At 51.3% G+C, this 121,896-nt stretch overlaps 5 protein-coding genes and 1 non-coding gene across 16 annotated transcripts; 2 read left to right on the forward strand and 4 right to left on the reverse strand.

Annotated features, from left to right (window-relative positions):
• Positions 1–8,275: 8,275 nt before the first annotated feature.
• On the reverse strand, positions 8,276–15,514 carry SH2D6 (SH2 domain containing 6). The gene is made up of 16 exons (XM_036333963.1): positions 15,196–15,514; positions 15,062–15,087; positions 14,637–14,671; positions 14,169–14,227; positions 13,949–14,081; positions 13,278–13,345; positions 12,551–12,611; positions 11,735–11,757; positions 11,256–11,316; positions 10,826–10,907; positions 10,427–10,457; positions 10,291–10,315; positions 9,832–9,917; positions 9,475–9,558; positions 9,145–9,303; positions 8,276–8,529 (listed from the first exon to the last, which is right to left on the reverse strand). Exons 1-16 carry the CDS (start codon positions 15,196–15,198, stop codon positions 8,413–8,415), a joined length of 1,053 nt encoding a protein of 350 aa, XP_036189856.1. The 5' UTR covers positions 15,199–15,514; the 3' UTR covers positions 8,276–8,412.
• Positions 15,515–44,896: 29,382 nt separating this feature from the next.
• CAPG (capping actin protein, gelsolin like) lies at positions 44,897–58,606 on the forward strand. Of its 3 annotated transcripts, none has more exons than XM_036333965.1 (10): positions 44,897–44,915; positions 51,152–51,187; positions 51,655–51,827; positions 51,913–52,067; positions 52,234–52,401; positions 53,438–53,587; positions 53,938–54,030; positions 54,903–55,035; positions 57,776–57,864; positions 58,435–58,606. In XM_036333965.1, the coding sequence occupies exons 2-10, from the start codon at positions 51,165–51,167 to the stop codon at positions 58,498–58,500; spliced, it is 1,050 nt and encodes a 349-aa protein (XP_036189858.1). In that variant the 5' UTR covers positions 44,897–44,915; positions 51,152–51,164; the 3' UTR covers positions 58,501–58,606. The 3 variants fall into 3 exon arrangements, with proteins under 3 accessions (XP_036189858.1, XP_036189857.1, XP_036189860.1); XM_036333964.1 differs by lacking the exon at positions 44,897–44,915 and adding an exon at positions 45,106–45,244; XM_036333967.1 differs by lacking the exon at positions 44,897–44,915 and adding an exon at positions 45,106–45,244 and having other exon boundaries at positions 51,658–51,827.
• A 2,444-nt stretch (positions 58,607–61,050) lies between these two features.
• ELMOD3 (ELMO domain containing 3) lies at positions 61,051–92,769 on the reverse strand. Of its 8 annotated transcripts, none has more exons than XM_036333970.1 (12): positions 89,512–89,794; positions 87,019–87,096; positions 86,473–86,542; positions 81,815–81,883; positions 80,854–80,939; positions 79,225–79,348; positions 78,854–78,976; positions 75,788–75,918; positions 65,466–65,549; positions 62,756–62,832; positions 62,339–62,466; positions 61,051–62,016 (listed from the first exon to the last, which is right to left on the reverse strand). In XM_036333970.1, exons 1-12 carry the CDS (start codon positions 89,563–89,565, stop codon positions 61,577–61,579), a joined length of 1,464 nt encoding a protein of 487 aa, XP_036189863.1. In that variant the 5' UTR covers positions 89,566–89,794; the 3' UTR covers positions 61,051–61,576. The 8 variants fall into 8 exon arrangements, with proteins under 8 accessions (XP_036189863.1, XP_036189862.1, XP_036189865.1 ...); XM_036333973.1 differs by lacking the exon at positions 89,512–89,794 and adding an exon at positions 92,548–92,769 and having other exon boundaries at positions 61,573–61,921; XM_036333969.1 differs by lacking the exons at positions 65,466–65,549; positions 89,512–89,794 and adding an exon at positions 92,548–92,769.
• Positions 92,770–92,852: 83 nt separating this feature from the next.
• Positions 92,853–104,808, forward strand: RETSAT (retinol saturase). The gene is made up of 11 exons (XM_036333968.1): positions 92,853–93,183; positions 94,519–94,701; positions 95,021–95,262; positions 95,975–96,176; positions 96,613–96,810; positions 98,455–98,574; positions 102,646–102,784; positions 103,312–103,421; positions 103,505–103,671; positions 103,863–104,022; positions 104,259–104,808. Exons 1-11 carry the CDS (start codon positions 93,021–93,023, stop codon positions 104,396–104,398), a joined length of 1,824 nt encoding a protein of 607 aa, XP_036189861.1. The 5' UTR covers positions 92,853–93,020; the 3' UTR covers positions 104,399–104,808.
• On the reverse strand, positions 99,652–99,732 carry TRNAP-UGG. The gene is given in 2 exon segments: positions 99,652–99,685; positions 99,690–99,732. It is a non-coding gene; the product is annotated as a tRNA-Pro (tRNA).
• A 5,008-nt stretch (positions 104,809–109,816) lies between the features above and the next one.
• TGOLN2 (trans-golgi network protein 2) lies at positions 109,817–115,771 on the reverse strand. 2 transcript variants are annotated; one of them, XM_036333978.1, is made up of 4 exons: positions 115,648–115,771; positions 114,053–115,206; positions 112,093–112,176; positions 109,817–110,568 (listed from the first exon to the last, which is right to left on the reverse strand). In XM_036333978.1, the coding sequence occupies exons 1-4, from the start codon at positions 115,754–115,756 to the stop codon at positions 110,563–110,565; spliced, it is 1,353 nt and encodes a 450-aa protein (XP_036189871.1). In that variant the 5' UTR covers positions 115,757–115,771; the 3' UTR covers positions 109,817–110,562. The 2 variants fall into 2 exon arrangements, with proteins under 2 accessions (XP_036189871.1, XP_036189872.1); XM_036333979.1 differs by having other exon boundaries at positions 114,053–115,203; positions 115,648–115,715.
• Between the last annotated feature and the right edge of the window lie 6,125 nt (positions 115,772–121,896).

Raw genomic sequence — 121,896 nt, forward strand, 5'->3', positions numbered from 1 at the left:
CCCCCCTCTGCTCCCCAGAGCGTTTCCAGGCCTTCCCAGGCAGACTCGGCCCGAGCCTCTCCCCCACATCCACAATCCTATTCTCCCAGCCTTTCCACCTTCTCCCCCTTCCCCTAAGGAAAGCTGCTCTGTCTAAATTGGGTCTCCGACGGCAAGCAAGCCTGCCCCTGGGAGAGCATGCCCGTGGGATGGGACTGAGGCGGCATGAGGATGGGGGAAGGCTGTCTGCCGGGTAAGCTCCCTGGCCGCAGCTCTTCATCCAGGGCCCCCTGATGTCACAGCGTTGTCACTAGGATCCCTTGAAGTACTCGTTAGCCCTGAAAGCACTTTGTAAAAGGAAGCACACAGGTTGCCCGTGTTATGCTGTTGTTATTATTACCGACTCTAGTAAGTGGAAGCTGAATGGAGCCTCATCCTGAGCCAACGATGCCTCGAGATCCTTGACGTTCCCACCCTGGGCCTGGGCACCCAGAGTGAGAGGTGAGGGCGGGTGGGGAAGGCCCACCTTGCTAATGGGCTAAGACAGCCTGACCTCTTCCCAAAGAGGAAACGAGGCCCGACCGGCATGGCTCAGCGGTTGAGCATCGACCTATGAGCCAGGAGGTCACGGTTCGATTCCTGCACATGCCCAGGTTGCAGGCTTGTGAGACGTACAGGAGGCAGCCGATCAATAAGTCTCTCTCATCATTGATGTTTCTATCTCTCTCTCCCTCTCCCTTCCTCTCTGAAATCAATTAAAAGATATATATTTTTTAAAAAGAAAGAAACGAGCTTGCATGGACAGAGCCCGAGAGCTGAGGGGTGCCCAGACCCTCCATTCCCACTGGACAGGTCCCCGGAAGCAGGGCTCCAGGTCCCAGCACTGCTTACAGGTTGCGTGCAGGGGAGAGGGGGTGACTGGGAAATGCTTGGTGCCACCCCAGCCCCGAGCAGCCTCTGCGCTCAGAATCCTAGGCGGCCCTGCTGTGCCCCCAGAAGGAACAGAGCGAGAGACCCAGGAAGGCCCAGGCAGAGGGGACGGAACAGGTGTGTCTTCTAGGGTGCAGTGAGATGCAAGAAGCTCCGAATGCTGGAGACAGGCTGAGCTCACCCAGCCCTGGCCTTGCATCAGCTGCAGAGCTGGCTCCCAGGCCCTGGGAATTAAGCAGGAGGCTCCCAGGAGCTTCTTGACCTTGCCTCTTGCTCTCAGGGAGAGGGAGTCAAGGCGAAACAGTCAAGCCGGGGCACCCCATTTCCAGGTCACCCAGCTGCCTCAGCTTCCAGCTTCCCAGGCAGCAAACAGCCTGTGTGATCAAGGGCAGACCCAGCTGAGGGCTCTGGGCCATTGTCCAGCTGCCCAAGGTCTCCTTGCTGGAAGCTTCCTCATTTGGTGGTATCTCCAGGCCGATTTGGGGACTTTGGGGCTGGTTCATCTCCGGCCCCTGACCTCACCTCTTTAAAAATGACCCTCTACCAACAGCCGCAGAGGCCGCAGACATGGGCAGGAAGTGTATGGGCGACTTCCACCGAGGCCTTTTATCTCACGCTTGATTTATTACTGATCCATCTCCGGGTTGCATGTGACAGGTCCCCGGAGGCAGGGCTCCAGGTCCCAGCGCTGCTTACAGGCTGCGTGAGGGGAGCAGCGTTGGCTGAGAAATGCTCAGCGCCACCCCAGCCCCAAGGGTGCAGTGGGAAGCAGACGGACTCCTGGTTCCGTTTTCTCCCCTGAGGTTGCTAGCATTCATGAGAGTTGCCTGGCACCTCGTCTGTCCCTGGATCCCCTTAGGCTGCAAACGTGTGTGCGTGGGGGAGAGACATCTGTTCTAAGTGTAAGCGCAACGACAGTCCCTCCATCTCCCCTCTTCCCACAGCTGCTTCACAGGGCGTGTGAACTTTCCCATTCTCTGGAGAGCATCCGTCGGCCCTCCTCTCTCTCTGGCCAGCGCTCTCCTGCCAGGCTCCTGCTCAAGCCCACCGGGGCTCCTGTCTGTAATATACTGAGAGCTGAGCTGAGGGCTGCGGGAAAAGGAAAGGAGACCAGAAAAGAGGCCAGAGCAGAGTTCGCAGCTGGGGAGCAGGGGCACAGGGCTCATGGGGGGCCTGGGGCCTGGGCCCTGGGTCAGCCCCAACTTCGTGCTCTGGTCTCTCCTGGGCTCGGTTTCCAAGTCTCCCTCAGTTCCTTTCCATCTCCGGGCCTTAGCCCAGCCGTGGGCAAACTACAGCCCGCGGGCCGGATCCGGCCCGTTGGGCTGTTCTAGCCGGCCCGCGGAGCCGAAAGAGCGGAGGGTTCTCTTGCTCTCCCCTCCGCTCCTTCACCAGCAGCAGTGTTAACATGTATTAGTTCACACAAACACTCCATCCATGCTTTTGTTCCGGCCCTCCGGTCCAGTTTAAGAACCCTTTGTGGCCCTCGAGTCAAAAAGTGTGCCCACCCCTGCCTTAGCCCCAGCTGAGATGGTGCTAGAGAAAAAAATGTACATCACCCCCACCTCATCACAGATGCCTCTGCCCTCCTCAGCCTTAATTTCCTCATTTATAACCGAGGAGACAGGACAGGCTCCCAGCTCAGATGTCAGAAGATTCTATATCATTCTGTGGCCAGAACTTCCATTCCTTTTGATGATCTCCGTCTACCCAGCCCCCACGCTGGTGTTTATTCTGTGTTTTTGTTCCTGGTCTCTGACGTCTGTCCTTCTAACTTCCAGGCCTGCTTGGAGGCTGGGCTTGGTCCACCCATTATCTCATGACAAACATCAGGCAATTCAAAACCCACATTTGCCTTTTATAAACGCTCCTCCTGGGTTATCATTTGGTCCAGCGTACACTGCGGATGGATGGGGCGCTGTCCCACAGGAATACGCAGGGGAGCTCAGCTGAGGGCCGCCTTGTGGGACTGAGCAGAGCGGAGAGTCTGGGGGGGGGGGGGGGGAGGAGGCGGAGGTTGGAGATAGAGATTGAGGGGGAGGCAGGCCGGGCTGAGACACAACCCCAGGCAGCAGTGTACTTGGCCCAGGGCCCTGAGGATCTTGGAATATTGGAACTGGAAAGGCCCTCGAGGTTTTATAGGCTACCACCCTGCCCTCCACGCCATTCTATTTGTTTGTTTCTTAATCCTCATGCAAGGATATTTTTTCCATTGAGTTTTAGAGAGTGGAAGGGAGGAGAAAAGGGAAAGAAAGAGAGAGAAACATCGATGTGGGAGAGACACTTGATTGGTTGCCTCCCGCATGTGCCCCAACCAGGGGTAGGGATCAAACTTGCAACCCAGGTACATCCTTTTATCGGGAATTGAACCAGCAACCATTGGGTGGGGTGTGCATGCGTGTGTGCGTGCGTGCGTGTGTGCGTGCGTGTGTGTGTGTCAACCAATGCTCTAACCATTAAGAAACACTGGCTGGGGCCCACCCCATTTTAAAGATGAGGCCCAGCAAAATCAAGTGACCTGAAAGACAGTATATATTGATACCAAAAAAGGAGGAAGAATTTTATTTCCCTTTAAAGAATGGTCCTTTGCTTCAGGAAAAACTCACTCCTCAGGTTGTATGTTTCTGTTTTTGTCATGGACTGGCAACATCGTCATCATGGTCCATGCTTGTTCTGAGAACCAGATTTGGAAACCATGATCCCAAAGTCCTGCTCCCAACACCTCTTTTTCTGCTCAACCAGATTTGCAAAGGAAAGAAAGGAATATCTGGGAGAATTTAGATCAAGAGCTATTTTATTTTATTTTTTACTGATTGGTTGATTTTAGAGAGAAAGAGGAAGAGAGAGAGAGATTTGTTGTTCCACTTATCTATGCATTCATTAATTGATTCTGTATGTGCCCTGACTGGAGAAGGCACCCATTTCTTGGGGTAGGGGGACAATGCTCTAACCAGCTGAGCTACCGGCCAGGGCTGTCAAAAGGAATTTTAAAATGACCTCAGTGTCTCCATAAATATAATGGCCATCAGGCCAGCAGGATCATCATTGCTCCCAATGGGGTGCAGGCAGAATCTCTGCCCAGGGGCTCTGGGCCAGAGCTAGGACGTACTTCCTGTTGAGCAGACCGTGGTAGGTAGGTAGGTAGGCAGGCAGGTGGCTGGCTCCTCTCAGATCCTTGGCACGGGAGAAGCCTCTGGGAGTATTGATTCTGGGAAGACAGTGAGTATGCCAGGCCCTATCCCAGTGGAGAATATCCCCTGAGTCCTTAGAGAGTGGGAATGGAGGGAGGAACGGGAGCCCTTCATTAGGGGTGGAGGAGGAGTGAGATGCGCAGAGTATGCACTCAGTAAATACTCGTGAATGATGCGTGGTGCAGTTTATGGTGGGTTTAGAGCCAGCCAGACAAGTCTGAATTCTGGTTCCACCACTAACTGTGCTTCAGGTAACTCCTTTAATGGCCCCAAACTTCAAGGCCTCAAGTGCCTGTACCAAGCAGGTGTCTTCTTTAAAAATAGCAGAGGCCACACTCCCACCAGTTTAGACCAAAAAAGAAATTTCTAGCTCGCACTGCTGGGAGGAGTCCGACGGCAAAAGCTGGGACCTTGGAGCAGCACTCAATGTCCCCAAGACTATCTTCCTCCTGGTCTCTGCCTGACCTCTGCAGACAGGCTCTGTCCATGTGGTGAGGAAGGAAGGTGGCCATTTGCAGCCCAAACTCAGGCTTCAACTTGCAAATGGGGCTTCTCTCTCTCTCTCTCTCTCTCTCTCTTTAATCAGTCCACCTCAAAGGAGGCTTTGATTGGCCCTGCTTTGGTCCTAGCCAGAACCAGGTCACATGCCTGGTCCAATGGTGGGAGAAGTGGGTGGTGTTCCCAGGAAGAGGGGAATGGGAAAACCAGGTGGGCAAACAAAACAACAATCACAGTACCTGTGATACCGAATGGTCAGGTGTATGTGTGCTGTGTCGGGGAAGCCCAAGTCAGGAGGAGCCCTGGCCAAGCCAGGCTTGGCCCATTGGCAGTCAGCATTATTATCAGGTACGAATCATTTGGCTCCACTATCTATATGTCAGGCTCCTAGTTAGACTAAGTACATCTCATATGTATCTTGTCTCATTCTCACAACAACCCTAAGAAATAGATATTATTAGCCCCATTTAAAAGTGAAGAACAGAGGTTAAGCTCAGGCGAGCAGTGAGAGACTGAGCCAGATTCAACCTTGGGTCCTCTAGACTCCAGAGCCCAGGTTTTTCCCAAGGTCAGGCTGCCTCTTTAGAAACCAAAGTTGGAAGCTTGCAAGAGGGTTGCGTTGAGCACACTGTGGCCCCAGCGGGTGTGGTCTTCCCAGGGTAGGTAACCATGGCTTCATGGCTATCCCGCTACACGCTTCCTGGCTCTTCGCAGTCCTACCAACCCTTCCCAGCCAATGGAGACAGGTAACCGCTCTGAGTAATTACGGGTTTCTTCACCAAGTCCAACACTTGATCCCCTAGTTGGTGACCCTGCTTAGAATTTTCTAGAGTTTGGCCTGCAGAGTGAGAGGAAATGGGAATGATGTGTCTGGAGGGACACTGGCTGTGGCAAACAAATCAAGGGGTGTCGTCTCTCACCTGCATCACAGAACTATCTGCAGTTGCTAACGGTCCTCCCTGCCTCTGTGCTGCCCTCAACCCCTTCAGCACTTCACAGCTAGAGCAATCCTCGCAAAACACCATTCCTCCCGCACCCAGCCCTGCTCAGAGCCTCAATGGCTCCCCTGTGCCCACACTCATTAGGGAGGCCTCCCAGGCTCCTCCAGGCCTACCCCCACCCCCCAACTTCTGCAGCTTTCTCACCCACCACTGCCCCCTCACACCTGGGAAGGCAACACACTTGGAAAAATAGGATAGCACAAACCATATGTGGTTATTTAGATTAATGACATTATTATTAAAAATTCGTTTCCTCGGTCACACTAGTCACATTTCAAGTGCTTGATAATGTCTGTGGCTATTGTATGGATGTGGACGTAGAATGCTCCCGTCATCACAGAAACTTCTACTGGACCGCACTGGTGTTGACATTTCTCTTACGAAGAAAACCCTAATCAAGCAATGCTATCAGCTTTAAAGGAACCTGGAGTACACTTGACCTGCTCTGTGGCTCCACAGATATTTGGCACCTCCTATATCCCCCAGGCCCCGGGTACACAGTAGTGGGAGCAGGAGGCGTAGCTGGTCCTTTCCTGGAAGTGAAAAGGCCAAGGCCAGGGAGTGTCGGAAGTGCCTGCGCCCAGACTGGGGGGGGGGGGGGGGGGGGGGGGGGGGGGGCGGGGGGGGGGGGCTGAAGGATTCCTGGAAAGTGGGACATCGGAGCGCAGGCCTGTAGACCGAGGAGGCAGGAGCCAGGCTGTCAGTCTCCAGACTACGCTCTTTTTGGCATTCAGGGTGCCCGCTGTCCCCACTGCCTGGACGGCTCCGTCTCTCTTGTTCCCCAAGGAGGGAAGGCATGGAGGCTAGTTCCTTCAAGTTAGTCCCCAAGCTGGGACCAAACGGGTCCTGGAGGGCCACCCCGCCTGGGTCAGGCTGGGGAAAGTGTAGAGAGAGGCCACTCCCACCAGGACCTATAGAGCCGGGGGGCAGCGGTGTTGAGAAAGCTGCAGAAGGAGGGAGGCTGTCTGGGGGGTCTCTTACCAACCCTGCTTCTGGCACAGCCCCCAGCTGCGAATCCCCTCCCGCCCTGTGCCCGCCGCCCCATCCCGCCCCTCTTCCCGGTGCCCTGGCAGGAAACTACAGCCCTGCTGCGACTTGAAAGTGGCAGTTCGTGGGCCGAATTCACCACCTTATTTGGAAGAGAGGAGCTAGAGTTCTGCGCAGCGGGCCCTGGACAGTCCTGTCGCTTTAGGCGGAAAGCCTCGCTTAACCTCCTAACCCTGGGGTAACTGGGAGGGCCTGTCTTCACCCCATCACAGAAATCCTCAGGGTATTTGCAGGAGCCGTAGGTAACACAGCGGCAGCTTCACCGCCCTGCGGCCAGGCCTGGCCCGAGATCGCCCCACCCGCCCCTTCCCTTCGCTCCCCGCCTCGCACTAGCACTGCGCGCGTCCCCGCCCGCGCTCCCCAGGGCTCTCGCGCTCCCGGCCCCTGGCTTTCGTGGGGTCCCGCGCCTCCCGCGCCCAGTGTCGGTCGGGAGGCAAGGCCGGGCCGCAGTGCAGTGGGCGGAGGGCGCGGGCCCGATGAGCCAGCCCGAGCGCGGGGCGGCTCTGAGCGCCCTTTGTTTCTGCGGAGTCACAGTCACATGGCGCTTCCGGCACCGGGTGTTCCCGGGCTCCGCGCCAGGCGCGCGCGCGCCCCCGCCCCGCCGCCTGCCTTTCCCGGAGCCCCGAGTCCTGCAGCCTGCTGGGCCTGGCTGCCGAGCGGTGGAGTGCCACCGCGGAGCCAAGCTTTTTCCTCCTAGGCCTGGCGAGCCCAGGTTCCAGGGTTTCCTGGGTCCGCCTGTCTCCCTGGGGTAAGCAGGTGGTGTACAAGTACTTACCCCATCCTGATCGTTTATGGAGGGGCAGAGACAACACTGAGCCTCGCCCCCTTCCTCTCCAACCACCAAACAAAGCTAAACAAAACCAGCCACCCAGGGGCTGGCCTCCCTCCTCCTCCACACAGACCATCGAAGGGCAAAGGCCCAGTCAGTGTGCAGAAGTGGGGGCTGGTCACCCCTATGGCTCCCAGGCCTCGTCTGTGCCCTGGGACACTTGAGAACCTCGGAACCTCACAGAGGCCACCTCTGCTTCGCTCAGCAAATTCAAGAATTTATTCAACAAGTGTTTATTATAATTATTTTTTAATATAATTTTGTTGATTTCAGAGAGGAAGGGAGAGAGATGGAAATATCAATGATGAGAGAGAATCATTGATTAGCTGCCTCCTGCACGCCCCCTACTGGGAATGGAGCCTGCAACCTGGGCCTGTGCCCTTGACCAGAATCAAACCCTTTAGTCCGCAGGCAGGCCAATGCTCTATCCACTGAGCCAAACCAGCTAGGGCTCAACAAATATTTATTGAGAGCAAAATAGTGCAGGGCAACCAAGTCCCTCCCAGATGCCAGCCCTGTGTTAAGCCCCCAAAAGCATGCGAGAGGATTCTTTGTGTCCCAGCAGTGCCCGGCTGTCCCCGAGAGGCTCAGGTTCCCTGAGCAGGCCTTCGTCCAGGGCAGCTTGGAGGCCCTAGTAACAGGCTGGACACGGTCATTCCTGGGGGCTGGGACTGGGGGCCCGCCTGACCCTGCCTCCCAGCCTCGGAGAGGCAGCAGAGAGCACAGGGCCAGGCTCTGGGTGAGCATGGCATGGGGTCTCGGGACCCTTTCTGATTCTGGGAAACCTTTCCCAGTGCCTCTCATCTGGGCCTGCAGAGACTGGGACAAGGGATGAGGAGGGCCTGGAGGGGTGGAGAGAGGGAGACAACCCAAGTAGACAGATGGATGGGGCAAGGAGCAACTGATGGGGCCAGAGGTGGGTGTGGGCGTCCGCTGGGTGTCAGGGCTTGGTGGGGAAGAGCAGACAGGTGAGTTGGCAGCTGCCACTGTGTCTGTCCACGAGGGGCAGGGGGTGCTGCATGTAGTGCTGGACCATGGCAGCCACGGAGGAGAAGCGCTGCACGGAGAAGCAGGGCACCAGTGAGGCCCTGGGGGCTCATGCTGGGAGAAACATCCTGAGGGAACTGCCGCCTCTGGGGAGGGGGCTTGTTGACATTTTTAAAAACATGTTCCTTCCCGTTTGTCTCATGAGGCTCCACTGCCATTTTGCTACCCAGTGCCAGGCCTTGCGCAACATTCCTGTGACTACACCCATGGGCATGTGTTGGCCAAATCCTATTTCCAAGGCCAGATGGCAATAACTCCGGGGACCTGCCCCTGTCCTCCCGCATGCGAGCCAAGTGGCGGGTGACTGTCTGTAGTTTGCAAGTGCTGGGCACCAAGTGAGAGTCTGGACTACCTGAGCCCTGCCTCCTCCCAGCTGGTTCCCTACCCCATCTGGACCCTGTGCAGACTGAGACAAGCAGGAGGAACTGCCTCCCTCAGAGGGAGGTGGGCCTCTGGGAAGGGGTTCGGGTCACTGCCTTTGTCAGGTCAGGCCATTGTCATTTCCACTCACTACAGAAAAATATAGAATGTGGGTTTTCCCCAGGCAGATACTCCTGGCTGGGCCAGGGTACTTCTCTGCTGTGACCTTGTTGCCCTTTGGTCCCCTGCCGCCTCCAGCACCCACCTCCTCGCGGTTCCTGCCCTCCCGGCCCAGGGCATAGTGGCGCCCACCATCCAGCCGCCGGATGGGAATGTTGAAGACCCGGCCGTGCAGCAGCACTACCAGGGTGAGGGGCTGGGAGCCACGAGATCCCGAGCTGGGGCGCACGGTGTAGGCCCCGTCCTGTGGAGGAGACCCGCCCATCAGCCTCGCCTTCCAGCTGTCCACCGGCAGCCCCGACCCTCGATGGCCATCCCCCAGCCCTCGCCCTGCAGTCCATGCCTGCTCAGCCAGCCACAGCCCATGAGCAGGAGGGGTTTCTGAGAAGGCCCGGGGGGCTTAGCGGTTGCCCACCTTTTGGCATCGGAGCAGGGCACTCTCGACAGCGTAACGGTCACAGTTCTCTGAGAACCACGGCTGACCCAGCAGGCTGCCGTCCTGTGCGCGCACACACAAACACACACACACACACACAAGCTCAGAGATGTGTGTGTTGGGGCACTGGATGGGGGTGGGGAGCAGAGAACCCCGCGGGTAGTGATTTGTGTTCACAGCTGCCTTCCCAGTCTGAGTCTGTGCAAGCTGAACAAAGATATGCCGGTGCTGGTACCCAGCCGGGTGCCACACACACGTGTTCCTTGCAATGGTGGACGCGGGCCCAGGAGGGCTCCTTGCAGGCCTCCGCCCCGCCCTCTCCCAGCCCCTCCTCACCTCCGCAGCAGCTGAGGTTCTTCCGGTGGGGGCTGCAGAGGAAAGAGAGGCACGCCTTCCTGCTGGGAGCAGATTACAGGGCTGGGCTGGGAGGGGTTAGACAAAGGAGGCTTGGAGCAGCTGCAGGGGTGGGGGAGGTTGCAGGGGAGTGTGCATAGGGCTGAAGCCCAAAGCAGGGCACCCAGTGTGTCACCCCTCCTCTCCTCTCTTGGGCTCTGGTAGGACCCATCAGGCAGGCCATGCGTGACCTCCCATCGAGGGGTGATCTTGAGGTACACGCTGGGAGCCTCCTGCTTTGATGCAGACCCTGGAAAAATGGCCAAGGGGGTCCCCTCGGGCCTGCTCTCAACTGGGCGCAGAGCTGCCGGGACCCCCTCAGCAAAGTGGGGTGTGCGGGGCTGCGGCTGGAATGGGCCGGGGCAGGACTCCTGGGTTCTCACTGAAGATGCCTGTGCTCACCTTTGGAGGTGGCGTTCGCTGCTCCCTGGGACATAGGAGGTCTGGTCAGAAGAGACTTGGCTTCTCTGGGCCTGAGGTCCCACCCTGAGACTCCCTCCCTCCCAACTCACTTCCCCCCAGAGCACCAGCCTCTTACACCCTGAGCTTCCTCGGGGGCCATGGAGGGCCTGCGGGGGGGGAAGTAGGGAAACAGAGCTCAGGGTCTTCACTTCCTTCAAAAAGAAAGGCCCAGGCCACCCAGAGATCCCAGGGCCAGGGCTGGGGAAGCCTGGGTGCATCTCTCTCTCTCTCTCGCTCTCTCTCTCTCTCTCTCTCTCTCTCTCCATACACACACAGGCACACACACACACGCAGAGGCACACACAGGCATGCACACACACATACAAGCACACACACAAGCACATACACAAGCACACACAAGGCACACATGTACACAGAGAGACACGTGTCTCCACACATGCATGTGTGCACACATGTACACACACGTACACACAGGCGCACACAGGCACATGTACACACACCCTGGGGCACTCACCTGCACACTGCCGATGATGTCCTTGGCAGAGGGGCTGGGGGCATCAGGACTTGGGAGCTGGGAGTCTGAGGCCAGGCAGGGACTGAAAGAGAAGGCAGGCCCTGCTGGACTGGGAACAGGCCAGGAAACCCATGCAGGCCCGGGAGGGGCTGGCAACGGCAGGGCCTGCTGCTTCCCTGCAGCGGGCCTTTCTGGGAAGCCTTCCAACCAAGCTGCAACAGCTGGGAGCCCACACACAGTGCTGCTCTTCGGGGTCCCCTCCCTTGTGGCCACAGTGGGGGTCAACCTGCACCGAAGGTGGAAGCGTGTGTGTCCATGTGCGTGTCTAAGGCTAATGTGTGTCGGTGGGGTGGTGAGATGACAAGGGCAGAAAATGGAGTCAGGAGCTGGGGCCTCAGCGGAGGGATCTGGGGAGCAGGGAGGTGTTCACCTGAACTGGGCTCACACTCCAGATAGATGTCCTCATCACACTGCTTCGCAGAGCCTGGCCCCTAAGACAGAGAGGGCTGTGTGGGACCAAGGGTGTGACGGACACGTGAGTGCGAGGGCAGGCAGAGCATCACTGGGGGGTGCTGAGGGGGCTATTGGCTCCTCAGTTCCCCTCACAAGGTGAACCTCTTTCTGGGAGCCGGCTGGAATGATTACAATTGCTCAGTTGCCTGGAAGGGGACACCCCACAGGCCGAGCTCTCAGAGAATGGGGTGACCGGAGGAGCGGTGGCAAGGCCCTCCCCAGTAGCTCTGAGCAGCTCCCTCAGGACCACTGTGGCCCACAGGGGGGGAGTCAGCTCTGGGCCCTTTCCCTCGGTTTTAGGGACATTTCCTGGCCCTCCCAGGCACTCCACCCCAACCTGCCAACTTCCTAGCGAGAACCCTAGGGTGTAGGGGGGCGGATGGAGGGGCTGCTCACCACGTGGGCTGGTGCGCTCAGCTCTGGGGGGAAAGGAGAGAGGACCGTCAGTCACAGCGGAAGGAGAGGGGAATGGAGAGCCTCGGGGCTCCTCTGAGGGTGTCCTCAGAGCCAGCACTGCAGTCCGGTGCAAAGCCCCCCTCACCACGTGCCTCGTGCCTCGCTTCACAACCCAGGTGTTACCTGGCTTGACCTCCCAACCCATTTCCCAGGCGTGGCTCCAAAGAACATTGGGCTGTTCCAAAAATAAGAACCGCTCAAGGTCATGAAGGTTTACCAACCACTGAGCACGTGCCTCGGGGCAGCTGTCTGACCTTGGGCAGGAGGAGGCTGCCCTTCCCGGGCCGCTTTCAGACAGAAAGTGCTGGCGGAGGTCCCTCCCTGACGTCCAGGCTGTGGGGTCACAGGCCTGCGGGCAGTGACCTTAGGGGAAAGTCTCTGGACAGCGGGGCAATACTGCCGTGAATAGAATCAGAGACTGCCGGCCCAGGGGCCCTTTGATGGGGGCTGGCACTCCTGTGTCTCCTCAGGGAGGGGCCTCCAGGCGGAGTAGGCCACCGTGGTGCCCCTCACCCGACCGGAGACCACAGCGGGCTCTGCTTCTGTGTGATCTCAGTTCAGGCAAAGCATTTCACGTCTGGGACCTCAGTCTCCGCAGCTGCCTGCCTTAGCGGGTCGGCAGGTGAAAATGAGGGACAGCGCGGCGAGTGCAGTGGCCAGGGCCAGCATGAGACCACTGGAAGGCAGCTAGCTCTTCCCTGTGGGGCCGGATCACCCTTCTCAGGCCCCCAGAGAGAGAGAGGACATCCCCATTACCTCGCCTCCCAGAGGACTGGCCCTGCTTCATGGCCTCCCGCAGGCTCAGTGCTGCCATCCGCTGTGGACACAGGAGCGCGGAGGGAGAACTGGTGGGTGGGGGTGGGGGTGGGAGGGGAAATCGAGGCATGGGGAGGGCAAGGGTGCTGGGGCAATGTAGATCTGTGCCGCTGAAAGAACCCTGCAGCACCGAGTGAATAATGCACAGGGGGGCGGGGGGAAGGGGGGGCTCTTCCCTTTGCCTCCATGCTGAGGCTCTTTCTTTGTTGTCAATCTCTCCGTTTTCCTTTTGATTCCAATAAAGTATGTGCTGAAAGCGGCAGCTTTCACAGCCCATAGCAGGATCTCGAGAGCTGGCAGCTGGTTGGCAGCTGAGCGGGGGTTTCTTCACTCTCCAGGCAGGGAGGGGTCCTCAGGCCCCGGGTCCAGGGAGGGGCGACAGAGCCTCTGTTGTCTCCCCCCCCTCCTGCCCCCCACCTTCCCGGCTGAGTCCTGGGTGGTGCTGCCTGGGAGGATGGAAGGGCCAGGCAGGTGGGAGAAGCGACTGCTCACAGGGCCTGGGCTTCTGATGCACCTTATTTTTCAGGGGCCTCTGGGGTGCAGATGTGGGGGAATCTTGCACAGGAGATGCCTCTTAGATTTGCCCACTGGGAAATGGTAGCCTGGGCTGGGGCGGGTGGGGCGGGTGGGGCGGGTGGGGCGGGAGGGACTTGGGGAGGCTCTTCACCATCGCGGGCTGGGGCTGGGGCTGCTGTGGCGGCGGAGACTTGGACGGGCCCAGGAGGCCAGAGTGATCTGGAAAAGGCACCCGGCATTGAATCTCTAGGCTTCTCCCATGTAGGTTCCCATTTCCCTCCCTCCCCACCTGGACTCTATTTCCTCCTCCCTCCCAGCTCCATGCTTTCCCGACAGCCCCGTCTCCATGGCAACTGAAGGTGGCCAGCTTCCCTGCCCCCATCCGGCCCAGCCTGGAGAGGCGTGTGGGTGGGATGGCAGGGGGGTCTCCTGGCGCCCCTGCCCTTGCTCTGAGATTGCTGGTATCTCAGAATGGGGAACGCCAGGCCTCGGGGACCAAGTCAGGCCTCAGGCCTCCTTATTTCCCATTGTTGCCTTGGTTACACTGTCCTCTCCTCCTCCCCCACCCTCTCCCCCTCTCCTCTCCCTCACCCTCTCCCCCTCCCCTCCCCTTCCTTCCCCCCCTGTCCCTCTTCCTCTCCCTCTCCCCCTCCCTTTCCTTTTCCTCCTCTCCCTCTCCCTCTCCCCAGCCAGCTGAGGCCTCCTCTCACTGCCCAACACAGATGGGGAAGAGGCCAGGCCTGCGCCTTCTCCCCTTGTGGGCACCCTCCTCCTGTCCTGCCCGGCCCCCCGTACTTTCTGCCTCCACTTCCCAGGCCTCACCCAGGTACAAAGATTCCTCCACAGTGCCAGGATGGCGGGCAGGTGCTAGATTCACAGGCAGAGCCTCACAGGGAGGCAGCTCATAGCTATCCTCCTCCTCCTCCTCCTCCTCCTGGGCCTTTGGGACGGGGTGCTGAGCACAGGGCAGATGGAAGAAGAGCACAGGAGTGGTGGCCCCTGCCGCCCCCACCCCAACCCCAGGCTCAGCAGCTGGACTTACCCTGGGACTCCAGGGCCCTGGGGCAGGCAGAGGGACATCTGTTCTCCAAGTCGGAGAGTCTGGACGGGAGACTGATGAGAGGGCCGCATCCCCCCCAGCCCACCCCCATTCCAGCACAATGACCCCCTCTCTCTCCCTGATATAATAAGCCACCTGCAGCTCCACAGTGGGCCTCAGTGCTCCACTCAGCTCAAAGGCCCATTCAGGGGGACCTTTTCACAGTGCAGCAGGGCGACAACAGAGGCATTTTGGAAACAAGGGCGCCTCCCAGCGAGCTGCCTGTTGCCCCTGGGCCAGTCCCCCACCCCAAGGCCTCCTGATCCTGACCAGGTGGCGGGGAGGCCGGGCCCTGGTGCCTTAGCGGTGCTGGACTGTGACGGCCACAGGTGGGGGAGAGGCCTCTCAGGGAGACTCAAATCCCAAGGGACCCTGTTCTGCTGAGCCCCTTTTGCCCACTGTGTCACTTACCTGCACATTGGAGGGGTGAAAGGGGTGGCTTCAACCTGCAATCAGACTATAGTCAACTCTGCCCAAGGGGCCCTTGAGTTTTCATCAGCCAGACACTGCACAACTCCAAGACATTCACACCCATGACAGTGGATGGAGCCCCTGGAGTTGTGTGACGGCAGCTTGGGGCAGGGCAGCAGGGGTTAGAATCTGGGGGCAGAGCTAGTGCCCTGGGTACGTAGCTGGATGAGTTGGTGCCCAAGGGGAGCCAGTAGTGGGTGAGCCCTCGTGCTCACAGGGTGGTGGAGGTACAGGAGTGGTCTGACCAGGTGGGTGGGGAGGGCTCAGGCATAGCCAGCACAGCTCCAAGATGGCTGTGCCTGGGAAAGGGGTGGCGAGGTAGAGACAAAAGAGGAGCGAAGGAAAGCAAGGAGCTGAGTACTCACCGGCGCTTGTTCTCCCTGAGCTTGTCCTGAAAAGAGGGGGGCAAGGGGGTGGTCAGTGCACCTCTCCCCAGAGTCCTGGGCCCCCAGGGGTGGGCAGGTCTGTGCACCTGGGGCTGCCCCCAACCAAGTCTCACCATGGCCAAGGTGAAGGAGCTATGCTTCCCGGAAGTCCAGTCTCTGGCCCAGATGTCCTGGGGACAGGGGCCCTATTGTTTCATCATTTGCATCTCATAAGCTCCTGGAAGGTGGGCCTGCTGCGGCTTCCAACCCCAGACCAGCTTCACCCCTGCCACTCCCAGGGCCCAGCCCCAGCTCCCCGACATGGCCTCCCCCAGCTGTGGTCTCCAGCCCCTCTGCCCCACAGGAGGACGAGCTCTCTCTTCCAAAAGTGTTTTAAAAAGAGAGAGAAAAAGCTCTCCCCTCCATGCCCAGGCCTGGAAAGTTAGGCCAGGGTTCTAAGGCATCCTACAGCTCTCTGATGCATTCCCCTCCTCCTGGAAGAGGCTCAAACTGCCCTGAGGTCAGCCAGACCAAGCCCTTTCCCAATTCACAGAAGACATGACATTGTGGGCAGATCCAATTAAAAACAGGAAACTGTCCTTGCAGACACTTTCCCCAGCCATCAACATTTTAATGTTCTTGTTTTTTTGTAATTAATTTCAGAGAGAGGAAGGGAGAGGGAGAAAGGGATAGAAACAGCAACGGTGAGGAAGAATCATCCATCGGCTGCCTCCTGGATGGTCCCGACTGGGGAACGTGCAACCCTGGGCATGTGTCCTGACCAGGAGTGGAACTGTGACCTCCTGGTTCATGGGTTGACCCGCCACTACTGAGCCATACCTGTCAGGCACAGACACTTTCCTTAAACCCTTTATTCCTGCTGTCATTTGCTGGAGATCAGTGATCCAGAAAACAGAGGTTAGTGAAAAGCTCAGGGATATGCACTCCTAATTTAATTTGACAGCTTCCTTTCCTGATGGACGTGTTTGCTCATTCAGTGGGTATTTATTGAACAGACACTGTTCCAGGTGCTGAAGAAAACTAAACAGGCAGGCATTACATGTGTATTTCCTCAGCTTCCTGATGCAATGACTCGTTTTATCCCTGCTTTTCAGATGAGGAAACTCAGTGTCTGAGTCAGCTCGAGCTGCCATCACAAAACACCACAGACTTGTAGGTTTAAAATATTTTCTGTTCTGGAGGCTAGAAGTCCAAGATCAAGGTCATCAGGGTTGGTTTCTGGCGAGAGCTCTTCCTGGCTGGCAGACAATTTCTTGCTGTGTCCTCACACGGCCTTTCCTCTGAGCATGCAAGAGGCATCTCTGGTGTCATTTCCTCTTATAAGGACAGCAGTCCTATTGAATCACGCCTCGTCCCCATCACCTCGCTTAACCTCAAGGATGTTCCTAAAGGCCCTATCTCCGAACGCAGTCACATGGGGGGTTAGGGCGCCAACGTATGAATTTTGTGGGGATACGTTTCAGTCCACAGCCCTGAGAGGCTGAGAAGTTGAGTGTTGAACATGGGATTCAACCCCAAGTTTTCCCAGCCCAGAGCCTGTGTGCAAACAACTGAGCCACCCTGTACCTCATCAAGGATTGGGTACTGACCCAACTTTCCTGTGATGGACTTGTACGCATCGGAACTTGCGAGCCCCCCAAAGGAGCCCATGACTTCCAGGTGCGCTGTTACCTGCGTGAATCTTAGAACTTTGACTTCTGAGAAGTGTTGGGGTAAAAAGTAGGGCTGGAGCCTGGTGTCTGGTTCTGTTTAAACCAAGGAAGGAGGAAACACAGACCATGATCATGAATGTAAGACATTTCTGGGGCACTGTAACTTTCCTGTCTTTATTATTTGGAGACGGTCCTGGCTGTTGGTACAAAGGAGAAAGGAAGGCCATCTGCTTGCATCTCTGGAGGCCATGATGCTGAGGGCACTGGAGAGAGAGCACCAGGGTTGGCTCTGGCCACAGCCTTCAGAGAGGAAGACCAGGTGACCCTGGGACCTGCAGGCAAAAGGGCATTGAGATGGCTAATAAGGAGCCCATTTGGTGCAGTGGGAAAAACTAAGAGAACAACAACAAAGACACAGCCCAGGCCTGGCGTCATGGGGTCTCCCCCCTGACCTTCGCTCCCAGGTGGCCCTTGTTCTACATTTGGGCCATAAGGCAGGGGGCAACTGACCTCACCCAAAGGAGACCTCCTAGGGCAGTGGTCAGCAAACTGCGGCTCGCGAGCCACATGTGGCTCTTTGGCCCCTTGAGTGTGGCTCTTCCACAAAATACTGACTTCTGTGCATGGGCCACGAAGTTTCGATCGCACTGTACATGCACGCCCGCATGTGGTATTTTGTGGAAGAGCCACACTCAAGGGGCCAAAGAGCCGCATGTGGCTCGCGAGCCGCAGTTTGCCGACCACTGTCCTAGGGGACCAGAGTCAGCAAGTCCAAGTCAGCAGGAGGCCTTCCCAGTCCATACTGCCACACCCTCCCTTTCTTCAGGGCTTTGCATAGGCAAATGCAGGGCCTGTGTGAGCAAAAGGGCCCAGGCAGAGGATGGAATCCATGTCATCTCCATGGGGTCACTGGCCTGGACAGGTGAGGGGGAAGGGAAAGGATGGAGTCCTGCCTCACAGCTTTGTGCCCGCAGGACCGCTTCTCGCTGATTGCACAGGCAGACCTGGGCATCCTTTCTCCATCTTTGGCACAGGATTGCTTTGCACACAACCATAACTATTCCCTTGGGATGAATTTCTAGAAGGAGAATTTCTGGAAACACATTTTAAAGGTTTCCGTGCTGCACTGTCTGACAGCAGGTGACCGCCTGATTTATGGTCCTTCAAAGCACATTTTTCAGCTCTCGGGTTCTGATTTCTACAGAGCGCAGCCCACCACTTACAGGCCCCGCGTGGTCTAAGTGCCCCTCAGGAACAGCTGTCTGGAGCAGTATTTCCTGATTGGCAGGATCACAGAGTCACTGGAGGAGCCGTCAAAAGTCTTAGATGCCTGAGATCTTAAGAATTGATGCTCCATGAGAGGATCGGAAATCTAGATTACTTCTAACAAGCATCCCAGATCCATCTTGTGATTGGTCAGGCTTGAGAAGTGCTGTTCTGCCGGAGTCTGAGAGGACGTGACTCCTGGGCCCCTGAGAATCACATGCAGCCTTTAGCTCGCTGGGAACACGGGGAAGGAACGTGACACCCACCCTGCTCTCAAGAGACCACTGTGAGTGATGGAGAGGGCAAACCCAAGGAGACGCTCATCTCTGTGGTCTCCCGTGTCCTCTTCTGTAAATGGAGATATTAATTAGGCGTTCCTCCTGGCAGGAGGTGGGGTGGGTCTGAGGGTCGAATGAGATGATAACTCGTGAAACACACAGTGTGTGCACAGTAAACATCAGCTCTTCCCGAGGTGGTGGTGCCCTGGCCGAGGTCATTGTCAGCAGACAGAGGAGGTGGTGCCCTCTAGCTGGGATCCCTGGTGTGAGCGCAGCAGGAAGCCCTGTGAGGAGGGGGTGGTTTCTGAGGACCTGAAGGAGGACAGGTAAGCCGGCTGTAGCCCGAGGACTCAGAGGTGGGAGAGTGCACAGGTCGAGCAGGAGCAGCTGAAATGCAGGTGGCTGGACTGACTCCTAGAGAACTGAAGGGGCACCTGCCATTCTTCCTGGTTGCTGAGCTTTGCCTACATCTGGGGCATCTCCATCTTATGAATCTTGCTCCCTGTCACAGAAGCCAAATGAGGCCTTCCCAGCCTCCCTTGCAGCTGGGCTACGGGCATTCTGCCAGTCAGATGCCCTCATGCAAGACTGAATCTGAAACAGGCCCCCAGAGGAATCCACCCTGGGAGAGGTGACAGCTCTATCCCACTTCCAGAAGCTGAGGAGGCTGAGACCTGGTGGCACCACCCAGGGCCTGGGTCCATGGTGTGGGCACACGGGGGTGTTTGTGCTCAGAGGTGCCTCCACTAGGCCAGCTCGGCTGTAACCCTTGGGACATTGTTCCTGGCTGCTTCGCTGGCCCTCCTAGAGATGTTCTCAGCTACAGAATTATTTTTGTTTAAATCCTCACCTGAGGATATGTTTTTACTGATTTTTTTTTTTTTTTTTGAGAGAGAGAGACAGAGAAAGAAACATTGATCGGCTGCCTTCCGTATGCACCCCCGCTGGGAATTGAACCTGTAACCTTTCGGTGTACAATGCTCCAACTACCTGACCCACCCAGCCAGGGCCAGAATCCTTTTAGTAAATTATTTTTCAGCCTAAACTAGCCAGGGCCGGTTTGTCTGTTTTCAGTTAAGAGCTCTGATTTAGAAAGTGCAGCATCAGTGAGATGGCCACGTGGATGCCAAGAGCCTAAACAATGCAGCCAGCGTCTCCTGGGAAGGTGAGACCAGGTAGAAAGGTGTCACCGCTTTAGCTTGCTATTCTCTTGAGACATTTTTATAAATTAAAATGTCAGTCAATACAGAATTAAAAAAAAAAAAAAAGGACGAGAAGGAGAGAGGGTGACCTGGATTTCAAACGTGAGGAAGCTCTGGAAGCAGGATGTCCTTGGGGCAGGAGGGGCCCTGGCTGTGGGAGGTGAGGCCAAGGGCAGGGTCTGGGAGTATCTGTGAGGCCACCACCAGAAAGCCAGGTTTCCCTTGGCCAGGGGAGCAGGAGGAAAGGAGGCTGAGAATACAAGAACGGGTATAGATTCCCATTGTCCCTAGAGGAATGGGAATCTGCAGAGGCCAGGGGAAGGGGTGGGGTAGAAAGAGGGAAGGGAGACCTTTCTGAATAAGAGGTTAGGGCCAAGTGGGTGGCATGGGACAGGCCTGAGCAAAAGGGAGACCTGGGAGTAAGAACAACCCGGGGGCTGGCAGCTGGGCGGGGGGGGGGGGGGGGGTGCGAAGGAGGGTGATGAAGGAGAAGGAGTCCCTCAGGATATTTTTACCTGAGCAGGTGGTCAAGGTCTGGTTGAACTTTGTCCCTGGTTGAGTTAGTTAATGTCAGGGACAATCCTTTCTTTAAAATTTGTTATTTATTTATCGATTTTAGAAAGAGAGAGGAAGGAAGGCAGAGAGCAAGAGTATGAGAGAGGGGGGCAGAGAAAGAGAAACATCAGTTTTTAAAAAATATATTGTTATTGATTTCAGAGAGCAAGGGAGAGGGAGACAGATATATAAACATCAATGAAGAGAGAGAATCACTGATCGGCTGCCTCCTGCACACCCCGTACCGAACCCCAAATCGAACACTAAATCCGGGCATGTGCCCTGACTGGGAATCAAACTGTGATCTCCTGGTTCAGAGGTTGTTTGTTTGTTTGTTTGTTTTATTTAAAAAATGTTTTTATTGATTTTAGAGAGAGGGGAAGAGGGAGAGAGAGAGAGAGAGAGAGAGAGAGAGAGAGAGAGAGAGAGAGAGAGAGAAACACTGATGGGCTGCTGCCTCTCCAACAGGGGATGGAACTTGAAACCCGGCACGTGCCCTGACAGATCAGGAATCAAACTGGCCATCTCTCGGTGCACAGGACCACACGAGACCAACTGAGCCACACCAGACAGAGTGAAATACCGATTTGCTGTTCCACTCATGTAGGCACCCATTGGTTGATTCTTTTTTTTTTTAAATAATTTTTATTTCTTGAAGTATTACAAAGAGTATTACCTATGTCTCCTTTTTTCCCTCCCTTGACGCTCCCCCAGCCCCAACCCCCAGGTTCTTGTGTCCACCGGTTATTCCTATATGCATGCATATAAGTCCTTCGGTTGATCTCTTAACCTCCCCCCAAACCCTCCCCAGGCTTCCCACTGTAGTTTGACAGACTGTTCAATGCTGCTCTGCCTCTGCATCTACCCCTGTTAATCAGTCTATACTGTTCCCCATTATCTGTCCCAACCTCACTGGAGCTGTCCCAACCTCACCAGGGCCGTCTCAACCTCCCCTGGGCCATTCCGACTTCACCGAGGCCGTCCCAGCCTCACCGGGGCCGTCTCAACCTCACCGGGGCCGTCCTGGCCTCACCGGGGCCATCGCAACCTCACTGGGGCCGTCCCGGCCTCACCGGGGCCATCTCAACCTCACCAGGGCCGTCCTGGCCTCACCGGGGCCGTCTCAACCTCACCGGGGCCGTCCTGGCCTCACCAGGGCCATCTCAACATCACCGGGGCCGTCTCAACCTCCCCGGGGCCATTCTGACTTCACCGGGGCCATTTCGGCCTCACTGGGGCCGTCCCAGCCTCACCGGGGCCATTTTAACCTCACCGGTGCCGTCCCGACCTCACCGGGGCCTTTTCAACCTCACTGGGGCCGTCCCTACCTCACCAGGGCCGTTTCAACCTCACCGGTGCCGTCTTGACCTCACTGGGGCCATTTCGGCCCCGGATGCCGTCTCAACCTTACCGGAGCCATTCCTATCTCACCCAGGCCGTTTCAGCCTCCCCAGGGCCATCCCACATTGGTTGATTCTTGTATGTGCCCTTACTGGGGATCAAACCCACAACCTTGGCTTATTGGGAGGATGCTCTAACCAACTGAGCTACCTGGCCAGGGCTGTCAGGGACAATCTTGAAGCAAGGTGGTTGGCAATAGGGAGAGAAATGGCCCTCCTGGGCTGACGAATGAAGGGGAATGCGGAGCTGGTGTAGCCAGAGCTGGCAGAGAGCCTCTTCCTCTGCAGCCCACGCCCTCTCAGGCCCGCGGAGTCAGCTTACTCTGGTGGCAGCTGCAATGGGCGATGGAGGACTAGGGGCCCAGACGAGCTTCCTAAGAGGGGTCTCCAGCATGTTCCTCCCTGGCGCATGATCATTTTTTGCTGCAGCTTCAGAGCTTAGTAACAGATCCTCCCGCCATCTCCCCTGAAAGTGGACACGCTAACCTGTTTTTCTGGAAGGCAGCACACTAGCTTTCAACACAGTTGAAAGGGTTAGGGTTGGGGTTGAACATTGAGGTTGGCTTTCTCTGGCCTCAAGGGTAAAGTGCAGAAGCTGACACCGCCCTGCTTCCCTCTGCCGCTGCCAGGGTGGTGTGCCTTTGTTCCACTCCCCTGCCCTTCCCTGTGCCGGAACCTTTACTCACAGCAACTGTGTCCCATGACAGCTCTGCCTAAAACCCGTAGTCACTGCCCCTGCTTCCTTGGAGACCAAATGTTTCTTGTTGCCTCTTAAGATCAGGCCCCTACCTTCTTCTCCCTCCCCAGCTCCTCCATTTACCCCGTGGACTCACTCCTGGGCACCTTCTCTCTGTGGTTCCAACATGATTGGGGCTCCAGGTGGCCCATGCTGCGCCCTACTGACCTAAGGAAATTTCAGTTGGAAGAAATGTAGATCTTTAATCTTAATATATAGCAAAACACAGTAAAAATAAAAAAGAATCCTATCTAATAAAAGAGAAACATAGTAATTAGCATATGTTTGCTATCCTTCCCATTGGCTAATCAGGGCGATATGCAAATTAACTTCCAGCCAAGATGGCGGCCGGCAGCCAGGCTACTGACACGAACAGGAGGCTTGCTTGCTTCAGTGACGGAGGACTCCAACGTTCCCCACCTGCCGCTACTGGGCTCTGAGCTGCTAAGAAACATTGTTACAAATATAGAAGCTAAACAAAACCCCAGAAACCTGTTTTCAGTCAGCCAGGATCTCAGAGCTGGAGTCGCAACAAAGTTTCAAATACAGAAAGTAAACAAAGCCAGAAACCTGCTTTCAGCAGTGAGGTCTCACAGCTAAAGCTGGCTCTCAGCTCCAGTGACAGCCATAAATCCAAGAATAAAAAACAAAAAAGGAAAAAAGGAGCAGTTGGGAGCTTCAGTCACCCGCCAGCCTGAAAACAGCCCTCAGCCCCTCACCCAGACTGGCCAGGCACCCCAGTGGGGACCCCCATCCTGAAGGGTGTGTGACCAGCTGCAAACAGCCATCATCGCCTCATCCAGGCTGGCCAGGCACCCAAGCGGGACTCCCACCCTGATCCAGGACACCCTTCAGGGCAAACCATCTGGCCCCCACCTGTGCACCAGGCCTCTATCCTATATAGTAAAAGGGTAATATGGCTCCCAGCACTGGGATCAGCAGAGCCATGAGGCCTCCTGGCCCCTGGAGCAGTGTGACAGGGGGCAGCGCCCAAACCCCCTGATCGCCCTGCGGCTCTGTGTGTGACAGGGGGCGGGGCCACAACCTCCCTATCTGCCCTGCTCTGTTCGTGACAGGGGAAGGCGCCCCAACCCCCTGATCAGCCCTGCTCTGTGTGTGACAGGGTGTGCTCCCCCAACCCCCCCATGGGCCCTGCTCTGTGTATGACGGGGTGGAGCCACAATCTCCCCATTGGCCCTGCCCTGAGTGTGACAGGGAGGAGTGCCCCAACCCCCTGATCGGCCCTGCTCTGTGGGTGACGGGGCGGCGACCCAACCTCCCCATCGGCCCTGCCTTGAGTGTGACAGGGGCAGCGCCCCAACCCCCCCAATCGGCCCTACCCTGAGCGTGACTGAGGGTGGCATCACAACCTCCCGATCCGCCCTGCTCTGTGCATGACAGGGGGCGGCACCCCAACTCCCCAATCAGCCCTGCTCTGAGCCCGACCAGGGGCTGCACCTAGGGATTGGGCCTGCCCTCTGCCACCCGGGAGCAGGCCTAAGCCAGCAGGTCATTATCTCCCAAGGTGTCCCAGACTGTGAGAGGGCACAAGTGGGGCTGAGGGACACCCCCACCCCCCCCCCGCCAGTGCACAAATTTTTGTGCACCGGGCCTCTAGTATATATATAAAAGAATATATATTTGCTTCAAAAGGTTTGCCACCCACCCCAAATCCACTCTCGTTATCCCCACACCTGGCAATGCCCCTTTCACAGGTGGTGCAAGCATACTCTCCTCCCCCAGAGCCCAGACCTCTCCATCTCAGCTCCTTACTATGCAGATCACCATTGCTTCTTCAGCTGTTGTTTAAAAAATTTATTTTGGGGGGGGGGGGGGAGAGACAGAGAGAGAGAGAGAGAAAGAGAGAGAAAGAGGGGAACATTGATTTGTTGTTCCACCTATTTGTGCATTTTTATATGTGCCCTGACCAGAGATCGAACCCACAACCTTGGCATATTGGGACAATGCTCTAACCAACTGCAAGGCACTTCTTTTAGTTGTTTTAAAACTTGATCCCTTAGCCCACTGCCCAGATCTACCCAGGAGAGAGCCCAGGAGGTGTCCCAGTTCAGGAAGCCTGAGTAAGATGCAAACACAGCTGTGGGCAAACTACGGCCCGTGGGCCGAAATGAATAAAACTAAAAAAAAAAAAAAGACCGTGCCCTTTTATGTAATGATGTTTACTTTGAATTTATATTAGTTCACACAAACACTCCATCCATGCTTTTGTTCAGGCCCTCCGGTCCAGTTTAAGAACCCATTGTGGCCCTCGAGTCAAAAAGTTTGCCCACCCCTGTGCAAACACATGTCACGTGGCTTCTTTCATCCCTTTCTAGTCTCAAGCAGGCTCCTTCTTCTCAGGGGGCTGTGTGTCTGCCATTCTTCACTGGAACACTCTAGTCCCCTTTCTCCCTCTTTAGTCCACAGCTAAAGTGACCCTCAGCAGGGTCCCAGACCAGGGCAATCTGTCCCCCCAAACTCTCAGGGCTCCCATCACAATGAAATCTATAGACTCGCACTGAACTGTAAGCTCTAGATGGGTAGCAACTGTGTCTATTTGGTTTATGACCAGTTTTCAAAGGCCCAGCCCACCGTTTGGCACAGCAGGCTCTCGAAAAATACTTGTTGTAGCTGCATATTCCAGTCTGACTCAGAGCTCTCCTCTCTGCAAACATCCTTGGTTTCTCTCTTCTGAAAGACCCAGGATTTGCTCCTTTCTTGCCCATGGGACACCAGCCACCAGCCCTAGACTGAGCAGAGTCCTGAGCCCCCGTCGCTGTTACCTGCAAACAACCCCCTTCTCTGAATGCAGGTGGATTACCAAGGACTCTTCTCTGGGGACCTGTGACGGAGCTTATCGGCACTCTACTGGACTCTCTCCTGTATTTACCTTCCTGAGTGGACGAGGGAGGCATGCATTCCTCCCGGCCCTCCTTGGCACTCCCCCCCCTACTCATTCCCCCACCCCCCACCCCCAACTTCCTGGCCAGATGTAATATGGCCCTGCTTAGGCTTCCTTCTTCAGCTCAGAGCCCAGGAGCCAGGCGTCTCCTAGTCCTTGTTCCTTTGTCTTAAGCTGGTGACCAGAGAGAGACCAGAGAGAGAGCAGAAAACCAGCCTGGCCCTCTACCTCCCCCTTAGGAAAGACCAGGCACGGACGTTCCGGATGTGTCTCCATCCCCACATCCTTCCTCGGTGGGTGTGGAGGGCCCTCCCCACCTTCACCACCGGAAAAACTGAGACTGAAGCGGAGACGGCTGGGCTGCTGGGCCGGAGCCATCTAATTGTGTACACAAGACAAGGCCCTCAGTCCCCTCGACCCAGTCCCAGACCGCTGTGGGCCCTGAGCAGCGGTTCCACGGGAAAGGGCGGTCCCTGGTGGTGAGGAGAAGCATGGCAGCCTGTCCCTTTCCAGGACAGGCAGACAGGAAGGGGCATGGAAGGGAGGACCTACCCACAGGCTTTCATTACCACCTGTTACGGATACAAAGGCCTTGCTTCCAATGGCTGAAATCCATGGCGTCCCATACAAACGCAAGATTTAAAAAATATGTACAAACAATACTAAGGCAAAAATTCAACCACAACGCCTCTATACCTGGAAGGTGTTATGAAAACGATCAGTGTCTGTTTGTGGTTTTAAAACGGCAGTTTTAACAAACGTATTGAAAACATTCATGTGCTAAAGGCATTGCTGCTAAAATGGGGACCCTGCCGTTGCATCAGGATGTGTAACCAGGGTAGGTGCAGGCGTTCCCATGTACAGAATGTGGGTGCTCCCAAAGTCCTGGAGGGGAAAGAACCCAACTTTTGGTAAACCATCCCCTTAGCCACATTCCCGGTGACGACCTAATAATCCTGCCCTGTGGCTTTAACTGCACCCTGATGGCTGTATATCTATCTATGCAGGAAGCAGCGAGAGGCATTCAATGGCGTCTGGCCCATCACGTGCAAGTAACACGGGCTCCTCCTGATTCGAGAGTGAGGTGCTAAGTCCTGGGACACAGAAGCTCACTGTCAGCTCTCGGCCGAGGCAGAGATTAGGCTCTTCCTAAAGAGCCCAGGAACTGGGGCAAGGGTGTCTCCAAGTGTCGGTGGTATCTATCTTTTGTCTAAGCAGAGAGGCTGTGGAACAAAAGGCCGGTTGTCTTAACACAAACACTTGGAAAACCAAGCCTTTGAGAACCTCCCTGGCAAAAACGGGCATGCTTAGAGACCACCTGCCTGTTTAGTACGACCTCCGCTCCTGCAACCAAGGGAATCTGAGCAACCCACTGGGCATGGCCTCTCTGGAGTTGTTTCTGTTTCAGGATTAAATGGAGTATTTCTAGAACGTAGCTGGTCACGACCTAACTACAGAGGAATACATCTCACCGACGTTACCGGGTCTTGGCTATACCTTCATAAACCAGGCCTCTTCCTATCAGCCTTGGCGGGCAGGGACACAGCAGCCTATGACCACATGAGAAAGTGCAAAAACGAAAAATGGGGTTGGAGACACAAAGTCCAATGTGTTGCTGGCCGCTGTGGTGTCACTGCTCCCGATAGATACCGGTGTAACCTGAATCCTCACCTGGGAGCCAGAAATCAGCTGAGAAGAGGCCTCTGGAGAGAGCCGGCCCTGGCCCCGAGGAGGAATGAAGTGGGGCGTCAGCACAGCCCATCCCACCCAGCAGGCTGGACCCCCGAGTTCCTGACTGGCACTGAAGGGTTTGGGTAAGTCCCTTCTGTCTCACTGGGTAGCCTGGGGAGTTAGGACGAGAGTCTGGCGCTGGCCCTGAGGAGTGAGCAGAGCCCTGGGAGCGCACACTGGAGGAGAGGGCCTGGTTAGAACTTCCAGGCACCCCCTCCCCCAGCCTTAGGCGCATTGCCAGGTAAAGCTGATGCCTGGGCGCCAGGCGCTGGGTCAGATACAGCGGCCCAACATGCAGACCTACATCCCAGGACACGGAGGTCCAAGCCTCCCCGGGCTTCTCCAGGAGACCTGGGGCCACCCAGGGGTGCTAACAGGCTTGGTCCTTCCTCGGGTCGGGGCTGCTCTTCCTTCCAGGGAAGGGAGTTTGCTGGGGACGATGGAGACAGGTCAGGGAGGTGCCCTCTCCGTCTCCCGGGCGACGGGCCCACGCCCCCACTCCACCCCAGTCCCCTGATGGGAGGGTGGGCGAGGCTCAGGTTCGCGGAGGAGAGGAGGGCTGGGCGCGGGATGCTACCCGGCGCGGAGCAGGGTGTGCGGGGCCTGCGCGGAGGGCAGACCCCCTTCTCCATCGCAGGGGAGCCCCACTCGGCGGCGGCGATCCCACCGCGCAGCACGCTGCCTTCAGGTTGCGAATGTGCCGCTCGCTCCTAAGGCCCCGCCCGCAGCCCACGCCTGATGGGAAGTGTAGTTCGTGGGGCGGGGGCGGCGCGGTCCGTGCGTGTGTCCGTGCGTCTCCTGACCGCGCCCGCCATGGTCCCCGGCGCCTGGGCCCACCCAAGCCGAACCCAGAGCGGTGCCATCCTTCGCCCTCGTGCTCCTGCGCGCCCTGGGCCTGGACAGAAGGTCTGGCGCGGGTTCCCACCTCCAGCCGGGCTCCCCCCGCCTCCCCCCCCCCCCCCCCCCCCGGCCCTTCCCCGCGGCCCGCGCCCTGCGCCCTCGCCAGGCGAATGCGGGACCAGCCTCCAGGTGGGCAACTGAGGCACCACTGGAGGCGGAGCCGGGCCCCGCGGAAAGGCTGGAGAGAAAGCCCCAGTGAGGCCGTGGCCGGGAGGCCCAGCGCCAGCCTGGTGGGCGAGGCTGCGCTAGGAGCGGGTCGGAGCCCTTCCAGTTCTTAAGAGGCTGTGAGCAATGCCGCCTTAAAATGAAGAGCAGACCTGCCCACGACTGGCTGGCACGTTGGAGCTGATTACCTTACGGGGTTGACAGATGAAAGTATTTGCTACATTTGGCAACTCTTCAGACTCAGAGGGAGTTCGGGGTGGGAGGAAGTATCGTGTGAAAACCAAGAAATGGGGCGATCTTAGCTCGCAGGTGCACTTTGAGCTCAAATGGGGTTTGTGTGTAGGGCGGGGTGTTTTGTAAACTGGCCGCCAGCATCTGAGCCTGAAGCTCTGGAGAAAGGGCTGGAGCCTTCAGGAGCCACTTCAAAGGGGAAGGCACACTTGCTGCAATTAGGAGAAGCTGGGCAATAGAGACATGGGACCTCCCTATACTATAATAGATTTACTCCCTATACTATTAATAGATTTTCTTTTAAAAATATATATATTTTTTTTTATTTCAGAGACGAAAGGAGAGGGAGAGAGATAGAAACATTAATGATGAGCTCTAGCCCGTTTGGCTCAATGGATAGAGTGTCAGTCTGTGGACTAAAAGGTCTGGATTTTGATTCCAGCCGAGAGCACTTGCCTGGTTTCCGGCTTGATTCCCAGTAGGGGGCGTGCAGGAGGCAGCTGATCAATGATTAAGCCTGAAACACAGGCAGGTACTAGTATAGTACATAGACCCGGAATTGAACCGTGACCTCCCGGTTCATAGGTGGACACTCAACCACTGGGCCACACCAGCCAGGCCCTATACTATTTTTAACTGGGTGAAAATGGGTCAAGGATGGCCTGGGCACTCAAATATTACAAAGCCCCTTTGTTTTTTTGTTTGTTGACAGCTTTATTGAGCATACCATTCAATGTTTTTTAGTATATTTACAGTGCAACCTTGACCACAATCTAGTCTTAGAACATCTTCATCACCCCCAAAAGAAACCTGTATCCATTAGCAGTCACCCCCTAATATCCCTCCAGCCCTAGGCAATCTTTCTATTTCTATTCCTAATCTTTCTGTTTCTATAGACTTATCTATTCTGGACATTTCATAATTTATAAGTCAAATCATATAATATATGGTCTTTTGTGACTAGATTTTTATTTAGCATGATGTTTAAAAATGTGTCCAGGTTGTAGCATGTATCAGTATTCCGTATTATTTTTGCAATTTCTTGTGAGTATATTTTGAAATAAAAAAATGCCCATACATGTGAAATGGCTCAGCTGGCACTAACATTCAATGCTGAGAGCAGGGTGGGCCTTGGGAGAGGAGGAGGGAGAGTAGGGCCTGGCAGGGGGGAGGGGGCCATCTCAGCCCAGCTCCACCTCAGGAGGCTGTGGGCAGTGAGGGTTGGGCGGGGGGGAGGCATGGGGTCCCACCACCTGGCTCTCAACCCGTTCTCTGCCACTTACTAAGTGGGTCCTGGAGCAAGTTAGTTTGACCTCACTTTGCCTCCATTTCTTTGTCTGTAACATGAAGAAAACAAGACAATCTACTTTAGAGGGTAAATGGGAGGGTAAAGTGAGAAAATTACATAAAGGACAGTGCCTGGCATATAGTGCCATCATTCAATAGTTTAGCTCTTGTCATGACCTTACAGTAGTGATGAGGGTCCGCTGTGACCCTGGCCTTGAGGGTAAATTTGCCCTCTTGTGTCCTCCCTGGGGACCAGTTCCCCTGCCCTAATCATTCAGTGTCCCCCTGCCCACATTGCTCTCCTGGTCCACTCATTCCTACTGTACGACAGTCTCCCTTTTTCAGAGGTCATCAGAATTCCAGGATGTCATGTCCAGGCTGCCTCTGAGCACCCAGCAGTGAATAACAAACAACAGCTCTGGCCAATTGCTCAGTGGTTAGAGCATTGGCCCACAGACTGAAGGGTCAAGGGTTTGATTCCTGGCCAAGGGCATGTACTTCTGTTGCAGGTACTCCAGCCCCGCCCTGGTAGGGGCTGATGCGGGAGGCAACCAATCAATGTGTCTCTCTCATTGATGTTTCTCTCTCTCTCTCTCTCTCTCTCTCTCTCTCTCTCTCTCTCTCCTCCCCTCCTTCCTTCCTCCCTTCCACTCTCTCTAGAAATCAATGGGAAAAATATCCTCTGGTGAGGATTTAAAACAACACTAACAACAACAAAACAGCCCAGCTGGAGTGGCTCAGTTGGTTGAGCCATGTCCCACACACCAAAAGGTTGCCGGTTCGATTCCAGATCAGCACATACCTGGGTTTGGGGTTTGATCCCCAAGCGGGGAGCATACAGAAGCAACTGATTGATGAAGCAACTGATTGATGTTTCTCTCTCTCTCTCCCTCTCTCTCTCTCTCTCTCTCTCTCTCTCTCTCTCTCCATGCCCTTGGGTGAGGATTAAAAAACAGCCCTGACTACTTGTTCAGTGGTTAGAGCCTCAGCCCTCAGACCAAAAGGTCTCAGGTTTGATTCCTGCACCTTGGTTGCAGGTTTCCGAGCCCTGGTCGGGCATGTGCGGGAGGCAACCAATCGATCTGTCTCTCTCACATCTATGTTTCTCTCTCTCTCCCCCTCTTCCCTCCTTTTCACTCTCTCTAAAAAAAAATTAAGGGAGCCCAACCTGTGTGGCTCAGTGGTTGAGCATCGACCTATGAACTAGGAGGTCACAGTTCAATTCCTGGTCAGGGCACATGCCCCGGTGGTGGGCTCGATCCCCAGTGTGGGGCATGCAGGAGGCAGCCGATCAATGATTCTTTCTCATCATTGATATTTCTATCTCTCCCTTTCCCTTCCTCTCTGAAATAAAAAATATATATATTTTTTAAATATATTTTTTAAATCGATGGAAAAAATATCTTGGGTAAGGATTACAAACAACAAACAAAAATGTTTCAAATCTTGAGTTTTATGGAGAAAAAATGGCCATCCAGATCCCTGGCCATTCCTCAAAACTGGTTGAAATGATCTAGAAATATTCATTGCAGGTCAGATTTAAAGACTAGCAGCATCGCGAGTCAGTGCCATCTAAGGAGTGTTCTGGGGTATTGTGACAGATCCCCGTCAGCCCCGAAGGCTGAGGACATGCAACAGCTCAGCCTGAACTGTGCTTCTCGGCTGGAGTCAGAGCAGCCGGAAAGGACTGTCCTTGTCTAGCGCCTGCATTTTAGTGGGAAGCAGGCTCACAGAGGGCTGTGAGGCAGGGAGGGAAATCACTTAGGGAGAATCCTTTGCAATTTCAGGAAATTCTTAGCCCTGGAAATCAGTTCATAGCCTCCTGGGTCCATGGACGCAGAAGCGGGAAGCTGTCCGTTTGGGGCGCCCTCTGACATTGGCCAGAGTCCAAGCAGCCAAGCCCAGAAGTCAGTGTCTGATGCCTTCCTGTCCGTGTTTACTTCAGCCAGATGTTTATCCTAGGAGTTTATTAATAATAAGGGTCACTCTTTCCTTTTGCGACCATTGCTGAAGCACCAGCGGCCAAAAGGAAGTTCAATCCCTTTGTGACTTCTGATCGGAGCAAGAACCATAAAGGGCCTTTCCATGCACCTTCCCACATTCACAGGAAGGTTACGTCTGCCGGACGTTGGGCAACATTTAACGCCGGTGGGTCTTGAACTGGCAACTAGAAGGGTTCTGGAATCTGGAGAAGGCTGTGCATAGATTATTAGGAGTCCAGAGACAAAGCATAATTTTGAAAGGCATATGGAGGTCAGAGGAGCTTAGCTAAAAGGAGCTAAGATCTCAGGACCCCATGCTTTTTATTAACACAAATTGTCCTGAGGCAAGGCAGAGATATACACTTCAAAGGGTCAGGGTTTCCTATACAGAGGCATTGTCAGAATGGGGGAATTAGCCTATGGCTGTTCAGGTGTTTGGCCAATAGGGGGCAATAACATGTAGATTAAGATGCCCTGAGCTATCAGGCAGCAAGCAATCATCCCTTTTCAGGTTTGGGGAAATGCCTTCAGTCATTCCCAATAGGTGATAACATATGTGACTCAGCCCTTGATGAGTCCCCAAGTTCCATCAACCTTTTTTTTTTTTTTTAAATATATTTTATTGATTTTTTACAGAGAGGATGGGAGAGGGATAGAGAGTTAGAAACATCGATGAGAGAGAAACATCGATTCAGCTGCCTCCTGCACACCTCCTACTGGGGATGTGCCCGCAACCAAGGTACATGCCCTTGACCGGAATCGAACCTGGGACCCTTCAGTCCGCAGGCCGACGCTCTATCCACTGAGCCAAACCGGTCAGGGCTCCATCAACCTTTTAATGAAACTCTTGCAATTATGACATGCTAGAATTGGCTTCCGGCAACGTTTTCTCCTCTTTCCAAAGAGCCGAGACAGAAAGAAGTACAAGTTCGATCCATGCCCATCGGAAAGCATGATGAAGTTCACTTGTGCAAGGACACTACACAGGGCAGCAAGTTGGCAAAGTAGTCCCGGTTTGCAGGAAGAAATAGGCCATTTACACCAGACGAGTGCAGCTAAGGGCACGGCTGTTCGTGGGGGCACTCACCCCAGCATGGTGGTTACCGCTAGACTAAAGCTGGGCAAAGACCACAAAAAGATCCTTGAACAGAAAGCCCGTTTCACCAAGCAGGGAAGGAAAGGGCAAATACAAGGGCGAAACAATTGAGACGTCACAGGAAAAAAGTTACATACAGCTCTCACTAAAAACTGTTAAAATGAAGTAGTAATGATAATAATGGTCACAGCACCGTGCGCATATCCAGGCCCTTTTTCAGTTCCCCAAGGTAGGAGGGCTGCGGTATTGTCCTTGCTTCACGGCCAAGGAACCTGTTTAAGCAACTTCCCCCAGGTGGCAGAGGCTGGGGCAGAACTAGCATGTGGGGATTTTGCTCTCTAATCTGTGAAAACATCAATACAATTTTTTTTTGGAGTGTCTGTTACCTGCTGCGTGCTCTGCGGGTGCTGGTCACAGGGATAAGCTGACATGGTCCCCGTGCTGGAGAAGCCGTGGCGGAAGAGCCACCTTCTGTGGGTGGTGGTGGACGTGCTTTCTATCTTGGGTGACATGGGTGTTTGCATATATCAGAATTCATTCAGCTGTACACTGATGGTTTGTGCATTTTGCTGTAAATTTTACCTTAAAAGGTGTAGAAAATGGAAATGCTCTGGAAGGACTGTGCCTGGCAAGGCCTTCGTAGCTGTCCGGAAGCAGGCCAGGGGCTGGCGAGGCTTCCACCTTTGTTCGTGGGGTGTGGCTGAAAAGTTTTCTCCTGGGTGGTCCAGTGGCCTTGACGCCCAGGGCATGTGGGTCGCACTGAGGAGGGAGTCAGGGCTCACCACATGTTTCAGAGGAGGGATTTGTAAGCGGAACCTGCAGGAGAGCAGTTGGTCAGAGGAGGGAGGATCAGCGGAGTGAGGTTGCCCAGCATCACCCCGATGGACAGGGGTAGAACCAAGCTTTGAATTGATTCCCTTAACCCAGGTCCCATCAGTGGGCCTTGGAGAAACTCATGCTGCTTAGAAATTTTGAAGCTGTTTCCCAAGAAAGGAAAACGTCCTATTCCCACTGCGTCAGGAGCCAGGGCCATGCCCCGATCCCATGCCGTTGTCACCTGACCTCTTGTGGGGTTTGCCTGCTGCTCCTGGCTCTCTCCATGAACCAGTAGAAGCCAAGTTGGAAGAGCAGATCACTTGCTGTCTGACTCACTTCCAGAATGCCTGGCCTCCTGTGCAGACACTGTCTGACCTGTTTTCTTCTGGATGAGGGGGGGGGGGGGGGGGTTGCAGGTCTAGCACCAGCTTTGAGGCTAGACCGGCCAGGGTTAGAATCCCGGTTCTACTACTGAACTGGCGGTGTGACCCTGCTCCAGTGACCCATGTGGACGAAAAAGGGGACACACACTGTGCCTGACAAGCTCAGGGGAAGCCTGCATTGCAGGCCTTACAAACTCGGACTGCAAGTAACCACAGAAGATGGTCTCAACATAGATATTCCCAACTAAAAGCACATCCAAGGCCTATAGCTTCCTGGACAAAGGTCGATCTTTACCTTAAGTGAGCCTGTCTTGTATCTTTTTGCATCAAAGATAACATTCCTTTGAAATGTCAACGTAATCTCCAGGCCTCTCGGGGCACAGTCACTGCCCCAGAGCTGGAGACCACAGCACCCTCATTGTTACCTTGTTCGACGTGTGCTGTCAGTGTTAACTGTCCTGCGTCCACCTGTAAAAGAGCAGTGTCTCTCTGTTTTACTCTTCATCCAATCCCACAGATTCCCCTGCTTTGTTTTCTCCCACCTCCCTGATCTACCACCAATAAATTTCATGTAACCACCCCCTTACATCTTCTTTGATTCTAATGTATAAAATAAGTGTAAAACTGCCATCTTCTGTGTCATTTTCTCAATTTGTTGAGAGTTTGCTTCCTGGCAATTGTCAATTTGGCTCAAATAAAATCATAGCCCTAGCTGGTTTGGCTCAGTAGATAGAGCTTCAACCTGTGGACTGAAGGGTCCCAGGTTCGATTCTGGCCAAGGGCACATGCCTGGGTTGCGGGCTTGATTCCCAGTAGGGGGCATGCACGAGGTAGTCGATCAATGATTCTCTCTCATCATTGATGTTTCTATCTCTCTATCCCTCTCCCTTCCCCTCTGAAATCAATACAAACATATTTTTAAAAATCATAAAAATTCTTTACAGGTCTGGACATTTTTAAAAAATTATTTTTCAATTACAGTTGGCATTCAATATTATTTTATATTAACTTCGGTGTACAGTGTAGTGGTTACACTATCATGTAATTTATAAAGTGATCCCCCCAATATTTCCAGTACCCACCTGGCACCATACATAGTTATTACAACATTATTGACTATGTTCCCTATGCTGTACTTTACATTCCATGATTATTTGTAACTACCAATTTGTACTTCTTAATCACTTCACCTTTTTCTTTAAAAAAAATATTTTTATTGATTGATTTCAGAGAAGGAGGGAGAAGAGAAAGAGATAGAAACATCAATGATGAGAGAGAATTATTGGACAGCTGCCTCCTGCACACCCCACACTGGGGATTGAGCCCACAACCCGGGACTGTGCCCTGACCAGGAATCAAACTGTGACCTCCTGGTTCATAGGTCAACGCTCAACCACTGAGCAACGGCAGCTGGGCCACTTCACCTTTTTCATCCAGTCCCCCAGACCCCCTCCCCTGTGGCAACAATCGGTTGTTCTCTGTATCTATGAGTCTGTTCTATTTTGTTTGTTCATTTATTTTGTTCTTTAGGTTTTGCATTTAAGTAAAATCATATGGTGCTTGTCTTTCTCTGGCAGACTGATTTTACTTGGCATAATACTCTCTAGGTCCATCCATGCTGTTGCAAATGGTAAGGTTTTCTTCTTTTTAATGGCTGAATCATATTCGTATATATTACTTTTTTTAAAGTTTTTTTAAAATATATTTTATTGATTTTTTTTACAGAGAGGAAGTGGGAAAGATAGAGAGTTAGAAACATCAATGAGAGAGAAACATCGATCAGCTGCCTCCTGCACACTCCCTACTGGGGATGTGCCCGCAACCAAGGTACATGCCCTTGAGCGGAATCAAACCCGGGACCCTTGAGTCCTTAGGCTGACGCTCTATCCACTGAGCCAAACCGGCCAGGGCCATATATATTACTTTTTTATCCAATCGTCTATTAATGAGCACTTGGGTTGATTCCATATGTTGGCTATTGTAAATAATGCTGCAATTAATATAGGTGTGCATATCTCTTCAAATTATTGTTTTGGATTTCTTTGGAAAAATGCCCAGAAGTGGAATTGCTGGGTCATAAGGCAGGGTTTTTTTTGTTTGTTTGTTTTTGTTTTGTTTTGTTTTTTATTTCAGAGAGGAAAGGAGCGGGAAAGATAGAAACACCAGTGATGAGAGAGAATCATTGATCAGCTGCCTCCTGCACGCCCCCTACTGGGGATTGAGCCCATAACCCAGGCATGTGCCCTTGACCGGAATCGAACCTGAGACCCTTCAGTCCCCAGGCCAATGCTCTATCCGCTGAGCCAAACCAGCTAGGGCAGTGATCGGCAAACTCATTAGTCAACAGAGCCAAATATCAACAGTACAACGATTGAAATTTCTTTTGAGAGCCAAATATTTTAAACTTAGGTAGGTACATTGTTATTAACTTAATTAGGGTACTCCTAAGGCTTAGGAAGAGCCACACTCAAGGGGCCAAAGAGCCGCATGTGGCTCTCGAGCCGCAGTTTGCCGACCACGGAGCTAGGGCAAGGCAGTTCTATTTCTTATTTCTTGAGAAACCTCCATTCTGTTTTCCACAATGTCTGCACCAGTTTGCATTCTCACCAACATTGCACAAGGGTTCCCTTTGCCCCACATCCTTGCCAACACTTGTTGTTTGTTGATTTATTGTTGATAGCCAGTCTGACAGGTGTGAGGCGATATCTCATTGTGGTTTCAATTTTCACTTCCCTGATAATTAGTGAGATTGAGCATCTTTTCATGTCTCTTGGCCATCTGTATGGGTTTGGTCTTTTTTATATAGTCTTTGCCCTTCCACCCAGTGTAAGCAGCTGGCTTATGGGGAGGGGTAGAGCAGATTTTTGTAGATGACCTGCTGCTCTCCCATATTACTGGCATTATTGGAATAAACGCTCATATATAATTTAACCCTGTCTCTGCTTAATTTGGCTCAAGTAGTGACAGGCAGCCTGAACCCCTTGGTTGTTCGGTTACAAAGTGACTATAAAAAAATGCCTTCTATAATGGCTGCTGAAGCCCAGGGAATTTTCTTATGAAACTCTTACTGTCCTCCTGGCTTCTGGAAACTTTTAGATGGTAATTGTCATTTATATCATTGTGTTTTTACAGCTCTTGGCCTGATTAAACCGTAACGTTAGTTCCCAATTGCACAACTAGCAGGAATCAGATTAATAATGAACAACAACACTTGAGGGCTTCCAATGAGAAATAGGTGGGCCACATTAAAATAATAATAGTAATAACAATCTACACTAATAAAAGAGAAAGATGCAAACTGACCGTACCTTCATGATGCCCATCAGCCAATCAGAGTGGGTATGCAAATTAACCAACAAAGATGGTGGGTTAATTTGCATATGCATTCCACACCATCCCAGCCGCTCTGGGCCTCTGGGCAGCGTGGGAAGGTGGAAAGGTGGCTCCAGCCGCAGCAAAAGCGGTGCCGGCAGCCAGGGGAAGGAAGGCCCATTCCTGCACAAATCTTTGTGCATCGGACCTCTAGTAATAATAATAATAATAACACCAGTAAATGGGAACCCATCTCATGTTTCAATTGTGAAAACTGAAGAGGTGTATGGTGTGCCCTCAAACTGCAAATAAACTATACTAGATGCAAAACACAGAAAAGTCAGACAGCAAAACTTGGATCCTGATACTTGTAGGTTAGAAATGACCCAGAGAGGCCCTAACCGTTTTGGCTCAGTGGATAGAGCGTTGGTCTGTGGACTGAAAGGTCTCAGGTTCGATTCCGGCCAAGGGCATGTACCTTGGTTGCAGGCACATCCCCAGTAGGAGGTGTGCAGGAGGCAGCTAATTGATGTTTCTCTCTCATCGATGTTTCTAACTCTCTATCCCACTCCCTTCCTCTCTTTAAAAAAATCAATAAAAAAATATATTAAAAAAAAGAAATGACCCAGAGTGTTTTTATTATAATTTTTTTATAAGAGAACATTTATTTATAACATCACAGAGGTAAAGAAAGGGCCCTTGGAGCTTGGGAGTGAGGAGGGTAGTGGTCTTGTGCCTGGGGTGGGGAGGAGAGGGGGGAAGGGAAGGGAAGGGGGAAGGAAAGGTGAGGGAGTGCTCCCTGGAGAGAGAGTCCTCGCCAGAGTGTTCTCTTAACCAAGGCCCATAAGACCTGACTGCCTCCCATGTAAATGGCTTTCCCTTTGGAGAAAAATTCAGTCTTGACTTCCATTCAAGGTTATGATCCCAAATGGTCCACCATTTCAGCAACACAAATGACATGGAAACATCCTAGGGATTGTGGGACTACATTATTCAGCCAGGAGGTTGGTCATTAATGTATCCTTCAGAATGATTTATGACAAAAAGGGGGAAGTATGGACGGAAAGGGGGCCACATACTGAAGGACAAGCTCGGCAGAGGCCCGCATGGCAGGCCCTACACATTCAGAGACCAAAAGTAATCACATAGGATGGTCTAAACATACAAACTTCTTTCTTTTTTTAAAAAATATATTTTATTGATTTCTTTTTTTAAAAATATATTTTATTGATTTTTTACAGAGAGGAAGGGAGAGAGAGAATTAGAAAAATCGATGAGAGAGAAACATCGACCAGCTGCCTCCTGCACATCTCCTACTGGGGATGTGCCCGCAACCCAGGTACATGCCCTTGACCGGAATCGAACCTGGGACCTTTCAGCCCGCAGGCCGACGCTCTATCCACTGAGCCAAACCGGTTTCGGCTATTTTATTGATTTCTTACAGAGAGGAAGGGAGAGGGATAGAGAGTTAGAAACATCGATGAGAGAGAAACATCGATCAGCTGCCTCCTGCACACTCCCATTGGGTATGTGCCTGCAACCAAGTACATGCCCTTGAGCAGAATTGAACCTGGGACCCTTGAGTCCCCAGGCCGATGCTCTATCCATTGAGCCAAACCAGTTAGGGCAACATACAAACTTCTAACTAAAAGCAAGTCATGGCAGGTAATCACACCCAGGCCTGTAGCTTCCTTGACAAAGGTCAATCTTTACTTTACATGAGCCTGCTTTTTTGTGTGTGTAATTTAATTCTTTATTAAGGAAATTGGATTCTTTTGTTACAACTTTTTAGATTTGTGTTTGCAAACATTTAACATGGGGGTGGGGAGGGGAAACCAAGAACAGCCCACACCACCCTTTACCTTCCCCAGCTCTGGCAGAAGCAGGACCTAGAATAGGGCTCCCGATAGGGGTTTGCACTTGAACCTTGCCTGGCTCGCGCTCCGGGACCCCGAAATGCCTTCATAACCTGGGAACCGGGCTCTGGGTAGTGTTGGGGGAGCTGTGGGTCGCCACCTCCTAGACTGTGTTGGGGAACAGCTGGGTCACCTTCTCCCGGACTTTGTCAGGAGAGGCCTGGACCGAAGCCACCTGGACTGCAGCGGAGAATTCCGGGGCTCGGCCTCCTGGGCAGCGTTCTTCCACAAGCCTTGTGCCCGGAGTTGGCGGTGATCGTGAGCCAAGTTCATAATCATCTCGGACACATACTTTTGGTAAGAAGGCCGACCCAATATCAAGATCTCAGCCTCTCCTTCAGGGTCCCACTGATGCAACAGGGCCTGCGACACGCACTGGACGCGTGGAATGTGCTCTCCGCCCGGCGAAGATCTTCCAGCAGCCTCGCCTCGAGGTGACCTGTCTGCGGGCTCTTGAGGTACTTACCCCGTGAGGAACCAGGAGGGCAGCCTCGCACTGTCACCCAGCACCTGGACCGGCGCCCCTTCCCGCTGCTCCAGTGGCACCAGCATGGGAAAGCGCGTGGCGGTGGCCAGGCTGCGGCGGACACGTGGAGATGCTGGTGCAGATGAAAGTGGGCCTGGCTAGGCCGTGAGCCTGCTGTTTGTCTTTCTGCACCGAAGATAACATTCCTTTGAAATGTCAGAGTAATCTCCAGGCCTCTCAGGGCACACCCACTGCCCCAGAGCTGGAGACCACAGCACCCCTCATTGTCATCTCACCCCTCAAATGCTACCTTTATGTGCTATAAGTGCTAATTATCCTATGCCTGTTGTAGGCAATTAGGCAGACATGAGCAGAGCAAGGAAGATGGACCAGAAAGCCCAGGATGCCCAGCACAGGGCAGAACTGGGAAAACAAGAACTTCACGCCCAGGGAGACTTTTCCTCTCCTAGCGAATGGCTGGTCGTGCAGTTTGGACCCCCTGACCTTCCCTCCCTAGAGATAACATCTAGGCCTCAGTTGTCTTTCAGCTCCAGGCCCAGAAAAGCAGAAAAACCAGACAAATGACACGGTGGCAGCCTCAGGACCAGCTGCATTGACTAATGACCCCCTCCCATGGCGCTGGCCAATCAATGGAGACCATGACCCTGAAAGAGCACACCTGCGAAGCTGATGAATATTCGATCGAGACCCTCCCCTGAGACCTCCCCTAAGATTTCCACCTGGGGGAGAGATCAATGTGCTCAGGATGAAGGGCCCAGGGTAGGCTCTTCCCCTGGGGAGCATGCCCACACCCCACACCGTTCCCTTTCCCGTCTCCCCTTTAAGGGACTTGCAACCAGGAGAGCAGTAGGGCTACCACGGAGCCACACCGGCCAGGACTGCACTTTGTCTCTTGATTGAACTCTTTCCTTCAAGAAGACAAGAACCAAGGTCTCCTTGTCTCACAGGTAGCATACCCATTAATGTAAGAGATGGCTGTGTCTCTCTGTTTTACCCTTTATCCCATCTCAGAGATTTCCCCACTTTGCTTTCTCCTACCTACCCAATCTACCACCAATAAATGTCATGTAACACATCTAGTTAGGACTGTAGGGCAGTACACTCCTTAACGGCCATTTGTAAGCTTCCGCACAGGAGAACAGAGACTAGGAAAGACTCACTGGCCACAGGAGTCAGACCACACAAGGCGTGGACACTGTCCCAGAAGCACCCAACTCACACCTGCTTTCCATCTGCATTACGAGCTCACATCTCAGCCCCCAACCCACTGAGGACAAGTGTCCAGCCAGGGACTGCACATAGGGACGGAGCTCCGGCGTCTGTGCTGCCATCACCGACCAGTGTCCCCTTGGCCAGGTGCTGCACAGGCCTTCCCTGTGGATAGCCCCTCCCCCACCCTTTTCCCTAAATAAGTTCAATTTTCTTTAATCACCATCAGAGATGGCTATTTAGCCTACCCCTGTGCACCATCCACCATGTTCACCTTCCACTTCTTTAAAAAAAAAAAATTATATATATATATGTGTATATATATATATATATATATTAGAGGCCCATTGCACAGAGATTCGTGCAATAGGCCTTCCTTCCCCTGACTGTCGGCACCGGTTTTCCTCTAGCACCTGGGACCCAGGCCTTCGCTCTGGACAGAGTCGCCAGTCTTTGCGGCTCCAGACGGAGCCTTCAGTCTTTGCTCTGCTGCTTCGCCCCTACGTATGCAAATTAATCACCATCTTTGTTGGGTTAATTTGCATACTCTCCTGATTGGCTGGTGAGCATAGCAGAGGGATGGTTAATTTACATGTTTGTCTATTATTAGGTAAGATATTGAAGGGAGAGGGCGAGAGAGAGAAGAACATCAATGATGAGAGAGAATCATTGATTGGCTGCCTCCTGCACATCTCCTACTAGGGATCCAGCCTGAAACCCAGGCACATGCCCTTGACCAGAATAGAACCCAGGACCCTTCAGTCAGCAGGCTGACGCTCTATCCACGGAGCCAAACCAGCTAGGGCCACCTTTCACTTCGTAAACTCTCACGATGTCTCTTGGCCTGGTTCTTCTCGGCACGGACCTAACACTCCTTACATCTCCTTTGATTCTAATGTATAAACTAAGCTGTGAAACTGCCATTTTCTGGATAATTTCTTAAATTTATTGAGATTTTGCTTCCTGGCAATTGTCATCAGTTTGGCTCAGATAAACTCATAAAAAGTCTCTACAAGTTTGGACGTTCCTTACAGCAACACCTACCTTCTTGAGCCTCCCTGCATCTTCATGTATTAAGCACAATAATGGTGGTGGGTGTGAGGACCAACCAAGATCATTTTTAAAGCACAAAGTCATAGTGGGCCTCAAGGAACAGTAACTGATAAAGCTTGATTGAAGCCAAAGATCCACCCACTGACTGGCTAGGTTGTGAGCACGCAGCCCTCTGAACAGGGTTACCCTAGCCTGGTTGTCTCAGCTTCCCCAGGACCCGCCCCAATTCCATGTGTGTTTCCGTGCCTGTGACCCAGGAGGGATGATTGGGGGGACAGGGCACACACAGGCGGCCTGTTTTCAGCAGCGTCCCCAGTTGGCTCAGCCACCGCCCTCCCTCCAACTCACTCCAAGTGGCATCTGCTGGCTCACCTCGGGGAGGGGAGGGGCAGACGCTGGCGGGCAAGTTGCACTTTGGGGGCTGACAGGGTGCCCCCCGGGGCTCCCCCTTTAGGGGTAGGAGGGCCTTGGCTGCTCCAGGGCCACCTCTTCGGGGCGCCCCACTCCCCCCTTCCCTTTTTCGGCACCCCCGCATGACTAATCATGTCTCCTGGCTTCCTGTCAGGAGGGGCGGGTCCAGGCTAAAGAAAGCTTTTACTACGTTTGGGACAAACCTAGCATTCCTGCTGGGGGAGACCAGACAAGGAGGAAAAATGTGAGTCTAGTAAAAACAAGTTTTAGAATCTTGTTACCAGGTAACGTCCTTAGCGTGTGCATCGTTAGGCTGTAGGCAGTTAGACGTGAGCAGAGCAAGGACGATGGGCCAGGCACAGGGCACCTGGAGGGAAAGCCTAGCCAGGGACCATCAACTATAGGGCGGGACCTCGCCCCCAGGGTGACTTCCTCCCCTCGCAAATCGCTGGTCATGCGGTTTGGACGCCCTGACCTTTCCTCCCTAGAGATAACATCTGGACCTCCGTGTATTTCAGCTCTAGGTCCAGATTAGCAAGAAAACCAGCCACGGCTGACCAGCTGCGTGGAATAATGACCCCCTGCCCTGGTGCCGGCCAATCAATCAATGGAGGCCACAACCCTGACAGGACACCCTGGAAAACTGCTGACTATGCTATTAAGATCTTTCCCTAAAATCTCTGCCCTTAAAACCCTTAGGATGGAGGACCCAGTGCGCTCTCCCCTCTGGGAGCTTGCCAACCCCATCTCCTCTAGGAACTACTTTTTCTACCTCTGTAATTTACCCAGTAAATGCTCGCTTATAGTTTTGGGTCTTGCTCTGAATTCTTCCCTAGCCAGAACCTGAACCCAGGTTTGGTCTGACCCCCACAGTCAGATACACTGTGCCGATCCCACCGCCTACAGCAGTTAGAGTTACAAGGCTCTGGGGACTCCCAGGCTGAGTGACATGCTCCTTTGTTTCACTGTTAATTTGCAAACCTTTTTTTCCCTGTGGTTAGGGGGTCACCTTTAGCCAGACGAGGCTTCAGTGTGCAGAACAGTGATTCCCCCCCATCCTTGTGCCCCGGGTGGGTGCACAGAGGCTGGAACTAAGGGCCACCCAGGCTCTAAGCCGCCCAGGAGCCTGCTGGGGTGGGAGTGGGAGAGTGGCGAGGAGGGGCGATCTGTGGTTCAACTCCATCCCTCTGCGCTGGAGGAGGGAGCAGGAGCCTTGCTTCCCAAGCTGCTGTGCCCATTTACTGGGGTCTGTTAGGGTCGCTGAAGGAGGTGTGTACGCACGAGGCCAAAAGTGGTAAGGGATTATAAATGTATTAGGTCCTCTGGGTACCAGATGGGCTGAGCCCCCAAATGGTACCAGTACCCAGGGGTGGGGAAGCATATGTTTTGTTTATTTATTTATTTTTAAATATTTTAATTTATTTCAGAGAGGAAGGGAGAGAGATAGAAACATCAGTGATGAGAGAGAATCATTGATCAGCTGCCTCCTGCATGCCCCACACTGGGGATCGAGCCCACAACCTGGGCATGTGCCCTGACTGGGAATCAAACCGTGACCTTCCTGGTTCATAGGTCCACACTCAACCACTGAGCCACACCAGCCAGGCTTAAATAACTCTAGGTGGGCTTTTTTGAGGGACACTCTCTGAGTGGATCCAGATCCTGGGAAAGTCCGGAGCGGAAAGATGTCTTAGCAATGGAATGTGGCCTAAGCAAAGGGGAATGCCAAATATGAAGGTCAGTTCCCAGGGGAGGGTGTATCGATTCAATTATTTGGTCAGACCTAACAGGGTCCTCCTAGCAAATTATCAGCATTGGGAAGGGGAAAAGTCTAGGTTTATTAAGCATCTATTACTTGCTTATTAATTACAGGATCTATTTTAATCTTCCCACTTATCTTTATACCCATTTTACAGATAGGGCACACGGAGGCTCCAGGAAATTAAGTCACTTGCCCCAGGAAGACAGCCAGTAAGTAGCCAAACTGTCCAACTCTTTCCACTGTACCAGTTTACCGGCCCAGCCCCTGGCTCCCCTGGGTTCCAACCCAGATTACCCTACTTTTAGTGCCAGCAGTTTGGCCGCTGAGACACTCAGATACCAGCTGCCCCTTTCCCAGACTGCATTTCTTTGAAGAGAATATTTAACTTCCCCTCTTGCTCTGGTCCAGAAACCTTTAACACATGCATTGATTTCGTTTCACTGCTCACACCGCTTCCTCCTACGTGGGGCCTGGACCCTGAGGGCTGAGCCTTAATATCTCTAACTAGCCTGCTGCCCAGCCCTGGACCGGGGCCTGCCTGTGTCCACGACAGGGGACCAGCCCTGGCTGAGCAGCCACGCGTGTGTGGCTGTGTAACTGGGTGCTCCCTTGCTCCTGGAGCACACGCAGACCCCGCCTCATCCTTCTGCGAGGACTCAGAGGGAGTGGGAGCTCCCCGTGCCCTGCCTCCGGCTCCCTGCGTGACCGTGGGCAAGTCACCTGAGCCGCAGGGCCTTGGTTTCCTCCTCTGGAAAGTGAGCGAGTTGGAACAGAGGAGTCCAGGGCCCGCTGATGTGATGTATGCAAGAGGGTGGCCCCTGGGTGCAGGCAGAACCACACTTGTCCCTGCGGCCCCGGGCGGCCTGGTGAGGAGACTGGAGGGAGGACAAGCTGAGCAGGCACACCTGAAGGGCCTCAGCCTGCAGGACACGGTACAGACTCGCACACCACAGGCCCACGTATCCCATTACCCGCGGGAGGTGAAAGGAAAAGACCAGTCAGGGGAGGAGGAAAAAGTCCCTGCAGAGGCAGGAACCCCACCCAGGAAAAGTGACTAACCCAGTGGAGGCTGGCGCAGGGCGGACAGCCAGCCTGAGGCTGGTGAGTGCAACAGGCCGGCCGGCGGGCGTGGCTTTCCTGTCCGAGTGGCTCTGCTCGCTGGTGGATGCCAATCCTGGGGGAACGGGCTGGCAGCTGGCTTAGGCCCCTAGGAAGACCCCCCACCCCCACCCCGGCCTGGGATGGACCTCGGCCTCCCTGTGGGTGCCTCTCTGGGACCCGCGGGCCTCAGCACCAGCCGGGATTGGAGCAGGGGTGGGGCAGGTGGGTGGGGCAGCCCCCGAGGAGTCAGAAGGAAGTGAGAGGCTGGGGTGGGGCAGGAAGGGAGGAAGCAGAGCTGGAAAGTAGAAGCAGAAGCCGCGCTGCGAAAGGTGAAAGGGGGCTGGCCGGGACCCTGGGGGGGGGGGGGCACGGGGCTGGCTGCCGGGGTCTGGAAGGAGACGCAGGTTGCCGGGAGCCACTTTGTCCTGGCAGCTTTCTGCCAGGCTCCAGGGGCCTCACCTGGCAGGAGCCAGCAGCCGCCGGAGGAGATGGGTTGGGATCAGGATCCTGACGGGGAGCTCCTGCATGGGGGCTCGTCCTGGTGTGAGTGCTGGTGACAGCCTCCCGACTGCGGCCACCTCCCCGAGTGACTGGACCCCAGAAGGCCCTCAGCCGGCCTGGAAATGCATTCAGACTTGAGGTCACCTGTCCCCAAGCCTGGACTGTGGGGTGACTGTACAGTGGCTGGGGGAGGGGCCCAAGCAGGCCAAGCATTTGAATTCCAGATCCTGCCTAGGATCTGCTGGCTGCCTGGGGTGCGATGAGGGGGGATTAAGGGGGAAGGGGAGGGGGTCCTATTGGTATCCGGGGAAAGCGCACTGCCCAGGAGCCTCTGCACCCAGCTCATGGGAATGCCGCTGTCCCGGACTGGAGGGTCTGGTGTTGTCTGGGGGGAGTGGTGGGGACTGTTCCATTTCACAACCAGGGACACACTGGGACTGGGAGGTGAAGGGACCTGTTGGGATCAGTGGAATCAGGGAGCAAGGATACAACAGAGGACTTTGGTCATTGTGACAGCCTCCAGGCATTGCCTGAAATGTAAGCATGTCAGCAGCCCCCCCCCCCCCGGCCCCCCGGCTCCAGGGCATGCACCCCACCCCGACCCATGACAGTCCGACTGGATCCCTGGTCCTGCCTTCTGCCGCGCCTGCTCCAGCCTGTCCCACTCTGTTCAGTCCTGTGCTCTCGGGCTCCGTTCTGGTCTAATAGTCGGAGCCCCTGCAGGGTAGCATTAAGGTTCCTTCTAAGGCTGACGACTGGGATTCTGTGCCATCCCCCACCCAGGGGCCGTCTGTCTGCGGTTCCCCTGGCTGTGATGGCGGCTCCCTGCTCCACGGCCCTTCCAGGCAGGCCAGGGCCACAGGTTGTTTTTCATTTCTGCCCTCCCCCACCTCCCATCCTGCCCGGGGCCAAACTCCCAGCCCAGACCTTGAATGGCACTGAGTAGAGCCTGTCAGGGCTGCTTGAGGAATGCAGGGCCCTCAGGCCTGTCCCCTCCTCTGGCTGAGCCATGAGGCGGTCAGGTCCTGGTCAGGTCCTGCTCTACGGGAGCTTCAAGCAGGGACTGAAGTGCATGGTCCCAGGTGAGAGGGCTGGGGACTCCCAGAGAAGGCGCAGGCCACAGAATGTCCTGGAAGGCTCCTGGGACTTGATATGGGCCTGGGGGTGTGGAGGGGCTTTGAGGGACATGAGGGAGGAGGTGCGCACTGAGGAGGCTCCAGGAACTGTGGGCTTGGGCAGAGGGCCTGGGAGGGACAGGAGAGTGAAAGGCTGGAGGTGGGTGAGGCTGGAGCAGCAGCCTGGGGGGCGGGGACCTGAAGGGGCCTGGAATTTCTCAGTCTGATTTTAACTGGTCTGCTGTGGGGCCTGCGACATTGGGATTTTTTTTGCAGCCCCGCAGGTGATTCTAATGTGCAGGCGAGTGTGAGGCCTGGCTCTGGGCAGCTCACTGGCAGCATCAGAATCACCTGGAACATACATTCAAGGTGCTGGTGCACAGGCCCCCTGCGGACCTGTGGAATCCAAGTCTCCAGCCTGGGGTTTGGGCATCCCTGTTTTTGTCTTGTTTTGTTTTCAATACATTTTTTAAAATATATTTTATTGATTTTTTTTTTACAGAGAGGAAGAGAGAGGGATAGAGAGAAACATCAATGAGAGAGAAACATCGATCAGCTGCCTCCTGCACATCTCCTACTGGGGATGTTGCCAGCAACCAAGGTACATGCCCTTGACCGGAATCGAACCTGGGACCTTTCAGTCCACAGGCTGACGCTCTATCCACTGAGCCAAACCGGTTAGGGCTTGCTTTTAATATTTTTATTGATTTCAGAGAGGAAGGGGAAGGGAGAGAGAGATAGAAACATCAATGATGAGAATCATTGATCGGCCGCCTCCTGCACGCCCCCTACTGGGGATCGAGCCCAGACCTCCTGGTTCATGGGTTGATGCTCACTCAACCATTGAGCCACACCGGCTGGCTGGCCACCCCAGTTTTTATAAGATCCTGAGGTGATTCTAACGGGCAGCCACAGTGGAGAGCCAGGGTGATGACGGAGCAGGCAGCCCAGCCCCTTTCATCAAGGCCCTGCCGTGGCTCTCGGAGGCCTGTGGGCTGCCTGCTTTTGAGCTGTGGCCTGAGCTCTCAGATCAGTATCTCAGAATGAAAAAGAGCAAAGCTGGCATTGGTCCGCTTGGTCACGCCATCTCTGTTCCACACTCGCCCACTGGCTTGGGCTAGGGCAGTGGCCTCACCACTTCAGGCCTGAGTCACAGGCTCCTGCCTGCTGCAAGGGATGTGGGCATAGCATGTGACTCTGTGGGACAGAGAAGTGGTACAGGTTCCTGCTCCAAACCTCCCCCTCACCACCTCCCCTCTTTGGGGAAGGGTGGTTCCAAAACATGCCTTCAGCTATGTTGTAAGTAAAGAGTGGGAAAGGGAAGTTGTAATTCACATGGCATCTTCCACCCCTAGCCACTGCTCCTGATTCTCCCTGTTTGCTCTTCAGACGCAACACCCGCTGCTCTTCTAGCCACCCCCCCCCCCCCCCCACACACACACAAAGACTTTTCTCTGCTTCCCCAGCCCCCAAGAAGCTCCTGATGGTGCCAGTTTGCCTCTTCGCCCTGAAATTCCCAGTCCCTTACCCTGCACCACTGGCGCTCGCCTTACAAAAATGCTGTTCAGCTGTGGGAGTGGCCCAGTTGGTTGAGCATCGTCCTGTGCACAGAAAGGCTGCTGGTTCGATTCCTGGTCAGGGCACATATCTGGGTTGTGGGTTCTAACCCCAGTTGAGCATGTACAGAAGGCAGCCAATTAATGTTTCTCTCACATCAATGTTTCTGTTCTCTCTCTCTCTCTCTCTCTCTCTCTCTCTCTCTCTCTCTCTCTCCCTCTCTCTCCCTCTCCCTTTCCCCTCTCCTTCTCCCTCTCCATCTCCCTCTCCCTACCTCCCCCACCCCCGCCTCTTTCTAAGCATGTCCTCCAGTGAGTATTAAAAAAATTTTAAAAATGCATAAATAAGTGGAACAACAATTTGATGTTTCCCTCTCAAATGTTTTAAAATGCTAATTGTTTTGCAGTACTTGCTGGTGTGGGCTCTGCATTTTAAGCCAAAAAAAGAAACCCTCTAGTAATGGGGACATATGAAAGAGACAGTGAGTGAAGCTGTAGTTACTGCATTTGCTGAATTTTTATTTGTATTTTTAAAAAATATATTTTATTGATTTTCCACAGAGAGGGAGAGGGATAGAGAGCTAGAAACATCGATGAGAGAGAAACATCGATCAGCTGCCTCCTGCACACCACCCACAGGGGATGTGCCCGCAACCAAGGTACATGCCCCTGACTGGAATTGAACCTGGGACCCTTGAGTCCGCAGGCCGACGTTCTATCCACTGAGCCAAACCGGTCAGGGCTATTTGTATTATTTTTAAAGATTTTTATTGATTGATTTTAGAGAGAGAGGGAGGGTGGGGGGGGGAGAGAAAGAAAGAGAGAGAGAGAGATTCATTGTTTTATTGTTCCACTTATTTATGCATTCATTGGTTGATTCTTATATGTGCCCTGACCCGGGATTGAACCCAAAACCTTGGCATATCGGGATGACTCTCTAATCAACTAGCTACTAGTCCAGGGTGCGTTGGCTGAATTTTTAAAAAGTTAATATATGTTTAAAGTACTTCCTTTAGCATTTTTTCCCTTGAATAATGTTTGTCCCCATAGGTTACTGTTACTGACCTACAGAGTAAAGATGATGTTTGTCATTCTGGCATTTGAAGGGAGCCGGGTATATACTAGTAGAAATGACAGCTGATGCCCCAGAGAAGGTATTAAGTTTAATGTTAGCTTTAGGGTCTTTTGTTTTTCTGGGTTTTGTTTGTTTTTGGTAGACACATTTTATCAGGTTAAGAAAGTTTGCTAAAAGTTTGTTTTTGTTTGTTTACTTTTTGTTTTGATAATGGGCCAGGGCTTTGAAAGTTGTGTGTTTTCTTTTAAAAAAAAATTATATTTATTTCAGAGAGGAAGGGAGAGGGAGAGAGAGATAGAAACATCAATGATAAGAGATAATCATTGATCAGCCGCCTCCTGCACGCCCCACACTGGGTGGGGATCTAGCCCACAACCCAGGCATATGCCCTGACTGGAAATCGAACCATGACCTCCTGGTTCATAAGTTGACGCTAAAACCACTGAGCCATGTTGGGCAAAATTTTTTTCTTAAAAATCAGGAATGGATATAGAATTCTGCTAAACTGCTTTTTCTGCATCTATTGAGATAAAAGTAAAGAAATAGTTAATAGGGTGTATTACATTGATTGATTTTCAGATGTTAAACCAACATTGCATTCCTGGGATAAACCTCCATTAGTCACATGTTTTGTTCTTTATATGATGGCATTCCATATGCTAAAATTTTGTTAATATTTTTGTGCCTTGTGTTCATGAGTGATATTGGTCTAATTTTCTTTGCTGTAATATATTTATTTGATTTTGTTCTATCAAGATAATGCTGGCAGCATAGGATAAATTGAGAAGTGGTCTCTTTTCTGAAAGAGTTTGTATACTTGGTATTAAGTTTTCCTTAACTTTTTAGTAGAACATGTCTTGACTTGGAATTTATTTGGGGGGGAGGACTTTTTAAGTACAAATTCAGTTTGTTTAGTAGATATTAGAACTATGCAGGTAATCTACGTATTCTTAAGTGAAATTTCATAATTTGTATCCTTCAAGAAATTTCCCCATTTTTATATACGTTGTTGAATATATCAGCATAAAGTTTTTGTAAGTCTTTATCCCGTTAATATCTGCAGACTCTGTAGTGATATCATCTTTCTCGTTTCTGTATTGGGAATCTGTGTCTTTTATTTTCCTAACCAGTTTGTCTAGAAGTTCATCAATTTTATTGATATTTTTCCAAAACCAGCTTCAATGATTTTCTCTATTTTTTTTTTGTTTTCTATTAATTTCTGCTCTTACTTACTTATTTATTTATTAATCTTCACTGGATGAGTGAGGATATTTTCCCCCCCACACACACTGATTTTAGAAAGAGTGGAAGGGTGGGGGAATGGGGAAGAAGAGGGGGGTGGAGAAAGAGAGAGAGAGAGAGAAACATCAATGTGACAGAGACACATCAATTGGTTGCTTCCCACAAGCGCCCTGACAGGGGGAGGGGAGGTGGGAAGGGGGGTTTGGACCTGCAACCCAGGTACGTGCATTTGACCAGGAATCTAACCGAATACCCTCTGGTGCACAGGCTGACGCTGTAACCACTGAGCACGCCAGCCAGCTCTGCTCTCATTTTATTATTTATTTTTATTATTTGGGGTTTAATTTGCTTTTTTTTTTTTTTTTGGTGGAAACTTACATCACTGATTTTAGACTTTATAACATGAGCAGTTATTGCTTAGAGAGCTGCATTCCAGCCCCATGCCATGCCCAGGTCTGGAGGCAGGAGAGAGGTGTGGCTCAGTGGTCACAGCATGGGGAAGACACTGGCCTGGGAGCCAGACACCCAGTTTTCCTGGCCCCTTGCGAGCTGTGTGGCTGGGGACAGGCGCTCTGAGCCTCGGGCTCTTTGCCAGCAGCATGGGGCCAGGTTTATCTCTCGTGCTCTCGCAGATGAAGTAGCTGATGGACATGAAGCCACTTGGCCAACACGGAGGGCCTCTCCAGACCGCTGGGAAGGGCCGTCGCCATGACATTGTAATAATAACGGCGTCTTCTCTCGTTCCAGGTCTGGAAACAGCATGTACACACCCATCCCCCAGAGGTAGGCTGTGCACCCCATCCCCTCCCTCCCCTCCCCTCCTTCACTTCCAAGGCTGCCTCTCCCCCCAGCATCCCTCCCCCCAGCATCCCTCCCCCCAGCACCCCTCCCCCCAGCACCCCTCCCCCCAGCATCCCTCCCCCAGCATCCCTCCCCCCAGCATCCCTCCCCCCAGCACCCCTCCCCCAGCATCCCTCCTCCCAGCAGTCCTCCCCCCAGCACCCCTCCCCCCAGCATCCCTCCTCCCAGCACTCCTCCCCCCAGCACCCCTCCCCCAGCATCCCTCCTCCCAGCACTCCTCCCCCCAGCATCCCTCCCCCAGCACCCCTCCCCCAGCATCCCTCCTCCCAGCACTCCTCCCCCCAGCATCCCTCCTCCCCACATCGCAGTCCCCAGGCCTGCCCAGGTCTCTCTGCTCCAGGCCGCTCCTCTCGGGCTCTGGTCCCTGCCAACCCCCTCTCCTCCCACAGCAGCTCTCCATTCTCGACATCAGTGCAGGAGCCCGGCCTGTACGTATGGCGGGTGGAGAAGATGAAGCCGGTGCCCGTGGCCCCCGAGAACCAGGGCGTGTTCTTCTCGGGGGACTCCTACCTGGTGCTGTACAACGGCACGGAGGAGTTCTCCCACCTGCACCTGTGGATAGGTGAGGGCCTGCAGGGTAGGGGGGTCGGGCCCCGAGGGTGGCGAGGGTCTCACGGGCCTGGCCCTGCCCCCTCCCACCGCCCCAGGCCAGCAGTCCTCGCGGGATGAGCAGGGAGCCTGCGCGGTGCTGGCCGTGCACCTCAACACCCTGCTGGGGGAGCGGCCTGTGCAGCACCGCGAGGTGCAGGGCAACGAGTCCGACCTCTTCATGAGCTACTTCCCGAGGGGCCTCAAGTACCAGGTCAGCCTGCCCCGCGGCTTCTCTCGGAGCCCAGCCCCTTCCGGCTGGTCCTCACCCTGCAGAAGGCCCGGTGTCCTCGGGGCTGGGTCTGCCCGTCTCCCGTGGGATGGGGTGCGGAGGGCGCCGGGCCCCGCCAGCCCACTGAGGCTGGCCACCTGTGCTGCAGGAAGGCGGCGTGGAGTCGGCATTTCACAAGATCTCCGCAGAGGCCGCCCCAGAGGCCATCAGGAAGCTGTACCAGGTGAAGGGGAAGAAGAATATCCGCGCCACCGAGCGGGCGCTGAGCTGGGACAGCTTCAACACCGGGGACTGCTTCATCCTGGACCTGGGCCAGGTGGGTAGGCAGGGCGGGACAGGCCGCTCTGTTGGCACCCTCCTTTGAAAGGGCAGCAGCCAGGAGGCCAGGGAGAGGGAGAGCCGCTGAGCAGCTGTAAGTCCGCTCCCAGTGGGGCCACTCCAGCCATTAGAAACATCTGTGTGTTCAGGACAGAAACCTCCCTCTGCCGCCTAGCCATGCCTCGGCACCCCGGAGCCGGCCCTCCTCCTCCTCCTGGAGCCACTGTGCCTCTGAGTTAGCTGCTGCCAGACCATTCATTCACTTCCTCACGCATCCTTTCACTCAGGGAGTCTGATGGCCGCTCTGAGCCAGCCCGGGGTCCACTGATGGCTTGCCCTGGGGAGGCAGCCATGATGGGCCTGGCCTGTCACTTGCAGTCATCTATGGCAGGACGTGGTGAGGGAGAGAAAGGGAGAGGGAGAGGGAGAGAAACATCTGTGTGAGAAGGTAACGTCAATCGGCGGCCTCCTGCACGCCTCCTATCAGGGATCAAGCCCACAACCTGGGCATACGCCCTGATTGCGAATCGAACCAGCAACCTTTCGGCACACGGGACGATGTCCAACCAACTGAGCCACCCTGGCCAGGGCTGGACCACATCTTGTGGTGCCGAAGATTTTGGGCAGAAATGGAAGGACTAGAAGCAATGGGATGGAGGCAGGAGGACCAGCTCGAGGGGATGAGGGCTGTGCCTGGCAGGGGTGCAGGTAGGATGCTCAGGGATGGCATTCACTCATTCATTCATTCATTCATTCATTCATTTTGTGCCTAAATATGTGCCAGTCTCTGTTTGAGCACTGGGCATACAGCAATGAACAAAGCAAAGCAAAGCAAAACGAAATGGAACACGCATGTCCTCTTGAAGCTTACTGTCTAGTCAGGGGAGAGATTATACACAAGATAGAGATGTTGAAATGTCCGCTAAGTGATGTGGAGAGAAGAAAGGCAGAGGGGAGGCGAGGGGCGGGGTGGCTGGTGTTGTCATCACCGTGCTCAGAGAAGCCTTCTTTCCCGGCCTCCCCCTTCCCGCCAGAACATCTTCACCTGGTGCGGGGCCAAGTCCAACATCCTGGAGCGCAACAAGGCGCGGGACCTGGCCCTGGCCATCCGGGACAGCGAGCGGCAGGGCAAGGCCCAGGTGGAGATCGTCAGCGATGGGGAGGAGCCTGCCGAGATGATCCAGGTGGGGGGGATGTGGGGATGGGAGGCCTCTGCTTGGGAGCTGGGAGACGGCTGTGATCGGCTGGGGGCCAGAGGGCGGTCAGTGGAGGTCTGGGTGGGGGCGTCTTGGCCGCTGCTCGTGGCTAGTTCACAGGGTGCCTCGGTGTGGTTCAGAGTAAAGTACCCCTGAGGGCAGATGGACCAGTGGCCTGGCAGGTGGGGTGGCCGGGACCCAGCCCTCATCTGTGCTGGGTGCCCTCGTGCAGGACCGTTTGCCCCACCCGAGGCCGTGGCCCTGGGCGTAACGGGTTGGGAAGGTCTGGGACGGGTGCCAGGAATCCCTGGGAACCTAGTCTTCCCTGGCTCCGGCAGGTCCTGGGCCCCAAGCCTGCTCTGAAGGAGGGCAACCCTGAGGAAGACCTCACAGCGGACCAGACGAATGCCCACACTGCGGCTCTGTATAAGGTGGGCGTCCGGGGCCTGCCCTGGGACCGGGCAGGGGTGGGTGCAGCGGGGGCTGAGGGAGAGGAGGCACAGTGGGAAGTCTGGGCTGGGCTGGGCTGGGCTGGGAGGGAGAGGAGGATGGGAAGGTGGGTGTCGGGCCCTCTGGGGAGATAGATGCTACTCCGCTTCCGGCCATTCTTGGAGAAGGACACCTGACGATGTCAAGCTTTGCTTTTTGAATCTTTGCGTTTATTTGTCATGTGGAATCCACTTACTTTCCACATGGATTTGGGCCTCTGGGCTGCAGTGGTGAGGGTGATGGGAGGCCTGGGGCTGCCTGGATTTGCCCAGCAGAGCCTCCTCCTTGTCCCGTCTGCTTCCCCAGCCTGGGCTGTGGGTGGGGCCGTGGTGTAGGGAGGCAGCCTCCTCCCTGGACCCTGGACGGAGGTTAGGACTGTGTGTTGGGGGAGGGTGATCCAGCATGGCTCTGTTAGCCTAAAAATAGCCTTTCAAACTGAGAGGCAACAGGCATTTTATTTGGGATCAAAGGAATAGCTATTTGGGAGACACGGATGCAGGCAGAAGCCCAGATAGGGTTCCGGCTAGGAGACAACGAAGGCATTGCTGTTGGAACAGCTATCAGTGATGCTCATTCTGAGTGTTTTAACTTTCAGTCTTGTCTTCGTAGTCACCGGTCCAGTCCTCCTCGTATCTGCTTTCTTGTTATCTTTGCAAAGGGTTCTTGAAACAGTGTTGCGGGGCCCAGCCTAAAGGTTACTCTGTCCTATTGAAGGTGTGAGGTGTCTGTGAGGGGGGCAGCTCCTCTGGGACCTCAGCTTGGGCTCCGTGTGCGAGGGGCTGTGCTGACACTGTGCCTGCACATCCTCCCCCAGGTCTCTGACGCCACTGGGCAGATGAACCTGACCAAGGTGGCCGACGCCAGCCCCTTCGCCATGGAGCTGCTGATACCTGATGACTGCTTTGTGCTGGACAACGGGCTCTGCGGCAAGATCTACATCTGGAAGGGTACGTGGCATCTCCGCACCAGGCGGAGGCTGGCCCGCTCCGACCCCACAGGCTGATACTCTGGGCCTGCCCTCAGGCTCCAGGCCTCTCTCTTCTGTTCCCACCCCCTAATTCTGAAACTTGAGCAGTTTTGCAGGAGGGCTGAGGGCCTGTGAAGACAGATGGCTGGACACCACCCCCCCCCCCCCATTCTGGTTCACTAGGCACTGGGGCGGGGAGCTGGGAAGTTGCCAGGACCCTGGTCTTGCCATTCTGCCTTGAGGAGCGACAGGCCTTTTAGATAAACTGGCTCACTTTATGCCGTGGGCAGTGAACCGGGAGAACTTGTCTGGTTGGACATGGAAGCGCTGTTGTGCAGAGGCCTGTCCCTTGGTCTGACGCTGCAATGTTGAGACGGAGCTGAGTGTCTGAGCGGGACTGGCAGCTCCGTTTCTTCTCCACGCTTGTCTGTTCATGTCTTACCTCCCTGGCCAGGTCATAAATGCCTTGAAAGCAGAAACCATATCATCTCTAGTGTCTTGATGGTATTTTTGCTCAACCAAGGCCAAGACACACGGGCAGTCCCAGCCTGGTCAGGAAGATAGAGAGGGTTGGGTGTTCGAAGTGTGGCTGCTGTTGGGCAGTAATGCCATTGCTTTAGGGCAGGGCCTGGAGCAGCAAGCAGCCTGGCAGGTTAAAGTGTGTGTATGGGGGTGGGGATGGGGGCTGCCTTTTCCCTCCTACTACAGGGCTCTCCTTCCCACCGAACCAATTCCAAGCATGTCACTTAACCCCAAGCAAAGAACCCAACAATTCAGGGAGGAGAACCAGAGAAGAAAAAGCAAACTTGCCAGCCAGGAAGCTATCTGGTGGGTCGCTGGTCAAATCACAGAGAAGGGTACGCCACATTAAGTTAGATAATTTGTAGCTAACTGGATTGTTTAGCCTGGTTGGTGGTGTCACCAAGCAGGGGCACTACAGCCAGTACTATGGCACTGGCTTTTTAAAATATATATATTTTTATTGATTTGAGAGAGAGAGGAAGGGAGAGGGAGAGAGTGAAACAGCAATGTGAGAGAAACATTGATCAGATTGGTTGCCTCCCGTATGCACCCCAGCCTGGGATCGAACCACAAACCGGTATGTGGCCTGACTGGGAATCGAACCCGTGACTTTTCAGTTCACGCTCAACCAACTGAGCCACACCGGCCAGGGCAGCACTGACTTTTGAGAAAAGAAAAAAAAGATTTATTGGGAAGTCAACCAGCAAGGAGATAGGAAGCAACTCAAACTGCCTCCCAGATCGAGAGTTGGGGGGCGGGGGTAGCATAAGGGAGAACAGTCTGGCGCGAGGAGGGCTGGCCGGGCAGGTTTCAATCGGAGGGTTTCAGCGCCGGATCGTTCTGGACGACAGACCCTTAGATTCTGAAAGGACTCAGATGATCAAGTTCCGGTCAAGTCTCAGCTTTTTGGTTCCAGGAAGTTGGGTGTGAAACTTTGGTTCTGGGTGTTGTTATAGATCAAAATTCTCTCCTGTGCGTGCCTCGGCCGCATGACTTAATGAGTTTGTTTTGTTGACCCCAGTATGTATCTTGTTAGAATGAGGGTAAGGCCAGCTTGCTGGTTCTGCAGTTACAGTGTTAATGAATGAAATTCAACGCAGTCGATGTAAAGATCGCGAATCAGGCTGCTTCCTGTCCAGTAAACAGAAGGGTACCGAGAGGCGCTGTGCAGATGGAAGGCTTCTCTCGGGGGACAAGGAAGTGAGAAGAGTGGATTATTCCAGACCAGGGCACCTTCTCTGGGGGCAGGGGAGGAGGTGGGGGGGACCTTATCAGGCAGATGCCTCACTAGTGCTCACCAGGAAATTCCGGACGATGGATTTCAGATTCCACTCCTGGGAGAGGCGGGCACTGCAGTGAGGCTAGGCACTGAGTCCCGTGGGGTTTACCACAAGGGATTCCATTTGGGTCTGTTTGTCTTTAGCACTGGAGAGCCAACCACCGTTGACAATATTGTTGCCCTGGGATATGCCTTAAGCTGGAGCCCACTTGTGTTACGGGACTGCCGCTAGGAGAGAATGGATGGCTCTGGGGCCTTCCTTCTTATGCTCTTAGTTGGCATCACTGCTAGGCCTGTGTCGGCTAGCTGGCATTATGGGAGTGAGACTGGGGTCAGTCACACCCTTTGTCCTAGTCGGCTGTACAGTGAAGGCGTGATAACAGAACATGGCAGTCTCAGGAGGCCTGGGGCCTGGGGTGGGGCCATGGCTTTAACGCCATGAATGTCCCTCGGTCTGATGGAGTGTTCATGAGTGGGCAGAAGGGCATTTTTCATCTGGCTCAGCTGCCAGGCTGGGAGAAGCCTCAAGGGACTGACTTCATACCTCCAGAGAGCTCAGCAATCTTATCACCTCCTGGCCCATTTATTTATTTATTAAATATATTTTTATTGATTTCAGAGAGGAAGGGAGAGGGGAGAGATAGAAACATCAATGATGAGAGAGAATCATTGATCACCTGCCTCCTGCATGCTTCCTACTGGGGATCAAACCCGGGCATATGCCCCTGACCGGAATCGAACCCGGCACCCTTCAGTCCACAGGCCGACGCTCTATCCACTGAGCCAAACCGGCTAGGGCTGGCCCATTTATTTTTACAGTTGCCAGCTATTCTGGGTGCCCCCTGAAATTTCCTCAAGAAAAACGTGTGGGCTAGAGAGGGTTCCTGATCTTTTGCAACCTCTCCTTCCTGTGGTCCAGGGCGAAAAGCTAATGAGAAGGAGCGGCAGGCGGCCCTCCAAGTGGCCGAGGGCTTCATCTCCCGCATGCGGTACGCCCCAAACACGCAGGTGAGGAGACTCCGTGACCCTGACCCTCCGCCTGGGACACCTCCCTTGACCTGCTGCCATTCAGATGGGACAAGAAGGGCAGGAAAGTCTCGGGCAGTGAGGGACAGCCCGGCCTCCCTACCAGACCCACCCAGCAGGGAAGCTCTTCTCAATCCTTGAAAAACTTAAAGTAAATGTGATTTTCCAAGAGGGTGCTGGGCAGCACTCCCCTGGGAGCAGGTGAACCTCTGAACAGCTTGTGTACTTCTGGGCCACTGTCCCAAGCTGGTACCACCCCTTCTCACCCCAGCGTGGTGACTCTACAGCCATTTCACGGGGAGCTGATAAGGCTCATCTGTAATTGGCGCGTCTCGCAAACTGTTTCCTACGTCCTGGGAGCAGTCTGTCTCCTCAGCTGTGACCTGTAATCTTCCTCAGCTCTTATCACCTTGGGGGAGCATCCTTGGCCTGGACAGCAAGTGGGCTGAGTCCTGGTGCCCAGCCCCTCCCCCCCCTCCCTGGCCCCGTCCTTCCCTGGCGGAGGCAGAGATGGCATCCCTGTGAGCAAGTCTCCCTCTGCTGTCCCTGCAGGTGGAGATCCTGCCCCAGGGCCGTGAAAGTCTCATCTTCAAGCAATTCTTCAAGAACTGGAAGTGAGAGGGCCGTCTTGCTGCGCACCCCGCTGCCTGCTTGTTCTTCCTCCTGCTGCCCGGTCAGTGCGGAGGTGCCCTGCAGATGTTCAATAAAGGAGACAAGTGCTTTCCCCGCTCTCCGCCTGCACTGCTGCCCCGGGCTCACTCTCCCCGCCCCACCTGCTCACCCGGGCTCATTCCCATGCTGGGGTGGAGTGGGATCCAGGGGACACTTTCTCCCCTCCGAGGGGCCAGCACTGGCTTTGCAGGATTAAGGCAGAGGGGCCAGGAGTCCCAGTGGGCCTGGCAGGTACTGCTGTGAACCCAATCGGGAGGTGGCACAGCGCCAGGCTCAGGATCACTTGCAGCCAGAGGCTTCAGATCAGTCTCACGTTCCCAACTGGGAGAAGGTTGTGGCAATTGGCTGGGGCTGCCTCTCCATCCGAGCCAGCATTTCCTCAGCTGCCCTAATAAGCCACTGCTTCCAAATGACGCATGCTCGCCAGGCAACAGCACAACTTTCCCTCCTGGGCAGAAGTCTGGCTTGTCACTTCACGGCACATTGCGTCACGTGTTACCAGGGCCCCTGAGTTCATGCTCTTGCGTAATAGGTGGTGGCTGGAATATCAAAGAGGCTAGATCGCTAAACAAGGGGAGAATGGAGTTGCCTCAAAGCAGTCCCATCCTGAGCACATGACCCAGGGGGACGAGCGAGGCAGGGCAGTGTGAGCCTAGACCAGAGTGCGAGGCCTGGCCGGGCATGTCTGTGCTGACCCAAGGTCACCCCTGGGCCCTCGGGGCTGTGTGGCTTCTGAGCTGACATACTTGCTCTTTCCAGTCTAAATAGAAATTCTAATCAAGTTCATCTTGTTGATTTTGTGCCAAGAGGCATAAAAAATCAGCTCCCTGGATATCTGCCTTTCTCTGCACAGTCGTCCACCTGACAGCCGACACAGAGCAGTACCAGGGGGCGTTTTTTAAAGGGCACTATTCTGCTATCTTGACCGGAAGCTTCAGGGATGATTTTTAAAAGGGGGAGTTAGGGGCTGCACCAAACCTGTAGTTCTCACACCTTTAGGGTTGTGAAGCATATTAAGTCTCCCATGAAAGGCCTAGGCAGGCCTTTCCCTGCCAAAAACTGCAGATTAAGATTTTTGTATCTATTTTTTAAAATTTTTATTTATTTTAAATTCTCACCCAAGAATATTTTATTGATTTTTAGAGAGAGTGGAAGAGAGAGGGAAGGACAAAAAGCAATATCAATGTGAGAGAAACACATCGATTGGTTACCTCCTGCATGAGCCCTGACCAGGGCCTGGGCCAGGGAGGAGCCTGATACTGAGGTACATGCCCTTGCCCAGAATCGAACCTGAGACCCTTCGATCTGCAGGCCAACGCTCTATCCACTGAGCCAAACTGGCTAGGGCTTTGCATCCATCTACTTTCAGAGTTTTTAGAGACTAACATTGGCCCCCCCCTTCCCCCGCACCAGCCCCACTCCAAACAGTCCATCACCAGAGCTTGGTCCCTGGACTGTTACTGCTGTGAGCGCTCCGCTGTCTGGAGGGTGTTGCCCAGGGAGGGTGCGGGAAGAGGGCACCTGAGAGGCCCACTTGGCCGGGCCCTGGCAGTGATCAGACTGAGCATGCATCAGGTCTGCCGAGAAGCCTGGTCTCAGCGCAGGTGGAAGGAACCTGACACCGAAGTGGAGGCTGGGCTGCGGCCCTTCTGCATTCCCACCCACCCATCTCCCTGCATCTCTGAGGGTCAGCTAAGCCCGAACTGGAGGAAGGATTAGTTCGGGTCGGGCAAAGATGACACAGGCACACTGCAGGGCCCATTGCCAGCCCCGCCCCCGAGGCATCCTGCTGACAACCCCACCCCTGTGATGACCCCACCTCCAGAGGGTCAGCCTTGGAGAGGCCTGCAGGGGCTAGACAGGGTCTTCCACGCTCTACCTGAAGGAGGGCAGAGTACAGGAGAGCAGTGTAGTGGGGCCCCCGCCCCAGGTCAGGATTCCCTGGCCTGGAGGCTGTTTTGTGAATGAAGGAACAGCCAGCTTCCCCAGAAACAAATGCAGAAAAAACCAGTGTGGGCACTTCATACCAGTCCATCTTTTTTTGTTGTTAATCCTCACCTAAGGATATTTTTCCATTGATTTTTAGAGAGAGTGGAAGGGGGAGACACAGAGCAACATCGATGTGAGAGACACATCAATTGGTTGCCTCCTGCATGTACCCGACCAGGCCGGGGATTCAGCCTGCAGCCCAGGTACGTGCCCTCGACCGGAATTGAACTCGGGATCCTTCAGTCCATGGGCCAATGCTCGATACAGTGAGCCAAACTGGCTAGGGCACACCAGTCAATCTTACCTTACCCACTGGTTAGAGTGTAAGAGTCTCTGGACCCAGAAGTGCAGGGTGGACGTCACGTGAACCCAGTGGGAGTTTGGTGAGGGCACAGCGCCCTCTCCGGGAGCCCTGGCCAGGGCCTTCAGCTGGTAGGAGTGCCGGGCTCTAGCGGGGCTCGGGGAAGGCACAAGGCTTGTCTTGGAGGAAACACATGGAAACCTTAACCCAGAACAATTCTTTTATTCAATAACTTCTGATTTCCTCCTTCCCCCAACCAGGCTAGAAAACCATCTGTGATGGGCACCACACAACCCCCACGGGAAGCCCGGCTGGCAGGCAGTTAGGATGGGCAGCAGTGGAGACTGGGCCAGAGGCCCTGCTCTGTCCCATAAACAGCGGGGAGGAGAGATGGGACAAATGGGAGGCCAGAAGCCCCAGAGGGGTTCTTCTACTGGCCTGGTGGATAGAGGCGAGGAGGGCGGGCCCAGCTGTGGCCTCAGGCGTCTTGCTCTTGTTCATGCTGCCCCCTGTTGGCTGCTGCCACTGCCACCTCCCTTCATAGTGTAACTAGACACTCTATGTCCCTGTCTGGTCCCTGTCCTATGGCCACCAGGGGTCTGAAAGCCCTACCTGGGGGTGTGTGGAACATCCTGGTGGGGCTCTCCCACCTTACAGTCCATTCACTCTCACCGAGATGACCTGGAACCCAACTCAGATGACAGCAAAGGACGCAGATCTGTACGGAGTGCGTCAAGTCTGACTGCCCCTGTGTCTCAATAGGAGGAGGGTCCTTGGCTTCCCCGACCAGGCCTGGGAGCTTCCACGTCCCTTCTGCTGAGATGGGAGGGGGCGTGGTCCAGCCAGGCGTTCCGGATATGGTTTGCCTCGGTGGTCAGACCGGCCACGTGCCTTCGGATGAGTGTGGTGGCAGGTCACACACGCCTGTGAAAGTGAGGTCCTTGGAGTGAGGGGCTGGTGCCCCACGGCACTTCTGTGCTCCCAGCAAGGAGGTCTGTCCCTTTGACACTCCAGCCAAGTAGATCTCCAGGGTCTTGAGCAGCCGCCGTGGGCTCTTCTTGGCCAACACTTCCAAGTCTGGAACGGAGAGCATTGCGAACAAAAGGCTCGAGGGGGCTTTGGATGCACAGTCCAGGGCCCAGCAGCTCTAGGGAGTACCCCCAGCCCGGGTCCTATGGAGAGAGGTGAAAGAGACCTCTAAGATGGGGAGCTCACCATGGAGGGGGATCAAGGGACCACACACTCTACCTTGCCCAGGACAACTGCAACTTTGAATAGTCAGTCCACTGCTGGACCCAGCTTTTGATTCAGAAAATATCACCACAGTTATAAGGGCAGAAAGGGAGGAGGGGGTGGCAGAGAAGGGAGAGCTAGCAGGCTCCAGAGGGTGGGCTGGAAGGGAACTGCAGCCAAGCCCAGTCTAGTCACCACCCTGAGATCCCTAAGCCCGGGACGCCCTGGAAGAGGTAGGTCTCACCAGAAGAAAGAGCACACCTTTGAGGACAAAGCCCGAGTCTGCGATGGTCTTCTGCTGCGTCTTCCAGACATGAGCGAGGTGGAGGAAAGTGGCAGCATAGAAGCTGTTCACCACTGGGATCACCTTCTGCTGCCGATTACACTCCCTGCAGGAAGGGAGGTGGTGGACAAAGGCTGGCACCTGGGTGCCCTTCCCCACTACCCTCCCGGGGAGCCATTCCCCAGGCAGCCTTCACATCTGAACTCAGGGTTGGGGAGGGGCTGGCAGATGGGTACTGGTGCACATGGACATTGCCTAGTGCCCCCAGAAGCCAGCAGGTGAGGAAGGAAGCTGGGGAGAATGAGGCAGGGAGGGAGGGAACCAGGCTCTGCTGGGTCCTTCTAATCAGCCGGTGGGGTGGAGGGGACAGGGGGATGAGCAGTGGGAGGACTCACCTGGAGAGACACTCCTCTCTTAAGGCCTGGATTGCGATGCGGGTGATATTCACAGACATCAAACAGAAGGGGAATTGCTGGAATGGAAGTGGTACCAGGTCAGTGGCAACCCAGGTCTTGCCTTCTGTGTTTCCCGCCTCCCACACCCAGCCTGGCCTGCGGGCAATAACAACAGTCGCAGCCCAGAGGCAGCGGCGATGTTATGGCTGCTTCCACGTAGTTTTCACAGTGATCCTTCCATCTCACAGGTGAGGATACTGAAGCTTCTTAAATACCTTAAGGCAGCGGAGCCAGGATTCTAACTGGGTTAATTCACTCCAAACTGGTTTGCATAACCCCTGGGAGAGCCCTCCCGCTTCTTCAACATCCCAACCCATGAGCTCTCTTTGGCCTTCACCAGACCTACCCATGTGCTGCCAGGGACCACATCACCCCTGGGGTTAGGATGAACATGAGAGACTGGGGCCCAGGTACCTAACTAACTATATAGGTTCTTAAAGTCTCTTCCCTTCCCTGGGCTTCTGGTGATTTGCTCAGAGCACTTCATCCAAAATCAGACAGAGAAAGTGCAAGTGCGTAGAAAGTCAGCCTTGACCTGCTGGACACCCATCTCCCAGTAGCAGAGGCCTGAGCACTCCCGAGAGGCGGAATGGAGTCCCACCAGCACTTCACCGGGTGGGACTCAGAATGCCCTGCAGGGCCCGCCTCAAAGCTTTGTTTTTTAGAGGAGCAAATTCCTTCCTATTTAATAACCAAAACAAAACAAAACACACACAAAAAACACAAAAGCAAAAGCAAATGAAAAACGTTTTGCAAGGAATGTGCAAATGTTACATGTTAGTTTTCATTGTTGCATGTACACTGAGGAGAGATCAGTGCATTCCGTAGTTTAGAACAAGAGTCACAGTCTATTTATCCCATCTACTTCCCCTGAGAAAAAAACTCACTACATTATGATATACTGTGCTGTCCAGTGTGGTAGCAACTAACCACATGCACCTATTTAAATTTAAATTCAAAATTAAATAAAATCTAAAATGCAACACTTTTTTAGTTCATCCTAGTGTGATTCCAAGTGCTCAGTAGCGACATGTGCTCAGCTGCTGTAGTGGACAGTGCCGATCTAGAAGGTTCTATTGGACATCACTGCCTGACCTGTAGAGGGTCTCCTGGCCCCACCCAGCTTCTTCTCAGCGTCTTCCATGACACCTGGGTCCCAGATCTTGGCCTGGCCACCTGCTAGCTGTGTGTCCTCATTAAAGCCACCCAAACGTTGAGACTCAGCTTTCCTATCTCTCAAAATAAAAAGGGAAATGCACTTTGAGTCAACACAGCGGCCTGAGACTGCTGTCCTTAGAAAGGCCTGCATACAAGGTTAGCTCTTGGCTGGCATCTGGGCGCTTGGGTTGTGAGAGACGCCCGCCATTCCCTCACGATGACTCACTGTGTAAACTCTGTGCAAATAATATGGTTTATGTTACACACCTGCTTCGCCTGTGACTCTGGAATTCTGATCTGTGCTACAGACGGGGCCTGCATGGCCACCCCCCCAATAAAAACTTTAGGTACTGAATTTCTAATGAGCTCCCCTGGTTGGCACCATTTTATTTGCTGGAGGAGTTAAGTGTGTCCTGTGTGACGCCACTGGGAGAGGACTCTTGGAAGCCTGCACCTGGTTTCCTATGGATTTTGTCCCATGCGTTTCTTCCACGGCTGATTTTTCTCTGGCTCAACTAAATCATGGCTGTGCCTCTCTGCCAAGTCCCATGAACCCTCCAGTGAATCACAGAACCTGGAGGTTCCTGGGACCCTGCCCTAGTGCCATGCTGGGTGGAGTCAAGACACTAATCATTACAAAATTCTACGAGATAGGTTTCATTATCCACGGTTGACATTTTCTATTATCCCACAACCTACCTCACAGAGTTGCTCTAAGGCAGTGATGGCAAACCTTTTGAGCTCGGCGTGTCAGCATTTTGAAAAACCCTAACTTAACTCTGGTGCCGTGTCACATATAGAAATTTTTTGATCTTTGCAACCATAGTAAAACAAAGATTTATATTTTTGATATTTTATATATTTAAATGCCATTTAACAAAGAAAAATCAACCACAAAAATGAGTTCGCGTGTCACCTCTGACACGCGTGTCATAGGTTCGCCATCACTGTTCTAAGGAGTTATTTAGATGTCATATGCAAAATACTAAGTGCAGCATCAGTCTAAGCAGGTGCTAACAAATGTTAATAATTATTATTTTTGCCTCGATGTGTGACTGAGGTAGCAGCAATACCTTTTTTCTTCTTCTTTTTTTTAAATCCTCACCTGAGGATATGTTTTTATTGATTTTTAGAAAGGAAGAGAGGGAGAAAGAGAAACATCAATGTGAAAAACATCGATCAATTGCTTCCAGTACACGCACTGACCAGGAATCAAACATGCAACCTAGGTATGTGCCCTGACTGGGAATCGAACCCACAACCTTTTGGTGTATGAGAAAACACTCCAACCAACTGAGTCAGCTGGACAGGGGGTTATACCTTCTTGTACTGCATATTCAATTATATATACTTGCATAATATCGCCCCTTCCCTTAATTTTTTTCAGTCTAAGATAAATATGGGAACAAGAATATGGTAGCAACATAATTAAGAGAAGATTTAAACCTAGTGTTCATTCACTCTCAGGAACATTCATTTAAAGCTCACTTACTAAAAAGCAGTTTTCACTGGAATCAGACCTCAATGTCTCCGTTCCTTCAGTAGTTCTTTCGGATCTGAAAAGTGTTCCTTTGAGCTAAAATACGACAGTGAGGCTGTGTTTAGGGAACTAGCAGACAGCAGAGGAAACCAGATCTGGGCATTTTTGGGTTTCTACTTAAAGTTTCACTTCTCTTCATGCTTAAACACCTTTGAGAACTGAACAGGAAGCCCAGATGGTCTTCAGGGGCTGTGGCTGCCATGGCCCCCTTGGAGGTTCCAATCCCGTAGTTCTCTAAAATCAATAAAAACATGTTAAAAAAAAAAAGCCAGCCCTAGCCAGTTTGGCTTAGTGGATAGAGTGCCGGCCTGTGGACTGACTGTGGACTGAAGGGTCCTAGGTTCAATTCCGGCCAAGGGCACATGCCCGGGTTGCAGGTTTGATCCCCAGTGTGGGGCAGGCAGGAGGCAGCTGATCAATGATTCTCTCATCATGGATGTTTCTATCTCTCTCTCCCTCTTACTTCCTCTCTGAAATCAATAAAAAATATATTACAAAAAAAAGCTAGATGGGATCTTAGAAGTATTTAGGCCAAACCTCATCTATAATAATCTATAATAATAAAGGCATAATATGCAAATTGACTGAACAACCGAACAGCAGAACGACCGTCTGGACGACCACACTATGACATGCACTGACACCAGGTCAGCCAAGGCAGGTGCAATGCGATTGGCAGGGGGCCCCTGCCATCACCCCACAATTGCCCCAGGTCACCCTCTGTGGGGCGATCGATGTGGGGGCTCTGCGATTGATCTTCCCAAAGAAGGAGGCCCAAGCCACCCTCTGCACTGCGACTAATCACAGAGCCCCGGTCGGGTGGGTGGGGCCTCGCTCTTTGGGTCGATCGATCTGGGGACCCCCGCGATCGATTGCCCCACAGAGGGAGGCCCAGGCCACTGGCCAGTGACGCTGTGGCGGGTGTGCAGGGCAGCCAGTGATCACCCTGCAGAGGGAAGCCCAGGCCAGCCAAGCAATCGGACCTCACACCTGTCGCCCACAGACGGAGGTGACTGATAGCATGGGAGGGGGTGGGCAGCGCTGCACAGATGGCAAGCAGTGGCAGCGGTGGGGGTGGGGCCAGCTGCCGGCAGCCGGGGGAAGGAAAGCCCAATAGGCCTGCCCAGGCCTAGGGACCCTACCCGAGGGGTCCCAGATTGCGAGAGGGCACAGGCTGGGCTGACGGACACCCCCACCCACACCCCCATGCACAATTTTGTGCACTGGGCCTCTAGTTATTTCATAAAAGAGCAAACAGAGGTTCAGAGACCTGCCTCAAATCACAGCTAAATAATAATACTGCAGAGGGAACTAGCATCTAGCTTCCTGACACCTACACCAGCCCTCTTTTTTTATTAAGCTGCTGTTCTTGTGGAATAAATATAAATCCCCAGTAAATGCCACAAAGGCCAGCAAGCGATATACCTCAAGACCAGATACTCATGAAGTCCCACTCTTGCCTCCTCCAGTGTTTCCTGGAATAGACAGGCATACGTAAAGCCTTAAGATTTAATGAGTGTGCCCAGCTGGGTGGGTCAGTGGTTGAGCATCAACCTATGAACCAGGAGGTCACGGTTTGATTCCTGGTCAGGGCACATGCCCGCGTTGAGGTCCTGATCCCCAGTAGTGGGCATGCAGGAGGCAGCTGATCGATGATTGTGTCTCATCATTGATGTTTCTATCTCTCTCTCCCTCTTCCTTCCCCTCTGAAATCAATAAAAATATATTTTAAAAAAGACTGAATGAGTATTTTTCCCAAAAAGATATAGAGACATATAATAAACATTAGAAATTAAAAACTGCCCAGATGGCAAGAACTGTATGATTATTTGGTTGTTTTTTTGTTGTTGTTGTTTTTGTTTTAAATATATTTTATTGATTTTTTACAGAGAGGAAGTGAGAGAGATAGAGAGTTAGAAACATCGATGAGAGAGGAACATCGATCAGCTGCCTCCTGCACATCTCCCACTGGGGATGTGCCCGCAACCCAGGCACATGCCCCTGACCGGAATCGAACCTGGGACCTTTCAGTCCACAAGCCGACGCTCTATCCACTGAGCCAAACCGGTTTCGGCGATTATTTGTTTTATATTCAAGTTTTGGATTCAAAGGTATCGACCTTACTAATAGTTGTGTGTGTACACGTATGCACACAGCAACTCACACAGATATGTATTTGGTTGATTTAAAAAACATGATATGTTTGTATATTATACATAAGATGTAAGAAATCTATTTTTTCTCATGGAAATCAAAAGTTACTTTAAAAAAATAGTTTATTGATTTTTAGAGAGAGAGGAAGGGAGAAGAGAAAAACATCAATGTGAGAGCATGACATTGATCGGCCGCCTCCCTCACGCCATGTACTGGAGATTGAGCCTGCAACCCCCAACCCGGCACATGCCCTGACCGGGAACCAAACCAGCAACTTTCAGGGCACAGGATGACACCCAACCAACTGAACCACACTGGCCAGGGCCAAAACTTACTTTGATAACCCTCACTAAATGACTAATGTGCTGTGTACTTTACATAGTTTATCTGCAACTTAGAATAATTTTACAGGGTTGGAATTATGTTTACATGTTACAAAGGAAAAGACTGAGGTCCTGAGAATTAGGATTAATATGGCCAATACTTTTGGCAACTCAGGCCTGCCCAACTCTAGCCTTCGAAGATAAAATGATCTGATTAACATGCTGCAGGTCTGATCTTCAGCCACTCATTCTCAGGCACCTCTCCCTCGGGCAGCATAAAAGCAGACCACCTTCCTGCTTCTGTCAAGGGCTCCTGAAGACCTTTCCTATCAGAGTCGGGAGTGAACCAGCGACACATATAACGAGCTCTGTCCACTGAGAGAGCCTACAAGTAGTGAGATCTTACTAGCAGTGAGAAAGTCTACTGCTCAGATCTTGGCTTCTAAATATCATTCTCCAATTAAAGGAACAGGAGCTCCTTGAAGAAGTGGTCGATTCCAGGGATAGAAATTATGCAGGGAAAACACAAGCCGAACCGAGATCATCTGTTGGTGTCTAGAAAAATAAAAGTTCTCAAAAAAGGATAGGGCATGTTCAAAGGGCACAGGTGCCACCCTAAAAGAACTCTCAAAATGGCCAAAGATGGGACAAGTTGAGCACCAAAATAAGGATAATATTTGGTTATAATTCATAGAATAAAATAAGTATCCATGAGTCCACACTGATGTAAAAAGTAGCTGAGTAAATAAACAGAGAGCACAGACAATTCCTTCTTGCAAAATTTATTAATTCCGTAAGAATTAATAAATGTAGAATGAATGAGGGAAACAGAAAGTCAGCATTAGAACTAAGTTTGAGGACCGGCCGATGTGGCTCAGTTGGTTGAGTGTCATCCCATGCACCAAGAAGTCGCCAGTCCATTTCCCAGTGAGGGCACATACCTGAGTTGCAGGTGGGGGTGCGAGGCAGCCAATCAATGTTTCTCTCTCATCAACATTTCTCTCTCTCTCTCAGTTTCTCTCTCTCTAAAGAACAAAAAAATCAACAGAACAAAGTTTGAGGAGAAACAGGATATCTGCATAGTTTCAAAGTGTCTTCCTCAACATTGTTATTAATGACAAAGGGAGAAATAGTCACTTCACCATGGAGAAACCCAGCAGATATCACCTCAACCACGTGTCCAAGGTGGGCCTCACCAGCAGTGAGACACGTTGGCATTCTGTGTTCCTGATATGAGGCACGAGAAGGCCACATCACTTCTGTAGTGTCCTTACCAAAAATGCATAACCCTCCAACTTGCTCTTAGCTTTCCATTACAGTTGATGGCCACTCTACTTTTCCTGCTGCTCAAATAAAAGTCATCATTGAGCCCAGCCAACATGGCTCAATGACTGAGCGTTGACACATGTGTGCTCAATCCCCAGTAGGGGGCATGCAGGAGGCAGCCAATCAATGATTCTCTCTGATCATAGGTGTTTTTATCTCTCACTCTCCCTTCCTCTCTGAAATAAATAAAAATATATTTTAAAAAATCATCATTGACTCTTCTCTTTTTCTTACACTCATATTCTATCCATCAGAAAAATATGCTGGCTCTACTCTCTTAAGTCCATACGCTCAAGATTGTATATCCGCGGAGAAACCAAGATGGCAGCATAGGCAAACACCTGAAATTGCTGCCTCGCACAACCACTTCAAAAATACAACTAAAAGACAAAACGGACATCATCCAGAACCACAGGAAGGCTGGCTGAGTGGAAATTCTACAACTAGAAGGAAAGAGAAAAGCACACTGAGACTCAGAGGGGTGCGAAAGTAAAGTGCAGAGGTAAGGAGGCGCACATGGAAAGGGCTGGCAACTGAGGACGCGGTTGTCTTTTTCAATCGGGAGGGAGACACACGCTACCACTCTGAACTCCAGTTCCGGACGAGTCTCTGGGGACCCAGACTCATACGGGGAGAAACTGGACTGTCTGGCATCGGGCAAAACTTGAGGGCGGCTTTCCCTCAGAGGTGCTTGCAGCAATTACCGGGACACTGAGACACGGGGCCTCTTAGGTCAGGGCTGAGGATCAGCCATAGCTGTTTGCTCCGCCCTGTTAATTCCCTGAGACCCCGCCCCACCCAACCTGTGCGCAGAAGCTTTTGCATATGAATGACCTGGCCCTTTGCTATCTAAAATTACCTAACAAACTACAGCTGGGTCAGAGAGACCCAGAACATCCAAAAGAAGACCCAAGGCCCCACAGTAGCTTGCACTGCTTCACAGCTGGGCCTCATCTGGGCACCTCCAAATCCCATACAAAGAAGAGGAATCTGCAGATCTCTCCGTAGCTCCTGCTGGGTAGCCTCAGGCAGAGGCTAAATTAGCACCTCCTTAGAGATCCAAGTGCCAGTGTACCCAGTGGTCAGAGTGGGACAATCCAGATTACAACTCCTCAGATCCATAAGGGACACACTGAGGGGGCAGACTCAGTGAGAACCAAAGCCCCACTGAAGCAAGTCTTGGCCCATAAGGGTGTCTCCAGCACAGAAGTTTTCCCACCATAGACACAGCTGATTCTCACAGCTAACTGGCCTGGAGTTCAATTCCTCCCAGTGATACCAACTACAATCAAGGCTTAACTACAAGACTGTGCACAAAGCCCACAAAGGGGTGCACCAAGAGTGTCCACCTCAGGTAATTGGGGAGGCTGAGCCACTAGGCCCTATAGGACACCTAGCACAGAAAGCCACCCTGTCAACACAAGGAAGCAGCCAAAATGCAGAGACAAAGAAATAGGTCACAAATGACAGAAATGGAGGAAAGCAAACTACTGGATATAGAGTTCAAAACCACACTTATAAGGTTTTTCAAGAATTTTCTAGAAACTGCCGATAAATTTAGTAAGACCCTCAAGAAATCTAGTGAGACCCTCGAGGTTATGAAAAAGGACCAAGTAGAAATTAAGCATACACTGACTGAAATAAAGAATATTATACAGAGATCCAACAGCAGACTAGAGGATCGCAAGAATCAAGTCAAAGACTTGAAATACAAAGAAGCAAAAAATACCCAACCGGAAAAGCAAAAAGAAAAAAGAATCCAAAAATATGAAGATAGTGTAAGGAACCTCTGGGACAACTTCAAGCGTACCAACATCCGAATTATGGGGGTGCCAGAAGAAAAGAGAGAACAAGATATTGAAAACCTATTTGAAGAAATAATGACAGAAAACTTCCCTTACCTGGTGAAAGAAATAGACTTACAAGTCCAGGAATCATAGAGAACCCCAAACAAAAGAAATCCAAAGAGGACTACACCAAGACACATCATAATTAAAATGCCAAGAGCAAAAGACAAAGAGAATCTTAAAAGCAGCAAGAGAAAAAAAGTCAGTTACCTACAAGGGAGTACCCATACGACTGTCAGCTGATTTCTCAACAAAAACTATGCAGGCCAGAAGGGAGTGGCAAGAAATTTTCAAAGTGATGAATACCAAGAACCTACAACCAAGATTACTTTACCCAGCAAAGCTATCATTCAGAATTGAAGGTCAGATAAAGAGCTTCACAGATAAGGAAAAGCTAAAGGAATTCATCACCACCAAACCAGGATTATATGAAATTCTGAAAGGTATTCTTTAAGAAGAGGAAGAAGAAGAAAAACGTAAAGATAAAAATTATGAACAAGTACATATCTATCAACAAGTGAATCTAAAAATCAAGTGAATAAAAAAGTCTGATGAACAGAATAAACTGGTGAATATAACAGAATCAGGGGCATAGAAAGGGAGTGGACTGACTATTCTCGGCGGGGAAAGGAATGTGAGGGGTGCGGGAAGAGACTGGACAAAAATCATACACCTGTGGATGAGGACAGTGGCGGGGGTGGGGGGTAAGGGCAGAGGGTGGGGTGGGAACCGGGTGGAGGGGAGCTATGGGGGAAAAAAAGAGGAACAACTGTAATAATCTGAGCAATAAAGATTTAATTAAAAAAAGATTCTATATCCGGCATCTGAACACTTCACTCCACCTCGTCTGAGAAGACCCTCCACACCACCATCATCTACAACTTGATTGTAAAGCCCTAGACCAGAGATTTTCAACCTCTTCATCTTGTGGCACACATAAACTAATTACTAAAATTCTGCAGCACACCAAAAAATATATTACTGCACTGTTTGCCGATCTGACAAAGGTATAGTTTTGATTTATTCACACCAAATGGCTATTGTTGTGTTGGCTGTTGTCATTTTTTTTTTTTTTTGAGAACCTAAGGAAAAAGAGTCAGTGCCCCTGACTAAATAGGTATGACATGTTTTAAAAATTCTTGTGGCGGGGGGCAACTAAGATGGCGGCATAGGTAAACACCGGGAAATTATCGCCTCACACAACAATTGAAAATTACCGCAAAGGACTGAGCAAACATCATCCAGAACAACAGGAAGGCTGGCTGAGTGTAAATTCCACAACTAGAAGGAAAGAAAAGCACGCTGAGAGCCAGAGGCGCTGCGGAGGTGAAGTGCAGAGGTACGGCGGCGCGCGCGCGCGCGCGCAAGGAAAGGGGGTAGCACCTGAGGACGCGGCTGACTTTTTGAGTCACAAGCTCCTGACGGCTCTGAACTCCGGTTCCGGGAAGTCTCTGGGGACCCAGGTCTCACACGGGGAGAAGCTGGTCTGTCCGGCAGCGAGCGAACTTGAGGGCGGCTTTCCCTCAGAGGTGCTTGCAGCCGTTACCGGAACACTGAGACGCGCGACTCCGGGCGGAGAATCGGCCATGGCTGCTTTCTCCGCCCTCTGACTCCCTGAGACCCCGCCCCACCCAGGCTGCGGCAGAGGCTTCTGCATGTGAATGTACCTAACTGCAGCCGAACCAGGCAGACCTGGAACTTCCAAGAGAAGGCCCAAGGCCCCGCAGCGGCTTGCATTGCTTCACAGCTGAGCCTCTTCGTGGCTCCTGCTGTGTGGCCTCAGGCAGAGGCTGAATTAGCACCTCCTTAGATCCAGGAGCCACTGTACCCAGTGGTCAGAGGGGGTCCATCCAGACTGCAACTCCTCAGATCCATAAGGGACGCACTCAGGGAGCAGACTCAGTGAGCAGCACCAAAGCCCCACTGAAGCAAGTCTTGCCCCAGAAGGGTGTCTTCAGCACAGAAGTTCTCCCACTTTAGACACAGCTGATTCTCACAGCCAACTGGCCTGGAGGTCAATTCCTCCCAGTGATTCTACAACAACCAAGGCACCAAGAGTGCACTAAGAGTGTCCACCCCAGGTAACTGGGGAGGCTGAGCTACTGGGCCCTACAGGACACCTGGCGCACAGGGCCACTCTGTCAACACAGGGAAGCTGCCAAAATGCGGAGACAAAGAAACAGGTCACAAATGGCAGAAATGGAGGAAAGCAAACGATTGGATATAGAGTTTAAGGCCACGGTTATAAGGTTTTTCAAGAATTTTATGGAAACCGCCGATAAATTTAATGAATCCCTCAATAAGTATAGGGAGACCATGGAGGACATGAAAAAGGACCAACTAGAAATTAAGCATACACTGACTGAAATAAAGAATAATTTACAGAGATCCAGCAGCAGAAAAGAGGATCCCAAGAATCAAGTCAAAGATTTGAAATACAAAGAAACAAAAAATACCCAACCGAAAAAGAAAAAAGAAAAGAGATTCCAAAAATATGAAGATAGTGTAAGGAACCTCTGGGACAACTTCAAGCGTACCAACATCAGAATTATAGGGGTACCAGAAGGAGAGAGAGGGCAAGATATTGAAAACCTTTTTGAAGAAATAATGACAGAAAACTTCCCCTACCTGGTGAAAGAAATGGACTTACAAGTCCAGGAAGCGCAGAGAACCCCAAACAAAAGGAATCCAAGGAGGACCACACCAAGACACATCATAATTAAAATGCCAAGAGCAAAAGATAAAGAGAGAATCTTAAAAGCAGCAAGAGAAAGACAGTCAGTTACCTACAAGGGAGTACCCATACGACTGTCAGCTGATTTCTCAACAGAAACCATGCAGGCCAGAAGAGACTGGCAAGAAATATTCAAAGTGATGAATAGCAAGAACCTGCAACCAAGATTACTTTATCCAGCAAAGCTATCATTCAGAATAGAAGGTCAGATAAAGAGCTTCACGGATAAGAAAAAGCTAAAGGAGTTCATCACCACCAAACCAGCATTATATGAAATGCTGAAAGGTATTCTTTAAGAAGAGGAAGAAGAAAAAGGAACTCTTACCATTTGCCACAGCATGGATGGAACTTGAGAGCGGATAAATACCACAGGATCTCACTCATTTGTGGAATATAATGAACAACATAAGCTGATGAACAAGGACTGATCCAGAGACGGAGAGGCATTGATTGGACTGTCGGGACTTGGAGAGAAGGTAGGGGAGGGTGGGGGTAAGGGGGAAAGATCAACCAAAGGACTTATATGCAAGCATATAGGCCTAATCAATGGACATGGACAACGGGGGGGTGAGGGCATGAGCGGGGGTGGGGGGGGGTGGGGGGTAGAGGGTAACGTGGGGGCAAGGACACATATGTAATATCTTAATCAATAAAAAAATATATATATATAAAAAAATTCTTGTGGCATATCAGTTAAAAATTGCTGCCCTAGACTATTCTCCGCCTGGTAGGATCCATTTAAACCTTTCAAGTTGGACCGTGTAGTCCAGGCTGCTGAAAACCCTCTTTTTGCTTAGAGTAAAATCAAAAGCCCTCATCGTACCTACCAGGCACTACGCCATCTGGTCCCTATTACCCTCTGACCTCCTTTCCTCCTGCCCTCCCTTCCTCCTTCCGCTCCAGCCAGCTCCCCTGCTATTCCTTCACATGCAGACACTCCCTCCTCAGGACCTGTGCTGTAGCTGTTCCCTCTGTGTGGAATGCTCTTCCCCCAGAAACCAGCTTGGCTAACATCCTCACCTCTTCAAGGCTTGGTTTGGGTCTTGCCCTCTCATGGGAGCTACCTTGACCATCCCCTAAAATACTGCAACCCCCTCCCCACATTCTTCAAACCTTACCCCACCTGTGGCTTTTCCTTAGCACACGCATCACCTTCTAACACGTCCTATCATTAGTGCATGTATTATGCTCACTGTCCTTTCTTCTCTGCTGGAAGGATCTTTGTTTGTTTTGCTCACTGATGTATCTCAAGCTTCAAGAAAAGTAACTAGCACAGGAGGTGGCTGAATAAGTATTTGTTTAGTGAGTGAATTCCAGGGCCCACAAATCTGAGAGACGCATGGCAAGAAACGGGTCAAATTCATTTTCTAAAGTGGAGGGACTACCTACTGCCTTTTACTAACTGGGAAAACCATCAAACCCAACCCCAGAGAGCAGACCCGAGCAGAGACTGAGGGCTGCAAAAGCCACTTCTGGCCTGTCAGTAACTCCTGACCCTCAGAGGCAGACCTTCTCTGGGGCACACAAGGCGACTCTTTTCCTTCAGACTCAGGGACTTCCCTGGGAGGGTGGTGAGTCACTTAGTGCTTTTGTACATTATCTCCTTTAGTGTTTCCGACTACCCTGCTGAAGTTTCCATGATTTCCATTCTACAGATGAGGAAACTGAGGCTCTGGGGAATTGAGGCAATGCTTGAGACGCATGCTAATGAGTGCTAGAGCTCAGATCCCAGCACTGACAGGGAAAGACCAATCCTGGTTTGCCCCAGTTGTCCTAAGAGCCCTCAGCAATGAGAGATTTACCTGGGAGGCCCGCCTGGCTGCTCAAAGAGCCCTGAGCCCAGGTCCTAGCTCCACAGCCCTCTCTGCTGGCTTCCCACCAAAGGCCCACCTGGATATGGTGATGAGACAGGCGGAAAATCTCCTGGGCCATCAGCAAGGTCTTTGAGTCCATCACCAGGTAGAGCAGATGCAGGAGGGCAAGGAAGCCCGCTCCTCTAAGGTCTGTGGCTGGATTTGCTCCTATAGCAGAAACCAGGAGGAAGTTGAGGGTGATGAGAGCAATACTTAATGAAATGCCTGCTGCCGGGAGCGTCAATGACTTAGTTGAGTCATTGACCAACTGGAGAGCCTAGGCTGTAACAAGACACCCCCTAGCAGGGCAGTCAGAGAAGTGGGGCTTCATCCCTTCCTGGTGCTAAGGAGCCCCCTCCCTCTGGTGGCACTGGAAGTGAAGTGGACGTCAGTGGAGGCCACATGGGAACAGTAATGAGGCACCTCTGCCCTTCCCAGCCAGTGGTACTAGTGGAGGTCAAGTGGGATAACTGGGTTCCCACCCCATCTGACAGTAATGAGGTCACAGCCTCCTCCCCCCACTGGCTCAGTATCAGAGGAGGCCTGCTAAAATAGAAGACTTAAAGAAGACCCAGAGTCTCATTACACAATAAAAAAATCATTTGTTGCACAAAGAAAATCACAATTTGGATGAGAAAAGGCAATCACTAAATAGCAACACCAGATAAAGGTTTTTAAGCAGCTGCTGTAGGCAGAATAATGGCCCCTTCAAAACTGTCCCTGCCCTAATCCCCACAACCTATGTATATGTAATGTTGCAGGCCAAGGGGGAATTAAGATTGCAGGTAGAATTAAGGTTGCTAATTAGCAGATAAGAAAATTACCCTGAATTATCTTGAAGGGCCCAAGGTAAAAAGTGAAAGAGGGAGGCAGAAACAGAGTCAGAAAAAGATGTGAGAATAGAACCGGGCTCAGAGAGATGCTATGAAGGAGGAATGCAGGCAGCCACTAGAACAGCGGTTCTTAACCTGTGGGTCGCGACCCCTTTGGGGCTGAACGACCCTTTCACAGGGGTCGCCTAAGACCATCGGAAAACACATATATAATTACATATTGTTTTTGTGATTAATCACTATGCTTTAATTATGTTCAATTTGTAACAATGAAAATACATCCTGCATATCAGATATTTACATTACGATTCATAACAGTAGCAGAATTACAGTTATGAAACAGCAACGAAAATAATTTTGTGGTTGGGGGTCACCACAACATGAGGAGCTGTATTAAAGGGTCGTGGCATTAGGAAGGTTGAGAACCACTGCTCTAGAAGGTGAAAAAGACAAGGAAACAGTCTCTCTCCTGAAGCCCCAAAAAGAGTGCAGCTCTGCTGTCCCCTTGATCTTACCCCAGTGAGACCTGGTTCAGATTTCCGAACGACAGAACTCCCCTATTTGTGTTGTTACAGCTACTAAACCTTTGATAAGCAATTACTAACATACTTAGAAAAGAAATGAAAGTCTCAGTAAAGAAATATAACTAAAATTAAAAACCCATTGGATGGGCTCAACGGCAGAATAGCTATAACAGGAAAAGAATCAGTGACCTTGAAGATGGAACAATTTAAATGATAAAATCTGAACAACGAGGGGAAAAACAAAACAAAATGAGGAGCACTTCAGAGATCCATGAGCTATAGACAGAGCCTGTGGAGCAATAACAAAAGACCTAGCATTTGTGCCATCAGAGTCCCACAGGAGAGGACAAAGTGTGGGGCTGAAAAAAGTACTCAAAAGTCATAATGAGTGGATATTTATCGAATTTGGCAAAAGACATAAAACCTACAGATCCAAGAAGCTGAGTAAACCCCAAATGGAATAAGGTGAAAGATATCCACACCAAGACACCTCATAATCAAAACGCTGCAAACGAAAGACCAAAAAATAAAAATCTGGAAAACAGAGAGAGAGAAAAACAACCCCTTAACTATCAGGGAGAAATAATTCAAATGACAGTAGCTTGCTGGCTGGTGTTGCTCAGTGAACTGAACTAGGAGGTCATGGCTCAATTCCTGGTCAGGGAGCATGCCGGGTTGCGGGCTCGATACCCAGTAGGGGGCATGCAGGAGGTAGCAGATGGATGATTCTCTTTCATCATTGATATTTCTATCTCTCTCTCCCGCTCCCTCTCCCTTCCTCTTTCTGAAATCAATAAAAACATATTTTTAAAAATGACAGCGCTTTCTCATCAGAAACCATGAAGCCCAAAAGGCAGTAGCACATTTATCAAGTACTGAAAAAGAACTGTCAACATGGAATTCAATGTCCAGGAAAATTACCCTTCAGGAGTAAAGGGGAAATCAAGTCATTCTCAGATGGCTTGTTTCTCTCATTGTTCAGATTAGGTAAGAGAATTTATTACCTGTAGACCTAGATAAGAAAATGCCTAAAGGATGTTTTGAAACAGAAATGAAATGATAAAAGGAATCGTGGAATATCAGAAAGGAAAAAAGAACAATGGAAAAGTAAATACAATGGATTTTGCTTCTCCTCTTGAGATTCTTAAGTTGTTTAATGGTTGAAACAAAAATCAAACACTCATATGATTTTCAGTGTTTATAGAGGACATATTTAAGACAATTATACATGAGGGAAGATGGACTTAAACATGTTGTCAATACCAACAGACTGTCAATTAATTATGGGTATATAAAGTTTCCTTTTAAAATTAAGATTTTTTTCCTATTCTATACAAGTGTAATTTGGTATGATTTTGAAAAAAGAGTAGCACAATCCAAAAGCAGGTGAAATAATTTTGTTTCACTCAAAAAATAAAATAAAACAAACTTTTCATCAATATTAGTGGAAAAAAGGAAAAAGAAAAAACCAGATCCCAAATCATATCACTCAGTGGTTTCCACCCCAGAGTGTTTGACGATGGTCTGCCCGGCCACGAGTGAGCGTTTCTCCTGCCACTCTCTTCTCACATCAGCCACGCTGTTTCTCTGACAGAGGCAAACAACCTTCATGCCAGGGCCTTTGCATTTGCTCTACCCTCTTCCTGGAAGGCTTTCCCAGATACCCCTCAGCATGGTGCTGGGCTCTCACTCTAGCCCTGGAATCAGGGGTCCAAGAAAAGAAGATGAACCATTCCTCTCTCTTACCCTGAAAGCCCAGATCTTCCCAGTGATCGCCGTGGAGGGCACAGTCAAACTTGGAGCCGGTCAGCTTCTTATAGATGGTCTTGAGGACTCGGCCATGTGTTGGGTCTCGGCTATCCAGGCCACCTGCCCCAAAACACACCCATGTTTCTGTTGGATTGCCCTTCAAGGGAAGACTAAGTGCTTCTCAAGATAGAACCAGACTGTACTCAAGACACCCTGTTCTCCCAGACTTTTACCTCTCAGTCCCTGCTCCCCACATCAACATGGAAAATGCAAGACCCTTGGGTGAGGCTTAGTCACAGGGTGGGCAAGCAGTGCTCTCTGCCTGACCTCATGCAGCACCTGCTCTGTGGCAGCACCAGTGCACTCACACTGAGCAATGGTCAGGACCAAGTCCCTTTCTTCACGGAGGCCCCGGTGGAGCTTTGGAGGCCCGAAGAGGCAGTGCCGGAGGGCGGCAAGCCCAGTCCTTCGAATTGTTGGCTGGATTCTTTTCTGGGGAGAAAGTTGCAGGTAATGGGTAGCATGCTAGGTCCACCTGCTTTCATGAACTTATCATTAGGCTGAGCACAGGGACTGTTCTTACAGAAAGACATAGTTCCCCCAATTAAGTGGCTGGTCTCTGGGCCAGGGAAAGGGGGCAGACGCTGTGAAGCATCTGTGGGATCTCTGGAGACAGGCTCTCCAAGCTCTTAAGTCCTTTGTAAATAGAGAGACATGTCCCCAAGCATTATCAGTCGTGTATATTTGGTCCTTCGGGCTCTTCCAGAACTAGCTATTCCATTGACTGTCAAGGAGGCTGGCTGTGGGGACTCCCCCAGGTGGTCTCACAAAAACACCACACCAGGTTTCCTAGCAGGGCTGCTTCTGCATAGCCTTTGTATGCCTGCCTCTGTCTCTCTCCATAAAGGACGTAATTTATAAAGTCTAGCACCACTCTCAAATTCCAGGATGAGACAGCCAGTGGGGACAGAAGTTGAGTGGAGACTTTTTTGGAGCTGGATACCTCTGAGGGGAGCTAAAGTCTTCTGCTACCACCACAACCAGCACTTCCTAAACCAGGTCATGCTGACTTCTCATTGCTCAGGGCCACGGCCAGGGACTTAGAACAAACTGATCTGGGTAGCTTCTGGCAACCTGATTCCTATCTTCGCAGCCTCTCTATTGAGCCAGGTTTTAGGTACAAGATCTGAAATCACATTCCTCTAAACTTACTACTATCACTCAAGATGCCCCAGAAAGCTTGCCAGCTTTTATTCTCAATACTAGAGGCCCAATGCACGAAATTTCACGCACTGTGGGGGAAGGGGGTGTCCCTCAGCCCGGTCTGCACCCTCTCGCAATCTAGGACCCCCTGCACCCTTTTGCAGTCTAGGACCACTGCTGCGCTCGCCAGCCATGAGTCTGGCTTCTGGCTGAGCAGCGCTCCCCCTGTGGGAGTGCACTGACCACCAGGGGAAGCTCCTGTGTTGAGCATCTGCCCCCTGGTGGTCAGTGTGCATCATAGCGACCGGTCCTTCCACCATTCAATAGATTTGCATATTACCTTTTATTATACAGGATTCTTTCTTCTTCCAATCTTACATATTTTTAAAATTCCCAGATAGCTTCTAATACCTTGAGAGAATGGAAGATTTTCCTACATTAGCCATTAATTACTCAGCTCTGGACAGGCTGCCTTGCTTCCTCAAGGAACTACCTAGCACTTGATTCCAGACCTCCCATCGCTAAGAGGGAAAAGCAGGGAGCAGCTACATGGACCTCTGTATGACAGGGCCACCGGAGCTCTGGGGCACAGGCCCAGAAAGGCCACAGGGGCCCTGCATGCAACAAGGGTCTTTGGCAGCCACGACCCTGTACCCCAAGATCTTTCTAGGCGAGATAGGACCCTCAACTAGATGCTTCCATCTGCTTGACCAGTGCCCTGTCCTGGTGGGTTAGAAACCTGGCTCCTGGGAAGAAGTGCTTTGCTGGAGATCCCAAACGTCCCTATGTCATACCTTGAAGGAGGAGAGGTCGATGGTCTGGAAATGCTGCAGGGCCTCACTGAAGGAGATTAGCTGTGTAGGATGGTCTGTCTGGCTTCCTGTGGCCAAAGGGAAGAGGCAGAAACCCCAGGGTTTGTAACAGTAGTCAGTGTCAGCAGCCATTCACTGAGGCCTTCCAGTTGTCACCTCTAAGCTCAGATTCCAGCTGTAAACATCAGACACCCAAAGCTGCTGGATCAACTTCCCTTCCACACCAGGCTGGTCAGAGGCTTGCAAGCGATCTATGCAGTGAGTAGGGATACATCTGCCCCTCAGGGGCTCCCTAAATTCCACTCATCTGGGAGGGGGTGTCACTGACTGGAGTAGGTACACACATAAGAGTGTGCCACAGTTTTGCTTAGGGGTATTTCCTAATTCCTAATTTGACCCTTCTCATACCCTACATATGAATGGCCCTCTCTCCATCCTTTGTTCCAGTCCACAGGGAATTAACTTGCCAGTCAACAGTAACATCTCTCCCATATGGTCCTAGTTCTGCTGTTCTGGAGCTCTCGGAAAGAGATGAGAGACGATTTTTATCAAGCTCAGAGACTTCCAGAAGATGGCTTCAGCCCCCAACTCCAGGGATTTCCTTGTACAGTGAACAACCTGCTCAGCCTTATGCAGCGGCCCCAGCTGCCCGCCTCCATCCTCCTGCTAACCTCATCTCCCTACAGAAGCTGACCATGCCAAGGTCCTCCCTGACTTCTCTCAGGGCTGGGTAGGTGGCAGCCCTTTCCCCAGGGCATTCATTCCCATTTCTCCCAGAAAGTCGTCTTTAGATTTGGAGTTTTTATTCTACTGCACACAGCCAAAATAGGACCATTCAGGAACTGTCTTCTCATCTCAGAGCCACAGAAACATTAGCCTCATGTGTGGACAGTGCCTTTACCAGCAGCAGACTGTGTGGCGATAGTGCTATTCTTGCAGTTACCTGTCTCTGGCTGGATGTTCTGCACGGCTTCCCATTCTTCCTGGGCTCTGAGCACCTCGGGGCTCACAACTGCAACGGTAAGAAAAGGAGACCCTCTGAGCTCGGGGTGGTCTGGATCACCGTCAGCCCCAGCCCTGGGTCCCGTTGCCCTCAGATACCCTCTTTACGAGGCTGCCAGGGTGAGCTTTCGGAAAGGCAGACCTGGCGTCCCACCCTGGCTCCCCTGGTCAAAACCCTCCAGGGATCCTCCATAACTCTCAAGGTAAACCTCAACTCTTTAGCATAGCATCTAAGTACTCTCACAATCTGGACCCTCTGTACCTAACTCTGCTGTAGGGCGTAAAGGATACCTAAAGTTTCTCTATACTTCCCACCTTCAGGGCCGTGGCACGGACTGCTCTCCCTCTGCCGACAGTCAGCAAGCCCCGTCAATTGCAACCCCTTCTGGTGTAACTCCTTCTCATCCTTCAGTTAATTCTGATTATCACCCTCACCTGGATGCTTTATCAGTGTGGGACCATCTTTCCCACTGCACTGGGAGCTACATGAGAGCGGGGCTCTCCAGAACCTAGAACAGTGCCTGACACATAACATGTGCTCAATATTTGATGAATGAATAAAGCATGGTAAGGGGGCGGGGGGGAGGAGAAGAAAAAAAAAACAGCAGGATTGGCCCTCTATAGCCACTACATGGCCCTTTTCTCCAAACCACAGCTGCCACTCTCTGGCCCAAATTGCTAATAGCATCCTGTCACTGGTTTTTCCCATTTGCTATGGAGGACATCAACAAATAGTGGTAAGGATGAAGAGACTTCAGTTAAATACCAAACACTGTGATCCCTCCAGCCTCAGTGGTAAAAGCAGTTTAGGACAATTCCTCTCTGCCTTGAACTCATGGCTGAGGACATCACGTGACAAACCTGTTTTGAAAGTATACTTGCAAATTAAGTAAAATTCTATCAAGAACTCAAAACACTAGTGGATAATGAGGAAGAGCAAGCGGCTGGGAAGCGGGAGCAGATGGTTGCTAAAAGCACACTCTAGTGCAGCCGCGGGCAAACTACGGCGGATCCGGCCGTTTGAAATGAATAAAACTATTGAAAAAAAAGACCGTACAAACACGCCATCCATGCTTTTGTTCCGGCCCTCCGGTCCAGTTTAAGAACCCATTGTGGCCCTTGAGTCAAAAAGTTTGCCCACCCCTGCTCTAGTGGTTCTTAATCTTGGCTGCACATTAGAATCACCTGGGAATCTTTTTAAAATCCTGATTTCTGGGCCCCATCCTCTGGAAATTCTGTTTCTTTGTTACGGGTTGGGGCCACAACATTAGTAACAAAGAAACAGAATTTCTGGAGGATGAGGCCCAGAAATCAGGATTTTAAAAAGATTCCCAGGTGATTCTAATGTGCAGCCAAGGTTGAGAACCACTGCTTTAGAGCAGGGGTCCTCAAACTTTTTAAACAGGGGGCCAGTTCACTGTCCCTCAGACCGTTGGAGGGCCGGACTATAGTTTTTAAAAAAACTATGAACAAATTCCTATGCACATTGCACATATCTTATTTTGAAGTAAAAAAACAAAACGGGAACAAATACAGTATTTGTATTTACATGTGGCCCGCGGGCCATAGTTTGAGGACCCCTGCTCTAGAGCCTATTGCTGGTGAACAGTTCATCTCCACCATTTATTAGCTGTTCTTTGAGCCAATTACTTAACCATTAGTAATCACTCATGGGACTACTATGGGGATGATGTAACTCTTCGACCTCTTCGGGGAATATGTGGCCCAAAGGTAAGTGCTCAATACATGTTAGCTAATATTATGGACACAGTCGTGGGCTTGGGACCAGCAGGACAGTGAAGTGGTGGCAGATGAGATAGGTTTGGGGTCCTGAATGTCTGGAACTCTGGGAAACTCAATCTTGCCAGTCCCAAACTGTGGACGGGGCAGCAGACACAGAACCTCAGGGCTTCCAAGCTGGATAACTTCAACAGAATACAGAATACTCAACCATGGACTGTAAAAAAAACAAACAAAAAACCCGCTTCGCCTTGGCTGGTGTGCTCAATGGTTAGGGAAACCAGCCTATGCACCAAAGGGTTGCAGGCTCAATTCCTAGTCAAGGGCACATACCTAGGTTGTAAATTGGTGTGTCTCTTGCACATCTATGTCCCTCTCCCTTCCTCCCTCCCTTCCATTCTCTCTAAAAATAATTGGAAAACATATCCTCTGGTGAGGATTAACAAAAAAACAACAACAACCCCACAACAAAGTGTGGGGCAAAAGTAGGTTTATAATTGTAAGTATGCAAAACAAAGTTTATACTTGTATTATTATTTATCAACTAGAGGCCCGGTGCATGGATTCGTGCACCAGTGGGGCCCCTCAGCCTGGCCTGCAGGGATTAGGCCAAAACCAGCTCTCTGACATCCCCCGAGGCGTCCCAGATTGCAAGAGGGCACACACAGGCCAGGCCGAGGGCCTCTAGCATGCATATAAGATCTTTAGTTAATCTCTTCCTGCCCTCCTCCCTCTGAAATTCATCAGTCTGTTCCATGTTTCCATGCCTGTAGTTTCCGCTCCTGTATTAAATGTCTGCCCCCTGGTGGCCAGTGCGCATCATAGCTACCAGCCAGTTGGCCAGTCACTTAGGCTTTTCTATATATAGACTAGAGGCCCGGTGCACGAAATTCGTGCATGGGTAGGGCCCCTAGGCCTAGCTGGCGATCAGGGCCAATTGGGGCCTGCCGGCTGCCAGCTGGGGCCTCCCTTCATTCCATACCGCCTCCTGGTGGTCAGCTCACGTCATAGCAAGCAACCGAACTCCTAGTCTCCTGGTTGAACTCTCAAGGGGACAATATGCATATTAGGCTTTTATATATATAGATTATTGTATTATTTTCCATATGAACAACTGTAAACTTACTTTTGCCCACCCAGTAATGTAGGAAAGAACCATGTAAAGCAGATAAAATAGGATGCTTTTTCAAAGTCCTTTTGCATATACTGTCTTATTTCATTACTAAAGGCCCAGTGCACAAAAATTTGTGCACTCCGGGGGGAGGAGGGGTCCCTCAGCCCGCCTGTGCCCTCTCGCAGTCTGGGACCCCTTGGGAGATAACGACCTGCTGGCTTAGGCCTGCTCCCGGGTGGCAGAGGGCAGGCCCAATCCCTAGGTGCAGCCCCTGGTTGGGCTCAGAGCAGGGCCGATTGGGGAGTTGGGGCACCGCCCCGTCATGCACAGAGCAGGGCGGATTGGGAGGTTGCGATGCCACCCTCAGTCACGCTCAGGGTAGGGCCGATTGGGGGGTTGGGGCACCGCCCCCGTCACACTCAAGGCAGAGTCGATGGGTAGGTTGTGGCGCCACCCCGTCACGCACAGAGCAGGGCCAATCCGGGGGTTGGGGCGCTGCCCCCTGTCATGCACAGAGCAGGGCCGATCAGGGGGTTGGGGAGCTTCCCCCTGTCACGCTGATCCCAGTGCCGGGAGGCCTCGCGGCTCCGCTGATCCTGGTGCTGGGAGGCATATTACCCTTTTACTATATAGAGTAGAGGCCTGGTGCACGAGTGGGTGCCGGCTGGTTTGCCCTGAAGGGTGTCCTGGATCAGGGTGGGGGTCCCCACTGGGGTGCCTGGCCAGCCTGGGTGAGGGGATGATGGCTGTTTGTAGCTGGTCACACACCCTTCAGGGTGGGGGCCCCACTGGGGTGCCTGGCCAGTCTGGGTGAGGGGCTGAGGGCTGTTTTCAGGCTGGGGGTGACTGAAGCTCCCAACCGCTTTTTTCCTTTTTTTTTTAATTCTGTGCCAGCTTTAGCTTGAGGCTTGGCTCCAGCTCTTAGGCCTCCGCTGCTGAAAGTAGGTTTCTGGCCTTTGCTTACAATGTTGCAAATCTGCTGGCTGAAGTCCAGCGGTATTCATTACAACGTTTCTTAAACTGCCAGCTCAGAGGCCTGCAGCCGCAGGCGGGGAACGTTGGAGTCCTCCGTCACTGAGGCAAGCAAGCCTCATGTTAGTTTCAAGCTGCCTGGCTGCCGGCTGCCATCTTGGCTGACAGTTAATTTGCATATCTCGCTGATTAGCCAATGAAAAGGGTAGCGGTCGTACGCCAATTACCATGTTTCTCTTTTATTAGTGTAGATCATAATATCCTTTTTTAAAAAATATATTTTATTGATTTTTTACAGAGAGGAAGGGAGAGGGATAGAAAGTTAGAAACATCGATGAGAGAGAAACATCGATCAGCTGCCTCTTGCACACTCCCTACTGGGTGTGTGCCTGCAACCAAGGTACATGCCCTTGGCCGGAATCGAACCTGGGACCCTTAAGACCGTAGGCCGACGCTCTATCCACTGAGCCAAACCAGTCAGGGCCGTAATATCCTTTTGAGCATAAAGGAGGTTTTAATATTTCTACTGTAGACACAGAGATTATATGATTTGCCCAAAGGCACACAGTCAGTCACTAGCAGGGCTATTGGGGCTAGATTATAACTCAGATCTTGTGACTCCTCCAGTGTTGATTCTAATTTTCCTTGGATAATGATAAATCTGCAAAATTCTGTAGGACAAGTAGTGAGAAATTCAAATGATGAAAAGCAGATCCATGGGCAGCTTTGACTTGGGCCCCACCCAGGCTCTAAGGGCCCTGAAGGGGACTTACCACCTGGCGCCCATCCATTAGCTTCTGTTGTCAGGGCCCGGAGGAGGCTGTGGTTCTTCAACTCCGAGATCTGCAGGGCAGTGATCTTTAGTGTAAGGGTAGATCCATGTCCCCCCAACCCCACCCATGGTACTGAATATCCTTGAAACTGGAGGCCAGAAGGAGCTAATCTACCTTGATGGGTTGATTAAAGCCAATCTTAAAGAGAGGCACCTGGAAAGCTCCAACTCTGATGCACAAGTTGAGTGATGTGGGGACGTGTACACCTTCCATGAATAGCAAACAACCAAAATCCACACAATTCAATGAGACTGTGGTGAGCCTTTGGTATTCCCATTGCACTTTATATTTTGCTTCACTAGAGCAATAATCTTACTAGACAGAGGTTGCTTTTTGCTTGTTTGTGCCCCACCCCTCTTCCCCTCAGTATGAGCTCCTGGAGGGCAGGGTCTATGCTATCCTGTGTCATGGGCTCCTGGCACCACCTAATGGCATGCAACAAACACTTGTATTGGCGGGAGGTACTAAAGTGTGTGCAATATGTACAGGAATTCCTCTGAAAGCCAGAAGAGCACTGCTGTCCTTGTCGTTTGGTGGAGAGTTCCCAGCAGACACACTTTCGACCTGAAAGACAAACCAGAGTCACTCTCCCAGGCACATGTCAGCCCCAAAGATGACAGCTTAAATGTCACACCTTTTCCCACCACACACACACACACACACACACACACATATGGATGGACTCCTAAGTAGTTAACTATGAGAAATACTATACGGGAAAGCTTCTGTTTAATCTATTGTTAAGGAAAACTGCGAAAAGCTGAATTAATGTTATCTCAAAAATCTTACACAGATTTCCTGGCTATTAAAGGTCTCTGAATAAGTGAAGTTCAGTGAGGCAGTTCCCTCACTTTTGGCCTTTCCGCTAAGCCAAACCTGTCCCCTATGAGAGCTTAAAAAAACACACTTGACAAACTTCTTGCAATTCATACCACCCGAATAGCATTAATTTACCTCATAAAGAAGAATGTGCTTTATGGACAATATGGGACAATCTTCATGACATATTAAGTGAAAAAGCAAAGGACAGATTATACACTGTTTTACTATTTATATTTAAAAATAATACATAATCATATTTGCTTGTCTGCAGAGACTATTTCCAGAAGTGGTACGTTTGCCTCCAACAGAAAAACTGGTGGCCAGGGGACAAGGGTAGAAGGCAATTTTAAAAATATATATATTTTTATTGATTTCAGAGAGGAAGGGAGAGGGAGAAAGTGATAGAAACATCAATGATGAGAGAGAATCATTGATCGGCTGCCTCCTGCACACCCCCTATTGGGAATTGAGCCCATAACCTGGGCATGTGCCCTTGACCGGAAACGAACCCAGAACCCTCCAGTTCAGAGGCTGACATTCTATCCACTGAGCCAAACCAGCTAGGGCAGCAATTTTTTTGTTGTTGTTGTTGTTAAGCCTTACCCAAGGATATTTTTCCACTGATTTTTTGAGAGTGGAAAGGAGGAGGAGAGACAGAGAGAAACATCAATGTGAGAGAGACACATCAATTGGTTGCCTCCCACGTATGCGCCCTGACCAGGGCCAGGGATCAAGCCACAACCGGTATGTGCCTTTGACTGGAATTGAACCCGGGACCCTTCAGTCCGCAGGCTGACACTCTATCCGCTGAGCCAAATCAGCTAGGACTAGCGGGCAATTTTTTCATAGCATATACTCTGTATGTTTTTAATTTTGAATTATGTGAATGGATTATTTTCTGTAGAATAAATAAAAAATAATAAAGGAAAATGATTAATAAAGGAATCACTGCTGAAGTCAAAGCCCTATAATCCTAGATTATCCCACTACTCTAATCCCTCCTACGTATTTTTGCTAATACTCCTTAAAATCAGATTTGATTTTTTTTTATCCCTGGGAGATGAGAATGGGCGCCCTAACACACAACTGAGCCAACTCCTCCATAACTGGCCTCTTGAAGCCCAAGTACCAGTATTTCCCACGTCAATCCAATGAACACACTATTGCAATTACTCTCACTTCTATTTCTGGGGTCATGTGATTTTCCTCTAGAATACACACCTACCTCCAACTTCTCTGTGTCCTCTATTCCCTTCAAAATCAGTTCTACCTCCTAAAGGTGGCCTACCTTACCAACTGGGGCTACAATGGCATCTCACTTACCTAAAGTCCAAAAGCTACAGGTTTCTCTTCCAAGGCCTGTCTCCCCAATCAGAATCTGCTGCTTTGAGCGTAAGGACCTTCTCTTATACCTCTTTTATGTTTCCCATACTCATTCACATAGTACTAGGCACAAAATATGTTATCAAAAATATCTGGTGATTCACCATGCTAAACAACTCCCTGCAGGGGTCTGTGTACTCAGGATTCATTTCATCCTTCCTTTCCCCCTCCAGTTCAGTCCCCTCCAGTGTCCAAAGACTTCCCTTTGGGAATACAGTTCACCTGTCTTAATTTAGTGAAGGCAACCACCAAAGCAAAAAGGCCTTGTCCTAGTTCCAACCACTGAATCCTACAGGCTCCACTTAGGAATGCATTTTTTTGGTCAGAGCACATACAAGAATCAACCAATGAATGCATAAGTAAGTGGAACAAGAAATCAATCTCGATCTCTTTCTCCTTTCCTCCCTCTAAGAATACATTTCTAGGCAAGGTAGTGGGAAAGATAAGACTTGCACAGAGATAGGTCACACTGAACCAAGAGTCCTGAGGATAATCAGTCCGAATCAATGAAATACAAATGTCTAGGAAGATTCCTCACTGAAATTCTCCTACCAAGCAAATCCAAACTCAAATCCCATAACCCACTAAGAAAATAAGATCTCAGGAAAGGCAACCGACCCAGAGGTGAATAGAAGCTTCTAATAGAACAAAGAGAACGATAATGAGGGTTTTTCCTACATATAAAGTTCCACATTCTCTTGATAAATGCTTTTATTACTATTAATGATATATCCCACACCAAACGTTTCCCCCAAAACAGAAGTGCTTGCTTACCTGTCCATCTCTGAATTCTTTCTCATTGTGGAAAGAGCAAGATTTTTCATTCATGACTCAAAATCATTTGTTCAAGTGAGCTTTGTCCTTGGGCTCAGAAAGGAGTTTATGAAGGTCTGAGATTAGAAGCTATGGGGAGAGCCAGAGATCCAACTGCTCTACCTTTGCCTTCCTTTTTGGCAGTCATTCAGACTTAGAGCAAGAAAACAGTCCCTGTGTGCCATCACCAGGGTGTAGGTTTCTGTGAGTACTGAAAGAAGTCCCTGAGGTCTTTGAGGCCTCAGCCCTGATAAAAAAAAAATAAAGAAAACTGGTTTCATCATTCAGTTATGCTTCTGTTGAGAAAAACTGACTTTAAAAATCTGTTAATTTCTTTTTAAATATTTTTAATTTTTTAAATAGATTTTTATTGATTTCAGAGAGGGAGAGAGATAGAAACATCAATGATGAGAAAAAAAATCATTGATTGCTGCCTCCTGCATGCCCCACACTGGAGATCGAGCCCACAACTCGGGTATGTGCTGTGATCAGAAATCAAACCGAGACCTCCTGGTTCATAGGTCCACGCTCAACCACTGAGCCATGCCAGCTGGGCTGCGAATTTATTCTTTTCTTTTTTTTTTAAATATATTTTTTATTGATTTTTCATAGAGAGGAAGGGAGAGGGATAGAGAGAAACATCGATCAGCTGCCTCCTGCACACTCCCTACTGGGTATGTGCCCGCAACCAAGGTACATGCCCTTGGCCGGAATCGAACCCAGGACCCTTGAGTCCGCAGGCTGACGCTCTATCCACTGAGCCAAACCGGTCAGGGCTGCAAATTTATTCTTAATAAATAAGCTGCCTTAGCCAAATGCCTACCTCTTACTACCCATTCCACTGGATGGAAAGAAGGGGACCCTGCCGGAGTCTAAGGGCTGGGTTCTCAGAATCCAGAAGGTAGCAGCACTACTGTAAGTGGTGGGGTTCTGTTTCTGACAGTGAAGTTAATGGGATCTAGGGAAGTTTATCAAAGAGGTGAGGCTAATGGGTGGCATCTTGAAGGGTGGTCTTAGCTGACGTGCTCAGGCTTGGGTCTAGGGGCTTATAAGATCTGGTTCCTATGATGGTAGAAACTTAAAATGCAACACAATGCTAACCTTCTTCAGTTGTCACCAATATTGCACATGTTGCAGCTGCTTAGCCAGTTTGGCTAACTCAGTCTTTCATTCTACATCATCTTTGGAAGAGGGCTGGAGAAGCCCATACTTCCATCACAGGGGAACTGGACCCATGGATACATCTCAACAAAAAGCCAGATCAGCCCTGGCTGGTGTGGCTCAGTTGGTTGAGCGTCATCCCATGCACCAAGAAGCTGCCGGTTCAATTCCCAGTTAAGGCACATGCCTGGGGTTGCTGGCTTGATCCCCAGTAGTGGGCATGCAGGAGGCAGCCAATGGATGTTTCTCTCTTTCTCCCTCTCTAAAATCAATAAAAACATACTTAAAAACAAAAAACAAAACCCTGCCTTTGATCCAAGCTTCATATCATCTTCCTCCTTCCGTATTAAAAAAAAAAAAAAAGCCAAAAGCCAGATCATAATGGACAGATGGCTCACACACAACTGCCCGTCATACTTCAGACTCCAGTGTCTAAGGAAGGAGGGCCTCATCTCTAGGTCAGCCCTCCTCTGTGGGAATATAACTTGGATTCCCTAAGAACTGGCTGCCAGTAACAAACAGGACTCTCTGTTGGGGTAGGACACACTGATTCCCACCCAAGGAGCAGGAATACCTCCTGGCTCCTGGGCTGGGCATGGGGCTCATTGTAATTTATAAGACAGGGTAGTGCCCCTTACTCATGGCACCTCGGGAACCAGCTCCCTCTCACTATGTCCTCTGGGGCCTCAGCATCTGCTTCCCTTTTCCCCTCCTCCTTGACCTCCATGACAGCGTCTGACAAAACACTCCTACATCGGCCAGTCTCGGGAAGGTGAGAGGCAGGCATGGTGACAGCAATCTCAGGAAGGCCTTTCTGTTACCCAGCGTGAAATGGGCCAAGCGGAGTAGAGTGAGCAGCTTCACACGCCTGCTAGGGCCTGGGTTCTGGCTGGAGCACTGCTGGGGGCTTCACTAGGGACAGTTACTATCTTATCAGAGAAAGAACGGAGCAAACTGTCAAACAGAGAGAACTCTTAGTTCTTAAGTCACTCCCACCTCTATTGGGCAAGTTCCTTAGAGTTGGACCTGAGGAAATGGCCTTCCTTTAAAAATATATATATTTTTCTCTCTCTCTTCCTCTCTGAAATAACTTATATGTTATATATATATAAATTATATATATAAATTATTGATTTATATAAATTATATATTTATATATGTTATATAATTTATATATATAATTATATATAATTTATATACATAACATATATATAATTTATTTATATATATAAATTATATAATTTATTGATTTCAGAGAGGAAGAGAGAGAGAGGAGAGAGAAACATCAAGGATGGGAATTATTGACCGCTGCCCGCTGCACACCCCACTGGGGCTCAAGCCCGCAATCCGCATGTGCCCTGACCGGAACCCAACGGTGACCTCCTGGTTCCAGGCCAGACGGATCCTTTTTCAATGAAGTATTGATGGTGCATCCGCTTTAGAGAAGGGGCTTCATGCGGGTTTGACTTCTAACTGCTTGCTGGAGCTTAAACCCCCTGAATAGGAATTTAACTTAGAAACGGGGTCCACGCCTCAAATACAAACGCGCGCACCGGTCCGGCAGCGCTCCGGTCCTCTCACCGGGCGCGTCGCTGGGCGCCCCCGTCGCGCCCCGGTCCCCAGGCTGCCCCCACGGAGGGAGGTGGCGCGGGACCAGCCGGAGGCCCCGCCCACGGCAACGCCATTCCCCAGGGGCGCCGCGGCCACAACCAGGGGCCAGTCTGGGGCGCTAGGGGGTCCGGCGCTCGCCGAGGCAGATGCCAAGAGAGACCTCCGTCCAGCCAGGCAGCCGGCCGCGGCCCGGCGGGAGCGGGGAAATGGAGCAAAGTGACTTGCCTCAGGTCCTCGGCCGAGCGCGGACCGGAGCCCAAGTCTCCGGCGTCCCAGTCGGGGTTCTCTCTCAGGCCTGCACCTCTCAGCCTCGCCTCGCCCCGGGACCATCCCTGGCGCCCCACATCCCCGCCCGAAGGCCCCCGGGCTGGCCCGACGCGCTCCCGAAGCTTTCCCACCGCCGCCGCCGCCGCCGCGGGCCCCTCCGCGCATGCGCCCGCCCACCCCGCGCAGGCGGGGGAGGAGCGCGCCGCCCGCGGGCGGGGAGTTTGAGCGCTGCCTCCCGCCCGTACGGAGGGCCGGGAGGGCCAACCTGCGCGGGAGTCGGGGCTTCCGGCCAAAGTCAAAGAGACCAGGCTGCTCCACGGGCCAAGGGGCAGAGCTGCCTCCGCCTCCCGCTGGGCAGGACGCCTTGCAGGGTGGCACCTCCGCCACAAATCTGGGCGCCGGCGGCGCGAACCAGCCCTCGGACAGGCGCCATGTGGCTCACCCTGGTGCTGCTGGCCGCGCTGCTGCTGCTGCTGGCCGTCCTCCGCCAAGTTTACTCAGGCAGCTCCCCGAACCCTTTCTCCGAGGACGTCACACGGCCCCCGGCGCCCCTGGTGACCGACAAGGAGGCCCGGAAGAAGGTTCTGAAACAAGGTCAGTGGAAAGGACCTTGCGGTCGGAGGCTGCACCGATTTGCGGCTTCTTTCCGGCAGGGCGAGCGGCTGCCAGACCTGGGCCTCCGTTTCTCCCTATGCAAAGTGCCGGGGAGGCTGGAGGCTCGTGGAGGCGCCCCGCTGTAGTGTCCGCCACCAACCGGCGCCTTTGCTGGGCAGGCTGGGCAACAGTGGACGCATGGACGCGCGCACTGTCCTCTGTGTGCCAAGGTCTTGGCAAAGTCAAGTACAGACTCTGTCTCTCCCCCCTCCCCCCCCCCCCGCCAACCTGTATCCAGCTTTATTAAAGATGCTTTTCATAAATAATCATGGTATTTCAAGGCAGGACATGGTAGACAATCCTTCACAGCGTACAACAACTTTCAAACTCCCCTCCTCAATGGACTGTGAAAATCAGAAAGCCGCTATAAGACCCAATGAAGTTTTCATCTGATGCTCAGAACAGGGAGAGTTTAGAGTGAGGGTTGACATTTCACATTAAGCATGTTGTTTAGCATCTTTTCACAAACCCATCCTCACTTTCAGGCAATGAAAGGAAAATGGCAGATTTGTAGATCCACAGTCGAACATGCTTTTTGAGGTCATGTCCCAAGAGGTCTCTGGTCTTAAGGGAGTCAGGTCTATGCTTAAAATGGGGAGGGAGGAAAGAATTAAAATGATTTTTAGTTTTGCCACACCACAATGTGTTTGTGCCAAGGTGGCTAATGTGTGTCAACATCAAGTGACCCCTCCTCTCACCAACTGAGCTACCCAGCCAGGGCAGGAATCAGTAACTGAGCCAGGGTTGCAGGTTTGATCCCCGGTCAGGACACATACAAGAATCCTATATAATAAAAGGTTAATATGCTACTTAGACCGATGTCCTTCCAGACGTCCTTCCAGACCAAGCCGTCCCACGGCTGCAAGGGACAGATCCAGGCAGCTGCCCTCAGCTGCAAAGGCCTACTCTTGCACGAATTTTGTGCACCAGGCCTCTAGTGCATAAATAAATAGAACAACAAATTGATCTCTCTCACACACACACACCCCCCTTCAAATAAATTTAAAAAAAGTTACTGATTCCTACTGTCTTTGAAAGTGGGGAAAATCCCCATGTGCATAGCAACTTTGGTTAAATCAGTTCAGATCAAACCAAATCACTTTGCTGGTCCTGAGCAGTTCCCAGGTAACATGTTTGTGATATTCTACTAAGGATTCTCTGCCAAACTGCTCTAGACTTCTAGCATTGGGCAAGCTAGAGAGGTCTTCCTTGGTTTCCATGTCTTTGCTACCCTTTCCTGAGAAGCCCACCCTCCATCTCCTCCCTCTGCTGCAGCTTTCTCAGCCAGCCGGGTGCCCGAGAAGCTGGACGTGGTGGTGATTGGCAGTGGCATTGGGGGCCTGGCTGCAGCCGCGATTCTGGCCAAAGCTGGCAAGCGAGTTCTGGTGCTGGAACAGCATACCAAGGCGGGAGGCTGTTGTCACACCTTTGGAAAGGATGGCCTCGAGTTTGACACAGGTAAGGTTTATGTGGAAAAGGGTTGGGCGCATGCTCTATCTTCAGGAGGCTTGGAGCATTGTGGGATATAGCTTTTCTGTTGTTTTGGAGGCCCTGTTTTCTCTCTGGGCGCCTCTTTCCTTGTCTGACAGCTACACCCATTGGGAGCTGGAATGGCAGGGAGCTGGTGGTTTCTGCTCCAACTCCTCCCTTCAGCACGGCTGGGTAGACTCCTCTGGTGTGGATTCAGCCAAGCAGGACAACCTCTCTCACCTTGCGTTCTGGTCCGGGGCTCAGTCCCCTTATCCTTAAGACACCTTGTTTGTCTGTCTCCCCACAGGAATCCATTATATTGGGAGGATGCAGGAAGGCAGCTTGAACCGTTTTATCTTGGACCAGATCACTGAGGGGCAGCTGGACTGGGCTGCCTTGTCCTCTCCCTTTGACGTCATGGTACTCGAAGGGCCCAGTGGTCGAAAGGAGTTCCCCATGTACAGCGGGGAGAAAGCCTACATTCAGGGTCTCAAGGAGAAGTTTCCCCAGGAAGAAGCTGCCATTGACAAGTATATAAAGCTGGTTAAGGTAACATGGACATGCTAAGGATCCCCTTGTTTATTCCTGACAAGGCTGACCTCCATGTGTGGAGCCACTGTGGGGAGGCAGGAAGGGAGGAGCAGTCAGGTCTGTCCTGAACTCAGTCCCCTCCAGAGCTGGCCTCTGTGCCTCTGGAGCAGGGGCTTGGCAGCTGCCACTCTCACTCTGGCCTCTGGGGGGCGCCATGCTCTCCTTCCTGACCAGGCTGGCTTCTGTGTCTTCAGATCGCTACCCTTTTTTACTTCATCTGAGATCAGATTGGGATTTTTGTTTTCTTTTGAAAATACATATCTTTTTATTGATTTCAGAGAGGAAGGGAGAGACATAGAAACATCAATGATGAGAGAGAATCACTGATCAGCTGCCTTTGCCCCCACTCTGGGGATCTAGCCCATAACCCAGGCATGTGCCCTGACCGGGAATTGAACTGTGACCTCCTGGTCCAAAGGTCAATGCTCAACCACTGAGCCACACCGGCTGGGCAAGATTGGGATTTTTCGAAAGGAATTTAGGCAGTAATTGAAAAAACAAAACGACTCATTTGAGTGTAGAATGGGAAGAATTCACAGAGAAGAGGTTTTTAAAAATCCAACTTCAGCTCAAGTTCCGCCATGGTAAGTGTTGCTGGGCCTGCAAGCTAATGGAATGGTGATTCTGTCACAGCAGTTCTAGAAATGAGACCTGTTCGTTTTCTTTCCAGCTGGCATCCAGGGGAGCCTTTCATGCCATCTTGTTGAAGACCCTCCCGCTGCCTGTGGCTCAGTTCCTCGGCAGGTGTGGGCTGCTCACCTGGTTCTCTCCCTTCCTTCGCGGGTCCGTGCAGAGCCTGGCCGAGGCCCTGCAGCAGCTGCCGGCCTCCCGGGAGCTCCAGGCGGTGCTCAGCTACATCTTCCCCACGTATGGTGGGTACTGGCCCTGGGCAGCTCCTGGAGGAGGCGCGCCCTCCTGGCTCTCAGTGTTTCTTCCTGAATGTACTCGGCGGGCTGAAATGCAGCATAAACCCCAGGCCCCCTGGAGTTTATGGATGGGAAGTCTGCCTACCTACCCACAGGACTCCCTGGTAAAATTCCTTCATCCACACCCTGGACGGTTGTCCTTTTCTACCAGCACTGTCCTCCCCAGTCTTGGCTGCATAGCAGTTTGCAGGGAGGACATTCCCAGTGGCCCCAAGATCCGTAAGGTACCCCATATTTTCATGGAGACCGGCCCTCTGGCTCCCCCGGGCATCATTTGAACCCTGGGAAGGAGAGACTCAGACTTCACGTTCTCTGCCAGGAGTTGGTGTTCTGACTGTTGCTGCTGCTGCATTTGCCTCATGGCCCCTCCTTCCTTCTGTAGGCGTGACCCCGAGCCGCACCTCCTTTTCCATGCATGCTCTGCTGGTTGACCACTACATAAAAGGAGCCTTTTATCCTCGAGGGGGTTCTAGTGAAATCGCCTTTCACATCATCCCTGTGATTCAGCGGGCTGGGGGCGCTGTCCTGACGAAGGCTTCTGTGCAGAGTGTGTTGCTGGACTCAGCTGGGAAAGCCTGTGGTGAGAGCCCTGCGCTTCATGGGCCCGGCGCTGGGGTGGGAGAGACCTGGGCTGCAGGGAAAAGAAAGCACTGAGGGCGGAAAGTGTAGCAGGACCAACTTCCAAATGGGGTTAAAGGCTGGAATCTGCCCCAGAGCAGGGTTTACAACTGGAATCTGCCCCAGAGTAGGGCTTGGGGAGTTATGAGTGTAGGGGCTGTCTCTTTAATACTTGCCTATAGATTTTAGCACATGGTAGAGGTTCAATAAATGTGTGTTGGCAATTAATGGAATGAATACGTGATCTGGGCACTCTCTAGGGCAGTGTGGGGCCCTCAACCTGCTAATGACAGAGTGGGGCCTAGAACCCTGTTATCCTGGCTCAGGTCTTTGCTGTAATCTGCACGGAAAGTCAAAATCCCACTATAGAAGGACTTCATTAGGAGAGGCCAATGCAAGGAAGGACTCTGGGAAACAGAGCAGGCCATCCACAATGCGTGGGTCCTTAAGAAGCATCAGGGAAGGCGCCAGAGAGGCCTGAGAAAATAGGGCTGGTGTGACGGTGAAGTCAGCAGAGGAACCTATCGAGAAGGTGGCGAGTGGGTGGCCCAGTGCCCCACAGAAATCCCGGAGAAGAGGCCACCAGCAGTCTCTGAGAACACACTCGTAGAAGAGAGTAGGACGTGGCTGGTGGTAAGGAAGAGGTGGCTGTCAGTAGCTGTGAGGTTTTCTCTCCTCTTCACGGGCAAGTTCTCCCAGCCTCAAGGGGTCCATGAAGCAAGGTGGTTTTATCAGTTCAATTAAACTCAGTTCAGAATATATTTACTTGTGTTTTTCACGAGCTAGGCTAGTTGATTTCCTCTCTGAAATCAACAAAGTTTGCCAGCCAGGGAGCTAGGTGATAAAAGATGAAAATAAAAAGACAAGACCTAATCTCTTACCTCAGGAAGCTTCAGGTCTCATAAGGAAGATGGCTGATTTAATGTAAGTGCCATACAGAGGCACATGCTAAAGCTGGAGGTGAAGTAAAGGATGGCGGAACAAGGAAGGCCTCAGAGGAAGGCAGGGGCGCTCGAGCCAGGTCATAAAGGGTCAGAAGATGGGGAGGAGTGGGGCACATCTGTACGCGTGTCAACAATAAAAATATATGTAAACCATAAAGGGTCAGAAGAAGCTAGTCAGAGGTTGGGGGAGGTTATTCCAGGCAAGGGGAACAGAAGGTGCAAAGGCATGAAAGAGCAGAGTATTATAAGGCATTAGAAACTGCCATTTTCGTAGGTCAGAAATGGTTGACCATCAGCTTTTTTTTCTGGATGTACCTGTGGTTTGGTGAGTGGTCAGAAATGAGGTGGACACACAGTAGGAACCAGGTCGTGGAAGGCTGATAGGAGGGGTCAGTGTGAAGATTGTTGGGTTTAGCTCAAGAAAAGGGAGCCCACCCGATGGGGAGGCAGCTGGGGAGGGCGAGCACAGAGCAGTTGTGGGACACTCTCAGAGTGCTTGAGGACTTCGCAGTTTTGCCTGGGGTGTGCCCGTCTGGCCTAGGTGGCCCAGACGCCCAGGTCTGAGAAATTGAAGTGGAGGCTGGGAGAGACCTGTGCGGGATATGAGCCTTTCTTTCCCTCCTGGGGCGCACAGAACCTCAGTCCTGCTCTTGTGCCTGCAGGTGTCAGTGTGAAGAAGGGTCAAGAGCTGGTGAATATCCACTGCCCCATCGTGATCTCTGACGCAGGACTGTTCAATACCTACAAGTACCTACTGCCAGAGACCGCCCGCTGTCTGCCAGGTAAGACGGGGCTGTGTGGCTCTCTCCCGCGGTCCCCAGCATCGCTGCTCTAGAGCAGTTCACTCAGGCGGGCTGATGCTTTTCCCAGGGTGATGGCTGCCCTCTGTGCTTAGGCAGAAAAGGTGGACACACTGGTCTCTAACTTGCTCCTCTGTGTAGGAGTTGGGGAAACAACTTTCTATCACATCACCCCGAAGACCCTTTGATCCTCATTTATCTCTTCATGCTTGGCATAGTCACTCCCTCCCCCTCATAACCTCAGCCACTTCCCCGCTCCTCTTTTAAGATTCCGTTCCAAGTTGCCCATTTCCGGTTTTCTTACATCTTAAGTCATCTCTCTAGTGGTGAATGATGGTGGGTAGAGTCCAGAAGGAACATTTCTTGGGTTTTCCTTAAGCGTGTGGTATGAATCCTGCTTCCTTCCTTAAGTTCTCACTTTTTCTGAGTGGGGAAGACTGGTCTGGCATTATCAGTAAGGGAAGCTCAGGCTGGCGTGGAGAAGAAAGGCCTCATAAAATTGTTGTGTGCCGTATTGGGATCAAGGTTATATTTTCCTGTCTCTCAGGAATCATATTGGGGCTGAGCCTTTCTTCTGTTCCTTGAACCCTGTGCCCAAAATCTGGGCACCAGGTAGAAATAAGCCTCAGTGCAGCCATCTTTTCTGATAGAACACATCTAAAAACAAAAGCCTGGCCCAACTGGTGTGGCTCAGTGGTTGAGCGTCACCATGAACCAGGAGGTCATGGTTGATTCCTAGTCAGGGCACATGCCTAGCTTGTGGGCTCATCCCCAGTAGGGGGCGTGCAGGAGATGGCTGATCGATTTTTCTCTCTCATCATTGATGTTTCTATCTCTCCCTCTCTTTTCCTCTATGAAATCAAGAAAAATATATTTGAAAAAAGAAAAAGAAAAGCCTGGTTTTGTGGAGGAGGAGGTAGACATATTTGTCTGTTGAGTTGTGTTTTGTTTTGTAATCAATTTTAGAGAGAAAGAGGAAGGGAGAAAGAGAAAGATGGACAGAATAACATCGATTTTTTGTTACACCTATTTATGCATTCATTGGTTGATTCTTGTATGTGCCCTGGGTGGGGATCGAACCCACAACCTTGGTGTATTGCCAGGACAACGCTCTAACCTACTGAGCTACCCAACCAGGGCAGGTGGTAGACCTATTTGTGGTTGGCCCTGGGTAGGTCTGTGCGAGAGGCTTTGTCGTGGTGTTTGATCCTCATCGCCACCTGGGAGAGAGCCATCATCGTGCTGATGTTGGTGGCTGGGGAAACTGAGGCCGTGAACGTGAAGTTACTTCTCAAGGCCGCCTATTTGAAGGTGGCAAGCTGGGACGAGAATGGAGACGCGTGCCTGGCTCTGAGCTGAGAGGCACGGGGCTTCCAGAGAAAAGGCCTCACTAAGGGGTGGAGAGCAGGTCAGCCCATGAGGAACACGGGCTCAGCCAAATAAGGTGAGAGGTAACTGTTTTGAAATGGACTTTAGGATGTTGTGTAACTAGAAGCTACTGGTGTGATCTGAGGAGAGGAGGCCGCTGGCCTGGAAGGGACCAGGGACCTAGGGGGTAGGGAGGGGTGTAGCTGAAGGCCTCTGGCTGGGGCTGGGGGTGGAGATAGGAGCAGCTCAGATGCTGTCGCGATAGAAGGGCGTGGAGGAGCCCAGGGAGCAGTGGAAGGAGCGCTCCACCTCACGGTGGGGCTTGCGGCTGCTCTTTGAGGAGCTGGGGAAGGTGGGTTGCAGAGTAGGTTCAGGAGAAAAGTGAGGGCCTGGATTTCCTCCTGGGGGAGGGTGGGTGGGTGGCGGTCGTCATTGTCCCTGTGGTATGTGTTTGACTGAAAACAGCCTTCTTATTCCTCTGCCTCACTTAGCTGGGCCTCAGCCAGCATCTGCGGCCAGCGGAGGCCTCCTCCCTCAGACGGGGTAAGCTGAGTGGGGTGAGGCTGAGACTGCCCGGTGCAGGGCAGTGGGGCGGGGCTGGGTGGCTGACCAACAGACTTTGCCTTTGGTACTTCCTGCCTCCCTCTCTCCCTGGACCTTTGATCCTGGGTCCCACCCAGGCCTGCCTTCTCTCCAGGCCACATGCTACCTGTCCAGCTTGCCTTCCCTTACTGTATGGGAATAGCTGTCACTGCTCTTAGGTCCCTCAGCCCTGAAAACAGATGAATTCCAATTTGAGAACATTTCAGGCAGTGGCAGGGTGATGCTTAATTCAGAGGCCCCAGTGTGGGGACTCCTTTGTTTCTAGCTGTTTGGGGTGGAAGTTTTCATAGTTCCATCTGCCTCTCAGAGATGGGAACCAGACACCTGCTGGCCTGTGGGACAGGTAGAGCAGGAGGGGTCGAGGGTGGAGGTGGGATGGTCAGGCAGAGGGAACCTTTGTGGATGGGAGCGCCTTTCTTAAATCCCACTGCTGAGCCTTGAGAGGGTTTGGAGCAGAAGTTTTTTGAGTGGGAAAGACTGGTCTCATAATGTCAATAAGGGAAGCCAAGGCTGGCGTGGAGAAAAAAGGCTTGGTATACTGTGCCTTGTTTGGGACCCTAGGTTATATTTTCTGCCAGGTATATGGTCCCTGGACCTCTTCCTTCTGGCTGGGGAGAGGGAAAGCGGGCTAGGTGGAGGTGGTTGCTGTTCTCAGGGGCTTCCTAAGTCCTTGGAGGTTTCACTTCTGGGCCCTTGCTTCTCTCTGTGCCCACCCAACCCAACCTGGACAGGGCGCGCCAGCCCTGAGGTTACCCTGGAGGCTGGGACCCAGGCGGTGAGCTCCTGCGGCTCCAGGGCGGTCCACTGCTCCGTACTGGGATTGGCTGGGTTGTCCGAGGCCAGCATCCTGCTGTAATTGTTATAACACTCCCTTTTGCTCTCCAAAGTGGCCTGTTTTCGATAGACTCTATGTCACGCTGCCCATAGCACTCATTCTTTGCAGCCTAGAGGAGGGCATCCAGCTTATTTCAGGAGAGTCTCTTTTCCAATAGACAGACAGCGTATCTGATTCCTGAAGCATCCCCAGCACCTACAGAGGAGTCAGCACATTTTGGGTCCTCCACAGATAGTTGTTAAATGAACGGGCAGAGCAGCCAGTGTTAACCCTCAAGCAGGGGCTGGGATGGTCCTGGGAAGAACAGAGGATAGGAATCTGTAGGAGCAATTTCTGAGTAACTGGTCTGGGGTGCTTTGAAGAGAGGTGGGGAAGGCCAGCTGCTTAGTCCAGGGGACATCGGACGGCTGTTGCCTCCCTCCTGTTCTGTTCTTCCTTCTCCCGGCTGAATCCTGAAACGCCAGGTGCCAGGAGTGCTGTTTGCTTTTGTCCATCTGCATTGCTGGTCATTTTGAGGCCTTGTACTGACTGTACTGCACATTGAGAACTGTGTATGTTCATTTATTAGGTGGCTTATTTTCAAGTTCATACTGAAATTAAGGCTTATAAGGAGGTACTGTTCCTATCTGTGATCTTTGTAGCATGGAGCCCAGTCATCCACTCCTAATTGAGACATTAGGGCAGTGGTTCTCAACCTTTGGCCCTTTAAATACAGTTCCTCATGTTGTGACCCAACCATAAAATTATTTTCGTTGCTACTTCATAACTGTAATGTTGCTACTGTTATGAATCGTCATGTAAATATCTGATAGGCAGGATGGTCTTAGGCGACTCCTGTGTGTGAAAGGGTCCTTTGACCACCAAAGGGGTCGCGACCCACAGGTTGAGAACCGCTGCATTAGGGGCAGATTGGAGGCAGTTAGCCGGAGACTGTCCTGCAGGCGCTGTGAGCCAGCTCGGGAGGCTGGGCGCTACCTGCTTCTAAAAGTGCTTAGAGCAGAGGTGGGTGGAGGCAGAAGAGTAGGAGTCTGGCATTGTGGCCTTCACAGGCGGAGACAGGAGAGCAGGCTCTTGCCAATTAATTGTTATTTCAACCCTTGCAGTTGAAATGACACTATAAAAATGGCCCAGGCGCTAGGCTGGCAGCTGAGGCTGCAGACACAGCGAGCAGGCTCAGCAGGCTCCCCTGGGGCCGGGCACCACGGCTGGCCGCCGTGCACACAGCGCTCACCAGCTCTCTTTGGCAGGTGTGAAGCAGCAGCTAGAGATGGTGCGGCCCGGCTTGGGCATGTTCTCTGTCTTCATGTGTCTGCGAGGCACCAAGAAGGACCTGGGGCTGCCGGCTACCAACTACTATGTTTATTTTGACACAGACATGGACAAGGCGTAAGGCGTGTGTGTGCATGCGGGGTGAGAGGGTGTCAGCATGGGCCCACCGCCCACAGGACCCTTGCTTCTTCCCGGGATGCCGGGGAGTCAGTGCAAGAGATGGAATGGGAGGGGGAAGGCAAGCACTGACTCCAGGAAGGGCTTTTGTGCGCCTAGGCCAGTGATGGCGAACCTATGACACACGTGTCAGAGGTGACATGCGAACTCATTTTTTTGGTTGATTTTTCTTTGTTAAATGGCATTTAAATATATAAAACAAATATCAAAAATATACGTCTTTGTTTTACTATGGTTGCAAAGATCAAAAAATTTCTATATGTGACACAGCACCAGAGTTAAGTTAGGGTTTTTCAAAATGCTGACACGCCGAGCTCTAAAGGTTCGCCATCACTGGCCTAGGCTGTCCCTCAGCTCCATCCCTGATGGTGAGGGGGTGTCTGTGGGGATGAACTGTCCTTGGGGCGTGCTGGTGGCTGTGAGGACCAAGGTCTTGGGCTGGGCAACCACACTCCTCTCACCCTCAGGATGGAGCACTACCTGTCTATGCCGAGGGAAAAGGCTGCCGCACACATGCCCTTTCTCTTAATTGCTCCCTCATCAGCTAAGGACCCGACTTGGGAGGACCGATTCCCAGGTGGGGCTTGAGGTCCTGAGGTCCTGGGGAGGGGGTTGGGGCGGGAGGGGCCAGGCAGCAGTAATCCAGCTCTGCCTCCCCAGACCGGTCCGCAATGGTCATGCTGGTGCCCACCTGCTATGAGTGGTTTGAGGAGTGGCGGGACGAACCCAACGGAAAGCGGAGCAGCGACTACGAGACCCTCAAGTCCTCCTTTGTTGAAGCCTCTCTGTCGGTTGTCCTGAAGCTGTTCCCACAGCTCGAGGGAAAGGTAGATAGACCACGTGATTGTACCATTTCTCAACTTCCTTTGGGCCAGAGAAATAAAACCCCGAGATACCTGAGCTCCGGGGAAGGCAGGGAACCCATGCAGGCCGTCAACTCATTCAAGGAGAGAAGAGGAAAGATGAGCATCTCACAAGGTCTCACTCCCACCCTGTGGCTGCCTTTTTTGCTTCTTAGGTCGACAGTGTGACCGGAGGATCCCCGCTGACCAATCAGTTCTATCTGGCTGCTTACCAGGGAGCCTGCTATGGGGCTGACCACGACCTGGGCCGCTTGCATCCTCATGCGATAGCCTCCATCAGGGCCCAAAGCCCCATCCCCAACCTCTACCTGACAGGTACACTGACTTGCCTCATTTTGCCAGGAGCTGCGCCCCTAGGCCTCCGTATCACCCACAGTCCTCTGTTCCTGTCCTCAGGTCTTCCTGCCCCTGCAGCTCCCACATCTGCAGGCTGTCGACCTGGGCTGATTTGAAGCCGCCTCTGGGTGACCCCAGCACAGAGGGATGGACACGAGAGCCCTCGTCCTCTCTCCCACTTGTGGCTGCTCATGGTCTCTGCTCTTGTCTCCTAGGCCAAGACATCTTCGTCTGCGGGTTGATGGGGGCCATACACGGGGCCCTTCTGTGCAGCAGTGCCATCCTGAAGCGGAACGTGTACCTAGACCTGAAGAAGCTTGGTTCAAGGATCCAGGCACAGAAAAAGAAGAATTAGTTTGGTCAGGGATGCGCTAGATGAATTTGGCTGGTGCTGTGGCACAGCCTGACTCAGGCATGTCTTTCAGCATTAGTTTCTGCTCGCACGAAGCACTCTCATTCGTTTTTGATTTCTGAATGGAGATCCGACCCGCAGGTCTCCCACAGATCACAGTTCTTAACTGAAGCTCTTCCAGCTGGGGCAGGGGGTGATCTTCCACCTTTCACAACACACTAACTACTAAGGCCCGGTGTGGGCTGCTGATTTGGATAGCTGGATAGCCTTAATGTCTCCCCAGCAGTGCTCTGCACCCCACCCCCATACCTCCTAACAGTCAAACCAAATATTAATTTTTGTTGTTAATCCTCACCCAAAGATTTTTTTTTTTCTATTGACTTTTAGAGAGAGTGAAAGGGAGGGAGAGAGAGGCAGAGAGAAACATTGATGTGAGAGAGACACATCAATTGGTTGCCTCCCGCATGCGCCCCAACTGGCGCTGGGGATCGAGCCTGCAACCAAGGTACATGCCCTTGACTGGAATTGAACCCAGAACCTTTCAGTTCTCGGGCCGACACTCTATCCACTGAGCCAAACCAGCTAGGGAAAACCGAATATTCTTGAAAGCATTGGTCCAGCTGTCCTGAGGCTTCTCTCATCACTCAGAAGTGCTCTGCTGCAGTCTACACTGTTAAGGAAAAAGGGTGTCCAACAAGGGTTAGTCAAAGTCTGGGCATGGTTTTGGTTATAGGTCCAGAGGCCTCCATATCCCATTTTTTGCTGGTTCTAATGGCTCGCTCAGGGGTGGAAACATGCCTGCGACAGGCTCATTGCGGTTGTGGGGGCTGGAAGAATAACACATACCAGTTTGCAAGGTGTGTGTTTAGAAGATAATATTCAGTTCCTATGCAGCCAAGGTCCTAGATTTGTCTTCCTTATGATGCTCAGGGTGGCAGCACTGAGACACACCCTTATGGAGCCTATACCGGAGCCTCAAGGCTTATCTTTCAAAGATAATAAAGGGTGACATTGGCAGCCAGGGCACAGGCTGGAAAGGTGATGTCACTGGGGTTGAAGGGGTCCGCAAGGGCATTCCAGGCCAAGCAGACAGCAGAGGACAAGTGCCAAGAGTAAATGAATGATGACCACGGGCCCAGCTACCTCCTAGACTAGTCCATGGGCTGCCTGGTGGGGAGGACTGGGGCTGCAAATCAGTCACCATCACAACACAGAAAGCTACAGGATGTGTACAACCCTGGGATGGCGTTTCCTGTTTATTGGAGATTGGATGGGAAAGTGAATGAAGACTACAGGTTAAGAATAAAAGGACCTTTCACTTGTGTTAGGCCTCATATCACACAATTCTAATATAATATTAATAAATTCAATGATTTTATAGCTTTACCATTTGAAATTTATTTGTTTCTGCAACGATACAAAATTACATCAAGTGGCATTCACAGAAGCTCAGTAAAACATTAGATACTGAAAAATACTTATCATTAGACCAAATAAGCTTTAAAAATAATTACAGTTAAGTTACAAAAGCTGAAAATACAAAACACTGCAAAACAGTGGCAATCTACTAAGTGATAAACAAAGAAGGGAAACAACATCAACCATTAACGCGGCAGATTTTGGAATTCAAGGAGTATCTATCATATATACACATTAGTGTGAGGAGGCTGTCTTTGATGGCAGCTTAAAACTGCACAGCTCAGACTCAACCTTTTAACAGAAGAGTTTGGGATAGGAAATTTACATGTGGCTTGTCAACTAGCTAAGCTGAGTTTCAGTCTTGGCTCTGGATATACATTTAAAACTGAAAATCTCTTCCCAGGATCCTTAAGCCAGGCCATGCCAAACACAACCTTCCCAGCAAGTTTTCAGAAAACGGCTGACAGAACTAGAAGGATTGATATATAGCACACTCTTCCCAGTTCATATGATTCAGCATGTTCAAGCATGCTAGCTTTCATCACACACGAGGCACTGGGTATCGAGTTACCCTGTAGAAACAAAGGACAGGCTTCCATTTTTTAATTTAAATGACATGAACTGGAGAACAAAACGAGAATCACCACGGGTAATTTTAGAGGTTTAGAATTCTATTGCCAAATATTTCTTTAAAAGCCATCATGGGAAGCCCAGCTGGCATGCTCAGTTGTTGAGCGTGGACCTATGAACCAGGAGGTCACGGTTTGATTGCCGGTCAGGGCACATGCTCGGGTTGCAGGCTCAATCCCCAGTACGGGGCCCGCAGGAGGCAGCCGATCAATGATTCTCTCTCATAATTGATGTTTCTCTCTCTCCTCCCTTCCTCTCTGAAATCAATAAAAAAATACATATTTTAAAAAGCCATCATGGGAAAAGAAATGTCAAAGTATATATAACTAATTGTCAGGTCGTTCCAAGTTGTCTTAGCCTTTTGAGATAAGACTGGCCTTCCACTGCCCTGGCTGGGTAACTCGGTTAGAGCATTGTCCCCACACACCGAGGTTGCCGGTTCGATCCCCAGTCAGGGGACATACAAGAATCAACCAATGGATGGATAAATCAGTGGAACAACAAATTGATGTTCTCACAATCTCTCCTTTCCTCTCTCTCAAAAATAATTTAAAGACTGGCCTTTCACTCCCTCAGAGCCCAGAAATGGACTCTTTAAATATTCTACTCAGTAATCTATCAGGAAAACAAGCTCCTCTATTACATCCATGACTGAAGCATAGATGCCTCCAAATAGAAATCACCCTTCAACGAAAGGCTGGGCAGGAAAGGAAGCACATGGCTGCCTAGAGGGGTGCCTCTTGGCTCCCTGAACCTCACTGCCTGACCCCACCCGGCTTGAGAGATGCCTCAGCCAGCTCGCCCTCATCCTCAGAATCTCTAAGAAAACATGCTTCAAGTAATCTCAAAAAGACAACTGCCCAGATAACAAGTTTTCCTTTGGTGTGAGAGATTTCCTTTTAAAGTGAAACTTAAATTCTATACTCTCACCACAAGAAATGGTATTTCTCAGACTCAAAAAGTGGAACTGTGTGGAATCCACAATACTACCCACCTTTCTGCTCTCCTCTTTATGGGACAGCAACCAAAAAGGCTGTGTGAGGCTTCAGTTAAGTCGCAGCCAGATGTCCTGAACAAAGAAAACTTTTGCAAGAACTCCTGAAGTACTGAGGAATGTCACTCTGCTAGGCAGATGAAACTGTAGTTTGATTTTCTTGGGGAGACCAGAGACATCAGATACTGACTGCCCTGCTTTGCTAAAGTTCCAAAATCTGTGATTGCCATTATTAAGAGCTACTAAAGTAGAAGAGGAAGAGTCCATCTCAGGTTGGGGAACTTAGGAAGGTACACAGAAAACCTGAGCTGGGCCCTGAGGAAACAAATTTTGGGGAAGTAAGGGAAAGAGGAAAGCAACTACGGGAAGCCCGGGAATGGAGGACACCGCAAGAACAAAAAAGCACAGAGGCCAGTAGGGCACCCAACAATAGGGGCTTTTGGCCTGGCTAGACTGTAGAGAAAGACAGGCAGGGCAGTGCCCATCTGCAAAGTCCTGAATACTAAAGAGCCTATAAACTTGCCTCTAAGCCATGGGGGACACAGACAGAAGCTTCAGATCAGGGCAAGTGTTTTAGAAAGGTCAATCTGGTCTCTATGCACACAGGAGAAGATGGACAGGAGAACCAATAAAGGTGGCTCCTGAAAAAGAGATCTGGGAGAGAGGTGGAATGGGTGTGGGACAGGGAAGCAAGGAAATGGAAAGAAAGATTGCAGCTGGAGACATTTTTTTTAAAAAGCATAGGACTTTTATGACAAGAGATAAAAATGGTATAAGTTTGTAGTTGAGAGGATTAAAGAAATTGGGCAGTTGAAAGGGACAGTGTAATCTGTAGAAAAAAATGAATTTTAAAATTTTTAGGACAACCATGCTGAAAAGAACACACAACAGGACTGTTTCTTTGGGAACTATGCCAAGGATAAAGACCTGGGAATGAAGAATGAATGAATTTCTGAGGAGACAAAGGAATTTTTTTGTTTGTTAAAAATTTGTTGTTAATCCTCACCTGAGGATATTTTTCCATTGATTTTTAGAGAGTGGAAAGGAGGGGGAGACAGAGAGAGAAACATTGATGAGACACATTGATTGGTTGCTTCCCACACATGACCCAACCAGGGCTAGGGATTGAGCTGGCAACGAGCTATGTACCCTGGACCAGAATCAAACCCGGGGACCCTTCAGTCCGAGGGCTGACGCTCTATCCACTGACCCAAACCGGCTAGGGTGACAAAGGAGTTCTTGACATAAGGACACTTTGTCAAAGAAACCAAGAGGGGAATTTCTATTTGGATGGTCAACAGTGTCCAATTCTATCAAGATCAAGACTAAGTTTTGAGAACAAGCCATTGGATTTGATGATCTGAAACTATGGAACAACACTTAGTAGAAAGACAGGGACCAAAGTGAGCTTGTAAAGGTTATGAAGAGAGTGAATGACAAAGTAATGGAAGCAACACTTACTGAAGAAGTTGAAGAGCAGACTGAATAACAAATAGGATGGATGGGGGCTGGGGGGGTGTTGTGTAAGCATGAAGGTTGGAGAAAAAGTGTTAGTGTAGATAGGCTGAAATAGAAAACATTAGAGGAGGGAAGGCAGGGACAGGGGAGACAGAAAAGGGAATATAATAACCAAGGTCTTAGGGAATGCTAGGGGAGCCTGACAGAAGAATCCTCAGACTGGAGGAAAGTATTATAAGACTGGTGCACAAGTAAAGAAATGATGACAAGAGCATTCATTCATTCTTGATCTCCACTAACAGGTTCCTGCAATGAATGAAAACCTCAACTGGAAGCCATGCACTGTTCTAAGCAAGGTGGATGATGATAATAGGACAAACACGTGGTCCCTTCTTTAGACTGACTTCTTCCATAGCACAGAATTCGTCATATTCCCCTCACTTCCCACATCTTTGTATTTCTTGAGATCGGTTATTCTATTTCAGTTTCTCCTTTGCAGAAACAACTCTTCAAGGCTCTCTATAATAGGATAACATGACTAGAGCTACATAAACTTCACACAGTGTGACCTAAGACACTACTCTCAGTTACCCCAGGGGAACTCTGTGAATTTCTTAAATTTTAATAACCCTTCCCATGGGATAGAAGTTTTACTAACTACCCCTACTTAGCATTTTATATTAGATGAGAGGGCCATTAATTAGGTTAAGGTAAAAGAAAGAGCCTGGTTAGTTTCTAAATATGTCTATTTTGTCTGTTTTAGGCAACAGAGGCAAAACAGAGTTTGTGGGGAACCTATTTCATAAAAGGTCTTTGAAAAAAAACGCAAACCCAAACCCAAACCCTCCTATTTGTTTTCTTGCACATGAACTTACTCTAATTCAAAAAGTTCCTGTTACGGTTTTAAGAAAAAACAGTGCTTCAATAATCACAACTTTATTTCTAAAAATCTGCAATGGGAACAGTGGCTTTACAGCTCTACTCCCAGAAGCCCCAAGTTCAGTTTTATACTCAGTACAACCAAATGGAAGCTGACTCACTTTGTCTTACATAATATGAAAATGTGCTAGATGGGTTGAACCTGCAGGCAGTAAAGCATTTTTTTAAGCTATTGTTTTGGTTTACTGCTGAAGCATTTGAAAAGAATTGTGTTCAATGTAGCTTTTTGCCCATCAGCATTCACCTTGTAGATCTCTTGTAGGGCACAGCCCCCAAAGTAAGAGGCCCTGGTGGAAAGTACCTCAAGCAGCTGAGTTTTCTCCTAGGTCTGCAAAAATAAATAGTGGCGAGTGCAATGCTACTTTCTAGGGGTAATTTCACGATAGAGCCGAGGCCCAAGGCGCCCAGGGCGGTCAGCAGCACTAGCCTGCCAGGGGCTGGGATCTCCATTTGGTCAAAACTGGGTTCCCACCTGCTCGCGCCTTCTACTCATTCTAAGAGGGGGGAAGGACGGAAGACACCAGCGTAAATAATGGGAACAAAGGAGCACAGGGTCACTAAAGTGCCGGTGCAAAAACCAAAGCCATGCTCCCCACCACCCCATGTCTGCCAGCCCGGACCTGCCACCAAACCCTACAGGTATCTTAGTTCACAGTACTTTTATCTTCATTTATCTTGATTTAGAAACAAATCAGCAGGGAGGACGAGGTTCTCAAAAACAGAAAGATCAAATCTGAAACGAGAGTAACACAATGCATTGGTGATGTTCACCTTCTTCCAGAGGAATATAACTTACTGCTATGATTTTGGGGGTAAAAAAGATCTTAAGAGTTGCAGCTCAAAGAAAAAAAAAATCCAGAATTAAGACAAACTGACCCTCCACCATACAAACAGTAATTGATAAAAGCATGCAAAATTATTTAAAAATTCATTTTGAAATAAAACATACACTAGATGCCCAGCCAGCATGGCTCAGGTGGTTGAGCGCTGACCTATGAACCAGTAGGTCACAGTTCGATGCCTAGCCAGGGCACATGCCTGGGCTGTGGGCTCCATCCTCAGCAGGGGCGTGCAGGAGGCAGCTGATCAATGATTCTCTCTCATCACTGATGTTTCTATCTCTCTCTCCCTCTCCCTTCCTCTCTGAAATTAATAAAAATATATTTTAAAAAAACCAGGTAAAAAAACCCATACACTAGAGAGATCCACACTTAGTGGAGGGAATACGGGAAGCTTAGCTTCTGCTTTGTAGCATTCTGTATTCTGAATTGTTTACATGTGCATTTTTTAAATCAGAAAAAGATTATAATAAACAGGAATGACAATCCTTAAAGTCAATTATCTGGAAAGGTACTTGGCCAGGGTTATACTGTGAGGCTGATCTACTGGGCCAGTCAGCAAGATGTTTTGAGCTGAGTGGCCTATTCTGTAGCTGGTATGAGCTGTACACATGAACTGTTCCCTGCAGGAGTCTGGGAACAACTCCCAGTTGGGCCGCCAGCAACTCTTCGCCCTGCCCTTGCTGAGCTGCAGACGGGTGCATGCTGGCAGCAAGGCTGTGGGAGTACACTGAGCTCAGACAGGCTGCCTTTGGGGAGACCCTTACTCAGCTCCTGCTGCTGTGGGTGGAAGGAGGGCTTTGCTTTCTGGCAGAGGCATGGGTTGGCTGCAGTCAGGAAATCTAGTCAACAATGCTTAGTGGGGCTGATCTGGGAAGTTGGAGGCCGATGTTTCTGAACTCGTTTATTTCTAGGGAGTGTAGTCTAGAGTTTTGCTCCCTAACACGTGATCCCAGCAGCATTTGGCGTCACCTAGGAACCTCCTAGAAATGTAGAAGCACAGGCTCCACCCCACAGCTAGTCAATCAGATTTTGCTTTCTATCACAATGCCTATGAAAATTTGTGAAGTGATGGTGTAGCACAAAAAGCAGGATGGAAGCCTTGGGTGTTCCCATCAGGTCTTGATTTTGCCACGAACTTGAGGTGGGAATTTAAGTGGGGGGTAAATCATGACTTCTGGGCCTGAGTTTACTCATCTGTCAAGGGAGGGAGCTGTTGTAACATACTTAAAGCTCTCTTCAGCTCTAACACTATAGACATGTGTACATGATGTCTCTACTTAGTGATCTGAAAAGGGCAGGGGTAACGGTGGCAGCACCCCAGAACCAGCTGCTGCATCTGAGCCAAATGCCAGCCCACTGCTGTGCCCAGCTGAGACTGCATAGCCCTCCCATGGACCTGGGTTTTCCTTCCTTACCTTCTGGTCCAAAAGCTGGTAGTCACTGGCCTTAGGCCGCCGAGTAAGTTTGGATTTTTTTCCTTCCAGGGCAAAAGCAATAATCTGGGGAAAGGAAAAAAAAAAAGATTAACAACTGACTCTATAATGACATATTTCAGTTTTTGAAATTAGAGGTAATCACCTAGTAGTACATTTGTTAATAACCTGACAGTAAAAAGAGCAGTACACCCACAAGAAGGCCTATCTATATATATAAAACCCTAATATGCAAACAGACCAAACGGCGGAAAACCGAATAACCAAACAACTGGTCACTATGACATGCGCCGACTACCAGGGGGCATGCGCGGAACATGGCGGGCGTTGGCAGCAGGTGGTAGAGCATGGAACATGGCGGGCATCAGCCGCGGCGGGATGGTGGAGCAGGTGAGCGGGGGTGCCAGACCAAGGCGGGGCACCGGTCACTGTCATCAGTGAGAGCCTCTGGTGGTTACTGAAAATTCTTTGCTCCCATGCACTATGGTCCCACCCGGCACTCGCACCTGCTTCCAGCACTGGCCCGGCTCACACCTGCAGCTGGCGCCGGAGCCACCACTAGCACCCACTGCCAGCACCCAGAGCCAGCCCCAATGGCTCAGGAGCAGGGGGAGGTGGAGAAGCCCTCAGGGGCGATCAGGGCCAGCAGCTGCTGCTCACACCCGCTGCTGGTGCCGGCCCCAATCTCTCTGCGCCATCAGAGCATGGGAGCAGTGGTGGCGCTGCCCGCAGACAGAGGAGGCGGAAGGGGGGCCACGGTGGGAGGGACCGGGAGGGGGCATGGAGAATGGGCCGAGACCCTCCCCTGTGCCCACTGCAGCCTCATGGCCCACAGTTCCTTTCAAGGTGCATGAATTCATGCACTGGTTTAAATTATAACAATTTTAAGAACAGGGCTTAGTTCCATTACAATCCTGTGTACTGCTAAATCAGCAATGACAGAGAGAGGAAAGCTGTTCTGGGCTCTAGTTTGTGGCAGTCTGCTAATTTACTCACGAATACTCAAAGATCTGACAACTCCTCCCTGGAGAGCTGTAGGCTAAGACATTTCTTTTCTTTCCTTTTTTTTTTTTTAAAGAAAACAAACAAATCATAATTTTTTTTTTCTGCAAATGCACTTTTTCACTCCACACTTTGCCTCATCTTAACTTTACACTCATTTCATGCCTAAGGTTACTCTCCATGATGTTGAATGTAGAATAAGAATGCACCATTTTTAACTAAATGAGTCCCTCATTTCTTATAGCCACAGGCCTTATGGCCATCATGAATTGAACTCTCCAATTTTGACCAGGCTACAGAAACTACTAAATTCTTAGAGTTCAATAAGAAATGTAATTATTTTGTCACTGGAGTGATTATTAAGTGACACAGATACTACTTCACACGAAACCTTGCTAAAGAAATAAAAGATGAGTATACCTCTGCAATTTCTGTTCTTTCTTCTAATCAGAAATTCAACTGACTACAAAGATAATCCCTGAGCTCTCTGCTGTTGATGTCAAAGATTATGTAATCATTCTTTCTGCCATTGTACGGGGAAGACAAAAACTTAGCAAAGGAAGCTAGAAATGATGCACTGAAAGTGGAAACTGGAAGATAAGTGCTCCAACTACTTACAAACTGTCAGGTACTCAGGTCCTCTGAGGCTGTGAAGGATCTAAGTTCAAGATTACAGGAGACCCCAAAGCAGGTCAGATCGTAATAACATCCTAACTTGGCACCTAATACAGCAGCAGAGAGCACTCAGAGGAAACAGTCATGAAAACAAATGATTTATAAAACAAGAGTAGAGCCCTAGCAGGTTCTGGAAAAAAACACCTGACATGTCATAAAATACCCAGGTGCTCACAGGCAGGTAAGTGATGAGTACTGGCCCATACACCAAGCTTTCAGGGTGAAAGACAGCCCATTCCTCCTCCTAAGCTAACTGTTGACTTACCTTCCGCTTGTTGTGATAGGCAATATAGAGAACAGCAACAAGAATGGCTGCAGTCACCAGATATGCAAAGAAGTGACTGCTCTCCGCACTTCCAAGATTGTCCTTATAAAGGTCATCCTTCTTCCTATTTACGGAATCCAAAAGTGTCCCTTCAAGGTTCTCTCCAGAGGCAGGGCCAGGCATTTCCTTCTCTTCTTTGGGTGGAGAGCCCCCTTCAGGTTCAGAACTGTTTTCCGTGAACAGGTGCTCCTTGTCTGATTCGTCAGGACTGTTTCCCGTGGACTTGTGGTCCTCATTTGACTTGCCAGGGCTGTTTTCCGTGGACTGGTGGCCCTCATTTGACTTGCCAGGACTGTTTCCTGTGGACTCGTGGTCCTTATTTGACTTGCCAGGACTGTTTCCCGTGGACTGGTGGCCCTCATTTAACTTGCCAGGACTGTTTCCCGTGGACTGGTGGTCCTCATTTGACTTGCCAGGACTGTTTCCCGTGGACTGGTCCTCCTTAACCAAGTTGCCAGGACTGTTTCCCGTGGACTTGTGGTCCTCATTTGACTTGCCAGGACTGTTTCCCGTGGACTGGTGCTCCTTAACCAAGTTGCCAGGACTGTTTCCCGTGGACTCGTGGTCCTCATTTGACTTGCCAGGACTGTTTCCCGTGGACTGGTGCTCCTTAACCAAGTTGCCAGGACTGTTTCCCGTGGACTTGTGGTCCGCATTTGACTTGCCAGGACTGTTTCCCGTGGACTTGTGGTCCTCATTTGACTTGCCAGGACTGTTTCCCGTGGACTCGTGGCCCTCATTTGACTTGCCAGGACTGTTTCCCGTGGACTGGTGGCCCTCATTTAACTTGCCAGGATTGTTTTCCATGGACTCATGGTCCTCATTTGACTTGCCAGGATTGTTTTCCGTGGACTGGTGGCCCTCATTTGACTTGCCAGGACTGTTTCCCGTAGACTGGTGGTCATTTGACTGGTTTGAGTTGTCTCCTGTGGACTGTTGCTGTGAGTCTGACCCAGCAGAGCTGACAGCCGTAAGCTGTGTCGGAGCCTGTGGATTATTCTGAGGCGGGAGGCTGGGGGAGAACTGGGTGGAGACTCTTTCTGTAGTCATTATGTTCTTCTGAGTGGGTGACGGAGAAGTGGACTCCTCGGCTTCTGAAAGAGAGAAACCAGTTGGCCCTCAAGAGAGGCAGGCCGTGGCCCGCCCGTGTGGCTCAATGGTTGAGCGTGGACCTACGAACCAGGCAGTCAGGGGTCCATTTCCGGTCAGAGCTCATGCCGGGTTTCGGCTGGGTCCCCAGCAAGGGGTGTGGAGGAGGCAGCCGATCAATGATTCTCTCTCACCATTGATGTTTCTCTCTCCCTCCCTTCCTCTCTGAAATCAACTTAAAAAAACCCAAAAAAACCAAAGGCAGGCCGAGATAAAGGATACCTCAGAGCTGGAAGAGACTGGGGCAACCGGCAAACGGTGGCGGTGATGGCGAGGGGAGGGGTGAGTCGGGCAGGGACGAAGCAAGCTCAGAAGGCAACGGGCCACGGTGAGGATGATGGGCCTGGCGGGCGAGAGTGGGATTTCCTTGGGGGCAGGGGTCTTACCCGCCGCTGCAACCATCAGGAGGACCAACGCAACCAGGAACCGCATCCTGCAGACTGTACTTCCGCCGTCTGCTGCTCTCGCGAGATCGCGCACGGACGCCGTACTCATAGCCCCGCCCCTTCCTGCGCGCGCCTCCCGCCGCGCCGCCGCCGCTGAGGGGCGGGCCTGGGGAACGGCCGGGAGGTGTGGCGCCTGCTCCCCGCTGTGCAGCTTTTCTCATAGGACCGGGCGGTCCCTGCGGAGGTCCGTCCACCTTTGCCTGATGTCTTTGCTCCGTGGCATCCGCCACCCGCCGTCACTCCCCGTTTCCTTCTTTCCCTCCGTGCTTCCGAGACCATGCAGGCTGAGCAGGAGCCCCTGGCCCGTGGACGGCCCCGCGGGAGTGGCGCCTCCCGCCCCGTCCTCTGCTCGCCTTGGTAACGTCTCCCTTTCTCGTGGTTCTTGCCTGCTCGGGTCTCTCCCACCCCAGCAGAGCCACCCCGGCACCGGGGCCTCGCGGCGCCCGGGTCCCACCTTCAGGACACTGCCCGCAAGTCGGCCAAAGGTCTTCCCTAAAGTGCATCCTTTTCCTGACCACAGAGGCCATTCATGTAAATTGTAGAAAACGGAGCGATTGTGTAGAAGTAGAAAGCAAAATCTTTGCCCCACAATCCCGAGGTAATCACTGTTTGTGTTTTACTTTGTTTTCTGTCTTGCAATGTGGGGAGCCCGCACGGCCATGGCATACTCATGCCAGCTCAGCCTGGTCCAGTGACCCCGAGTGGGGTGGTGAAAGGATTGAGAAAAGACAGAATGAGAAGAAAAGCTGGGTCTCGGTGGGGCGCTCCTCCTCTGACAGAGAGACAGCGCCGGCGCCCACAAGCCGTGTCTTTATTTTATAGCAGATGCCAGGAGGCAAAGTAGGGGCGTGATCATGTTGTGTATAACATTCTGGTTGTTTTCAACCCTACTCAACTACATGCACCTGAACTCTATCGCTCAGGCACGTGGGGCCACGTGTTCCGACCATAGGTTCCAGCTTACAGCTATAGCTATTGGCTATAATTGTGCTGGGAGGGCTCTGCCCTCCAAGCTGGGACTTGCACGTGGCAACGAGATGACTGTGCCCTCTCCTCAGTCCACAGCTTGAACCTGTCCAAAACACTGTAGCCACTCCGTATTGCAAACATTTAACAGTTTTTGATTAGGTAATACATTCTAATGACTCAGAACATCAAAATGGGATTTCTAAAACAGCGTACGTTAGAAACTACCCCTCCACAGGGTACCACTTACATTCGTTTATTGTTTTCATTTAGTGTGTGTTTTTAAAAAAAAACCATAAATACAGCCCTAGCTGGTTTGGCTCAGTGGATCGAGCGTGGGCCTGTAGACAGAAGGGTCCCAGGTTCCATTTGGGTCAAGGGCATGTACCTTGGTTTGGGGCGGGGGGGGGGGTGGGGGGGGGTGATCCCCAGTAGGGGGCGTGGGGAGGCAACTGATAGGTGTTTCATCAGTATTCCAACTCTCTATCCCTCTCCCTTTCTGTAAAAAATCAATTAAAATGTATTTTAAAAAACACACACATAAATACAAATGTACTTATTTCCCCCTCCTTCGTAAATGTAATTTCTTGGTCTTTTTCCTATGCATATTCATTTTCTCCCAAATTATAATCATTGGGTAAATAGTGTTGTATCCCACTGTTTATCATAACTGTTACATTTATACATTACTTGTTGCTTGAAATCATTTTATGAACATTGGCCAGGCTAGGTGCTTTGTAGACAGGCAGTGATTTTTAAAAAATGATAGGCCCTGACTTCATGGAACATGTAATCTAGAGGACTCACAAATATTAATCAGATACGTACACAAATGAGTGTGTGTTCAAGGAAATAAAGTACAGAAACTGAACTCTGTTGAGAAAGACCTTCGAGTTGAGGACCAAAGTGTGTAGGCGTTTCCCAGGTGAGGTGGAGGGAGGAGGAGGGGAAGCTTTTCTGGCAGATGTACAGGGTGTGCCGGGGCCTAGAGGCTGGTGGGAAGCTGACATTTTGTGTAAATCTAAAGATGAGGATAGGATTGTCAGATAACAAAGAACAGAAAGAATGGCAGGGGAGAGTCAGGTTAAAGAGTAAATGACCTGGGAGTTGTCCAGAACATAAATCTTTATGGGACACAAAAGTGCATCAGAAAATATGCCAGTTAACTCAGACCAAAAGGGCCCACAGCTGCCAGGGCAATAGCGCTCCTCTGCAGTCTGCTGAGTAAATAATTGGGTTACACTGCATGCAGTTTTAGTTAGTTGTTATTCTGTACATGGCATAAGTATAGATTATTGTTTAAAAACCCTTTAATAATGCTTCTCAACGTTTATCTGTTGTAAGGAAATCTCTCTTATATACACATGAGGATATATATGAGAATAAGGATCAGAGAGAAGCGAGAAATCTATTACCGAATTACTTCAAAACCCTGACTCTGCTTTGGCAAAAGGAAGGGATTTGGTAAATGAATTTGTATCTAAAAGAAAATTCTCTTCAACTCCCCATAAATATTGGACTAATTTTAAAGAATGGTGGTTTAGTAGGGGTATGTTCAGGGAAGGGAAAGGCAAATTATGAAGCCTGATCATGTGTCCACATTACTAGTCAGGAAAGGAAAGAAGGGTCCAAATCCTACAGATTGTGAGCCATGCCCAGGTTTTATATTTTATCTTAGTAATAATGAGAAGCCATCAAAGAGGTTTAAATAGGAAAAAGATATAATCCTAGGTGGAAAAATTTTTTTTTAAATTCCATCCCAACGATATGTTTTTATTGATTTTAGAGGGACTGGAAGGGAAGGGGAGAGAGAGAAAGAGAGAAACATCTGAAACCTAAGCTATATGTCCTGACTGGGAATTAAACCTGCAACCCCTTGGTGTAGGGGGTGGTCTTACAACCAACTGAGCCACCTAGCCAGGGAGGGCTCCAAATTGGAAATTTTTGAAGATAAATCTGGGGTGGGGAGAGAAGAATAGATTTAGGAGTTAATGAGTTAGGAGATGGTTACAGTAGTCCAAGTAGGATTAGCATAGAGACAGTGAGAATGGTGAGAAATGGCAGGACTTACATTTAAAAGCCCGTCTAATGTGGCTCAGTGGTTGAGCGTCGACCTATGATCCAGAGGTCACGGTTCCATTCCCAGTCAGGACACATGCCCAGGTTTCAGGCTTGGTTCCCAGTAGGGGGCGTGCAGGAGGCAGCCGATCAATGATTCTCCTCATTGATGTTTCTAATCTCTCTTGCTCCCTCTCCCTTCCTCTCTGAAACCAATAAAAATATATATTAAAAGAAAGATAAATTTAGGAGTTAATAATTTCAACAGGAGGCCTTAGAAATGGATTGCATGTGGGGGGAGGGGTGATGGTGAAGAAGGTGTGGTGCAGTGATTTTCAACCTTTTTCATAGCATGCATAAACTAGTAAAATTCTGTGGCACACCAAAAAACATACCTTTTGCTGATCTGACAAAAAAAAAAATGGTTATAATTTTGATTCATTCATATCAGATGGCTATTGTTGTGTTGGCTATTTTCATTTTTTAATTTTATTATTTTAAAAATATTTTTATTGATTTCAGAGAGGAAGGGAGAAGGATAGAGAGAAACGTCAATGATGAGAATGATTGATTGGCTGCCTCCTGCACGCCCCCTACTGGGGATCAAGCACGCAACTCAGGCATGTACCCTTGACCGGAATTGAACCCGGGACTCCCAGGCCAGCGCTCTATTCACTGGGCCAAACCAGCCAGGGCTCATTTTTTTATTATTATTTGACGATCTAAGGGAAACGAGGTCAGTGTCCCTGATTAAACAGGTATTGCATGTTTTAAAAATTATCGTGGCATACCGGTTGAAAATCGCTGCTGTGCCCGGCCAGTGTTGTTCAATGGTTGAGTGTACAGCCGTGGGCAAACTATGGCCTGCGGGCTGGATCCGGCCCGTTTGAAATGAATAAAACTAAAAAAAAAAAAGACCGTACCCTTTTATGTAATGACTAGAGACCCGGTGCACAAAAATTTGTGCACTCGGGGGGAAAGGGGGGGTCCCTCAGCCCGGCCTGTGCCCTCTTGCAGTCTGGGACCCCTCGGGAGATAACGACCTGCTGGCTTAGGCCTGCTCCCAGGTGGCAGAGGGCAGGCCCAATCCCTAGGTGCAGCCCCTGGTCGGGCTCAGAGCAGGGCCGATTGGGGAATTGGGGCGCCGCCCCCTGTCATGCACAGAGCAGGGTGGGTTGGGAGGTTGCGATGCCACCCTCAGTCACGCTCAAGGTAGGGCCGATTGGGGCGTTGGGGCACCGCCCCCTGTCACACTCAAGGCAGGGTCGATGGGGAGGTTGCGGCGCCACCCCATCACCCACAGAGCAGGGCCGATCAGGGGGTTGGGGCGCCGCCACTGTCACACTCAGGGCAGGGCCGATGGGGAGGTTATGGCTCTACCCCGTCACACACAGAGCAGGGCCCGTGGGGTGGGGAGGTTGGGGCGCCGCACCCTGTCACACACAGAGCCACAGGGCGATCAGGAGGTTGGGGAGCTCCCCCCTATCAGGCACAGAGCAGGGCGATCAGGGGGTTGGGGCGCCTTCCCCTGTCATGAACAGAGCAGGGCCGATAGGGAGGTTGTGCCCCCCCCCCCCCCCCCGTCACACACAGAGCCACAGGGCGATCAGGGGGTTTGGGCGCTGCCCCCTGTCATGCTGATCCCGGTGCCGGGAGGCATATTACCCTTTTACTATATAGAATAGAGGCCTGATGCATGGGTGGGGGCTGGCTGGTTTGCCCTGAAGGGTGTCCTGGATCAGGGTGGGGGTCCCCACTGGGGTGCCTGGCCAGCCTGGATGAGGGGATGATGGCTGTTTGCAGCTGGTCACACACCCTTCAGGGTGGAGGTCCCCACTGGGGTGCCTGGCCAGTCTGGGTGAGGGGCTGAGGGCTGTTTTAAGGCTGGGACTGAAGCTCCCAACTGCTCCTTTTTTTATTTTTTTTTTATTTATTCTGAGCCAGCTTTAGCTCTGAGGCTCCAGCTCTTAGGCCTCCGCTCCTGAAAGCAGGTATCTGGTTTGTTTAGGTTCTACAATCGAAACTCTGTATCAACTCCAGCTCTGATATCCCAGCGGATTGAAAGCTGGTTTCTGGGGTTTTGTTTAGCTTCTATTTTTGTAACTATGTTTCAAATGCCAGCTCAGAGGCCTGCAGCGGCAGGCAGGGAACGTTGGAGTCCTCCGGCACTGAAGCAAGCAACCCTCATGTTAGTTTCAAGCTGCCTGGCTGCCGGCCGCCATCTTGGCTGGCAGTTAATTTGCATATCATCCTGATTAGCCAATGGGAAGAGTAGTGGTCGTATGCCAATTACCATGTTTCTCTTTTATTAGATAGGATGTTTACTTTGAATTTATATTAGTTCACACAAACACTCCATCCATGCTTTTGTTCCGGCCCTCCGGTCCAGTTTAAGAACCCATTGTGGCCCTCGAGTCAAAAAGTTTGCCCACCCCTGAACCAGGAGGTGGAGGTCAATTCCTGGTCGGGGCACGTACCCCAGTTGTTGGCTCGATCCCCAGTAGAGGGTGTGCAGGAGGCAGCTAATCAGTGATTCTCTCTCAGTATTAATGTTTCTATCTCTCCCTCTCCCTTTCTCTCTGAAACCAATAAAAAATACATTTAAAAAAAGAAAATCGCTGATGTGGAGAATCAGATTGAGAGGGATGGGGCATAGAAAATGAATTTGCTTTTGGTCATGTGTTTAGGATGCCTGTGAGAGTCAAGTGGAGATGCCAGGGAGGTAGTTGGAAATATGAGCATGGAGTTCAAAGGTAAAATATAGGAACTGTTTGCCTAACTAATTTAAATATTGTTAAAAATATTGATTGGTAATGGTTTCATAAAAAGTAATTTATGAGTTTATCATCATTTTTTTGTGACAGTTCTCTTATTGGAGATCTGGATTATTTTCAGGTCGGTTTTTTTTTCACTGTTAGTAACAGTTACTTATTATCAGGTACTGGTTAGGTGCATTTTAAGATGAGGCAGACCCTCAAAAAGATTAACCAACTGGTCAGGTAACTCAGTTGGTTAGAGCATTGTCCTAAAGCGTCGTGTGGATATGCCAAGGTTGTGGGTTTGATCTCTGGTCAGGGCACACAAAAGAAGCAACCAGTGAATGCATAAATAAGTGGAACAATAAATCAATTTCTCTCTTTCCTCCCTCATTCCTCTCTCTTTCAA

The sequence above is a fragment of the Myotis myotis genome, unplaced genomic scaffold, assembly GCF_014108235.1.
Source record: "Myotis myotis isolate mMyoMyo1 unplaced genomic scaffold, mMyoMyo1.p scaffold_m19_p_14, whole genome shotgun sequence".
NCBI classification, from domain to species: domain Eukaryota; kingdom Metazoa; phylum Chordata; class Mammalia; order Chiroptera; family Vespertilionidae; genus Myotis; species Myotis myotis.

What these genes read in the sequence shown, in the direction of transcription:
- ELMOD3 (XM_036333969.1), bottom strand. Translation starts at nt 92,754, where the DNA reads ATGCGCGGAGGGGCCCGCGGCGGCGGCGGCGGCGGTGGGAAAGCTTCG. An exon ending in TCGACCTCTCCTCCTTCAAG is followed by an intron (nt 79,349 to 80,853) that starts GTATGACATAGG and finishes CTTTCTCCCCAG; the next exon opens with AAAAGAATCCAGCCAACAAT. An exon ending in TGTCTCATCACCATATCCAG is followed by an intron (nt 62,833 to 75,787) that starts GTGGGCCTTTGG and finishes CTTCCATTCCAG; the next exon opens with CAATTCCCCTTCTGTTTGAT.
- SH2D6 (XM_036333963.1), bottom strand. An exon ending in CCAGTCCTCTGGGAGGCGAG is followed by an intron (nt 11,758 to 12,550) that starts GTAATGGGGATG and finishes CTTTCCCCCCAG; the next exon opens with AGCTGAGCGCACCAGCCCAC. An exon ending in AGGGCAGGAACCGCGAGGAG is followed by an intron (nt 8,530 to 9,144) that starts GTGGGTGCTGGA and finishes TTCTCCGTGCAG; the next exon opens with CGCTTCTCCTCCGTGGCTGC.
- TGOLN2 (XM_036333978.1), bottom strand. Translation starts at nt 115,756, where the DNA reads ATGAGTACGGCGTCCGTGCGCGATCTCGCGAGAGCAGCAGACGGCGGA. An exon ending in CCTGATGGTTGCAGCGGCGG is followed by an intron (nt 115,207 to 115,647) that starts GTAAGACCCCTG and finishes TCTCTCTTTCAG; the next exon opens with AAGCCGAGGAGTCCACTTCT. An exon ending in CCTATCACAACAAGCGGAAG is followed by an intron (nt 112,177 to 114,052) that starts GTAAGTCAACAG and finishes TCCTTTCCCCAG; the next exon opens with ATTATTGCTTTTGCCCTGGA.
- CAPG (XM_036333965.1), top strand. Translation starts at nt 51,165, where the DNA reads ATGTACACACCCATCCCCCAGAG. An exon ending in TCATCCTGGACCTGGGCCAG is followed by an intron (nt 52,402 to 53,437) that starts GTGGGTAGGCAG and finishes CCTTCCCGCCAG; the next exon opens with AACATCTTCACCTGGTGCGG. An exon ending in GGTACGCCCCAAACACGCAG is followed by an intron (nt 57,865 to 58,434) that starts GTGAGGAGACTC and finishes CTGTCCCTGCAG; the next exon opens with GTGGAGATCCTGCCCCAGGG.
- RETSAT (XM_036333968.1), top strand. Translation starts at nt 93,021, where the DNA reads ATGTGGCTCACCCTGGTGCTGCTGGCCGCGCTGCTGCTGCTGCTGGCC. An exon ending in GACCGCCCGCTGTCTGCCAG is followed by an intron (nt 98,575 to 102,645) that starts GTAAGACGGGGC and finishes TCTCTTTGGCAG; the next exon opens with GTGTGAAGCAGCAGCTAGAG. An exon ending in GACACAGACATGGACAAGGC is followed by an intron (nt 102,785 to 103,311) that starts GTAAGGCGTGTG and finishes TCTCACCCTCAG; the next exon opens with GATGGAGCACTACCTGTCTA.